At 33.1% G+C, this 121,073-nt stretch overlaps 9 protein-coding genes and 1 long non-coding RNA gene across 13 annotated transcripts; 1 reads left to right on the forward strand and 9 right to left on the reverse strand.

Moving 5' to 3' along the window:
- Positions 1-3,293: 3,293 nt before the first annotated feature.
- Positions 3,294-14,223, reverse strand: LOC139492589 (uncharacterized). Its single transcript, XM_071280741.1, has 9 exons — positions 14,178-14,223; positions 13,424-13,717; positions 12,625-12,748; positions 10,452-10,579; positions 7,381-7,580; positions 6,659-6,902; positions 5,668-5,838; positions 3,995-4,168; positions 3,294-3,370 (listed from the first exon to the last, which is right to left on the reverse strand). Exons 1-9 carry the CDS (start codon positions 14,221-14,223, stop codon positions 3,294-3,296), a joined length of 1,458 nt encoding a protein of 485 aa, XP_071136842.1.
- Positions 14,224-19,594: 5,371 nt separating this feature from the next.
- LOC139493431 (kyphoscoliosis peptidase-like) lies at positions 19,595-27,198 on the reverse strand. Of its 4 annotated transcripts, none has more exons than XM_071281830.1 (5): positions 27,035-27,198; positions 25,421-25,655; positions 23,667-23,782; positions 23,170-23,289; positions 19,595-22,746 (listed from the first exon to the last, which is right to left on the reverse strand). In XM_071281830.1, the coding sequence occupies exons 2-5, from the start codon at positions 25,616-25,618 to the stop codon at positions 21,456-21,458; spliced, it is 1,725 nt and encodes a 574-aa protein (XP_071137931.1). In that variant the 5' UTR covers positions 25,619-25,655; positions 27,035-27,198; the 3' UTR covers positions 19,595-21,455. The 4 variants fall into 4 exon arrangements, with proteins under 4 accessions (XP_071137931.1, XP_071137930.1, XP_071137933.1 ...); XM_071281829.1 differs by lacking the exon at positions 27,035-27,198 and adding an exon at positions 26,599-26,740; XM_071281832.1 differs by lacking the exon at positions 27,035-27,198 and adding an exon at positions 26,599-26,708 and having other exon boundaries at positions 25,421-25,694.
- A 13,065-nt stretch (positions 27,199-40,263) lies between these two features.
- LOC139493433 (kyphoscoliosis peptidase-like) lies at positions 40,264-52,485 on the reverse strand. Its single transcript, XM_071281833.1, has 4 exons — positions 52,176-52,485; positions 49,408-49,523; positions 43,493-43,615; positions 40,264-41,561 (listed from the first exon to the last, which is right to left on the reverse strand). Exons 1-4 carry the CDS (start codon positions 52,461-52,463, stop codon positions 40,271-40,273), a joined length of 1,818 nt encoding a protein of 605 aa, XP_071137934.1. The 5' UTR covers positions 52,464-52,485; the 3' UTR covers positions 40,264-40,270.
- A 4,853-nt stretch (positions 52,486-57,338) lies between these two features.
- On the forward strand, positions 57,339-59,888 carry LOC139492590 (toll-like receptor 4). The gene has a single exon (XM_071280742.1). The coding sequence runs from the start codon at positions 57,339-57,341 to the stop codon at positions 59,886-59,888; it is 2,550 nt and encodes an 849-aa protein (XP_071136843.1).
- A 4,197-nt stretch (positions 59,889-64,085) lies between these two features.
- LOC139492591 (kyphoscoliosis peptidase-like) lies at positions 64,086-69,748 on the reverse strand. Its single transcript, XM_071280743.1, has 4 exons — positions 69,494-69,748; positions 67,531-67,646; positions 66,332-66,448; positions 64,086-65,391 (listed from the first exon to the last, which is right to left on the reverse strand). The coding sequence occupies exons 1-4, from the start codon at positions 69,746-69,748 to the stop codon at positions 64,086-64,088; spliced, it is 1,794 nt and encodes a 597-aa protein (XP_071136844.1).
- Positions 69,749-72,382: 2,634 nt separating this feature from the next.
- Positions 72,383-82,844, reverse strand: LOC139493475 (kyphoscoliosis peptidase-like). The gene is made up of 6 exons (XM_071281883.1): positions 82,718-82,844; positions 79,380-79,514; positions 77,199-77,277; positions 76,124-76,239; positions 74,330-74,446; positions 72,383-73,959 (listed from the first exon to the last, which is right to left on the reverse strand). The coding sequence occupies exons 2-6, from the start codon at positions 79,436-79,438 to the stop codon at positions 72,660-72,662; spliced, it is 1,671 nt and encodes a 556-aa protein (XP_071137984.1). The 5' UTR covers positions 79,439-79,514; positions 82,718-82,844; the 3' UTR covers positions 72,383-72,659.
- A 3,794-nt stretch (positions 82,845-86,638) lies between these two features.
- Positions 86,639-87,322, reverse strand: LOC139492592 (uncharacterized). The gene has a single exon (XM_071280744.1). It carries the CDS (start codon positions 87,320-87,322, stop codon positions 86,639-86,641), a length of 684 nt encoding a protein of 227 aa, XP_071136845.1.
- A 574-nt stretch (positions 87,323-87,896) lies between these two features.
- On the reverse strand, positions 87,897-95,816 carry LOC139492348 (uncharacterized). Its single transcript, XR_011656800.1, has 5 exons — positions 95,734-95,816; positions 94,668-94,796; positions 92,020-92,121; positions 90,948-91,076; positions 87,897-88,064 (listed from the first exon to the last, which is right to left on the reverse strand). It is a non-coding gene; the product is annotated as an uncharacterized lncRNA (long non-coding RNA).
- A 208-nt stretch (positions 95,817-96,024) lies between these two features.
- Positions 96,025-98,362, reverse strand: LOC139492594 (uncharacterized). The gene is made up of 2 exons (XM_071280745.1): positions 98,199-98,362; positions 96,025-96,661 (listed from the first exon to the last, which is right to left on the reverse strand). The coding sequence occupies exons 1-2, from the start codon at positions 98,360-98,362 to the stop codon at positions 96,025-96,027; spliced, it is 801 nt and encodes a 266-aa protein (XP_071136846.1).
- A 4,454-nt stretch (positions 98,363-102,816) lies between these two features.
- Positions 102,817-104,364, reverse strand: LOC139492595 (uncharacterized). The gene has a single exon (XM_071280746.1). The coding sequence runs from the start codon at positions 104,362-104,364 to the stop codon at positions 102,817-102,819; it is 1,548 nt and encodes a 515-aa protein (XP_071136847.1).
- Positions 104,365-121,073: the final 16,709 nt, after the last annotated feature.

Raw genomic sequence — 121,073 nt, forward strand, 5'->3', positions numbered from 1 at the left:
CTCCTATTTATTTATATTATATCCCTGTCATGTAATGTTGTCATTTAATGTTATATTTAACATAGCCATAAAAGCGGAAGGTTTGACTAGACACAAAACCAGGTTCAACCCACCATTTTGTGTCTTAAAATTTCCTGTACCAAGTCAGGAAAAAAGCCATTGTTATATTATAGTTCGTTTCTGTGTGTGATTCATTTAAGTGTTTTAGTGAATTTCGAACAACGGTATAGTAATGTTGCTTATATTCATACAATAGATCTACGTTTTTTATTTAACAAGTTCATACTACACATAATTTAGTTCTACACCATGAGTAATTCAATCTTATTGGGTGGAATTTTGATGTATTAAATATTCCAAATTGAGGGAACATTTTACATGTATATATAGAAGAAATAAGAACACATAATTGACGGCCTTTTTTATACGTTTTTGTTTGTGCGTGTGTGTTGTCTAATTATACATACATGTACCTCACATGAACTTTTATATTATGAAGTAAAAGAGGGACGAAAGATACCAAAGGGACAGTCAAACTCATAAATCTAAAATAAACTGACAACGCCATGGCTAAAAATGAAAAAGACAAACAAACAACAGCACACATGACACAACATAGAAAACAAAAGAATAAACAACACGAACCACATAAAAAAACTAGTGATGATCTCAGGTGCTCCGGAAGGGTAAACAGATCCTGCTCCACATGTTGCATCCGTTGTGTTGCTTATGTGATGACAAATCCGGTAAATAGTCTTATTCGGTAGGTCACATGACAAAAAACGACCAAATGACAAACAAAATACAACCTAAAATACAAAAGACTGCAGAAAACGTGAGCTACCTAAAAAGCCGTTTACTTGAGGTGGTCCTATATAGGACGGAACTACTACAAGACAAGACAAAACAAGATATGATACATATGTAGCGGGTGCTTTGTAAGGTTGAGAATATTTACTTCATTCGTGGCATCCGTCGTGCTTCTCCAGTAAGTATTAACCCGGTAAAAACAAAAAGTTTATTTACTAAATTGAGTTATCAATGGTTAGCCATTTTTCACACAATTTACCATAATCACCTGAAACAAGACTTGAACATCTGTCGGTATTTTTCACACTGAATCATATCTAATAACAGTAAAATGGACAGGCATAATGTCAGAAATACAACACCTACGCTGCCAATCGCTCTACTTGAAGGTCGCGGGTCTGCTGCCGATGTTTTACTATTGATGTATGCAGTGGTACTTTTCCTATCTACTAAGAGCTCCTTCTTGATATCTTCTTTTAATTTCGATATTGCATCAAGTGTCAATTCATCTAAATCATAATATTTATAGGTCAGTTGTCACGGTTTTGAAGAAAGGATCAGTTTTTTGTCTTACGTATTATAACATCTGTTTTATTAATATAATCTAATTAATTCAAATGAATAAATGCCATTAGATAATACCCTTTTATACATTTTGCCCTCAGAAACAGAATAATTGTTTTTCTACTGTCAACTTCTACTTCTATGTTGCAAAATATTCCTAATACTTTATATTGAATATTCTTATAGTATATCTTTTGTTGTTTCTGTTAAATGTATCCACTACTTTATAATCTCGGAAAGATAAAAAAAACTTGACATATTGTATGAAAACCGTGAGCTGCTGTCGTTCATATGGTATTACAGGGTAAGATTTTTGAATTATATTTTTCCTGAGTTTTGCTGGAAAAATTAGATGACAAATACAGAATATCTGTGTAAGGATTTATTAGGTTTGTATTCCTCGTCATAATGTCATTTTTTCTTTATTTTTGACATGTTATCATGCCGGGTAGTTCTACTTGGACAGAACTGTTTATCCTAAGGACACATAAATTCTTCTTTAGGTTGTTTTCGCCTGTATTGCTGAATATAAGTTTGTCTGGATGTGTCACATAACAATCAGTTAAATCAACAAATGGAAGTATTTAACGACCTTGAATGGCTATACAGCCCTTGCACGGTCGGTTTAAAACAAAACATGATCATACTCACTGCTGCACTCAAGTGGATAACCAGTCCACTCTGGTGGTTTACATTCATGCAAAGTGTCTCCCAAATGGATGAAATAGCCGCTTTTACATTTGTACACCGCTATGCTTCCATTTACAGTGTCATCGTACGAATAGGTTGTATTTTCATATGAAGGCGGGGTTCCGCAACTTTCTGTAAATATTCTGCACTTCAAAAGTCTTCGACATTTACCATATAGATACAATATACATACAATGTATAGTTATGGACAAAAAATATGCAATATTTAATTTTTTTTTATTGATATGCATTATAGTCGAATGATGTTCTGCTTTCTATATTTTATTTCTTGCCATCAACATTTCCTTCATACTTGACATGTGCAACAGCTTCCGTTTCACGTGTATATCTGAAACTGTTTGAATTTACGAAGGCTTAGTTATGACTCGTTCATTTTTTATTTGGTTCGTTTTGCTAATCTTAAACTTCCCTCGTGTTTTATTGACTTTTTGATTCACTTTAATTTAATGATATTTTTCTTCCCGCCAATATAATGTTATCCGTCTATATTCCAGTTCAAATTTATCTACATCATGTTATTATTAGTTCATATCCAAATGATAGTATTGTATATGATGTATAGACTAACTCACCTTTGCAATAAGGAGCAATTCCTATCCAAAAATGAAATGCAAGTGTGAATGGGATCCCCAGACGCCATCGAATAACCATGTAAACATTTATATAAAACAAAGCTATTATTTGTCACATGGCCAAATGACTTTGTAGAGAACGGATACGAAATTGGTATTCCACAAGATTCTATAGAATAAAACATTGAGCTAACTATTTTATAATACATAAGATGAATTTAAAATTACAATATATTTTCATGCATACGATAATTGATATCAAGACAGTACTGTTTACGTGCGTATCGCTATAGTAACTTTCAAAAATGGGAAGATGTATAATTGGTTGATAACTTGTAATCTCACTCTGTGGACTTTCAGTACACTGTCAAAGTTACTTTATTTACGTAACATTGATTGAATGCTTCCTTGTATATTTCGGAACACAAACATAAGTTAATGGTAGGTAGCTCTATAGACTATTGACGTATTCTAATAATAAAATGACGAAGGAAGGGTGAAGTGCAATAAAAAAAAGAAATAAAAATGAAAGATATTAAAGGGTTAATAAACACAAAAGTAGAAAAAAATGCAAATGCGATGACAAATGAGAATAAAACTTTGTTACAAATTTTGAAGGCTGTAAAATATTGCCTCTTATACTCCTTCTACAGACCTTCTAAGAGTTGTTGAAGGATTTACATCTCTTGACATGATTCGGTACTCCTCCTTCACTAATCGAATTTAACATCATAATACTGTTTGAAAGTATAAATATATATATATTGCACAAACAAACAGATGCTGAACTTCAACAAAAATTTATTGCCAGACAAAATATGTTTAATGGTAACAATAATTCTATATTCCAATTACACAAAAAGCACAGTTGGAATTGCAGTCTGTTTTTATAGTTTCCCTAAAATTTCAACCGGAAATGTTGAACTGATGTAACACCTGAGGACCAATGTATAATTTATTGCTTGTATTGACTCAACTTTAGTTTGTTTTTCTTTGTTTGTGCATCAGTCAAGACTAACTTCGTTTCAATCTCATCTATATGTTGAATAATTAACCTGTGAATGCATCATTTTTGCTCCATAACAGGGATATTATTTGCAGTTTAAATACTAACGGTTCATGATATAAACCCTAAATGGGAAGATTGATTGCAACTGACGATGATATATATATATTTCATTTCTCTTTTCACCCGAAATCAGAGTATATTAAATTGGTTCTTGATTCTTGGGCACTTGATATTTTGAATTAAAGCGCATTTTAGACACAAATGATATAATTGAAGACAATTTTGATTCATTCCATACGATATTGATCTTTTGGTACATACTACTAACCATGACAATTAGGAGGTGTTCCAATCCATTTGGGTGAAAAGCATTGGTGTACCGTATCTCCGGATATCATTTCATATCCTTGTTTACACGAATATATAGCGAAGCTATTATTTGTAAGATGACTGTAAGTGTTTGTGGAGAATGGATACGATGTTGGGATTCCACAGGTGTCTACTGAAATACAAGATACTATAATATAACTATGCTATTATTTGTAACGTCAGTATACGTATAAGTGGTAAAGAGATACGATGATGGTATTCTACACGTTTCTATAGAAATAAAAGTATGCAATATACTTGTAGTATTTGCTACAGTAATTTTTCTGGTGAACAAAATATATCTATTCATGTTACTGGTCTGCATACATTTTTCTATTTAAATGTTATCATGTGATAATATTTAAATTATTCTCTTGACTAATGTTTAATTCTTCAAAACAATTATAGCAAAAGAAAGCGATGAAAATTTGAATGGAAAACTATTATGTTTACTGTGATTGATTTGAGTGACTAGCCTTCACAACTAGGAGGGTTTCCGATCCATTTTGGAGATAAACATTGATGAACAACATCTCCTGAAGTCAGTTTGTATCCGTGCATGCATGTATATAGTGCTAAGCTTTTATTTGTTACGTCAGTATACGTATAAGTAGTAAACGGATACGATGCTGGTATTCCACAAGTGTCTGCAAATAAACAGTATAATTCTAATATGACGTTCATCTAAAGCGTTTAGTACACACCCCGTATTAAAATATGAAAAATTTATACGACAACGTCATGGATTGTTTGGGTTGTTCCAAACTTTTTTGCTTGATATTTTGAATAAATTATCCGAGGCCAGTTGTTGTAAATGGTGTCATTGAACGACAAAGTAAGAATATAGGCATTCTACGGGGAAATACACCAAATTAAAACTGACTTTCGTCAACATTAGAAGTGAGCTTTTCTCATCACTTGGCGTCCGTCGTCCGTCGTCGTCCGTCGTCGTCGTTAACATTTTACATTTACATTTCTTCTAGAGAACCACTAAATGGAATGAAACCAAAAATAGCATGAATGTTCCTTATGAGATGTTGACCAAGTGTTGTTACTTTGTAGCCAATCCATCATCCAAGATGGCCGCCAACGGGGTATAAGTTTAACAGAGGACCATATGGAAAATACATACAAATTTCTTCTTTAAGAGAACCACTGAATTGAATGAAATCAAAAATGTTTGTTCCTTTCCTTTTCAGGTGCTGGCCAAGCTTTTTTTTCTTTAAAAAATGTCATGTACCAAGTCAGGAAAATAACCATTGTTATATTATAGTTCGTGTGTGTTACATTGTAACGTTGTGTTTCTGTATTGTCGTTTGTTACCTCATTTGTTTGAGTGTGAATTCGCATTGCTATAAGACGTGTTACGGTTCTTTTCTATTCCTAATTCACATGTATTTAGTTTTGATGTTATATTTGTTATTCTGATCGGATTTTGTCTCATGCTTAGTTCGTTTTTGTGTGTGTTACATTTTAATCTTGCGTTGTTGTTCTCCTCTGATATTTAATGCGTTTCCCAAGGTTTTAGATTATTATCCGGATTTGTTTTTTCTACCGATGTATGAGTTTCCAACAGCGGTAAACTACTGTTGCCTTTATTTATGTTTTCTGTGATTGATATGACTCACTTACCCTGACAAGAAGGAGGGTCCCCAATCCATTGTGTAGACATGCATTGATGAACAGGATCACCGGATGTTAGTGTGTATCCGTTCGTGCATGTATATAGAGCTATGCTGTTATTTGTTACGTCAATATACGTAAGTGTACTGAATGGATACGATGCTGGTATTCCACAAGTTTCTATGAAAAAAAAGTTATAATTCTAATATGGCGTTCTTCAATAGCATTTTGTACACACTTGTGAAAAAAAGAATATATTGATACACCAACGTCACGGGTCGTTTTTGGATGTTCCAACCTTGTTTGCTTATTATGAATGGGCTACCCGAGTGTAACAGAATGTTTACTGCTGGCAGTAATTTAGTTTCTACAATGCACAGGTTAAGGAGTGTGTATTTATTTTGTTTCAACTTCAAATATAGATTATTTTCCTAAAAACAACTTTCAAAATTAAGATATTTGTGAAAATAATTAGTAATAAGAACATATCTAAGTACACAATAAAAACCCGTAAAAGAAACAAAAACACCAAGAAAAATTTAAATCGAATAGTCAATTAGCAATGCTGTGCTCACTTACTTAACTGACTCAGTAAGAGTTTTTTTCTATTGTAACGGTTATGTGGGACTTTTTGTAAACAATCAACTCTAGCACAACGTGGACAGACAAGTGAGTAATATATGGCTCATTGATATAATGTTTCATGGAACATTCGGCATGCATTGTACGGAATACTATGGCAGTTCTAGTAGGCTACAATTTTAGCCTGTTGCGATATTCAGACTTTAGAAAGATGATTTTTAGGACGAAACATTGTTAGAATAAAAAGTATTTTTAAGTCCCAAACATATAGGTTAACGTGTTTTTATTCGACACAATTTGTGTTTTTCATCATAACATATCAATTCTGCACAAAACACTGATACGATTTTTTTTCGTCAAAATTTAGAAAAATAATACTCAGGTCCTAATATTTTAAAACAAAACCATTCTTACTTACTATTATCTCGGAAAGTAAATATTTTAACTACTAAATGACCAGCATCCTCCCGACTAGAGCATACACCGCCTCCCCAGTCATTTCCTACAAATTGTACATGACCCTTTTCATTTGGCACCCATATTTGTACACTGCTATTTGTATAAGCATATACAAGTCCACCAAAATCGTTATTACTATTGGTCATCGCTGATCCTGCTGTTTGGAATCGATATCCGTTATTATCGCCGGACAACATATCTACCTAAACAAATGAATAAAAGTACTTTAATTAACAAAACTGCTTAATTTCCATCTATTGGTCTATTGGTATCGAAATTTGTTCAGTAATCAGTTTGTAGCACACACTGTATTGTCGACATGTTATTTGACAATCGGCATTTGACAATTGCAAGACGTATGCTAAAAAAAAAAGGATCCCAAAAATTAAATTATGGATCCCGAGACTAGACGACAGAAGCAGATTTCAAATGAATTTATATCCAGTAAATATGCGGACAATGCACATAAGATATCTTAGTAATAGTACATACAAAAGATAAATTAATTTTGGAAATTTGGAAAACATTTTAAAACAATTTTTGAATAAAATGTAGGTAAAAGACAATTTGTAATTCTTTTGTTGTATCTTAATGACTAATTTGCATGTGTTATATCCAAAAATCAAAATATTAATAATTGAATTGGAGTCTTTCCGGAATATATTATGTCATTATTCTTACTTCAACGGTAACAAAAAAGTCGTCTATATTAAGTATTGTTGGTAACGGTACAGGGTTAGTTGCATAATGAATACTGATATTTTGATAATAGCTATCGTAGTCATGATTCTCCTCGTCTAATATCCATGCCAATAAATGTACTGTTCCACTATATTCGATCTTACTGGTCGACCAACCATCATTAGCACAACACACTGTTCCTGAAGCAAAATATAGTAATTGTATTCCATATTAAATTGTAACACTTCTGAAGAATAGATGCACTGAAATGTTGCTTATTTTGCAACACTGTGAACTAAATTTGGTAAATGACGAATTATGTTGCATGCGTCGTTCTATCTTAACTACAAAGGCTCAAAGTAATAGTTTAGCGAGTGCACATACTATATTAGAGTACTGTTGTCTAAAAAATGTTTTATATGCCTTAACATAGTATAATTTATGATCTATTAAACGAGTTAAGTAGATAACTGTTTTTTTTGTATTCTTCTCTATTAGTTGGAGTGTTCTTTTTTAAAGTAAAATAATACCCTAACGATATCTACTTCAACAAAACAATTGTTTTATATGTAGGTGAATTCTCGTTCGTTTTTTACCGTTATACTTTGAATATTAGTTATGGTAAATAGATATGGCGTTACGCTTGCGAGGTCACATTTTTAATCAGTAACAATGTAAGATAGTGACATTTAACATAATTACACTAATCAATTGATCGTATGTGTAGGCATAAAAATAATACCTTAAACATGTTAAAGTACAATATAAGGTCATTTTGATTTTTTTTCATTTATCAATATAATCATTTGTTCATAAATAATATGTAATGGGATTACTTGTAGATTCTCTAAAAAAAGAAATAAAAGAAGAGTACAATTGGCTGCTGGATATACAACCACGTGTTCAAATTATAACAGTATTTGCAACAACTAAAGTCTCACCAACACATGCGTTGTTTGTTGAAATATGATAAGGTACCCACAAACGAACCATGGTCTCGTTGTATCCATATAATAATCCAGAATAACAGCTGTTGTATTCCGGTTTACCAGTGAAGGTTGTGCCTACGATGAGAATTCAAGTTAATAGACACAATAAATTGAAGGGAATCAAGTGTGGAAATCAATTTAAATTAACGAAAGTATCTCTCCCGACAAAACTTTGTGTTTCGGATTTGCATATGCAATTGCTCCTCCAGGTTTGATCAGCATTTCAAATTTTGTTTTTTATCTTTGGTCACGCATTACGAAAGAGTCAACTATTGTCCAAATGAGCATCTGATGGTGGCTGTAAAATAGCCACAATTTATTATATCAAGCAACTGTTTAAGCGTCTAATATTACTTTTGGAATTGCATCTTCTGTATTAAGACACATTTATTGAAACACAAAACATCAATTTAAACAACATGAATGATTTAGCAGAAGTGTCAAATAAAATCGTGATTAGTTATATATATAATTAATAATATCAACAATGTATGCATTATTTACAAATTAAGGTACCAAAAAATTACCAGTCGTACTTTACATTCTGTGTAATGTAAGCAAAATCAAGACGGACATTCAAAACAAGTAATCGATAAAAACTGGTAACGCCATTGTTATAAACGAGAAACGATGAAAAGAGAACAAGTCCACAAACCACTACATAAAAGATACGCATTGAGCAACACTATATGTTCTCCAAAAGGGTACTTAATGGTGCTCCACATGCTACCCAGGCAATCATCAATAAATCTAAATCGAAAGTGTCACACATTTATTTAAATCGTACATGATTGCAGTTGTGGCAATTGAAACATGTCAATGGTCATATGTGACACTGATATTTCATAATGGTCATTCAACTCATAATGGCGTTCGTATAATTTTCGAAGCATTATAGTTCATTTGTAAATGGTATAAAGGTGACATTAAAATCAACATTTGTAAATGCTTATTAAAACCCAATGTGTCGTACACTTGCTATCAACGAGTTCAATATCATGACATGAAGTCTTGTTTCAATGGATTTTACATAGATAAATAAATTCGTTTAAAAAAAAAGCTATGAAGTTACATTTGATGTATGCCTTTTTGTGCTTCTTGGTTACATTTTTTTGTATTAATAGTATTAAATATGATAATAAAATGTTGACCGCTGTACCACAAGTTTTGACAATTTAACCTATACCGAATTTTTGTTTTTTTCACGCACGTTGTCAATATAATGGAATTTGACGCAACTGTCCTACAAGATTGAAGTTTCGCTAGCAACAAAACCAGGTTCAATCTACTATCTTCTATATAAGAAAATGCATGTTCATGGTCAGGAATATGACATTTGTTATCCATTCGTTTATTGTGTTTGAGCTTTTGATTTTGCTTATTTGATTAAGGACTTTCCATCGGAGTTTTGTATTATTGCGACATTAATTTTCAAAATATATCGAACAATAATGGAGAGGACAAACATCGCCCAGTAGGGAAGACACCTTAATTTAATACATTTGATGAATTCTGTTTTGAAACAACCAACAACTGATGAAGAAAACCACTGTTTCAAGAAGTTCTTCAAATTAATCATCTTCAATAGACCACTTTCGAGCTCTTTCCTTCACCAGAAAAAAAATCCGTCTATTTTGGTCGCCATTATGATGTCCTTTATTAAATAGAGGTGATCATTTGTATCCTTTAACTTTTGAAGTCCATCAAGTGTCTTTGTGATCATCATTGTGCTGGATGGACTAGAACTAATATGTGTTTCGTAAGTACTTAATCACAATTCCCTAATGACAGCAATACTGATGATCAATTATTAGAATCTAATTTGCCGAATGGTTCGTACAATTTCGCATAATATTTGTTTAACCACTCGCTCAGTATGAGATGGAAATGACAATGACCCTAAACGCACTATTAGCATTAAATCACTGAAGACAAGGTACATTATGTAAATGATACATAATAAGTCATTTAAACAAATTTAAATAATCGCATTGTAATGTTATTTTACAAATATGATAACTTCAGAAATGACTTTAAAATTGAATTACGTTATAATTACAAAAATCTTATGGTCTATCGTACCTTGGCCATCAGACATAAAACCATCATCAAGCTCAATGCGTACTGTGACCATATTTGGATATCGTCCTAAACCATGTGTTAATTCCCGGAAAGTTGGTAACTGGTTAGCTACAATAAACGGTCGCTCTCTTGATTAGGAATCAAACAACATTATAAAGATGACTACACAGAACAACAAACTAATGAACAAAACAATGATAAATAGTTTCTGTTCTATTATTGCAGAGCATTTTGTGATAATGACATTTATATTTGGCCATGAAATTATTCACGTGATTATAAACGTGCTGACTTCTGGGCTGATAAAACATCAAGGGACGTTCACCAGCAGTGGCATATACCTATTAGTTTATTTCTAATGTTTGGTTGCACCTGTAAATTCCGATTACAGACCAGATGTATAACAATAATGTTTTTTTTACATTGATGTTGTTTAAAGAGCCCATCTATTTATTCAGATACGATTCATGAAAACTTTGTAAATCATTCAGTTACAGTCATCCTATTAGTCTAAGACTGTTTCATTTATTTGGTACAAACTTTGTTAATGATAATTCATTGCGTTGTGTCTGATTCATTATGTATAACCGATGATGTAAATGCCTTTTGGATTTGTGAGTCGTTGTTTACTACTGGGTTTTAATTGGTATTGTCTCACGACCATCACACATTAATCTGTTTGCGTCAAGATAAATTCAGAAATTTGATTAAGGCACACTGATTTATAAATGTGTTATTGTTTCGGTATTTAATTGGGTAAACTATTTGTAGACACATATGAAGATTCCAGGGATGCAATAATGTGCAATTATTAACCTTAAATAATAACAAAATAAAACAATGTACCATCCATTGTCGTCCTTGCTGAAAAGTCTGGCAGTGGAAAATCATTTGCTGTCCACAACCGAACTCGAACTTTTCCCGAAGTGAACCACATGGTGGCACCCCCGTTATAATATAATGAGGAACCTAGAATGAATATGGCAATATCGTATACACTGTAGTTCCTATTTTAAACAAATACATACCTAAACCTGACCATTGTGAAAAATAAAAAAATAGAAAAAACATGATAGGCGAATAATTCTGGAAGCATAAAAAGAATAAACAAAATCATCAATAACACATGTAATTAACATCAACTCTCAATTCTTCTGACAAAACAAGTACGAAAATATTCAGAAATCGGTTTCTCAAAAATAAAATATACGATTGATCGGAAGAATGCTAAATTGTTAGTCGTCAGTTTTTTTTTATACCGACTCCTCAGGCCTGGGGTAATGGTAATTTGTAATTGTAATGCCTTGTAATATTACATTTTTTGGATGTAATGCAAAGTAATTTGTAATGCACATTTTCTGCATTACAATTACATGTACTGTAATGATTACTTTAGTTAAACATTGATGTAATGCCTCCATTACAGTACATTACTTTTCATTACAAATTGGTAAAATAGATAAAATTGAAGAATATTGTATAATAAAAATAAAATATTAACAAAAACAAAAGAAAGTATGGAATAAAATTTTTGTCACAGTTAATTATTGTATTAAATAAATTACATCAATCTTTAAAACACACATTAAGGTAAGAAATATAAAATGGTAAAACATATCAAGTCTTTGATCTTGGTTTCTGATATTTGTTTAATATGATATGGGAATATTTTGGTGTTTGGTGGTCTATGAAAAATCTTATAAAAAAAATTATCAAACAAAACTATATAGATCAATGAAAACGATATGAAGATTAAAATTTCATAATTCCATTCACACCTGACATGTATTTCAATGAAATATTGAATATATCAAACAATATTTTTAAACCAAACTGTAGTTTGGGTCCTGTCTGTGTTGTTATTTCACCTATTTTAATATCACAATGTTTTTAATGCAATCAAATCTTCTCAACTTATGTTTGTCCTCACAGAACCCTCAGGCATTTCACAAGATAATCCTTTAATGACACATTTATTATATCCCTGTGAAATCCTTAATGATGTCTTAATGATTAAGTGATCAATGTTAGAAACAAAATTATATGATAATTTATTTATTTTTTTACCACCACCTAAGAAACTTGAAAGTGACTTGTTCAGTTTCATGCCTCCTACTACTCAATCAAAGGGTATAGACACAGGTACGGTGCAGTACATGCTGTTGACATCTACTTGTCTGAGCCATGTGAAGAAATTTCAATCAATGCACTGGAATAATGGAAGTCAAATTCAGTGTGCCTTTCTTCTTTGGCTAATACAGCAATCAAGTCTTTTGCCATTTCCCACACATAAGCTCCTGTAGAAAGGCTTTTAAGTATTGCCGGAAATGTGTACAGAACTGATCGCTGTTCTCTTAATGGCATCACATTTAAACAACTTATGATGATAAAGTGCAATGGACATATTAATTAACCAGTATTTGAAGTCTATGTACCTAACACTGTATACATATGTACATATACCTCTGTTTTTGAAATGCTTTTTGTTTTTATATTGAAAAAGTAATGTGTAATGTAATGCATTACACAGGCAAAGTAATTGTAGTGTAATGTATTACATGTGAGAAAAATTGTAATTGTAATTGTAATTGTAATGGAAGAATCACAAAGTAATTGTAATGTAATGCATTACATGTGAGAAAAAATGTAATTGTAATTGTAATTGTAATGGAAGAATCACAAAGTAATTGTAATGTAATGCATTACATTGCAATGCAATGGCCCCAGGCCTGCGACTCCTCAATCCTATCTTTTTATTACTTACAGGCTAACTTAATATATAGGATCAAAAAGGACAACAAGTACGTTTAGTGTTGGATAGTTCACACAAATTATAATAAATCTACGCGAAAGACCTACGCATTTAGACACATATAAAAGAACTTCTAATGTTAGTGAAGAACAGGTTGTGTGCTGTACTGCAGGGTCACGCTACATTAATATGTGTGTTTCTAAATTGAAAAATAGTTCACCTGTGTAAGCAATGCCTGCATATGTTGATGCTTCCGGTACTATTATTCTCACAATCTCTGTGTTATAGATATAAATGACTCCACCAAAATAAAATTTCTTGTCATCGTCCCTTTGTGCTGCTCCAGAACCGGTGAAGATATAATCGACTCTTTCTTTAGTTACCAAAATCTGGACATCAACCTTCAATGGATACGCTCCAAGATTATGACGTATATCTGTAGTAGAGTCGTCTACTGATAAAGACTTCCAGTCACTTACAAAAGATGGACCCTTTAATGCTTCGCTGATATTGTCTGTAAAAGAAGGCGAAAGTACATTTTAGTCACGTGTTCAAATATATTTGGTCGTGTGTGCTCATAAGTAGCATGCATGTTCAACTATACTGCATTATTTTAAATATAGTTGTTTTAATTGAATTATACCGTGTACATGTAATATTGAGAGATTTAGTATGGGCTGTGACTGTTGTTCAATCTTTTTCAAAATGAAAACGTCCTTAGAATAGAAGAAACCTTTAGTTCATGTAATTTTTTTGACAATGATCTAAGTATTATACCTTACTCGAAGGAAGGTACACCAAAACATATATAATTATGATAATTTTGTTTGCAAAATCAGGAACACTGAGATTCAACAAGAACAGTTAATTAGTTAATGCATACATGCTATTAAGTGAACAGAACAAAATTAATGAAAAAAATAATTGAACATTGAGTTGCTTGCATGATTTATATTACAAAAAGAATCAAATACTGAAGTTTCCAGGTTGTACAGAATGTTTCTTATGTGTACAAGTCATTAAGATAGTAATAGATACTACGGAAACTTAACAAAAAATCATTAACATATATCTTTAATAGATGTATATCTTTAACATATGAGCCATCTTCCTGTGATTTTGTTTTCTCTCAGTAGAAATAAAAAGAATAACAATCCATAAACAATCCATTTTAGCTTCAACTTCAACATATGTGCAATCGTCCAGCTGAGAATTTGGGCATCTGATTTAGCAATTGCAAGAGGAGCTGATTGCACAAATTCACTTTTCTCCAATAAGCAACATTCATCCGCCCGAATGTCAAATATGAGAGTGTTTGTGCAATACAATCGCTTTTAAAAAAGCTGCAGAATGAAATAGCCTTCAAATAGGGTTGAAATGAACATCAAGAGTTGTTTTGCATGCATTAAGGGGCAATTTTATAGTGGACAGCTTGCATCTTATCATCCTTATCGGTCATTTGTCCAGAAATTCCATTTTAATTTCTGTGTGTATTACATTTTAGTGTATCGTTGTTCTCCTCTTATATGTGATGTGTTTCCCTCAGTTTTAGTTTGTAACCCGGATTTGTATTGTTTTTTTCTCAATAAGTTGAGATGCATAATTATGATTTGTATTTCACCTCATTAAAGATAATTTAAATACCAATGGTTTCGAAAAAGTTAGCACTCACATGTATTGAAGTTATGTTTCAGACCAAATTTTGTGGACTTATGTGACTTTATCGACCCCACAATTTGTAATATTTTGTTTCAAATGAATGCAGATTGTTACCATTGTATCATCAATAAGAGAATATGTTTTGGAAATCAAATCTATATAGAATCTGTTGTGTCATTACATATGCACATACATGAAACAAACACAAACACTAAGCCTTATCATCTAGAAAGCAAAGAAAATAGGGTGGTCAAAAATTATGAGTGCCAATTTTATTCTTTTTTCTCCTAACTGTGAACTGCTCTAATGGGCCAGTACAAGTAACTACATTTTTGTACTAGTTATCGAAAATCTGAAACAAGGTTATCAACTTATTTTTATAGTTTGTTCTTATGTTGTACGGTTATACCACTGTCCCAGGTTAGGGGAGGTTTGGGATCCCACTAACATGTTTAACGCCGCCATTTATATATGTGCCTGTCCAAAGTCAGGAGCCTGTAATTCAGTGTTTGTCGTTTGTTTATGTGTTACCTATTTGTTTTTCGTTCATATTTTTTATACAAACAAGGCCGTTAGTTTTCTTGTTTGAATTGTTTTACATTGTCATATCGCGCCTTTTATAGCTGACTATGCGGATCGCGCCTTTTATAGCTGACTATGCGGTATGGGCTTTGCTTATTATTGAAGGCCGTACGGTGACCTATAGTTTTTAATGTCTGTGTCATTTTGGGATCTTGTAGATAGATGTCTCATTGGCAATCATACCACATCTTCTTTTTTATATTTATGGTAATATTTCAATCGCTTTTTCTCATGTAATAAACAACTGTAAATTGTCATGATAACGGTTAAACAACAAAGGTAGAGAGGAGCATTTAAAACTCAATGTGCCTTTCTAATAGGGTTCTTGTAGTGTTTTCCAATCAATCTATTTGCTATCATGTCGGCGTCAAGTAACATTTGCGCAGCTACTTGCAATTGTTCAAGTTTATCAGCATATATACACTGTTCCACCATTTGTGTAGATGATCACTTATTATACAGCATTCCGTAAAACATATGTTTATCAAAACATTTTGTATGTTTAACGCAATCAAAGCTGTAGAACAAATTGCAAAAGACTAAGGAAAAGATCAAAATTTCTAACAATAAGTTAAACCCATATCGCAAACATGCTTGAATAAATATGTACTTATCCTAAATTCAGTAAGTTAAAGGATATTGCTACTTCTTCTGGACATTTTCAACATGTTATTGCTAACAAAATTTTGTTTTAATACAAGTTTCAGTAACTTCTTTATTTGTGTATAAACATTGAAATATGTTCGGATTTAGCGGAAGATTAAAACAGAAGATGAAATAATGTGATCCTTAAAATTTACCATGTATCTACAAAAACTATGGTAACATTTATAGTATCCCATTTATGAATTAGATAAGGTTTGATAACGTTATCTTGATTGTACTTGTTTGTTTTTAAAAACTGTTGATGTCTGATATAAATTAATTTACAAAGTCTATCTAAAACTCAGATTACAGAAATACTATTTCATGTTCTGGGGAGGGGCGAGGTCTTGGAAAGGAATTTGCTGGTCAGATCATAACTGAAAAACTACCTTGCTCAATACAGAATGAAAACGAATGCTTAACATCGAAATACGTTTTTTGTTAGAAAACTTTTTTTTCTTTTAAAAATTTCTCTATGTCCATCAATTGCTTGTTACATCGTCTTCAACAAGTCCAAGCTCCTTGTGACGAATAAATATAGTTTTCAATTCTATTATATTAATGAATAAAACATCAATCTAATAAATGTTTCTTATTGTTAACTACGACATGAACTTTTTCTAACTTCTTTGAATAATACATTATTTTGTAAATTCTCTAATTCTCTAACTCTCTTTAATCTTGTAACAGTATTAAAACAATTGACTTTTCTACTTTTTACACAAGTATTCCACATTCCAAACTAAAAGACACATTAAAAAAGTTGGTATTGCTTTGTTTCATAAAAAAGCATGGCCAACGTAGATTCAGGTATCTTGTCTTAGGGAGGGATAACTCCTACTTTGTAAAGGATCACTCTGATTCAAACAAAAAATTCTCTGAAACTGATATTATCAAGATGCTTGATTTCTTGATTGACAACATTTGTTACGTTCGGAAGACGTGTTTTTCAAGAGACTGTCGGCATTCCAATGGGAAAAAACTGTGCCCCTCTACTTTCCGACTTGTTTCTGTATTATTATGAGGTTGACTTTATGCAGAAACTTCTTAGGAAGAAAGATAAGAAGTTATTTAACTCTACTTTCCGCTATATAGATGATGTTCTTTCACTAAATAATTCAAAATGTGGTGACTATGTGGAACGCATCTATCCCATCGATCTAGAGATAAAGGATACTACAGATACAGTTACGTTGGCCTCATATCTTGACTTACATCTGGAAATTGACAATGGGGGTCGGTTGAAAACAAAACTTTACGATAAAAGAGATGATTTCAGCTTTCCAATTGTGAACTTTACATTTCTAAGTAGCAACATTCCGGCAGCACCTGCATACGGGGTATATATCCCACATTGATACGATATTCTCATGCTTGCATTTATTATCATGATTTTCTTGATAGAGGGTTGCTGTTTACAAGGAAGCTATTAAACACAGAGTTTCATATGGTGAAGTTGAAATCATCCCTTCGTAAATTTTACGAACGCCATCACGAGTTGGTTGACCGTTATGAAATAACCGTTTCACAAATGATATCGGATATGTTCCTTACGTCGTAACTACGTATACAATCCCCTTCCCTTTCGTGAATGTGACCTGCCGAATTAGACTATTTTCCGGATGTGTTATCACATAAGCAACACGACGGGTGTCACATGTAGAGCAGGATCTGCTTACCCTTCCAGAGCACATGAGATCACCCCTAGTTTTTTGGTTGGGTTCGTGATGTTGTTCTTTAGTTTTCTATGTTGTGTCATGTGTGCTGTTGTTTGTTTGTCTTTTTCATTTTTAGTCATGGTGTTGTCAGTTCATTTTAGATTTATGAGTTTGACTGTCCCTTTGGTATCTTTCGTCCCTCTTTAATAATCAATCTATGAGTTAAACTGTCCCGCTGGTATCTTTTGTCCCTATTTACTTCCGTCTTCTTACTTTATATAACTGAACAATCATTACAACAAGTAATGGTTGTATTCCTTATCGAAGTAGGGTAAAGTATGTACGTCACGCATTATAAGTTTGTACAAAAACTATAAAAATGTGCTCCGTCCTTTTTGTTTCAAACTATAACCGAAAACTAACAAAAGCAATGATATAATCACAAAAAATACTAACATGCGTAAAAACAGGAGTTTATTTGAAACTTAAATATTAAATGTATATGAGGAAGGCCTAAATATTACTTTAAAATTGCAAAACCCATCTATAACTTACTGTAAAGTAGAATGTATAAAGTAACCATCTGTAAACCGGTATTCATTTTAGCCTGATTTGATACATTAGATATACTTCACTCGACTCTCATCATATTAAACGTACGTATTGATATAATAGTCAATACTTTTTTTTATTTATTTGTATTTCTTTATTTAGATAGAGATTTTACAATAGTTCTGATAAACTATCAATGGATTGCTTTTAAGTGACATTAGTTCTGATAATAAAAAGTGTAAACATCTATTCGGTTTTACTTTGATGTATGTTATAAACTGATGGGTTTAAAAATTCTGTAATATGCCGTTTACATGTAATTATATATAACAAACAATGGATACTTTGAAGCTGAAAAGAGATGTGATTAGTTTTGAAATGATATATAACCCTATGAAATATGCCTTGGAGTTTTGTCAGATAGCTTGAGTAAAGGTTAGGTTATGATGCAAGTCCGCTCAGTTATTTAGTTGTTAATCTTAGTTTTATTTCACTTTCCTGGGTTCTACTTCCTGTAGGTATAGTTGTATTTGTAACTGTTTCAGATTCTTTGCTATCGTGATCATTGCGGACTTTAAGATGAAAATTTCATCTAATTAACCGTTAAACATAATATGTAAACAATTTTAAAATCGAGAGCTTTTTGAAATCTTTGAACACTCATTATACTGTTAGTTAATTTTAGTTTTATTTCACTTCCCTGGGTTCTACTTCCTTTAGGTATAGTTGTATTTGCAACTGTTTCAGATTCTTTGCTTTCGTGATCATTGCGGACTTTAAGATGAAAATTTCATTTAATTAACCGTTAAACATAATATGTAAACAATTTTAAAATCGAGAGCTTTTTGAAATCTTTGAACACTCATTATACTGTTAGTTAATTTTAGTTTTAATTTACTTTCCTGGGTTCTACTTCCTTTAGGTACAGATGTATTTGCAACTGTTTCAGATTCTTTGCTATCGTGATCATTGCGGACTTTAAGATGAAAATTTCATCTAATTAACCGTTAAACATAATATGTAAATAATTTTAAAATCGAGAGCTTTTTGAAATCTTTGAACACTCATTATACTGTTAGTTAATTTTAGTTTTATTTTACTTCCCTGGGTTCTACTTCCTTTAGGTACAGATATATTTGAAACTGTCTCAGATTCTTTGCTATCGTGATCATTGCGGACTTAAAGATGAAAATTTCATCTAAATAACCGTTAAACATAATATGTAAACAATTTTAAAATCGAGAGCTTTTAAAATATCTTTGAACACTCATTATCATGTTAGTAAATCAACTCTAATTTTTAACAGTTTATTGTTAAACAAAATACTGGACAGAATATATTTACAACAACAGTATGGTAAAAAGTAAATCATTTTTTTTTCTAAATAATTTTGAATCATCAATATGAGGTCAGTATCAGACGTTAGTGGTTTTGTTAATTATAGTATAATAAAAAGCTGTTTAGTGAAGTCGTAGAAACAGAATGATAGAAGATACCAAGCTACAATCAGAAACAACAATTAAAACATATGAAAATAAACATGTTTATAAAGGACATATATTGTCGAAAAAACATTAAGTCCACAAAACACTACATAAAAGACAAAGATTGAGAGACACTAGACCCACTAAACAAATAGGATGAATGTGGGAGAAAGTTATCTTTTCTCCTTCTCAGTTTCATAAATCTAATTTAATGCCGTGAAAAATTGAAAAGAACATTTTTTGAAATTCTTAGAATTCATTGACGTTGTATATAGTATCTAAAGCGTATGCTACTTTTTCTTATTCAACCGAAATAATCACTTACAAATGTTAAATGTTTAACAACATTAAGTGGACATAATGACGAATATCAATTTTTTTTCGTTAAAAATGTGATCTGACAATTAACTATTTCCCCCTCCTTAGAACTGTTCTATATTGAACAAGGCGAACCTTTTATCTATCTAGGTTGCTTGTCATTGTTACTCTCCATGTATGTAAATTTGATTCTTATATACCTTTAATTGTAGAAATTATTACATTCAGAATTTACAATAGCTATATATGGATTTATATTCTTCAATGAGCAAATTACAAATAAATAAACAGATATCTTGCTTTTTTCTGTTTCTAGGTGGTCCGGAACCGTATCATATATACTATTGATACCAACAAATTTTTGCCGAGGTTCTTTGGCACAGTGAAAATACGAACGTATATGCTAAAGCAAGACGAATTTGTCACTCTAACAAGAATATAATAGATAGAGAGAAACGTTAAAGAAAAAACTGATCACCAAGAAAAAATAAATTAAACACTGGTCTCTTTAAAGGTCAAACTCATATGTAATCCAAAATAATTTTACATTTAACAGTTGATATTATACTTTTATATTTCCTCTCATCAAATTGCTAACAATATCCTCCTTTACACCGACGAGAAGCAAAATAAATTCATTTATTGTAAACATAGTTGATTAGTTTTTTGTCAAGATTTTGAACTCGTACATAACAGAAGTAAAGCGATCATGTATGTGGTTAATTAACACATTCGTGTTTATCCTTGATACTCCTTGACTTTGTAAATGCCCGACAATCGCACTACTGACAGGTTAGAATATATCAAATTACGATATTTAGCAAAGGACTTTCCTCTTGATTTAAAGATACTACTTACTACAATGACTTCTCAAGAGGAACTCGCAAGTTCCAAGGGGATTTACAGATTTATTTCTAAATATCAAATGCATTGAACAAAACTTTGCTAAACAATTTTGGTTGATAACATATGCAAATAACATGTGATATTTAAAGAAAATTGACTTGTACCTCAATGATTGAACTTTCATGTGTTACTATGAGAAAACACGAAAAAATATAAAATGATTAAACAAGTGATCAGGAAAAAATGTATTAGAAAGACAAGTATTTGTATAAAAACAAATGCCGATTTTTCTCAACAGATATGATTTTGAAGACTTAAAAAGCATACGCAAGTGCTTAAATGTATATGAATGATTATCACAAGTGAGGACATTTGGTTTGAGAAATTCAATTACAGTATAATTGTAGCTAATTTAAAATCAATTATTGCATATAACTAAACTCGACCTTTCAATTTGAATTGACTGCAAGTTCGTAAATTTAGTAAATTCTTACTGTTCTTAATAAATTCATTTCACTTTGAAGCTATAAACAACCCAAGACGTTTCGTCATTGTTCATTTTACCACTTATACGAACTTCACCAAAAGGAGGCGTTTTAATCGTTGTATCCCATGTATTAGAAGTCTTCTTTGCAATATGTTCCCTTGCTATAGCCGCTTCTGACATAACGGATGAACTAAAACGGAAACGCACTTCCTTGTTGGCGGGAAGATCACGCATAGTTGGTTCTACGAGACAACTTTTGAATTTTAATGTCTCTGGGTATGTTTGTGGAAAAGGACTCGTTATATCTGGTTCTCTCAAGTTTTGAACGAGGATATTAACGGCAGGCGTATAACTGCTTTCTGAGTTAAATTGACTAAAGACGGTTAATCGATAATATCCTTTCTTTGGTAATCTAGCTCGCAGTTTCAAATGCTTGTCCATTTCTAAAAGCGTATACTGAACAAGTTTGACGTCATCACTGTTCTTTAATGTTGCCATGACCTTTGTGCCGTCTTGAACTTTGATTGGTACACAAACTTCTCCATTTTTGGAGGTTATTGATGTTGGTATTTTCCCTACATTTTTGAAACCCCTTTCCTTCCAGTTTTCGACGGGTCCGTAGAAACTATCAAATTTTGGAAAGGGACTGATGGCACTATCTACAGTCTGACATTTTATCACGTAAGTTATCAGACAATCTAAAGTGTTAGAATCAGCACCGATTGTACCATATATTTCTAACGTATACTCCCCAATTGCAGGTGGTGTCACAGTAACAGAAAATGTTTTGTTTTGCAATCTTATTCCTACATACTGTTCTTTGTTGCATCCTTTCGAATCAAACAACTTAACGTTAACGTCGTCCAAATTTGTAGATTTTGTATGAAATTTTATATCAATGGTTTTGTTCATTTCCAACACATTCATTTTATGAGACGTAAATTTTATGTCCCACTCTCGGGCGTGTCGGGAGGGTTTGATCCTCTTATTAAATGTTTCTAAAGTTAAAGGTTTCTTCAAAAGCTGCCATTTTGCACTCTCTACATCGTCGTTATCAAAACATGGATAATGGTCAACAATGAAGAGTTTGGGATCTGTGAGGAAGTAAAACTCTGTGAAATTCTTTTTGAAATGCTTATTATCACCGACGGTTCCAGCTCCCCATGTTGTCTCGATAAAACGCCAATCTCCACAGACATAGACAGCATTCCAAGCATGGTTAGACGGTGTGTCTTTGGAAAAGTTATAACCTGGTTTGTAACTGTATCCTTTAGAATGGCCACTGATTTTCAATACCGGTATTCCAGCATGACTGATAAATATAAATAAAGAAAACTTTCAATCATAACAACTTTCAGGTTTTGAGCCAAAATGTGATTCAGTGTAATTGTACAAAATATCAATGAATGCAGTGCTAACAAACAATCAATAAAACATGAACTTTATATTATTTCAATTATGAGGTGATTAACATGACAGTGTTCATAAAGTTTCTGTTACAAAACTTGTTATATTAAAAGTAAAGTAACCATTGCTGTTATCAAACTGAATGTTGTAACTTTATAGGCTTGTCTTTTAGATGACTTCATGCCATATAATTCTTGTTCACGTATATTGATTGTCTAAGAGGAGTTTGATTGCAAGACGACTAATTCAAAATTCCTGTGATGATAAGTTCGTATTGTTGTGTTTTCATTTTCATGGTAATGGACATTATATATATAGCTTTACTTACTCGCATAGTAACTGGAATATAGAAGCATAACCATCACAAACACTACTTTTACAGGACAACAATGACGTAGGATCATTGGAGACATTTCGCTTCCTTCCAAAATAGGAATCTGTATCATAACTGAAGAAGACGATATACATGTACTAGTAATCTAAATACAATTTCATATATCAATACACATGAATGAATGCGTCGATTGATCATTTGATTTTTTTAGGCCTTTTATGTTTACCAAATTTTCACTTTTGTAGTTCCTTTTTTTTTATTATTGTCTTATAAGTAAATAATGTTCATCCGTTAAATTGTATAAGCTATTCCATCGACAAAAAAAAATCAAATATGGTCTACGTTATTGTGTGACTTTTTTTTCTTAGTTTAACAATGACTTATGTTAATGTACTCAGATTTTTTTGTATGCAGAACATTATGTCAGATATAAAAATAACTATTCAATTTACTTTGCCGAAAATCTTTTTCAATATTTAATATTTATTTACCTGATATTTTCGGTAACCCATTTATAGAATGCTCTCACTTTCTCAATATCGTTTGTTGCTGGTTTAATTAAGTATTCTGTAAGTTTTTCAATAGATCGTTCTGCATATCTTGGAGTCTAATTTATAAAATAGATAAAACAAAAGTACGCTATTAATTAATTTGTCCTTAACCTTGACATTATTATTACTCGCTTGGTTTTCGTAGTGCACTGTAAAACTTTGCAAACATAATAAAGAAGTATAGATTAATATTATTCAATATGTATAAATATAAGTTTGACACATAAAACTGTTAAAAATTTCTGTGAACGACAATGAAAATCTTCTTAGGACAAAGTCATCTAGCCGAAAGAATCAAAATAGGACATATAGCTTCAAAGATCCTCATAGGAGATTTAGGCGAACGGATCTAGCCTTAATGATCCCCAAAGGACATCAAGCATTATCGTTGGCACTCATACTACATCTTCTTATCTATATATATCTATATAGTTTGCGAAATTAAAAAAATTAATATATATATCATATCACCCAAAGTACATCTAGCCTTAAATTTTAATCCTTTATATTGATAATTACATATCAATCATAATGGAAAAAAAATATTCGTCAATGATTACAATGGCGACAATTATAATGTTTGATATTGATAGTTATATCGATCATTGGCTTTGTTTTGCTTTACATTCTAGTATTTATCATAACCTAGTCAAAAGGTGGTCTTATCTTCCGATATCTTCGAAAACCTTATAGAACGGAGACTTTAAGAGCTAAAATCAAATCAGTAGAAAATTCAAACAAAACAAAATTCATGTAAATGTGGCTTTTAATAGGAATAGATATAAAAGTTTTGGGGTTGATCATAAAAGGTCATTGGTAGTTTGGTAAAATGTTTTAATCTAAAATTCCGGATATCTATTATTTTTAGTCAATTTTGCTTGAAATTCAAAATATAAAATAAATACGATGAAAAATATTCTATTACAATACTTTGGTAATTTTCGTCGTCGTACTAAATTTGGAAAGTTTTCAATTACTTACATTATATCTTACGTATAAAACGTACGCACAATGTCATGTAGTGTATGTATTTAATTTTAAATTTATGATTCATGATTTAGAATGTGTATGTATTATTGATTGATGTTAATACTAGTATATCACATTTCAATGAACATTATGAATACCATTATTTAAATTTGTGTATTGTAGCATATATTATTTTAGTGAACTCTTATAGTTTAAAAGCTTTTCATTTTCCCATAAAATATTTATTACAATCAGGCCTATCCGACATTCTGCAAAATACATTTTGAAATTGAGAATGTTAAGATGTACCAGTACTTAAGATTGTGATGAGTTCATTTGTAGATAATAAAAGGAAATCTGTAATGTCATTGTTAAAGTAACTAAACAAATACACTGACACAAAATGTATGTTTTTTTTTATATATTCACTTCCTCGTCCGTGATCGAGAAATAATAAACGACACATTTTGTGAATGAAGAAAAACAGTAATGAAAACTATTTCCATTGTTGTTGGTAGTAAAACAATGTTTGAAATACAAACTTCCACACATAGTAACACTTATAAAAACTTTTAACTAAATCTTTAGAAAACATTATGTTTTCTTTGATAGTATGCCGCTTATGGCGAACCTGTCAATTTTGCATCCTTCAAAGACAAAAACAATTTCAGTGTAATAATTAAATATAATCATTCAGTAATGATGCTTACTCAAGAAAGGCATACCTTCATCACATGGTCGTCAATATGCTTCAGTTTTGACACATCAGGTAGAATATCTTTTTTACATCGTTTTGGTGGTTTAGGATCTGGAAATTTCTTTCTATTGTTGTTGTCTTTTACTTTGTTTAAGTCGTCTAATGTTTGGACTTTTGGTTTTGTTTCGGTGTCGAGGTTTTCATTTCTCGATGCAACATGACCCATGTTGTCCTCAAATTGAATTTCTGGTACAATATTTTATCTACAGAGAATTTAAGTTATTGTGGTCAAGTCCTGCATGCTGTAATTAGTTCATATTGAAGAGAGCATGTAGATGGACAATGTTATTCAAACAAACACTTTGATCAGTAAACATTTAATATTTGAACTTTGTGTATTTTAAAGAATATTTAGAAAAGTATCAGCTATTCGGTTGATCTCTTTGTCAAACTGAAATTCGGATTAAAAAAGGGTTTAACTATCAATATGATTACAATGCTTCTTTAAAGAATGATCATGTATGTATACCATATATAAAAATATACGAAATTATTTTGAACATATATAAGTGACTTTACCTTTAAATATATACTACTGGTAGGCTAGTTAAACGACATGTTTTATTTTTATTTGATAACCAGACGTTATCTTGTACTATGTGTAGTAGATTACGTAACTACTGTTTGGGATCACATAATTTACTGTACTTAATTTATAATCTTTGATGTGAATAAATTTGCACGGCTGTTTATGTTTTGAACTTGACAATGCAGGCTCGAAGTTATTCAAAATACCAACTATCCTGATATCTGACTTCTTCTTAAATTATGATATTATAAAAGAAGCGAAGTAATCCAAGGATCTTTCACAACTCAAACACTAACATTCCATGACAAAACAAAAAAAAAAATAGACAAACAAATTCACAAAATACTACATAGAAAAAACGAAAGACTGAGCAACACAAACCCTACCAAAAACTGTTGAAGACATTTGGGTTTGTCGGAGAGCTAAGCGTATAATGTTCCTTTGAACTTTATATTTCAATTTTGAATTTTTCTTTATACATCACTTTTTGTGCAGTTTCTTAATCAATATCCAGGAAGTTTTTGTTCAAACAAAAACTAAATGAATTGTTCCCATACCTAACAACAGTAATTAAACAAATGCGATTAGTTATCAATGAAATTAAAGATTCGAAATACCTTGTTTAATGACCAATGGTGTATGTTCCTTCCAAAATAAGTTAATTATTACAATTATCCAGAAACGAAAGTTACCGTTAATTTATCAGTTTCAATAACAGGTAAGTGGGAAATACATAATCTTTAAATAGTAAATATGTGATAAGATATGTATTTAAATGGTATATACATATATAAATATAAAGTAGGTTAAATTTGCTAATTATAAAGTTAACCGCTTATATCTATTTTTTTTTACAATTGAAATTAACCAGAACGACATGACAGTATGGGTATGCACACAAGATGCCTTCTTCAAGTTAAGAGAAACTATTATTTATTTTTGCGAACACACTGCATTACCAGTAAGAATTAAGAATGACAATATATCATGTTAGCCTTGTTTAATTTATTCTGTTTTATGTACAATACTTAAATGTTTTATAATCATGCTTACCAAATAACTCGACCAAATCAACGTTCGGAAAAGTTTCAATGTGTTCTCAAATGATGATCTTTGGTATTTATGAAATTGGTATATAAAAATTAGCCAAATAAAGGTATCGGGAGTTCATTAAAAAGAAGTTCAGTGTTACATGTATTTATCATGAGGATGGACTGAGTACGGAAACAAATCACTCCTTATCTAACGACTTATTTCTCACTTCCGTGCAATTGTCCGTCGTAGTTTTCTCAACAACAGTAAATGATAACTTCTCTTTAATCGACTAAAAGCTACAAGCTTTATAAAAAAAACATACTTAGCTTATAATTAACTATGCAGAGTATTTCACTTTTCAAACTTGTTTTACATGTATAATGTACAGCCTGTTATGCTGAATCATCTGATACGTGTTTACCTTTAAATGTACGAATCAAATCAAATCAAATATATTTTATTGTCTATTAAAGACGCCTATTACAGGCAGAATAATCACAAGTTAAATTTGGTACAAATGATAACAAAACGATTACAATTATTTGAATACAATTAAATCAATGATTACAATGAAGAGAAGCGTATATTTATAAAACAATGTATCATGTTTTCAACTTGTACAGGAAAGATAAAAAAAAAAACGTTGTTGCATTTTCCGAAACAATTAAAGTTCAACTTAACATGTGACGGGTTTTTTTCTTGATTCTGTAACATAAGTATGGCGTCCAAAGATACATTTTCATCATATCTATTTGAATACCATGTAATGCATAAACATCTTGTTTACACTATTTATAATCTTTTATGTGAACTTCTACGTAAGTATTTGTTTGCACTTGGCAGAACATACTCTGAATAATTTATGTACTACTCTCTCCTGGTGATGAAAATGTTCTGATCCTCCACACATTTTACTGATATTATGAACAAAAACGGCGGATAATATTAAGAGGACATTCATAACAGCACAAAGATAATAGTTACGATGAAAATTCTCAAGAACTCATACACAGACGAAAAACTAACGGCGCCACATGTCAAATAAAAAAAAACAATTAAAAATATATAAAGTCCATAAAACAAACTAAAAAAACCTACAAAAGGTGTACTACGAACCCTACCAATTACATAGGATGATCTCAGGTGCTTTGTATGTTAGTCTACCATAATCGAAGAAAATTTGTTTTCAGATACTTAAGATTTACCTATATGTGCAGCTTTTATAATCCATATCAGGTATTAATCAGTATGCAGGAGTTCCCTGTTAGAACATTAACTACACGTACTGCTTTTAACTTTCAATTGTATATAAAACATATGCATTTAGTTATCAATGTAATTAATGGTTCGAAATATCTTGTTTAATAATGACATTATGTTGTAAGTTCCATCCATAATATAGTTACTTATTGTTTTCCAAAAGCGAAAGTATTGAAAATCACATTTTTTTTATGAATAGGTAAGTAGGAAATACATAATCTTTAAATAGTAAGTATGCGATAAGATGTCTATTTATATAACACATATAAATATAAATTATGTAAAATATGTTAATTATAACCTTAAACATGTAAACCTCTTATGAATGACTTATGACTTCTACTTTTTTGTTGACATTTTCAGATTAAACGACATGTCTGCGTAAAAAGCCAGATTTAAAAAAAGTTGCAATGTGTCATCATTTAACGATCTTTGATATATTTAAGTATTGAAAAAGGCAACAGTAGTATACCAGTGTTCAAATGTCATAAATCGATTGAAAGAAAACAAATCCGGGTAACAAATTAACACCAAGGCTAGGGAAATACGTCAACTATAAGTAGTCCAGCGGATAACAGTATAATTGATCACTTTATGGTAAAAGCATGAACTTGGCACAATAAAGGTTTAAGAGTATAAACAAAGGAACAACAACAAAAAACGTCAACATACATAGAAACGAACTTTTTGATAACAACTGCCATATTCCTGACTAAGTACAGGACATTCTAAGAAAATAATGGTGGGTTGAATCTAGTTTGATGACAAGCCAAACCTGAACAGTTAATCAGGAGAACAAAGCAATACGAAAGGTTTTGATTCATTAGATCGACACCAAAGCATGTACCCGTTCTCCAATTGTTGAAGACCGTGAAGTTGTCTATAATTGCTTACACCCAATTTATTTGGTACTGAATGGTAGCTAGTTCAAACACAATTTCAACTTAATAATCGAGCAGATGTTTTAGACTAAATGTCTATTTATAGCTGTTTAAAGATATTTATGCATCCGTTTATTCTCTTCAAAATACATATATCGAAAAATAACTACAGCTGTTTCTTGATATAAAGAACAATATAGTCCGCATTAGGTCTTTCAGTTGGGTAAAATTAATGTTAAACATTTTGTTACTACAAAAATAAGATATTATAAAGAATACTGCGGTTCTATTACAAATGTTATAAACTGTCTTTTATGAGCTGTCATCCGTAGGTTTTCCTGAAAATCGTAATTCACCAGATTCGCATGTCTTAGCTGTACAACAATGTAACTTTCCATTTGTCTTTGTCATCTTGGAGGATTTTTGTCTTGTTAACAAGAATACTTTCAAAAGCTGAAGAGGTAAACTTAAAGCAAATTTCAGAATCAACGTTCGGGAAGGTTTTAATGTGTTCTCATATGATGATCTTTGATATATATATAAAATTGGTATGTGAAAACAAGCCAAATAAAGGTACCAGGATTTAATTTAAAAAGATGTTCAATGTTACATATATTTATCATCCATATGAGGATGGACTGACTACGGAAACTAATCACTCCTTATCTAACTACTTTTTCACACTTCCGTGCAATTGTCCGTCGTAGTTTTCACAACAACAGTAAATGATAACGTCTAAAAGTTTTTAATTTATTGAAAGCTACACGTTTTATCTAATAAATCTTCTTTGATCAGCTATTTCATTTTTAAACTTGTTATACATGTACAGCCTGATATGAAGAGTCAACTGATACGTGTTTTGTCCTTTAAATGTACAGGAAAGATAGAAAATCTTTGTTGAATTGTCCTAACCAATTTCAACCTGAAATGTGATGTGTTTTTTTCTGTTCTGTTACATAAGTATGGAATCCAAAAATACATTTTGATTATATCTTCTTGGATACTGGCCCCAAGATTCTTCATTATAGTTATGCCATGTAATGCATACACATCTTTTAAGAGATAACTGTATTGTATTTGAAGCTTTAAGGACGTCCATCGGTAGTTTTACTGTCGCAAATTTAGTTTACCTGGCGACGCGGAGCGGAGACAGGTAAACGGGTATTTGCGACAGTAAAACTACCGATGGACGTCCGCAAAGCTTCAAATACAATACAATTATCTCTATTCTAATGCAAAACAAGTTTATAATTAAATTTCAATCATTATTTCAGTGTAAAATGTTCATTAAAGAAAATTCCGCGAAAAGATGTTATGTTCTTTGGTCCCTACACTAGGTGACGTCATAGGTATGCTTCCGGCGTCAAACATAAACACCGACCGTTTTCTGGCTTCTGTGCCGCTTCATAATGTAATAAAATTTGATAAAAAGAAGATTTTAAGGCGCAACAAGTGAGTTTTTTGTTTATTATTGTAGAAATAATATGTCAATACATTTCGAAATTCAAAATGTCGGCTTCCTTAGTTACAGACAAGGATATAGAGAATTTTACGCTTGTTGTTATCCAATCAGAACAATTGTTACAAAATAATTGCATTAGAATTATTCTTTTATGTGAATGTCTACGTAACTTTGTATTTGTTTTCATTTTGCAGTGCATACTCGAAGTCAGGTTTGTACTACTCTTTACTGATTATAAAAATATTGTAATCCTTCCAAAATATTATGAATAAAAAGGCGGATGATATCAAGAGGACATTCAGAACTCATATATCAGACAAAACTGTCGACACCACATGGCAAATATATGAAGACAAATAAACAAACAAGTCCACAAAATAAACTTAATAAAAATCTACAGACAGAGTAACACGAACCCCACAAATTGCATAGGATGATCGCAGGTGCTTTGTTTCTTTAAGTCTACTATAATCGTAGAAACCTCATTGTACCCAAGACATACTTATATATGCAGATTTAAGAACACGTATCATGATTGTATTAATCAATATTCAGGAGTTTCCTGTAAGAACAAATACTACACGTGCGTTTTTAAACTTTTCACTTTAAAGCATTCACATTTAGTTGTCAATGAAACTAGTGGTTCGAAATAACTTGTATAATGACCATATGTTGTATTTTTCATTCAAAATATGATTACTTATTGTTTTCCAAAGCGAAAGTATTAAAAATTGCAGATTTTTTTATGAGCAGGTTAGTAGGGAATACATAATCTTTAAATAGTAAATATAGGACAAGATGTCTATTTAAATATCACGTATCAATATAAATGATGCCAAATATGTTAATTCTTCACTTATACATGTAAACCTGATGACTTTGACTTTTTTGTTTACATTTTCAGGATGAACGACATGTCCGCATATGTAAACTTATAACATGTAGTAGATGCACTGCATCGAAACAAATAATGCGAACTTGTTATTTTGTAGCAAACACACAGTATATCTAGAAAGTTGTTGATTTCATCTCGTTAAATTTATAGATTTTTTATTTTATAATCATGTTTACCAAAATTGTCGACCAAATCCACGTTTACAAAAGTTTTAATGTGTCATCATTTAACGATCTTTGATATATCTACGTATTGAAAAAGGCATCAGTAGTATACCGGTGTTCAAATTTCATGAATCGATTGAAAGAAAACAAATCTGGGTGAAAAACTTACACTGAGGGAAACACATCAATTATATATAAGAAGTAAACATAGGAACAAAACCTAAACAGCTAAACAAAAGAACAAACCAATGGGAAAATGGAAAAGGACTTGACTCATCGTAACAACACACAATACGCATGTATGAACTTGTTGACGGTCATTTGAACTGAATACTAGCTAGTTCAACAATAATTTAAATCAAATAATGGACCAAGTGTTTGAGACGCAATGTCAAGTTATAGATGTTTAAAGATATTTATGCATCATTCATCAATCGAAAAAAAACCACAGCTGTTTCTTGATATAAATCAAAATATAGCCCGCATGAAGTCTTCCAGTTGGTTAATGCAATGCTAAAAATATTACTTTATCAGACTTGATTGCATCATCAAGGTCCGTGTAACATTTATCAATTCCAAAGTTTTCATATTTGAGTTTCTGTTTTTTTTCATCAAAGTTTTAAAAAATAAAACACCATGTTTTTTTTAAATTTTGAAAATGCATATATGTCACTAAATAGTTCGATTTAAAATTTAATTGTTTAGATATTAGATTTTATTACAGGACATACCTATTGTATTTATTTTTAATGTATTCTCGTCTCGAACATACATGAAATATTTGTTATTGGCAAACAACAATTAATCAATTATCATAGGCCATTGATATATAAATTATAAAGTAACTCGGGTTTCAACTCCTTCGGGCAAAATTCCCCTTAAATGGATTTTTCTATTTTGATATCCCTTTTGGTCATACACCTCTTAAAAGAGGAACGAAAGATACCAAAGGGACAGTCAAACTCATAAATCTAAAACAAACTGACAACGCCATGGCTAAAAATAAAAAAGACAAACAGAAAAACAATAGTACACACGACACAACATAGAAAACTAAAGAATAAACAACACGAACCCCACCAAAAACTAGGGGTGATCTCAGGTGCTCCGGAAGGGTAAGCAGATCCTGCTCCACATGTGGCACCCGTCGTGTTGCTTATGTGATTACAAATCCGGAAAATAGTCTAATTCGGTAGGTCATATTCATGAAAGGGAAGGGGATTGTAGTTACGACGAAAGGAACATATCCGATATCATTTGTGAAATGGTTATTCCATAACGGTCAACCAACTCGTGATGGCGTCCGTAAAATTTACGCAGGGATGATTTCAACTTCACCATTTGGAATTCTTGGTTTAATAGCTTCCTTGTGAGCAGCAAACCTCTATCAAGATAATCATGATAGGAAATGCAAGCACGGGAATATCGTATCAATTGGGAGATATATACCCCGTATGCAGGTGCTGCTGGAATGTTGCTACTTAGAAATGGAAAGTTCACAATTGGAAAGCTGAAATCATCTCTTTTGTCGTAAAGTTTTGTTTTCAACCGACCCTCATTGTCAATTTCTAGATGTAAGTCAAGATATGAAGCCGACTTAACTGTATCTGTAGTATCCTTTATCTCTAGTTCGATTGGATAGATGCGTTCCACATAGTCACCAAATTTTGAATTGTTTAGTGAAAGAACATCATCTATATAGCGGAAAGTAGAGTTAAAGGATATTGCTAACTTCTTATCTTTCTTCCTAAGAAGTTCCTGCATGATGTCAGCCTCATAATAATAAAGAAACAAGTCGGCGAGTAGAGGGGCACAGTTTGTTCCCATTGGAATGCCGACAGTCTGTTGAAAAACACGTCCTCCGAACGTAACAAATATGTTGTCAATCAAGAAATCAAGCATCTTGATAATATCAGTTTCAGAGAATTTTTTGTTTGAATCAGAGTGATTCTTTACAAAGTAGGATTTATCCCTCCCTAAGACAAGATACCTGTATCTACGTCAGCCATTCTTTTTTATGAAACAAAGCAATACCATCTCTTTTAATTTGTCTTTTAGTTTGGAATGTGGAATACTTGTGTACAGGGTAGAAAAGTCAAATGTTTTAATACTTTTACAAGATGAAAGAGAGTTAGATTGTATGTACTCTAAAAGATCTTTTGAATTTTTAAGTATCCACATCTGATTCACGCCACCTCTAGAATAGGCAGTTTCACAATAACTTTGAAGCCCGTCTTTGATTGCTGATAAAATAGATGTTAATAATTTAGAAAGAGGTTTCGTGGAGCACTTGGAAGACCCAGCAATATACCGTTGTTTGTAAGTATACTTATGTAGTTTAGGTATCCAATACAGTGATGGAAGATCCAGTTCTTCATCTTTGGTTGAAATTCCAAAGGAACATAGAACAGACCTATGATTATCCAGGATTTCCTCTTTGGTAAGTGTCGTGAGGGTATATATTGAGTTTCCAAGTGAATTGTCAATACCTAATTCGTTTATCAAGCAGTTGATTTAGTGACTTTTACACACAAAATCGATGTTATTTGGGGCTTTATCTGCGGGGACAACAACATATTTGTCATGGAGTTCGGATTATTTCGTTTCTTATATTAACTTTGCTTCCAAATATTCATGCTCAATAAGAATGTAATAGAGTCCGTTCAGGATGAAGGTCAGCAAATTTAGATCGAGACTCGTAAATCTAGGTTCACACTGCTATCAGACAAACTCGATCAATCTTAATCAAGACAAATTAAGCGATCGGGAGATTGGTCTGTCTCAATCGACAAGAATGTTCGAGGTGGTCTATCTTGGTCGTCATCGATCGGACTTTCTAACCGAAAGTTAAAACATTCGAGTAAGGATCGAGAAGCCAATCACTCGAGAAGAGATCGAGAATTCGTCGAGTAGCGATCGAATTCATCGGGAAAGGATCGTGTAGAGATCGAGTTTGGTCGGAATACAAATAGTTTACCGATCAGTACTCGATCATTTCAATATTTGTTCGACTAATTTCCGATCATTTCCCGATCAACGACAACCTGTACTATATGCGATCAAGATTAACTCGACCAGTGCCCGATTACTGCAACTTCTATATTTTTTTCATCCCAAACCAACTCGACTAAAACCCGATCTTTACGCGACCACATTCGATCACTCTTCGATCTGTACTCGTCCATACTCAAGTATACATGACTGAAAACGATTCTCTAAAAATGTGTGCAGCTCTAATTAACTCTCATACAGCTAGGTTCACACTGCCGATCAGATCAACTCGATGATCCCGACTGTCAAAATTTCTACGACCAAGCTCAACCAAATTCTTGATCGGGCCTATTAACGACTTCTTCCCGACCGCCATCCGACTGTACACGACATTAACTCGACCATTCACAACTCCTTAAAGACGCCATCACGACTCCATCCCGAAAACAAATAAATACTTATTCGATGATTTCGATCAATTCACGATCTTAACACGACTAGCTATTTCAAATCAGCTATTCACGATCTCAGCCTGATCTCTACCAGACCAGATAGACCTGATCGTATATGGTTCGTAGGCATAATCGTGAAATGGTCGGGTTTGCACATTTTTAGTATAAAAGCGTTCGATTTTTTCCCCTCCGCTTCGTAGTGGGTGTTAAGTGTTACCCTAGTCCGTCCTTACGCACATACATCTAAACATGAAACTTTATAATTTTATATATGATAGCTGGGCCATTATCAGTGTCCCATGGACACATTCTGTGTTTATTTGGTTATATTCAGTAGAAGGTCCGAGTAAAATCATACATTCAAAATACCTACATAGAAATTTGATAACTAACTACATAGAAATAAAGCAATTTGATTTGTGGGCAAGGTGTTTCTGATGAGGCAAGGTGGTAAGAGCTTAGAGAGACAGGTTAATAGCCGAGATCGAACTTGTAGAATGCATAGTAAACGAACAAGATTGTGTAGACAGCAACGGGCGCCGAAAAATCTAGGTGAGGTAGTGGCTGACACGACGACCACTGTGTGGGAAGTATGAGAGACTTGCATTAACTCAACAAAGAGGAACCAAATGCTTATAAAAACTTCCTCATAGTGGTTTCTGATATGTAATGGTAGTTTTATTGCTCTGTTTTGGAAATGACACCACAACATGAGATTTGTCACTGGATTATTACTTATGTTAGACAGCAATATACATTAACTTTACCATCCCCATTTCCTTGATTTCGTACTGTTTGTCCAATATATTTACATAAGTATGTAATCAGTATCTTTTCATAGGTTTGATATCCAGTAGTTGAATGGTTAAAGAAATTTGTTTTTCTTTTTTGCTCTATGGTAACAACCTGTATGTAATTACCAAAAAATATTGCAAAGAGGGTAAAGATGTCACATAATTCCCTAAACTTTGACTGGAGTGATACCTTTTCTGAAACAGTTTACAACTTTACATATAGCCTCACGGGGAGGATTGTGCCTGATATTCATATGATGAAGACATAATTGTTCAATCAGTTTAATTGAAGTCTGGAGCTGGCATGTCAGTTAACTGCTAGTAGTCTGATGTTATTTATGTATTATTGTCATTTTGTTTATTGTCTTTGGTTACATCTTCTGACATCAGACTCGGACTTCTCTTGAACTTAATTTTAATGTGCGTATTGTTACTAGTTGCACATGTATAAAAGATAGAATTGCTATGGGATAATCAAGAACACAATCACGTATATGAATACGACGATGGAAGGTTATAACAACCTTGACCGGCTACGTGAATACTGATCAGTCCATTCAACTTATAGTACGCGTGTTCTGTTTTCACAGGTGTAAGGTCGAAGGTTTGAATTGACCAATGAAAACGATCGTTCCTTTACGAGTTAATCTTATAAAATTTGTTTGACTGATTACGTCGCACTACCTTTCGCTAAGCTATGCCGCATATGAGTGTATGCGTTTACTTTTCTGCATTGGTTAGAGGTATAGGGGGAGGGTTGAGATCTCACAAACATGTTTAACCCCGCCGCATTTTGCACCTGTCCCAAGTCAGGAGCCTCTGGCCTTTGTTAGTCTTGTATTATTTTAACTTTTAGTTTCTTGTGTACAATTTGGAGTTTAGTATGGTGTTCATTATCACTGAACTAGTATATATTTGTTATGGGGCCAGCTGAAGGTCGCCCTCTGGGTGCGAGAATTTCTGGTTTCATTAAAGACCTGTTGGTGACCTTCTGCTGTTGTCTGCTCTATGGTCGGGTTGTTGTCTCTTTGACACATTCCCATTTCCATTCTCAATTTTATATATATCTATCAAAAGATCAAGAGTTCATATCTTTCTAATCAAAGTTTGGTGAACGTTGTGTGCCGTTTGTTTTAGTTTGTTAAACGTTACAGTAGTGGAAACAAATGCATCGTTTGGTTAGAGGAGATTGCAATTTTGAGTAATTTTAGACAATGTTTTGACAAGCAAGAACACGTTTATATAATTCATTTAATATTAAAGCTAGAAAGAAATGCATTGTTTGAACTAACAAACGACGAACGACAAACGCATTTGCAGCGAGTGTATAGCTTGTCAAAGATTATGTAAACTTGCAAAAGTATATAAGAAACAAATGATCAAAACATGTGCTCGCTGAACAGTTTGTACCATTACTGTTAAAAAGAAATTGGCACAAAATTAAACAAAACATTTTTGCACAATTACTTTGATATTCGCCAGTTCCAAAATTGCAGGATTTTCTTCCCTTCCGGAACATCTGAGATCATCCCAGGTTTTTATAGGTTACGTGTTGAGAAGTTTTTAGTTTTCTACGTTATGTGGACTGCTGTGTCGACCTTTGCGTTTGGTTGTTCCTTTGGTGTGTTTTGCCTCTCTTTTCAAATGTTAGCTCTCCTTGCAAAAGTAAAGACACATACGTACTGTTATTGGAGGAATTTTTGTACAGTTAAAAATAATGTTGCCAACATATTTTGCGGAAGCAAAGTTATGATAGTTGATCAGATCTGCACACACTTTTAGAGAATCGTGTAGCAGTCATGTGTTGTCGTGTATGGCCGAGTAGAGATCGTAGAGTGGTCGAATGTGGTCGCAAAGGGATCGGGTATTTGTCAATTTGGTCTGGGATAAAATAAATATACAAGTCGCAGTGATCTGGAAGCGATCGGGCATTGGTCGAGTTAATCTGGAAATGACCGGATCTTAGTCGAGCACAGGTCGAAATGATCGAGTAGTGATCGGTCAAATTTTTGTATTCCGACCAAACTCTACACGATCCTTTCCTGATCAACTCGACCGCTACTCGACGAATTTTCGATCTCTCGAGTGACTTACTTCTCGATCCTTACTCGAATGTTTTTGACATGTCAAAAACTCTCGGGTAGAAAGTCAAAGTAGACTATCCCGAACATTCTTGTCGATGGAGTCAGACCAGTCTCCCGATCATGTAATTTGGCTTTATCGGGCTTGATCGAGTTGATCTGATCGGCAGTGTGAATCTAGCTTAACTTTGCTTCTGCAAAAATATATTGTCACTATTTATTTTTAATTGTACATACACAAATGCCTCCATGTACAGTACGCGTCTGTACTTTTGCAAGAAGGTATTCAATTTTAAAAGAGAGAACACATATACCGAAAGGAACAATCAAACTCAAAGCCGGAACACAACATGACAAAACTAAAAACTTAGTAACACAAAACCCAATAAAACCTGGGATAATCTCAGGTGTTTCGGAAGGGAAGTAGATTATGCATTTTGGCCCAGAGGATTTTTCAAATATGAAAGTAATTGTGCATTAAAATCTATTATTACAATGTATACAGATGATGACTAATTAGTTATCAAAGGTACCAGGATTATAATTTAGACTTCAAAGTTAGTTTTTAGGAACATCAATATTATATTTTAGCTGTTAAATGACCTATTTTTGTTTGACTGTCCGTATTTGCCGTATGTCCAGAAATTTTGTAGTATGAAAATAAGAAGATGTGGTATGATTGCCAATGAGACAACTATCTACAGGACACCACATGATACAGAAATTAACAACTATAAGTCACCGTACGGTCGAATGATTACAATCACTTTTTTCATATGCTTTTTGATACATTTTTATTAAAGAAAAATGGCAGGTTGTTGCCATGGATACACCAAAACAAAGGGAAATATCTTGAACCATTTAACTACAGGGTATCAGATCTATGGAAAATACTGATTACATACATATGAACATATATGACACAGTAGGCTTAATTTGTAAAAAAGCAAGGAAAGGAAAAGGGGATGGTATTATTCATATATATTGTTACTATCAACAGTACCAATCCAGTGACTAATCTCATTTTGAAGTAAAGGGCAATAAAACTCTTATAACTAATCAGCAGCCTACTTTAGTTTCCAGAAGTTTTTATAACCATTGGGGTCCTCTTTGTTCAGCTTTTGCCATTTTATGAGGGACTTTCCGTTTTAAATTGTCTTGGAGTTCAGTATTTTTGTTATTACTGTTTATACTGCCCACACAGTGGTTGCCTTGTCAGCCACTGCATCATCTAGATTTTTCGGTACCCCTTTTTGTTTGTTTCTACGCTCTCTTCAAGCTCCGTCACAGCTATTAACCTGTCTATCTGAGCTCTAACCCCCTTGTCAAACAATCCAATTGCTTTATTGCCATGTAGATATTTTAAATGTATAAGTTTACTCAGACCTTCTGTGAACTACTGAATCTAACCAAATAAACGGGAAACGTGTCTATTGGACACAGATAATGCCCCAGCTTGCATATAACGTTATAAATAGTCATTACCCAAGAACGGTAAAAGTGACACCACCCAAAATCGTATTTGATCAGTGTTTTATGTAATTGCGTTTCAATAATTTTGGTTGAGGCAAAATAAAATTAGAGAACGGAAACTTATTGTTGTGACGTACGTATGCTTACAAGTGCAACACGTAATGCCTCTTCCGTTGCAACGGGTGATATAAAAGAAATCAGATGTCTTTATACTGAAATTGTGCATACCTGACCATTGTCCGACTATCCCTACGACCCCTAAACGACAGAGTCGATCTGGCCTGCCCGAGATCAGGCTGAGATCGAGTCTAGTTGTTTTGGTCTACCTAGTCGAGTAAAGATCGTGTAGAGATCGTGAATTGGTTGGGATTATCGAATGATTATTTAATAAGTAGTCAGGTTTGAGTCGTGATGGAGTCGTTAAGGAGTCGTGAATGGTCGGGTTAAGGTCGTGTAAAGTGGGACATAAGCATTAAACAGGACCGATCAAGAATTTGGTCACACTTGGTCGTGGAAATTTGGACAATCGGGATCATCGAGTTGATCTGGTCGGTAGTGTGAACCTAGCTTAAATAAGGGTATATTGAATCAAGAATGAAATTTTGCAATCAACGAACCACTTGAGAAGAGTTGTTGTAACCGTTCGTAACGAATTTCTCTCGACGCACCCCATTTTGACTGTACGTGGCTGCATACTTGTATTTAGCTCAAACTTAAATGTTGCACGATAACTTACAACTGTTCAAATAATAAATAACTTTTACTTATTTCAAAAATCGAATGAAGATACGACAAAGAATATTATGGTTTTATTACAAATGTATAAATTGTCTTGTATGAGTTGTCATCTGTATCCGTAGGTTTTCCTGACAATCGTAATTCTCCAGATTCGCCTGTGTAGACTGTAACTTTCCATTTCTCTTTGCTTTCTTGGAGGATTTTTTTCTTATTTACCCTAATACTTTCAAAAGCTGGAGAGGTAAACTCAAAGCAGATTTCAGAATTTGCCGGCAGTTCTCTAACTAATGGTTGAATTAGCTGACACTTATAATTTTTAGTACTTGAGTAGGTAATAGGAAACTTTGATTTCACGTCCGATTCTGCAATGTTAAGTATGAGTACTGTATATGCCAAAGTGTAGGACTGGTCGACTTTGCTAAACAGTTGAAGTTTATAATACCCCTTATTTAATAACCGTGACTTTATATTGATGGAGGAGTCACTTTTCTCTACAATCATGTAATCCTTTTGGTCGACATTTTCGGCATCGTGTAATAGAACTAGTACATCAGGAGTTGATATTGTCTTCAATAAGAGATCCAATTTACCATTTTTACATTCATAGAAGGGGTTGATACAGGACCTTTCAAAGCCTCTGTCAATAAAATCATGTTTCGGGCCATAGTAACGAGTGTTGTTTGGAAAAGGTTTCCAGTTTGGTTCAACAGCAAAACAATCAATTATATACTTGGCTATTGAAATATTTGTATCGTTTATTGTTGCATTTAATGCAAGCGTATATTTTCCTTTTTGCGGAGGGCGTAAAGTGGTCTTACATGATTTGTTATTTTCACACACCATAATAGCCCCGGTAGTGATTGCTGTACCTTTATCATCATTTAAATTATACCAGCAATTCTGGAATGGATAACCTGTTGTCTCAACTATTATTGTACATGGTGAATTGTTGACTATGATCGTTTCATATGGATGAGATGTAAATTTGACGCCATATTCTTTTGCTTGTTTAGACGGTTTTAGTCTCCTCGAATATTCTTTTATTGTGATTGGATTTTCAAGAAGCTGCCACTCCTTACTATCTTCAATATTGTTGTTCAAGTACGGAAAATGATCGTAAATAAAACTTTCAGGTGGAGTAAGAAAGAAAAAGTTACTGAAATTCTTGACAAATTTCTTTTCTTTAGTTACGTGACCTGCACCCCATGTAGTTTCTATGAATCGCCACACTCCATTCAGCTGAACGACGTTCCATGCATGATTGGTTTTCTGGTTATATGTTATAGTGTCGCCAGGTTTGTGACTATATCCTTTTGAGTACCCGCTGATATTTTTACAAGTTATGCCTAGTGCTCTGAAATGCAAAGAACATAAAAATTATAACAATTTCTGTAGTGTTTATTTTTACTCCACTAGACTTGTGAAAATTCCCTCTTCCTTTCGAAGATATCAAACAAAAATGTGTGTCCATAAGATACCATGCCCGCTTGCATTATCCCGTTAAATATATAATTATAAAGTGCAATTTATAATGAACAAGTGTGATAAATTACAAAGTAAAGTGACGGCAAATCCTGATAAACGAACTAAACCAAATGTTGACCTGATTAGAACTTCGAAATATATGTTAAAAGTCTGATGTACAGTATGTACCATATGACGAAAAGAGTTTTTTCATGAGAGGTATATGTGTTACGCTTTAGCAGGAAAATCTACATGAAATCAAAACTTTAACCTACACGAAACGAATTGTTGGGCGGAATTAAGAACGTTCGCAATATATTTAACCGTAATTCTGATTGTCCAACACGTTCGTATAGGTGGATATACTAAATTAGAGGTCAGTCTATTCAATAAGTATCCAATTTTTCAAATACATTGACGCATACATATAACAAAGAAGACGTGGTATGATTGTCAATGAGACAACTCTTCACAACACACAAATGACACAGAAATTTACAACTACTGTATAAGTCACAGTACGGCATTCAACTAAGTCCAGATCACATAGTCAAGTTTTTAAAGGCCCCGAAATAACAATGTAAAACTATTCAAACGAGAAAAATAACATTTATCTACAAAACAATGAACGAAAAACAAATGTGTACGTATCTGCAGATACTAACAAAATAATATTGCTATGATTTTGGGTAAAACTTGATGCAGTTTTTTTGGAGGTAAACGCAGATCAAATTTGAAAACTTTAAGATAAATGTTTTGTAAATGATGAATTTGAATCCGATTTATTTTTACATGCCCCACTTGCATTTTAAAACCAGATTTGCGAATTGGTTTGCTGCAATTTTATTTATTTTTTCTTTTTTTGAGTGAAATATCGCCTTACTGTTGAATCTAGTATACATCGCTGTTGTTGACACGTAAATACCAATTTTACTAATCAACAAAATGTGTATCAATTCCAAAGATAGAAACATAAGGAGATTTGTACTCATGTATAACTGGTTAAGCATCTTTATTATGTCCCTATAACAAACAAGAGGGAAAGGGGGAGGGTCGGAGGGGTCCTGATACCGAAATCCCGGGCTTAAAAACGTGAAATCCCGAGGTCCCGAAATTTGTAAAAATCATTCCCGGATCCCGAATGAATCAATTTCGAGATACCGAGCTCGATCCCGACGTCCCGAAAAAGGTCCTGCCACCTCAAATAAGGCATTGTTGATTATGTTTTCGTTGTTTTTTGTTTTTGTTGGACGAATGTTTTCAGCGGAATTAAGTCGATGTTTCTTATGGATGAGGTTTGCATCTCTTTACGGTATTAGCTAGACTAGGTGATTATGGTTTACTTCTGTTGGTAGATTTATGATATAATTATCTCAGAAATAACTGCCGCTTGGTCAGCGTTTTACGTAGGTTAAAGTGAACTAAAATTATCCGGAACATAATGTTTTTATTTTCATATGCATGGATCGTCTTAAAGAGGACAAGTTGTTTGGTATTGTTCTGTCGGTTATTCATATTGGTAGACGATAATTGTATACTACATCTCTTGGTAGAAGATAATTGTATACTCCATCTCTTGAAGATAATTGTATACTACATCTCTTGAAAGAAGTTTCATGTTTTGATTTTATGTTTGCTATGAATAATCAACGGTAGGTCTCAATATCCTGCAAATACTCGTAAGACATTCACAATTTCAGTACAATTTACTGTCAATTTAAGTCGTTGTGGTATTTAATTTTATATGCAATACATTCTAGAAAATTGATACAAATGTTTATGTTCAATTCGTATAAACAACCTCTAACTAAAGTAACTTACTGACACAAGGATTCAAACACGTTTGCATATCCTGAACAAACGCTGCTTTTACTCTTTAAAACATCACCACCCTTAGTGGCTAGAGATGACAGGGTCCCTCTAAAGTAGGCATCGGTGTCGTACCTGGTAAAAATAAATATAAAGAAATTACGTATTTACTTTGTCATACCAAAAAAGAAATCATTATAAACAAGTTTTTTTCATGAAACATATCAGTGTTATTTTTAGATATCTCAGTGGCTTTTTCACAACATTTTGCAATTTATGAACACCTCATATCAAAATAATAGGTTACTTTGCAATTTCATCACTAGGGGTTAGAGTCATAAAACTTTCCTCAGTGCTCGGAGCACAAAAATCATGCTCCAAACATAAAATCCAGACTTTTGATCGGTTGATTTTGGAGTATGAGTACAAAAAAACTGACTCGAAAGTTATATGACTTCAAGGCCTGAAGCGATCCCTGTCGTTACATTTGGTCAAGCTTACTATGAAACAGTAATGACGTCATTCTTCGCCTCTTTGTGTAGAGAAAGGTTAGTATTATATAACAGTAAGACAACCGGAAGCGCCTGAGTAAGGATTTCGGTGCTCAGTGATACGGTTCACTAGACGACGTTGTCAATACGTAAAGGCGGTCATTATATGATGTTCGATTTGACATTCCACCCTGAAAAGTTGCATTTATGACATTCTTGGATGTTTAAACTTTATGCTAAACAACACAAAAGGTAAAGGTTTATTCCAGATATTTCAGTTAATTATTATCTAATAAGTCGGATCCAAAGAAATGATTTAAACGGTAAAAATAAAGTGTAAAATTATATTAAACATGAAAATTGAATTCCAATATATGTCATCATTTCCTTTTCATATACTAGTATTGAATCAACTATTTATTGGTTAATTACATTCGGATTTTAGTCTAAGGTATCCGCACTTGTCTCCGGAAATATTATACCCACACAAGTTGTCAACATCCGTTTTTAAACTGGTCAAGGTGTTCTTCACGATCCCCATGGAAAATATTAGTAAATTGCAAATGGAATAAATTTGGAATGGAAGTTAAAATTTATAGTTTATAGGTCAAAGGATCGTACACAGACTTTAAGGCCAATTGGATTTAATACCTAATTTCAAGAATAAAGGATACAGTAATTTAAAATGAATTTATAAAGATAAAAAGCAATATGAGGAAATTAACTCTTACACTATGTGCATCATATCCATGAGAATGTCAGAAGTGTTTTATTTAATAAACTTGGCCATTTTTTTTTTCAGATAAGAGAATGAATTAAGCAGACCATATTTGGGTCAAAGAAGCCAATAACAATGAAATATAATATACTATAATTATCATTCATCATTACTTTTCAACTGAATCAACAAACTTAATTTAATAACAAAATATATTTTTTTTATTTTCAGTACACAACACATCCTGTCAGAAGAATAATTTTACTTGAGGATGAAAATTTTGATACCTGGAATCAGCAATTTATATGAAATTTGTTATGAGAGATATATTCATGTACAGAATGGTAACCGAGGTGGTTCAAGTGTTTATTAGCAGAAATTTTTGTTGAACTTATGCAGGATTGAATAAATGAAACTTAAGCTGACTATGGGCTAAATGTGTAGCAAAAAGAGTATTTTGAAATTTGCAAGACTCATCAACCTTAAAATGTGCATAAGTGAAATGTCACCATATTTAGTAAAAAATTCAGATTATTCAGTATTCAACACTGCATTACTATATGTATATCCTGATCACCAGTATACCAAATGTATGATACAACCACCATACAACATAGCCCCTGTGGCTGAAAGGAGAAAAGAGAGATGCACAACATACAAAACCTATTCCATATGGCTAGCTACATTGTGTCATTTGAAATATTTCATTGTTTTTTTTAAATGGAACAGTTTTTTGTAAGAAGTTATTTATTAAATGTACAACAGTTCCCTTTCAGTCTGCCTGCTTAAGGCTTAATTACAGTTCTAATATGAAAATAAGAAATTGGGGTATGATTGCCAATGAGACAACTCTTCACCAGATACCAAATGACTAAAAAAGGTCAATAAATATAATTATCCTGATTTAGAGTAATTTCGCGCAATTTCATTGGCGGATATTGTCTTAATTAATTTCAGTACAATTTTTTATTACGTCAATAGAAATTATCTTCCTTATTTATTACGTCAATTGGGATTATCTCCCTTATACCATTGACCTAATAAAAAAAATTTAAAAAAAATGAGTTGCTTCATAGTCCTAATATTTTAATTTTTCAGTTTTAGATTAAACATCTAAAATATATTTGGTTGATATTGTCCTTATGTTGAATTTAAATATAATAATATGTAATATAACAAAATCAGGATAAATTCGTTACACAGTGTTCAATTGTCCTAATACGGAATTTATCGGGTCAATTAAATTCATATCGGGTTTGGCTTCGCCTCACCCGATATAAATTTTATTGACCCGATAAATTCTCGTATGAGGACAATTACACACTGTGTAACTAATAATCTCTGACAACCTTCAATATTTAGCAGAGCCAATAACGTATAGTAAGCTACATGTACAAAAGACCCCTAAATAACATGACACAAGACAAACTGAAAATGGATATTCTGCATCTGTATGCAAAAGTGAAATATATTTAGAAATAAAAGCATATGAAGCAATGGATGCAAATTAATAAATAGTTAATCCAGAAAAAAATCCTACTATAGATCTCCAATGTTATTGTTTATGCGGTTTATTAAAAAAATTGGCAACAAACGTTTACATACTTCATTCAAACTAGAACACACCCGTGATATCACGGGTCCGTGATTGAATTAAAGTATATAACTATGCGCAAGCCTTATTTTAGTATTAGTATTGTCATCTGTTAAAGTCATGCCGATTATAAGATACACAGTTTTTCTTTGCTTTCAAGTCTTTCTGTTTGAACCCGTCGAACTGGAACTTATCAATTATTGGTAATATTAATTATTTGGAAAACAAAAGGTCCTGGAATGGAGTATTTTTTAATCAACAGCATTGTCCTATATAAGTTATAAGTAAAGTTGAATTCTTTGCCTCGCTGTTTTACGTCATGCCCACTAACAAATTGAAAACTGTACCTATACGCCTGATTTTTAGTCCAGATTTTTAGTATTCGTATTGTTATCTTAAAAGTCTAACCAGAGACATATAATACGTCTCATTATGTATTATATGTCTCAGGTCTAACTGATTAAAATACTACAATAGGTAACAATTTGACAATTTAGTATTGTCAACCCTGTGGTTATGACCCGTGCATATAGCATATTAATCCTGAATACAACGTTTGGTGGTGCGCCTGTCAGATGCGGAACGTACAGATAAGGTAATAGGTAATAGGTGAATATACTATTGGTATCGGTAGCGGGCTCGACCCGGAACTTCTTCATTATTGGCAATATTAATAACGTGGAAAACGAAAGGGCCTGGAGTGGTGTAATTTTTAATCTACACCTTTGTACTATATTAGTTATATATAAAGTTGAATTCTGTGATTCGTCGTTTTTACGTGATGACGGCTGACAAATTGGACCTCGTAATTTTAGTATTATAGATAATTTAACCAAAAAAGGAAAAAAGAACACGTACCGTTGAATGGGTATAAGGTCAAGTACTAGTATCCCCCTCTGCATAGATATATTATTATATATGTAATACTAATATAGTAATTAGTAATTATATCAATGACCTAATAAACTGCAGATTTTAAGTAAGTAAAGTCATGAAGAGATTAAACCTTCACTGCAAACCAGAAATTGAGAACCATGAGGCCCTCAAAATGACGCATGCCTTTGACAATATTAAAAGAGTGCCCTCCCCCCCCCCCCCCCCCCTTTGACAAAAAAAAAAAGAAACAAAACAAAACAAAACACATAACGATAATTGTATTAACGAACGAAAAGAAAATTATAAAAGAAATCGATATGACCTAACAGATAAGTTGTTCATTTTAAAAACTCAGCGGCCGGTAACAATATGCACGAAATGAATATTGATCAACTAAAAGTACGATGTCACCAAGTCAATCTCATGATGATGATGTAGGCCTAAAACTGTTAGTTTACCAAGTAAGGCCTGTTTTGGTATAACGTTTATATGGACTCAACATATTGCATGACTTTCTTGACATTAAGATAAACAAAATTGCTACAAAGAAGAAAAGATTCCAACTTTTAATGACATTTTACGTTGACATTTTCGGCGCCGGAAATTGACAACGTTGATCTATGTATTGACACAACATCGGATGGGGTCGATTCCGGCATATTCTGTTAAAAAAATCAGTAGCACTTAAAATTTATTGATGTCTTAAAATATATTCATTTTGTGTCAATGATATTTAGTTGATAATTAATTTCGAAAGATGAATAGCTATCGTTTACTTCAGAAACAAGGTTAAAGGAGGACCACGCCCCCATAGTAGGGACATTCAAAATAAAGATGACCGTTCTCCATTTCTGGTCGATAGAATTGCCTAATTTTTTCATAACATTTGCATTATGTACCAAAGATTATAAAATGAAAGTATTAAAACCGAGGCGGAGATTTTTTAGAATCATCTAATAATTATAGCAGACCAAAAGACGTAATAGAGAAATAGGCGAAAATGGCGCCTTCTTTGATTTCGATTTTTTTTTTATAATTTTACAATTTATTGACACATACGGATATTTTTATAGGGGTTACATATATAATTATTCAGCTATTCTTGATAGTTGAATGAATATTTACTTTGAAAAAGAATCTTTTCCAATTTCTAATTCTACCGGCCATGCAAGGAAAAACCTATAAAAAATTGAGACCCCTACATTAAAATGGGTACAATTTTTTGCCCTTCTTTGGACACCCCTTTTCTTTACGGATTTCGATGTGAAAAAACTTGCGAAATTACGATGTAAAAATTTTAGGATAATTGATGGATATGCTTTTTTTGTACCCCTTTTTAATATCGCTTTTTAATTCTACAGTGCCGAAAATTGAAATCCGAAATTCTATGTTCAGATGTGAAAAAATAAGATTTTCTCTTATTTTATTTTGTTCAAACATGAAAATAATAAGTAAACTCATATATTTTTCTCTTATAAATGTGTTTACAATCAACAGCATTTACCGCCGGTACTTTGCCGTAAACGAATGATTTTTTTTTTACGAAAGCGCGCCATTTTTCAGTTGTCGTCGGCCGATGCAAAAAAGTCCAATTTTCGGCGTAGGACTACATGTACTGAGCGCCGCCGAATCATATTTTGGCCAAAAAGGCACATCCGGTTGTTCTTCTGTAACCCAAACGATAACGCTGTATGGGATTCGATGGTCTCGCTCTGTTTGGCGTATGTGGTTCGATAATTTGTTTCTTTCTCTCTCTTGGTTTGCGTACTGTGTATTCATTTATTTTCGTGATATCGGTTTTCTTGGTATATCGATATGTAACATAATATATTTGACACTGTTAGCTGATAAAAAAGGATAGGTAGACATAATTAATTTCGATTACAAATTATTGAAATTGTAGAACATCTGCGGCTTTTTCAAAAAGAATACGTTAAACTGTTGAATATAATTGATAGTCTAAGTTATGGGTTTTGAAAGTACAAAAAACATTTATGTTTCAAATAAGTTTGTCACCCGTTTAATTTACTCGATTCTTTTTATAACTACAAATATACTTATCACAAAGGAATTTTATTTTAAAAGAATAAATCTTGACTGATCAGAAGTGATATGCAAAACAGTAATGACGTATCGGCCATAACAAATCCATTTTTTTTAAAGCACCAAAATTGCAGCAAACTTATTATAAGATAATGTCGCCTTTCCTGGTGCCTTTCTAGAAAAGAAACATGAAAAATATATGTACCTTATGTTTTCACAAACCCACACATAAAGTGCCCGTACAACTTCTATATCATTCTTTCCTGGTTGGGCAAGATATTTGGCTAATGTTTCGATTGACTCTTCGGCAGATCTTGGTGCCTGTAAGCAAAATGTTTAGTGTACAAACGCTCAAATAGATTATTTCAAATGTTTTATCATAACTGAATATCATATGCCAAGATTTACATAATGAGTGTGAATATAGTTTGATTTTAGGTACAGCTGAACACTATATGTGGTGTTCAAGTCTATTTACGTGCGGAGTTTTGGTATATAGCTTCTACGGCTTTTTCCCATTTGATCTGGTACTTTTGCATGAAAATGTCTTTTACAAAATTACTAATAAACTTGGTTGTAAGTCCATGCATACATTCCGAGTTAATATATAAACAGTGGCGGATCCAAGGGGTCCCGGGGGTTGGAACCCCCTTTGTTTGGTCGATCATTGCATTTGAATGGGGACATGTGGTTGGAATCTCCTTATCTTGTGTTTTGACCCCCCCCTTTTTTTTTTAAATGGCTGAATCCGCCTATGTAATAATCAAGTCCACTGTCATTCAAAATCGACTGCATATTGTTGTACCATGTATCCTTATGGTTTCGTGAAAAACGACAGTCCCATGCATATATCTGTGATGTTATTCTTTCTGAGTGCATATTTACAATACGGCACCAAGCTTTATCATCTGACAATGATTTTTGAAAGAGACTGGAATCCATGTCATTCCACTTGTCATTCCCGGTATCGGTGTAAACTTTCCGACTCCTAAGAAAGATCGTATAGCCCTATTTTGTAGTTTTTCTAGTCCGTCATACGTTTTAAACCGGTTCAATTATACATCAAACAACGTTTTGAGAGGGGTAGGACCTTTATCGGGACTGTGGGATATGGTATTTTTAAGCTCGTGATTTCGGGATTGATCCTTTCGGGATCCGGGAATTCTTTTTCCGAATTTCGGGATATCAGAAATTATTTTTTTTTAAATTTGGGACCTCGGGATTTCATGTTTTAAGTCCGGGATTTCGGGATCAGGACCCCTACAACCCCCCCCCCCCTTTTCTTTTGATAAAAGTAAAAAAGAAAAGAAAAAGAAATTACAGGAAATTATCACAAACATATTTTTTATCTTACTGATTTCAACTATGTATTTTCTATTACCCCTTAGCTATGCTAAATTACATTGAAAGGGTAATTGATATACATAGATATAGGAAGATGTGGTATGAGTTTCAATGAAACAACTCTCCATCCAAATAACAATTTATGAAAGTAAACCATTATAGGTCAAGGTACGGCCTTTAACACGGAGCCTTGGCTCAAACTGATCAGCAAGTTATAAAGGGCCTCAAAAACTAGTAATGTAAAATCATTCATACAACGAAACCAACGGTCTAATCTATATAAAAGCGAGTACATATGGGGAAATTGGATGCAGTGTGTGGCTCACTCAAGTATTCTTCATATTATTATTAAAAAAGGGAAATTTGTTTTATATACCTGAATGGCTACGTTTTACCATAAAACACGTGTACATGGACTTCCTTTTAAAAGAAAATCATTTATCTTATCAAAATCTTCTGAAAAATACTGCTATACAAATATTTTCTTCTCTTACTCTTCTCAGAAGATATTTTTTCTGAGACCTCTTAATAGTACCTCAAACACAGCATACAACAAGTGCAAGGGGAACACCTCAACAGAAGACAGGGTAAACGAACGTAAAAGATGCATACTAGTATAATGTAAATTTATTCTGTAGGTAAATATTAAGACGCCAAATAATTTAACAACTGTTATGACAAAATCTACTGTTACAGTATAAATTTGAATTTCAATATCATTTGTTGACAATGAAATAGTCAGTTCTTGGAGCTGCTAAATTTTCTGTCAGAAAGTAAGCATATCAAACCGCAATCTTAAAAATTCTGATAAAGAGATAAAGATTTTAATGTAAAGCACGAATGCATTTTCAAAACCCGTGTTTGTGAGCAAGACCGCTAAGATTTTACAAAACTGTTGTCTTTTTCTGAGTATCAATAATTGGTTATCAGACAGATTATTTAAGACGATACCAAGATTTGCCATTACCATGAATACAACAAAACACAAATGTGTTTTACCTTTGTAGATTTTACATATAATACAAAATGTTCGGGTTATGACACCAATCAATTGATCATATAGATCGCCGCTATCTAATTAACATGTTTTAACATGACCTTCACTAAGTGCTTTTTTTCAATTTGTTAAAAGGCGTGACATGGTCACGAAGATTGGATAAGTCAAATTAATTATTGATAAAACAGATTTTCATTCAATTTGATCCTTCTTGTGATCTGTCGGAAAAAAAAAACATTAGACTCACTACAGTGTCATGTACAAATCAAACAAATAACGTCAAATCTTTCGAACATGTAGGACAATGTGCATGGAGTCAAATTTTCAAATTTCTATGCAGCAGCCGCGTTCAAAGCAACAATGACTGAAAACGCGCAAACCTATACCGATATACGCAGAATAACTTTTTAACAATTAAAATCAGCATTTAAATAATCGTTTCTGTCTAAATGTGCAAAGCAACCCAACAACAACCCTGTCCCAACTCCAACTTGTCCGAAAAGGACTATTTATTTATGAACATGTAGTAGACAAAATTCTAGAACATATTTCAACATATTTTTTAAAAGGGGGAGGGGGCAAAGTAAATCCCGCCCGGTGTTACAATGTAGTTGTATAATGGTTATAAATACCTGTCTGGCATATTCATCTATATGCTTGAATTCGTTATAATCAAGTTTGAAATCATCAGATTTTACTGACGGTTTTTCTTTATCATTGCCCGTTGTTTGTTTGTGTGATATTGTTTGGTCATTGTTCGTCGTCTTCACTGGTGATGCCCGCTGTACACTTTGCGATCTGTCGACAGCCTCTGTGGGATTGTTATTTACTCCATTTTTCTGGTTTGAAAATTGCTCTTGGGTTTTAACTTCTTCGATCGAGTGTCCCGTACCAGATGACGACGATGAACTACAACCCATGGCTTCAGCTTAAATCTCTAGAACCTGTGAAACATTTATGGCACGTACATGTAGGTCATAAGAAGAACATTACATGATTGGACCGGACCCAATAGTTGAGAATAAAACAATTTTATTTACACTTTTTATAAACCCCAATTGTAAAATAATATTTTGTGAATATTTTAAAGCGTCAATTTCAAGTCATGTGTGTGTTGTTTTTTTCAGTCTTAGCTTGAATATTGGCATGACCTGATATGCAAATAAATATAAAATAAAGTCGACATACCTCTTAATTACATGTAGAAAAAAAATCGTCTTAATCACTGGCAATTACAACAAAGTCCACTATGTTCAATGAAAATCCGCTCTATCTAAAATTGACCTTTCAATATTGTTATATTTTTTTTAGTACAAATATTAATCCTTATCAATTAATTGAAATTAGACAACAATCGAGTTTATATCTCTACTTATTTTATTGTTTGTTTGTTCAATAATTGTACAGGTGTGTTCACGTTTCTACAACATTTAATACTTTTGTATACAGGTAAATAATTCACAATAACAATACAATTATAATTTATTAACGTCTCATCATCAGTAATACAGTATACATTCCACATAGTAAAAGTAAACCTAAAAAAAAAATTTGATGCCATTTTAAAAAGAATTATCAGAGTCGGATTTAAAAGTAACTAGTATTTACACATTCTCAATTTAAAATGCTAATTTAAAGCTTTACATGTCGGATTACTATCCGCAATTATCTGGAATGTTCTATCATTGTCTGAACGCAGTCGTTTAATTTCGGAACAGATTCCTACGGGTCGGGAAGGGTCCGAATAGTTCGGCGAAGCACCCCGACAGTTAGGTGCGTCCCGTAACATTCGGGGAAACTCAGCCGATTTTGTCTAGTCGGATTACAATCGTGCTTATGGGTGCTATAAACAGTTTCGTATAAAAAAAAAACTAGGGGTTATTCCCCGACTAAAAATAACCACGGAGGGAAACCCCTGTTTATTTTCTCAATTGGTGAAAAAGTATCATGTTTTTTGTATTTGATTGTAAAAATTAGTTAATTAGCTTTCAATTAAAACAGGTTGAATGATTGAAATAATTTTTAAAATTATATTAACTTTACATGTTTTGAGGGGAGACAACACTGTAAACATCCTGTTTTTTTGGCAGTGAAAATTGAAAACTTATTTGCAGCCACTGTAGCTCTTTTCGGAGCAGGAAACCGTTCCCTGAAACAAGATTTTTTTGAAAGGCCAGGTAAAGACCTGCAAATTTCATACAGTTTTGATTATGTAAAATGTGCATGGATCATGTCTTCATGGGTGTGCACATGACCTGGTTTCAAGTTTGTTATGTTCAAATTAGACCTTTTTCCCCCATGTTCATTGGATGGAATATTTTCAATATATTAAAAGTACACATTATTTTTATTTCATTATAAACTAGAGAACATTCTGATTCCAGTGATATCTAGTTTTATACAAGTATCTTTATTAATCAGTCCACCACTAAGGGTCACTTATGCATGGTCCCTCAAAATGTGACGTCATAGAAAAAACTGTTGATTGCACCCTATGTCGTGACAGATTTTGCTGTATCGGATCAAAATCCTAATAATGTTATGTGTATTATGGACGGTGTCCTGTGGAACGGGAATGATCTGGAGAAATTTTTCATTGCTGTTTTTCTGCCGATTGAGTCCAGATTGTGAGGATTTCGAACCGTTATTGCCGAAACCGTTCCGGAACAGTCCCGTTATTAATACGAAATTCGTCAATAATACCCACGTCAGAGTCCCGATTACAGAATACAATACGACTGAGACCAGACAAAGCCGTTTGCAATGCGATAGAGCGGACCTTAATATGATCACGTTCCGACAGTTCCTGGTTATCCGGACTATGCAGACAGTTTTCGAACGAATAACTTCCGTCAGCGTCGGTTCACTGTCGTTATATACTCGGTCGAATTTTACCTGGCTAAAGATACAAATTGGATAAGAAGCGGAATGAGAACGCATTCTACGTCATAATCACGCTTAATATGATACTATATGGTGCTATATTTTCTCTTTAAAGTGCGACGGTTTTTCCTGATAGAATAGCGATATGCTTTTATTATGAAACACTTTTCCTACGCGATTCTTTTTTCATATGAAACAAAATATGATAGTATGACGCAATTTGTTTTAAAAAGATAGAACCATTGACAATTATTCATGATCAGTTCGATAGTATAATATGTTAATTTCACTTTTTGGTAAAGGTGATTTATGAAGTATACGCTTATATAGAAGTAGACACGATGTTCCATATTCCCTAGGTGTCGATCAATTTTGGGATGTTCAATTAATATTACCATCCTTCGCTGAAAATATAGATTCCTCTCTTTCATGTTTACATGCATTTTTTATAGTTAAATACAATTGTTGAAATTAAAATGACAAAACTTTATCCAAAAGACTCTACAACATAGTCAAAGTAAATGAAACATGGCTGAAGTTGCCAAATAATCTTCCGCAATAGTGCTGAAGTCAAATTGATGTAAAATTCATTTCTTTTTCTTAGCTAGATTTTCACGGACTCAATTTCACGATTTATTTGTTGAGACGATGCTTAAACATCCTAATACGTATTTTGTTGCGAAGATAGAAGTAGGAAGTTCAACATTTTTTAGCCTTTCAAACAGAATACACGTTAAGGAGCCTGTAATTCAGTGGTTGCGGTTTGTGGCTACGAATCTTATTTTTTTTCTGTTTAATATTGTACATAAATCAGATTAATTGTTTGATTGTTGCATGCTTTACATGAATTGGCAAACATTCAGGACTGGTACATACATCTTGCCGTTAATTTCTGGTTTTAATTGCTTTTTAATTGTTATATCGGGATTTTTTCCAACTTGCTATATACGATAGAGGATAGCGGTATGGGTTTTTCTCATTGTCGAAGGCCTGATAATGACATGTATTGCTAACTGAAAATGTCTTGGTGGCACTCATATCACATCTTCTCATTTTTGTATCAATGATTAGAATGGGAGAAAAAGGGGGGATCTAGGAATAAAGATACCAACGACGCATATTCTATCATGATTCAGGATTATAATATTGATAATTGCAGTGTTCATCAATGGGAAGGATATAGATTCAACCACTGCAACAAGTGTAATAAGATATTTCTCCACTCGAGACAGTTACTTTTAAATATTTAAAGCGGGAGACTTGCCGAGCTTTTTAAATAATTAAAATTAGACTGTTGAGAATAGTGAAATATCGTAAAACACGAGTTCTGGTGGTGAAATCTGTTTTCTTAATGATTTTAGCCTTCCTTTACAAAGATTTGAAGACAGTTGTGTACTATTTGTGTGACGTCGTTAGGCATAGTCGCCTTTTTATATGACGTCATAAAAGGAAATTCCAGAAGAAACCAAAAACACTTTACGTCACAATTAAATTTCGACCAATCATTTGCCAAGAACAAATGTTTCACTAGTGAGAAGAACTATTTTCCTCACACCGATCAAGGAATGTGAAAATAGCACAAACGTTAGAGAAATAAGATTTCGGGACATAGAACACTGTACACAGTGAAGGGTGGGATGATGGGTTATGAAATAAGTAAAGAAATTAAATAATCAAAAAATGTTGTCATCAAGTTTTTTTACTTGAATGTTCTTTTTCTTGAATGATATAATGTTAATATGTAACACTACAGCTTCCGTATATGTTCTGACTTTGGGAACACATGAAAGAACTAAATGAAATACATGGTAATCATATATCTTCCATCACTGATTTTTAATAAATATATGAATAAAATTTCAATTTCATTGCTGTCTTCATAACTATAAGATTGTGGGATATAAACTTATAAATTGGATCGCCGTACTAAGGTGGCAAACACAAATCAATCAATTCAATTCAATTCTTTATTACTTTAAGCACATTATGCTTATCAGTGCAATAAATACAAATACATTTCTATAACACAACATGACATAATACATCAGAGAAGCAAATAAATATCAAGTATTGACCAATAACAGTTTGGTCCTATGATTAAGTGCATTAAACAAGAATTTACACAAATTACGCAAATCTTTTACATTTTCAGTGCTGAAAGTTGCACTAATTTGAACGACGATGGACGTCTATGATAATAAGGTTTAATAAACTGTCTCCTCGAGTCTCTATAGCTTTCACATTGTAACACAAAATGGAATTCATCTTCAGTGATATTCAAAGTACAAAGAGTACACTTTCTATCTAACCTATTTACCCCATGATAACGGCCTACTTCAACAAACAAATTATGAGATGACAATCTAAGGCGAGTTAAATACACTTTAAAATTCATATGTTTAGTTAGATAATTCTGTAAACATACATTATTGACAACATATTTATAAAAATAACACTTGGATGAAACGTTCAGTTGATCATTTAAAGTCGAACATCGACAAACTATTCACTTATTTAAATCTCCTAAAGCATGCCAGTTTCCTTGTTAACTTCTATCTTTATATACAAGTCATGTACTGACAGAAACAAATCTAGATAATTGTATTTAGATATGTTAAAGATATATTCTAATTATTACAGACTTGCAAAATTTACAAAATCAGTCAGGAAATAATAAAAGCGTCGTCCTTTAAAGTATGGGTATTTATGTTTTGTTTGTAACTTATATTTCCGTGTCATTGTTATTTATACTCGTGTTCTATACTTTCTAAAGCGTTAAATGTATTGTGATGAACGATTTTTAAAAATATATTAAAAGAACTGTAACAAGGAAGCACTCCAATATAATATGCGCATTATTTGTAATTACATGAATGAAATACTTTAAAAAAAACAAGAGAAAAACACGCGAAATGAAACTGATTTATATATTTTGTACTGTATTTTTACTATTCGGGAAAGTGTTAGCCAAGCCATGTAAAATAGTTTATAGTGAAGGATACAAGAGGGCTGACTGTCGTTACCTGCAATTAAAGACAATACCCCCAAATATACCGGAAGACATTGATGTGTTGGATTTGAGTGAAAATTTACTAACCGTCTTGAAAAACGATTCATTTGTACAATTTTCGAATCTGAAAGAATTGCTTGTTAGTAAGAACAATATATGTCGTATTGAAAAGGAAGTCTTTTATCCATTAACTAAGCTAACAGTATTGGATATTTCGGGAAATAATATAAGAAACATATCAAACCAAATACATCCAGAAATGTTTAAGTTTTCAAGTAACCTCTACAAGCTGGACATTCGTCGGAATATGAAAGACGCAAAACTAATTCGGACTAATTATACATACCCAGGAGCTGCATTTTCTTTACTTTCCAATTTAACAATTCTATATATGGACCTTGTTCCGTACCCCGTTTTTGGACCAGAATTTGAAAGTCTAGTAAAGTTAGAAGTGTTGGGATTTGATTATTGTTTGTTAGCTGCAATGCCAAAGGACTTGTTCAAACATTTCACTATGAAGGTACGAGAACTACACTTGATGAGATGCCATTATATACTTAGACAGGAGGTACACTATGGTTCTCTTCAATATTTTAAACATTTAAAGGTTCTTAATTTAGCGGATACACATATTCATTTAATACGAGCATTGGATTTATTACACTCTTTTCAAAATACCACCATGGATGTCATTAACTTTCAACGAGTAAGTTATGAACTTCTAGATAATGACATATTTCCTTACACACTTGTTATTACAAGTGAAATGATGAAATATCTGAGGACTATTTGTGTTAAGACATTGAATCTAGCTGATAATGGCATTGTTGATTTTCGTGAGAATTCATTACTTTCGTATGACCACCCAGCATGTTTTGAAAATATAGTACTATCCGCGAACAGGTTCACATTTCATATTGGGCGAAAAATGAAAGAAATTCTTACTCTTATTCATAATTTAAAAAATATAGTTCTGTTTGATTTTTCGTATAACCCAATAAGATTTAGCAATGAGACGTACTTGCGCATACCTAATGGTAACACATCATTCGATTACGAGGCCACTGGTTGTTTCAGTGAAGGATTTATCAATGGACCTGGTAGAACAATTATCTCCCTTCCTCCGAAATTAAAAATATTGAGATTTTCACATTTCGTTAGACAAAGCTGTGGCGATGGTTTTACGGTGAGAAATGCGTCATCATTAGAAAAACTTGACATGTCATATTATCAGTTTCAGAAATTCCCAGATCTAAAAATAGAAGGAGAGAATAATTTGAAATCGCTTAATATGTCTGGAATAGATGCTTCTTTGTATTTAAAAAAGAAGTATGTACCACCATTTAACAATGTTGAGGAGGCATTTTTCAGACATGTGGAACTCGGAAAAAGTCAGGCAATCAGTAAATATCTGTTTACACTAATACCATCAGTACGAGTTCTCGATATTTCTTATAATAGTTTGTGGACATTACCGCAGGATGCATTTGTCGAAAATACAAAATTAACGGAACTAGACTTATCAAATAACGTATTGCACGAAGTTCCAGTCGCCATATTGGAAATAAAACAGTTGAGAAAATTAAACTTGCAGAATAACAATCTTGTGAGTATCAGTAAATACATCACTGATTGGTTTGACTCTTTATCCCAAAAGCAAGACATAATTCTTTTGTTAGCTGGAAACGTGTTTTCCTGCACGTGTGAAAATAGACAGTTTATCAGTTGGTTATTTAACACTAAGGTACAGTTAGACCCAGACGATCAGAATATCTCGAACAAAAACTATTCATGCAGATTATCAAATGGCGAAGTAAAAGGCACTTCTGAGATATACGACCAGTACCACGAATTATATTCTGACTGTAATGCGGGAATATGGTTACGTTTTGGTATATCTTTACTCGTAACATTTACTGTAATTGCTTTTATATTCGCGGTAATCTTCAACTTCCGGTGGCGCATAGCATACTACATCTATCGTACATTTAAAACTGTTATCGAATCAAAAATGAATTTGAAATTTACTTATGATGCATATGTTGCTTATTCTGAGGATGCAAAAGATTGGGTTAAGTATGATTTGGCGCATAAAATAGAAAGACGATGGGGACTTAAATTGTGCATCGAAGATCGTGATCTGCTTGCTGGAAAATCTTATATAGAATCCATCGCTGAAGCAATTGGGTCTTGTCGACAAGTTATCTTCGTGTTGACTCCCGGGTTACTCGACAGAGAATGGACTCAATACGAAATAGAGAGAGCAAAGTATGAAATGGCATGCAAACATGTTTTAATAACAGTGTTAAATCTTGGAACTGCTGTACAAGAGGTACCTGTCGAGTTTTCATCAATCTGGCATAGAGTTTGTCTGATAGAATGGTCGGAAGACCCACTGTCTGCAGATAACCCATGGCATAAACTAAAATTACGATTGGTCTTAAATAGATAATGTGTTCCACATTTGTTTTATCTTTAAATGCTGTGATCATTGAACATTATGAAACAATGGACCAATCAACCAATCAACGCTGTGATCCAATGACGAAATAATCACAATAACCAGAATTGAATCTTTATTTTGAAAACAGAATTTATTTAAATACTTTCATTTGAGTGAATTTGTTTACCTATTCTTCTGAAAGTATTTGTTTTGGAAAATGTTTTTACCATTCAAATCTGGACATATTGCATATGTATTTTAGACGACAGACAGTCTGAAGTGACAACTATGACGAATTATTCAATTTTCATTGGAAATCATTGGAAAGTTATCAGCTTTGCAATACAATGGTTTTACTCGATTGATTTTTTAACTTTAATTAACGAACTTAATTTACTATGCATTTCATATCAGCGTTTAAAAATATTAAAACAAACATTATTAACATACATTAAAATAAAATGTGGTTTGATTGCCAATAAGACAACGTTCCACCAGAAACCAAATGACACGACCTTGATAAAGAGGAAACACCCATACCACGAAGTCAGCTATGAAAGGATCCGAAATGACAAATAAGAAACAAATCAGAGGAGAAAACTGACGGCATGATTTATGTACAAAACTATGAACATAAAACAAATATGACAAACAACATGTACAACAACAAACGATAACCCCTGAATTACAGGCTACCTACTTCGGACAGGAATATACATAATTTGTCATTGTGGTGGGGTTCAATATGTTTGCAGGTGCGCGAATTTGGATATTTTACCTATTGAATCAATTGTTGTTTGTTTGTTTTTTTCCCCTGAATATGCATGTTATTTTTTGACAATTATAGTTAGGCAAGCGACACGCAATCATGTTTTGGGTAATGATATGCCTCCCTGAAAAGACAAAAAAAAATGAAAATGGAAATGAGGAATGTGTCAAACAGACGACAACCCGACCATAGAACAGACAACAGCAGAAGGTCACCAATAGGTCTTCAATGCAGCGAGAAACTCCCACACCAAGAGGCGTCCTTCAGCTGGTCCCTAAACAAATATATATATGCTAGTTCAGTGATAATGGACGTCATACTAAACTCCGAATTATACACAAGAAATAAGATTAAAAATCATACAAGACTCATAAAGGCCAGAGGCTCCTGACTTGCGAAAGGCGAAAACATGCGGCTGGGTTAAACTTGTTTTTTTAGATCTCTTTTTTTTTTTTTTTTTTTTTTTTTTTCTAATTGATTCTTTATTGCACATATTGCTGTTTAACAATTAAACTTGGTGTACAGCATTTCATCAAGTTTCCCTGTTAGATAACAACTGAATACCCAGGGATAATATTCAGTAAAATTAACTAATAAATGATATTGGTTAAATTCACACATTAAACTATTATTATATTTGTTACAAATGGTATTTTCAGATATATTCATATACAAAATATCTACACAATAATTGTTTTACGGAATTTGATCATTCATCCGGAATGACTTTTTGGGTTCTTTTATTATTTAATCAAAAATAAATTGCGGTCAAGTGACCTCACACGACTTTTCTGATCCTCGTGTTTGGACAATATTTTTTGAAGTGTTTCGTTAATTTGGTTTATTAATTTCTATGTGGTTTTAAAAGCTTGGAATAATATTGCGTAAAGGTAAGTTTGAGTGTAAATATATTTTTTACAGTCTTTATTAAATTTGTTATTGATTTGACCTAGATAAGTATCGTGTCGTGACCTTTAGTTTACCTGTCTAAGTTTGTAAACAATACACACAGATTTAGTGTACACGTGTCGAAGTATCTATATATTGACAAAGACACACACACTCACACCTACACACTAATATATCTGATTTACCCACATTATCATTCATACATTATAGTAATAATTACTGTACACACAAACTTCTGCACTTACAGTCATGCATGTTCATTGCCACATGATACATTTTACAAACAAATTTCTTTCCATACATTTCACATATACTCATACCTTAGACATAGCACTTACAGATAATTACTTGCATAGTACATTTATAATAAAGGAAGAAAAAAAACACACATACAATCACACATAATCTAGATCTATAACATCTGGGTTTTTTTCTATACATGTAGCTTAAGTTAACTATAAAATGACTTAATTTTTATACTTCAAAATATTCAACACCTTTGTAAATAAACTACTGATCTCTGTATTGGTCATACTATATAATTCTACAGTATTTTCTACCTCATATTCAAAAATTTTTAAGGTGTCTACTACTTTGGTTTTTTTATTGGAAACATAATGTGATTTATAGACTGAAAAGAACATTAAGCTAAGCAAATGATTTAGCGCATAGTATACATTGTCATGAATTTTGTATCCTATAACCAACGAATGAAGACTTATCACATGTTCTTTTAGATCTCAACCCTCCCCTATACCTCTAGCCAATGTAGAAAAGAAAACGCACAACAATACGCACATTAAAATTCATTTTTTACTTGTGCATCTATTGGTTTAAATTTTGTTTTATATAGCCAAGAATAGAGAATAGCAACGGAGATTTTGTCAAAGAGACATCATGTTCTGCATTTTTTCACGTACATAAACGTATATACGATTGAGATGTGTTACTTAGATAAACATGTTTAGATAAAAACAAATAAAACGAAAATCAGATGGTTTGTTATAATATTTTGCATTCACACAGTTTCCTTTAACAAATAACATTGAAATGGTGTCGTCTGTATTACTTATTTAATTCAAATGGTCTCATTTATAACATTATTACTAGTTAATGCAAATGGTTTCTTACAGCATAGCGAAAAAACATTTAGCAGACACGACCCTAACAGAAAAGAACGCTGTATTTTTTAAAATTTCATTAGCCTTCTGTACGTAGATAGGTCAAAAGTCATTTAATCGGAACAAAAAATGATCTGTAAAAATCTTTTACAGTAGTTTGTAAGATTGTTTGTGTCCACCTTTTTGTTTTTTAGAAAAATGCTGATTGCAGGATATGATGAGATAATTGGTTAAAATATGTCCACCCAAGGAAGCATATTTAGGTAATTTACGGTGAAGAAGGAACACATCTACACGCTTGGCTGCCCGTAACTGTATAGAGGACCACATACATTTTGACTACAAAACTTTTCCTGTTGGGATAAAAAATAAACACCAAAGCTTCTTAATCTTTGTATATCTTAAAAAGAATTATTTTGAAAATAAACACAATCAGTATTCCAATTAAAAATATTTGTTGTCATTTTAGTAATTTTTTTATCATGTTCAAAATATCATCATTTTTAATGTACGTTCCATTCCATTATAATGATTTAGCCGATGAGTACTCACAGTTTAATTATTTTCATATATCTGTTTTCTTTAGAAATCGCTTTAAATGTTTGTACACCAGCTGTTTGGTTTAAGACTTGATTTATTTGCATTAAAACAAATGTACATGTAAAAAAATTGTGTTATACAGTTACTGTTCCTGTATGCAAATAGTAAGGACAATCCTGTCCATTTTTTTTATTCGGAAGAGAACTGCAAGGCTTGAGAAAGATCTCAGTAAAACTCACTAAAAAGTCTCTTAAAGGTAGTATATTTTCTTTACGGTTTATAGAGCTTGAGGCAGACTGAGATACAGATAACATTTATTTTATCCATCGCACTTCAACGCGAACACAAACACACGAAACAAACAACAAGTAATCGTCACAATACTTACGTTGCAATTCATGAGTACGAAAATCGAACTTCATCGTCAATCGAGCGTGACCAATGCAATTGCGAATACCAACGCGGTTCAGTGCTCTACACATATAATAATAACAGATAATATAGGTTGAGAGTTGGATTTTTGCATATATAACATGAACAACATTATAGATACAGAAACAATACATTGATATTTTTTTTTATGCGGCTATGATATGGAAAAAAAACAAAAAATGGATAGTGACCCTACATGTTGTCTTTTACCTTTCTGAAAACATTTATAAGTGAAATGGTTATATTTTCTAAGATTAAAATTCATAATTCATGATTATTGCAAAATACATAGTACTTCTATAATTACAAATTATACTCCAATAATACTTACATGATTTATTATCTGTTTAATATTTATTTTGAAGTTGTTCAATAGAAATAAAATAAAAAGTAAAACATATACATGATCATAAAATAAATGAATATATCAGTATGTTATTCTGAATCTACCACAAATAGGTATATGGAGGTAGAGCTTTTTGCGTTGATGTCTGTTTTTGCGGATACCTTTACTTCACCGGAGCCACCTGTTTTAACAGTAACGTCCCATGTTTCATTGTTTTCTTTTTTATAAACCTTGCCATCGATTAAGATTTGTTCAATCACAGGAGAAGACATAACGAAACGAACATTTGAATTGGACGGGATATTACGTACAAGCGGCTCGACAAGATGGCAATTAAATTCCTTTGTAGAAGGATATGTTTTAGGGAAAGGTGATGTGTTTTTTGTGCCTATTTTGTTCAGAATTAAAATATTCATCGCTTCACTATATGTGTCGTGGCCTTCTAACTCGCTAAAAATTGTAAGTTTATAGTATCCCTTGTTTATAAAACGTGCTTTGACACAAACCGAATTGTCCAATTGTTCAATCATGATAAAATCTGAACTTCTGCTTCCATCTGTTTCGTATATTTGTGCAGAACACTTAACAGTCTTCTCTGTCTTTATTTTCAATTCAAATTCACCGGTTTTGCAGATTTGAAAAGCTGATATTGAATTAGAATTTTCGAAACCTCGAATTTTACAATCATTAGACGGACCATAGAATCTATTATGTTCTGGATAAGGCATGTATTCTGCCTCTGTAGACGTGCATTCAATCATATACTCTGTCAGATTCGGCATGACATTTTGTGATTGATCAATTGTACCGTATACCTTAAGTATATACTTCCCAGTTTCTCTTGGCTTGATGGTAATTGTGTAGTTTGAAAAGTTATCCTTAACTATAACTACAGATTCTTTGCAGAGCTCTGTGCTGGTATTATAAAGGCTCACACTGACTTTAGTCAGAGTGTTTTGCTTCGATGCGATTGGTATTGAAGTCTCCCTGTCAACTTTGACAACTTCATATTTATTAGATGGAAATACAATACCCCATTCCCTTGCAAATTTTGTTGTTTTTAAAGTTTTTGAAAATTCTTCAAGAGACACCGGTCTTTTTAACAGTTGCCAATCTTTGCTTCCCTCTATATCATTATTGATGTAAGGAAAATGATCTTCTATAAAATGTTCTGGTCTGGTCAAAAAATAGAAATTTGAAAATTTCTTTATGAATGTTTTTTTATCATCAAGAGAACCAGCTCCCCATGTTGTCTCTATAAATCTCCATTTCCCGAGAACAAATGCAACATTCCAAGCATGTTCTGTTTTATTTTGATAAGATAAGATAGTTCCAAGCTGATGACTATATCCCTTCGAAAATCCACTGATCTTTTGGCATTTTATGTCTTTTGCTCTAAAATAAAATATGCTATACATGTATATACAATGAATTATTTGATATATTTTCATTGTATGCAGAATGACGGAGATTGTGATTCACTGATTGATTGATTGATTGATTGATTTATAGCAATTCTGTTTTTATTAACGAAGGAAGTCTGAGTACTCGGGGGGGGGGGGGGGGGGGGGGGGGGGGAAGCAAGAAACAATTTGTGAAAAACATGCAAACAGAATATAATTGTTTAAAACATTCAAGCAATTTTTTTTTTATGAATATTCTTCCATTGTTACGAAATTCAAATTTCTCCCAACTGACACTTTATCTTTTAATTTTCTGCGTATATTATGATAGTTTATTAACTTTTATCATATTTTTAGTAGTAAAAACAGTAGTTTTGCATATTTGATAAAAAGGCTGCTGTTTAATCCATATCGCGCAACTTTGATTCGCACCCTTTATCGTATACCCTTTATCACACCCCTACCCTTTATCGCATACCCTTTATCACACCTTTACCCTTTTTCACACCAAACTCTAAAAGATTTCATATTTTTTGGCACACTAAATGCAACTATAAAAAATACAAAACACACAAAAAATACAAAAATAAACAAAATATTTTTAAAACAACAGCACGCAAATTGTAAGGTAAGCTAGGTGCTTTGGATAAGTAATTCAACAGTTCTTTTAAGTCCTTTTAAGGCTTTTAGTAGAACTGAAGGTAACCTAGTGCTATGGATCAGAAAACAGTTCATATAATATAACTCTCCTGTTGATATATATGATAAAGCGTATAAAACATGGCAAAATCTGTATCACATGCCGTATCACCCTCGACCAATATCATTCCTCAGGCCTAAAGGTCCTTGGGCTGATATCGGTGTCTCGGGATGATACGACATATGCTACGGATTTTGCCATGTATTATTCTCTATATATTATATATACATACACACAGAGGGCATGGAAGAGCCTAGCATATCCTTCACACACACTGCTTTTAGATTTTAGTACATCAATTGGCTCTCTAGCGGCTGATTCCCCACCAAAGTAAGCTGTGGCATTGTAACTGAAAGTAAATGTAACATATACAAATTTGTCTGACCATTATATGCTTTATTGATTCTTTTTAAACATCTTTACATAACAGCACACTGGTAAACGTAATTTAACTGAAAAAAAATTCAACAAACAAACTGCTGATGTTTTTCTACAATGATTTTCTGCGAATTCATTCGCATATCGGTAATATGTTTACAAATTAAAAATATTATCGGAAGTTTATCGACACCAGCATAAATATTTTAACCTGTGGAGAATATTAATCGCAGATGATCATACAAATACATATCATAGCTTTCATAACTACAGTCTCATTTCCCCCGCTTATGGCATTTCAACACAAAATATTTCACTTTTAATTAGTAACACGACAAGGCACATTAATCTGATTCAAAGCTGCGTAATCCCTCTTTATTTTAAGTAAGTTTGGTATTTGTTCCTACTTATACATATAATGAGTGTTCTACACATGACAATCACAGTCAATTCTGAACCTCCTCTCAAACGTGTGTTCTCAAGATCTGTATTTGTGAGGATATTTCTATTTTCTTACAAAGGCAAATTTCACTCACATCAATGTTACGTGAATTTAAATTCATGTGAATCTCACCTCAAACGAGCTTATACATGAAACTCACGTGAAATTCCGTTTTTGTGAGTTTCATGTGAATCTCATGTGGAACTCATGTGAATTTCATATGAAAATCACGTAATTTTTTCATGTGAAATTCACATTTAAAATAGAGTATTTCAAATAACATCTAAATTTTCAAATATAATCAAAATCATGAAAAATATCAATTATTTTGTTGTAAATTTCACGTGAAATTCATGTGAAAAAATCTCAATTCACGTGAAATTCGCATGAAAATTTTCACGTGAGTTTCATGTATAAGTTCGATTGAGGTGAATCTCACGTGAAATGTTTCTTGTGAATTTCATGTGAGATTCATGTGAAATTCATGTGAACAAATTTTGCCTGTGTATCACTGTCGATTTCTTTCCTTTATAAAACAGCAGAACTGAGCTAGGCTTAAATATCGATCGTTTGATTGTTATCAAAATTTCCTAGACTTAATTTTATCTTACCTGATATTATTGCAGATCCACACATAAAAAGATCGGATGGTCTCTAGTTCACTTTTGGCAGGTTTTGACAGGTAGTCAGCAAGTTCGTCGATGGAGTTTTCAACAGACTTTGGCGTCTAAAGATGAATTTTGTATGTAAATGAAGTTGGTGTTAACTATTAAATACTTGGCATTTTTTACATTTTATAAAAACTTGTATATTAAAGAAGACTAGTTATTTTGGAAACGGTTTTGTATTGAGGTGAGTGCTCCATATGCATATTACAATTATGACATGTCATTATCCATCTTTCATACAATCTCATGTACACGTATTTATTTTGATCACTTAGTACATCTTAATTAACGATGTCATCGTCCTCAATGCGTATGATTAAAAGAGAGACAGTCAAACTCATAAATCGAAAATAAACTGACAACGCCATGGCTGAAAATTAAAAAAGACAAACAGACAAACAAAAGCACACATGACACAACATAGAAAACCAAAGAATAAGCAACACGAACCCCACAAAAAACTAGGGGTGATTCCAGGTGATCCGGAAGGGTAAGAAGATCCTGCTCCACATGTAGCACTCGTCGTGTTGCTTATGTTATAACAAATCCGGATATAGACTAATTCGGTAGGTCACATTCATTAAAGGGAAGGGGATTGTAGTTACGACGTAAGGAACATATCCTATATCATTTGTGAAACGGTTCAACCAACTTGTGATGGCGTCCGTAAAATGTACGAAGGGATGATTTCAACTTCACCATTTGGAACTCTAGGTTTAATAGCTTCCTTTTGAGCAGCAACCCTCTATCAAGAAAATCGTGATAGGAAATGCAAGCACGGGAATATCGTATTAATTTTCTTAAATGGTTTATTTTATAATAATATATACATGTAGAACATGTATATTTGTGAATTTGTTTGCGTCAGTTGATATTGTTCTTACACAGCGTATGAGAACACCACAACCATGATTTAGTGTCATAAAACATGGGACTGGTTTTTGATATTAAGTTATGTGATAACATTCAAGCTGCCAAGTACAGGCTTACCGAATATACTACAACTTTAACTGAGAATTACAAAACTTTAAAAGGAAACAATACACAATGAATTGCATCGTTCTGGTAAATATATTATCACCAATTCGTAACTATTGAGAGACTGAAAGTCATGTGGGGTCCTTTTAATCAGAAGACATGAATTTATATCTTTTATTCCTGTTGCAAGTAAACTCGGTAATTTCTGATATTTTAAAAAGATTTAATAGAAATATAGTGTGTTAATCAGATATGATTTATGCAATTCGATGCCTTGTGGTGAAATATGTTTGTGCATATGTATTCATGTTATTTAATGTATGATACACCACAATATTAAAGGAACATTAATACAATCAATTTAAAGAAAACAGATGATAAAAACTTAAATTAAATGTATAAGAAAAGAAAGAAACTATTGTTACAATTTGTCAAAAGATATAACATTTTAAAAACTATTGATCGAGGTGTTTAGTGAATAATCTTGTTTTTAATAATTGATAAAATATAGGGTTGTTGAGTAACATCATGTTATGTATAGACTACATAAAGACATAAGGGGTTCAACAATATTAAATTAAAAGGTTAAATGACTAGCAATTATTATTATTATCATTAACGTTATACCAGGAAACTTGAAACTTTGATGAGACTAAGATTTTGTTTTCATATTGCTTGGTCTGTACAATCTTAGAAATCTTCAATATGAACTACATTTTGTTCATGTTAAACATGTTTATAAACATGTTAAACAAATTAAAGTATTCGCTGCGTTTAAAGTATCTCTTTGTGTGTATTTTCTTTACAAAAGCAAATGAAATAAAAGTAAAAAATTTGAAAAGAAAAGACAACAACATGACTCAACCATCGAAAGTCAATTTTGACTGAGGCGTGTTTTCCTTTTTGAAAAAATAACAAAACTAAATACCTGTCTGGCATGTTCATCTATATCTTTGAATTCGTCGAAGTCAAGTTTGAAATCATCAGATTTTGCTGACGGTTTTACTTTATCACTGATCGGTGTTCTGGTTTTGTCATTGTTCGATGTCTTTACTTTTGACGACTTTACAATTTGTGATTTATTGACAGCTGTTGCATAATTGGGATTTCCTCCAACTTCCTTAGTTTGAACTTTTTCGATTGACTGTTCCGTGCCAGATGACGAAGATGAACCACATCCCATGGCTACAGGTTAAATTATTAGTATCTCTGAAACAGTTAAGGTTCCCATTAGGATTTGACGGAACCAAATCGTTTAGACTGATAACATTATTTAAAATCAATTGCAATATATGTAAAGTTTAAATTCAAATATTTTGTTTCATTATTATTCTGCATAATCATGTATTTGTATTGATTTTTAACAGATTAAACTGTCATCATGCATATTTATATAGACAAATATATGTACGTGGAATAGATATGACTTACCTAAGATAGTAAAGGTCGTCTACATTACTGGAAACTTCTCGATATTGAAGTAAACGACGATCAAATTAAAAGCCGCTATATCTTTTAAATTTTGATGTTTATAATTATATATATATATATATTTGTTTTTCAGTTGTAAATCCTTAACAACTAAATGTGTAAAAAAACTCTCATTTACTTAAGTAAATATTTGTTAATTAGATCATGTTTTGAGATCAATTTAAACAGTTAAAAAACAAAATCGTACGAATTTAGATTTCGACTTGGTTTTTTGTTTGTTCAGGGATAAATAGTACGGTGTCAAGTAGGTTATATACATGTATATGTAAACAGAATAATAGAACGAACAGTCACCTATATTGTACATCACGAAAAACTTTAGTCTTGTTTTTAAGATAGATATCATGATATTCGATGAAAGCCTTGGATGAAGTGGTGTACATTAACATTGCCAATTAAAATTATAGTTAAGATCAATAGGGGTTTTTAAAAATAACACTTATTAACATTGAGATGAGTAATGCATACAACATTTAATGGAATCAAGCTCCGGAAATGTTGTTTAAATCTAGTGTGTTACGTTTTTTGTCTGATTACCAGAGCACGGTGACCTATACCCTTGCTTTACACACGTGAAAAATGACAAAATCTACAACAAATAGTTCCTGAATTTTATTCAATTTTAGATTGTGAAATGCAATAATATTTGACAACATGCATGTACATTTTAAAAAACTGTGATTAACATCAAATGAAAAAAATAAACAAGAAATGGGAACACTAATGATAAAAAACAATTTAAGTTTCATTGAAAAGATAACTATAGTTTGGAGGCGTAAAAGGCAACAGAATAAGTATAACTCATTTAAAACAAGAACAATGTCCATTTAATACCTTTTTCAACGTCGACATCCATGGCCACGTTTAAATGCACATAACTTAGGATATATTTTAACAATAGAAACACTTTTTAATAAATTTCAATGACATTGTCAAGTTAGTTGTTTTTTGTTTTTGTTCTAAAGTGTTACATACATTGTAAGCCAGCTTTTTTAGCCAGCTTTAGCCTATCAGGAAATACAAAAAAGAAGATTTGGAATGATTGCCAATGAGGCAACTGTCAACAAGAGACCAAAATGACACAGACATTAACAACAATAGGTCACCGTACAACTGTTTCTACAGACTTATAATCTTTCAATGCTTTTAACTGTGGCACGAAAAAGTGTTTATAATATTTCACTTCCTTTGCTGGTACGTGTACCTTTTTTAACGACCTATAGTTCAACTTGTTAATGTCTGTGTCATTTTGGTCTTTTGTGGACAGTTGTCTCATTGGCAATCATACTATATCTTCTTTTTTATACATACAAATTTCGATAACTTCTCTATTGTATCTTTTGCTGTTTTAGGGCATGAACGGCTAAATGTTTATCCTCTAAATTACATTTGAAAATGCCTGTACCAAGTCAGGAATATGACAGTTCTTGTCCATTCGTTTTTGATGCGTTTTGTTATTTAATTTTGCCATGTGATTATGGACTTTCCGAATTGATTTTCCTCTGAGTTCAGTATTTTTGTGATTTTACTTTTTACAAGATTCGTTGTAAGCTCTAAGATGTATCCAAAAATGTAATTAATCTCTGTCATACATAACAGATTGAAGTAACAGAAATAGTAAAATAACAAAAATACTGAACTCCGAAGAAAATTCAAAACGGAAAGTCCCTAATCAAATCGCAAATTCAAATGATAAAACACATGAAACGAATGGACAGCAACTGTCCTATTCCTGACTTGGTACAGACATTCTCAAATGTAGAAATTGGTGAATTTAACCTGGTTTTATAGCGCTAAACCTCTCACTTGTATGACAGTCGCATCAAATTCCATTTTATTTATAACGATGCGTGAACAAAACAGACATAATAGGTTAAATTGTCAAAATAGGGATACAGCCATCAATACCGTGTCACAATCTCCATCAGAACAAAACAAATATATAACAAAGAAGCACAAAAAGGACGATATAATGAATAAAGCGAAGAATTCGTGGGAGGTGTCATGAAACAGGGAACAAGGGAAGCGTAATTTCAATGTTTGTTTTCGATCGCCAGCTAAATTTTAGATTGGATGATTTATGTTTGATATTTCGCAGTCAAAACAATTTCGTTTGCATGAATGCGTATAATTTTAAAAAGAAACATTATATGTTTTCTTGATAACCTGATTTACATGTGCCCCGCATGAAACTTACTGTTTTATTAAAAAAAGAAAAATCACCGTTTGAAATCTATTTACGAAATATTTTCTTCATGTCTTGATCTAAGCTCATTTTAGCATGGGTAGGCATTGTATATGACTATAATTTACCAATGGCGTTAGCTTGTACACAAACTTTTATTTTAGCAACTAGAATATACATGTATTTATATATGTTATCAATATAAAAATGAAAAAAAACAGGAATGTAAATAGTAAGTTTTTGCGCATGTGTCACATATATTTTGTGCTAATTAAAACACGGTTTTGTTTACAAAACGATATATGGACGTCACATTGGATATTGGAATAGTACATGAGCAGTAACAACGATCCTTTAAGAAAAATAAATTTTACTATTGTATTAAGATGTAATTGAAATAAATGAATATGTGAATACTTCAATCTATCACATATTGGTATATGTAGGAATAACTGTTTACGTTGTTGTCTGCTTTTGCGGATACAGTTACGACACCTGAGTCATTAGTCTTTAAAGTGATGTCCCATAATTGATCATTTTCTTTTTTATACACCTTGCCATCGATTAAGAGTTCTTGAATCACAGGAGAAGACATTACAAAACGAACATTTGAATTGGACGGGATATTACGTGCAAGCGGCTCGATAAGATGGCAATTGTATTCAGCTGTAGTGGAGTATGTTTGAGGAAATGGAGTTGGAATTGTCGCTGCTTTTTTGTTCAGAACTAGAATATTCATTGCTTCACTATATGTGTCGCTGCCTTCTAACTCGCTAAAGAGTGTAATTTTGTAGTATCCCTTACTTACAAAACGTGCTCTTACACAAACTGAATTATTCGATTGTTCAACCATGACAAAATCTGAGCTTCTGCTTCCGTCTGTTTCAAATATATCTGCGGAACACTTAAATGTCTTATTCGTCTTCATTGTTAATTCAAATTCGCCGTTTTGACATATTTGAAAAGCTGAAATCGACTCGGAATTTGCAAAACCTCGAAGTTTACAATTATTTGACGGACCATAGAAACCACCATGTTCAGGATAAGGCATAAATTCGTTCTCTATAGACGTACATTCTATTGAATACTCTGTCAGATTAGGCATTACATGTTGTGATTCATCAACTGTACCAAATATCTGCAGCATATACTTTCCGGTTTTCCTTGGTGTGATGGTAATTGTGTAATTTGAATTATTGTTTTTAATTATTACTACAGATTCGTTGCATAGTTCTCTGCTACTACCATAAAGATTCACACTGACATTTGTCAAAGAGATTTGTTTCGATTCCATTGATATTGAAGCCTTTCTGTCAACTTTGACAACCTCATTTGTATAAGATGGAAACATAACACCCCATTCTCTTGCAACATGTGTTGTTTTCAAAGTTTTTGAAAATTCTTCAAGAGATACCGGTTTTCTAAGAAGTTGCCACTCCTTGCTTCCCTCTACGTCATTATTGATGTAAGGAAAATGATCTTCTATGAAATGTTCCGGTTTTGTTAAAAAATAGAAATTTGAAAATTTCTTTACGAATGTTCTTTTGTTATCTATATGACCAGCTCCCCATGTCGTCTCTATAAATCTCCATTTTCCAGAAACGAATACAATATTCCAAGCATGATCTGTTTTGTTTTGATGAGATAAGATAGTTCCAAGCTGATGACCATACCCTTTCGAGAATCCACTGATCTTTTGGCATTTTATGTTCTTTGCCCTGAAACAAAATGCTATATATACTAATATGTTCATCGAAAACAGGAAATAGAACAAGATTGTGATAAATGTTTATTCCCCAAATTCAAACATTCATTTGATATTAAGGTAGGTCACTACACTACGATCATTAACCTTTATTGTTTTTGTTGTATACATTATGATGATCAGCATGATAAGAGATTGAGGCAAACATATAAAATTTACTGTGTGAACATAATCAAAGAACATTTATAAAATTAACACGATGTGATAAATTGTATACAATGACTTGATTAAATACTATGTGTTTAAAATCAGAAATTAACATTATTGAATTACAGCATTTTATGTGCATCGTGACTAATTTAGTATATTTACGCTGTACATACACACAAAGGGCTTGGAAGAGCCTGGCATATCCTTCACAAACACTGCTTTTTGATTTTAATACATCACTAGGTTCTGTGACTGCGGATGTCCCACTAAAGAAAGCTGTTGCATTGTAGCTACAAGAACAGGTAAATGAAAATCTCAATATTTTAAAGACCTTCGTATGAATTATGAATAATCTTGATTTATTTGTACAAATAGAATATCATGCAATAATTTGTCTCTGTATAAATTATTTTCTCTGGCAATTTATAATCTAACCCTATCTAGACACATTGTTAAAAATAATTAACCAACGCGATGTCGTCTATTCCGATATCTCTGTAGTTGTAGTTTAAAGTACGTCACATCCTTTAGCTCTCGGGATAAATAGAAATGTGCGTTAAAGGTGTTACAAAATTGGCATCCTTATATGTGTAGAAAAATGAGATGTTGAACGCACTCGAATGGAATACCAGTTATCAAAAATAAAAATTATATTGGTTAATCAATAGGCAAACAGGATGTATCATAGTTATTTATGGGTTATCGGAGTTTTTCCAATCTCAATAGCTAAATGATCGATTTATAAAGACCTGGACGAGGCTCGGTTCTCAAAAATTCGAGAATTTAACTATCTCTATCTAACATGTCTAATGCTGGAATTCTCCAAGAAATAATGTGCTACAATTTACTTTTACTTATTCAATTAATAACAAACATAAAATGTTAAGATGGAAATTACTCCATTATATCCTCCCATGTAAACAATTATTACTACAATGGAACATACAAAATACAAGTATGTGTGACCTGTTTTACTTGACTGAGGTTTAGGGAATTCTCGAATGTCAATTCTTTCAGGAATTTTGGAAGAAAATATATGTACTTGTAAGCAAAATCAAGATTGGGTCCAATATTTAATTTCAAAACTTTATTACTGGCTATAAAATACATGATCCTGTGTATCACGATATAAACCTCTTCCTAACTATCTTAATATATTCAATTCATAAAAGTACTCCTATATCAAACTATAAACAAAAAGGCAGAGAAACTTATGCAGTTTTCATAAATGACTTTTTAAACAAATACGAAATCAACAAATATATTAATGCTAAAACAGCAAATTTTTAAATTATAAAAAAAGATACATATGATCACGAATGGCTAGATATAAAAAACTTTCATGTATAGAACATTTTAGCCAAAGTTGTTGATAATGCATCTGAACACGTGGCAATAAACCAAAACAGCATGCTTACTGAAAACGAATGTACAAATTTGTTGTCTCCAAACTCATGTATGCATAATTAATCAAATGAATGTTCAATGAGAATGTCGAGACTTACCACATACAATTTTAAACTAAAGTTTAAGTTTTTCGTGAGAATCAACAAAACGCATAAATTGTTCAGGACAATTGATCAATCAGCTTTAACGGTTTTCAACAAAAAGGTTAAGTTCAATTATCACAAAGTTTTAATCTTTAGGAACAGAACCGGACAAAACTGTACAATTTCCGTAATCATGGTACAATATATTTTGAAAAATGTATGTAATAACAATGATTTGTAAAACTAACAAACTATCCTTAAATATGAATTCACTGAATAAACTCCCTGGTTATCCAGTGACTTATGCACAGGGATACTCGGCCAACTACTGTCAAAACAGCAAAGAAAAGTGCAATAAAGATATTATTTTGGGGGGAAAAAAGAAAAAAAAGGAATTCTCTCTCGCTTTTTTTTGTTGAACTAAACTATACCTACCGTTCATCTTTAACATAGTCAAGGATTACATATTATGCATACCTTATATTATTACAAATCCAAACATAAAAAGATCGAATGGTCTCTAGTTCACTTTTGGCAGGTTTTGCTAGGTAGTCAGCAAGTTCGTTGATGGAGTTTTCAGCAGACTTGGGGGTCTACAGATATAATTTGTTCAATTAAACTAAATTAAAAATATGCATTTGTAGTAATCGATAATTTGTTTTCGTCTTAGACATAACTTAAATTGCAACCAACTAGTAATACTGTATGTAAAACATGTAATAAAATAAAAATTTGAAACTGGTACAATCTATACGTATTTCGGATCAGTGTGACCCTTGCTCCTATATGTTATTCGAAGATTCTCAAACACACACAAATCTACCATGTGTATAAAATTATGTCGTATTTGAAATGACAGTGTTTGGTAATGGTCTTTCTTATGTTGAATGTAATCAGCATTTAGCAATCTATGTTGACCAGACAGCGCCGTGCTATCCCGAGGAGACTGACACGTATTTTCCTGTACTCAAAGCAAGTGGAAATATATGATAATTACGTGTATAGTAAACACAAATACTGATGTAGTTGTCGTTGATCTACTCAGATAGCTAAATGTAGACATGCTATGGATTGCGTTTGGCATAGGAAATGTCTTATCGGGCATTCATTGGTTGTGATATTGTTTATGGTTTTGTTAATGAAGACACACGTCAGTGGAACACAAAATTAATGTGGCTTATGATCATATCAATAATTTAGACTATAAGGGTGTTAGAGAAAAAAATTGGTATCATCCATGATGTGTAAACTTTCGTCGTCACTGATAGTGTTGCCTACACGCTTACGGATATCATTTCAATCAGATGAAATATTTTCGGTAGAGGGTAAACCCCACTTGCACAGGATTTACGACAGTCGGTTTTCCATCGACGGCTTAAATGATATGCATGCCACAACCAAAGAATATACTTGTTAAGTATTATTACAGTTTGACATGGTTTATATCAGAAAAGACAGACATGCACTCCATATTTAAATTGTTTTCCAGTTCTTGCTCTAAATTCATTTTAAATAGCTTAAACGCATTTATAAATTCAGTATAGTTTAATACCTGCAAGGCATGATCGTCTATTGATTTCAAGTCATTATATGTGATTTTCAGATCAGAGGACACATATTTAGATCTGAAACTAAAATGAAAGATTTGTTTATGGTTTTATAACAGTAATTGCTGTAGTATTATTCGATGATCTGTATTCTTCTCAATTTTATTTTTCTATATTCAATTAAATGTAAGTTTCATTTCTGCTAATTGCTTGAACTTTCTCTGAATTTTTGTTTTGGCTTCGTGGTACTTTCACTACATGAATGATACAAAGTTTATATTGCTTGTTCCTATGGTATTGATTAGTACTTTACTTTTGCGCGTTTCCATACAGTTCTTACAACTAAATATGGGTTATTAAAACCAACAGAAATTTTGAGTGACTACGTCACTTTCAAGAAATTTGTAATTGATGTCTCAGCATATTATGCTCGGATTAAACTGAGAGAACGATAAACATTTGCAATAGAAAACTTGCTTTTTCTAACATTGTAGGATTTAGGCGTGTAACCTGTATACAACGTATGAGTCTCATAAAACCATTGTCTAGGCTATTGAAATGAACGGGGAAATATATCATGTAAAGGGATATGAATACATGTGTGTATGCATTGTAAATCGTTTTAAGTAATTGAATATACAAAATGTAGTTCATGTCATTACTTTTATTTTATGAATGCTTTCTAGCACCGCTCGATTAATTGAATTATTTAATGCATTTACCATTGATTTATTGTTGTAGTGAACATAGCTTGACCGTTTTGTATACCTTTACCTTTGAATATTGTTTTAGGGATCATAGCTTGATATACTTGTATACGTTTAGCTTTGGTGTATAGTTGTAGTGATCAAAACCTGAGCGTCTTGTATAGCTTTACTTTAAAATAAGTTTTTAAGTGGTCATAGCTTGACCGTCCTGTATACCTTTGCCATTGGTTATTGATGTAGTGAAGAAAGCTTGATCGTCTTGTATAGCTTTATTGTTGGTTTATTGTTATAAGTGATCATAGCTTGACCTTCTTGCATACCTCTACCTTTGGTTTATTGTTTTGGAACTGTATACGTTATTCTTATACGACGACCTTTTATCGCCAGCCAGTATAATCGCAGTAAATCTACTTTCAGTGCAAGCGTATAAAACCACAAAACTGGCTGTTTCATCTTACGCCAAATTGAAGTATACTACAAGGTATTCAATAAAGGAAAATTCTGCGAAATTTTATCGGCATGGCAACGAAACAAAGTGACGTCATATGTATATTTCTCCGTTAGAGATGGTATAAAGGGGGCAGCACAGCTATATATGTCAAGTATACATCCCATACACTAAGAAAGAAACAACCTCAAAATTTAAAACTTCTATTGCTCAAATAATAATAAACAGTGACATGGTCAACATTATAAGCCTATATGATGCATCAACAGACACAAAAGAAGATGATTATATAAATCCCTTGAATCAAATTGAAGGTACATTTATTATCTGTGGTGACTATAATGCTCATCATTATATCTATGAGGAAGTAATATAACTGACACTATAGGTAACTCATTGCACAATGCTATTAGAAACAATAATATTATAGTTTTAAATGATGGATCAGGTATTAGACAAAACCCCTCTGATCTACAATTGTCATGTATTGATATATCAATGTATAGTGTGCAGCTAGCACGGAAATTAACGTGGACAGTAGATAATGAATCCTGATATGGTAATGACCATTTTGTAATTCAATTAACATTGAATCAAACCTCATCATAGCGAACAAGGGTTGATTTGGAACTATAAAAAGCTGATCGGGATGCGTTCGCCAGCTCATTTCATTAACAAGAAAGTGAGAGCATGGTTACCGACAATATTAATGAATTATGTACTCATCTCTCTAACACTATCATTAAAATTGCTGATGAGCACACCCATTCTAAGAAAAGGAGGAAAAATAATAAACCAGAGGTACCCTGATGGAATGAAAACTGTAAAAAGGGTTGAAAAAGAACGCAATAAAGCTCGTAACAAAGTCAGACATACAGGGGTGGACATGATTATTTATCATACAAAGAAAAAGAAAATGATTGTAACGAACAACTAACGCTCAGGGTTAAATAATCGAATATAAATGCCAAAACCATGGTTAAATGAAAACACATTTACGGCTGCCATGAAATAATTCTTAAATAACTTACTTTTGACTTTGATCTACAGTAACTGGTTGTATCGTTGATTTTGAGAAACAGCATCCCATTTTTACGATTGCATTTAAATGGAGCTATACTCAATCAGCACTTCATTCAATGCACCGATCTGCCGTATCTGATTCACTGTGTAAGATATACAATTAAGCGGTAAAGTTAATTGAAATAACGATTATCAATTGTATTTAAATATGTCTTATTTATACTGACAAACGCAAAAACTTAAGGCCTAATTTATGTACAAAATATTGATCATAAAACAAATTTATAATACAGCAATAAACGACAACCACAGAGTTACAGGGTCCTGACTTGGTACAGGCAAATAAAAAATGTGGCGGGGTTAAACTAGTTTGAAGGCGCTAATCCTCCCCATTACCTGAGTGTTACAGTACAACAAAACAACAAACTATAAAATCAGTTGAAAAAGGCTTTACTCATCAGATGGATAAAAATAAATTTAACAAAAACACAAGTAGACGTGGACGGGTACATGTTCATCCGAACAACAAAAAGACACCAAGAACAGATCTAAGAGTACTAGCAGTTATTGAAAGCTAGTTCAAAGTGAATAACAACTAATACAAATAATCATGCATCTAAGACAAAATAATCAATCAGCCACATCCAACATCCAATAGATTTAAGCAAAGACGTCATAAACAGTCAGAGAAAAACATGACCTTATGCAATGCCAAGATATAGGTATTGATATATTGTAGAGCCATGAATGTGTATATGTATATAACAATAACATTGTAACTGAGTTAACGTTTTCACCGGTTTTGTACTTGAATAAGCAACACGACAGGTGTCACATGTGGAGCAGAATCTGTGAGCACCGGGGATTACTCTTAGTTTTTGACGGAGTTTTTGTTTCTCAGTCTTTAGTTTTCTAGTGTTGTGTTTGTGTATTGTAGTTTGTATGTTCGTCTATTCGTCTGTTAGTCTCTTTCTTTGTTAGATATGGCGTTGTCAGATTATTTTCGATTTGTAAATATCTCTAAGACATCTTGTACCTCTCTTTTTAAAGATTATAAGTGGTACTTTTATAGGTCCAAAACACAAACTTGCAAACAAAAGCTCTTTTTGTTGTATACACAAAAATTAGGAATTTACATTTTCCTGGAAATTTAAAGTTTTAACTATTTGAATATCTTTTGTACGGATAAAACATATATGATTTTGAAATAAGTTCATTTACAATCCAAAACAAGAATTTGAAATCTGAGATGGAACTCCCAAAACGTTATGATGAATGAAGAATTAGGAAGGTAGTATAAGTAACACTCATGTCTGATAAATTATGATATCGTTTAGTATTTGAAAGCTAGAAATTAAAAACAAAGATATTAGTTGAATATTCAAATTTATTTTTAAACAACATTCTTTAGTCGTTATAATTTTCACCACGAGACTAGTTAAAACATTATTTAACGACTTTCCAAATTGATTATAAATTATCTATTCGTTTGATGTGTTTTGAGCTTTTTAATTCGTTATTGATTATTGATTTTTCGTTTTGAATTTTCATCAGATATAATCAATGTATTAGTTTTAAAAGTAAAGTCTAGTCGGAGTTGTAAAATATAGATTTTATCGTTTGACAATATATGTAAGTGCACAAATATGAGTTGTTTTAAGCTCAATGATGACTTTGAATCTTGATTTCAAAGAAAACTTGCAATCTAAAAATTCTATATAAACTTGTCGATGGTACAACAGCCATTTTGTTTTTGTTTTTATGAATCTGGTGGTGACGAATATCATCATTTAATATGTAGATGTATTAAGAGTGTTTTTGCTGTATTGAGAAAGAAATACATTTCTATATGTTTTATCGCAGCTCATTTGTACTGAAAAAGGACGTTATCATTTAATTTGTATAACTGTTAGTTTTATTTAGCATATTATCCTGATTGAGCACGAAACTGTCTTCACTCATGTAAATGAGTACATACACAGTTTTGTAATCTATAGAATGAACATTTTTGTTTTTAGTTTACTAATTATTTGTCATTTATTATGTTCGATTTGTAATTTGTCTTTATGTTATACATAGTTTGAGTCTGAATGTAAATACAAAATTCATTTTTACAGATCAACTTTTTGTAGTTACTACAATCCCGAATTTCTACTTATTATGCACTTTGTGTTCAATTGTTTTCCTTGTCCAATCCAGTATTTGTTTGAATTCTTGTTGGATCGGTAATGCGTTTTTGTGCAATCTTTTGTTAAATAATGTGCGTTGTTTCGAATTCTTGATCATAGTATTGTCCAACTTTCTTCGACTGATTGTATTTGATTTTCCCCTTAGTAACAATTTTGTACTTTTGGTGCATTTATTCTTTCTTCATTTTCTTTAGCATGTTTAAAAAGTGAGCGAATCTTGCTTACATTATTATTACGATCGTTGTCTACTTAAGTTAACGTTAACATAATGTACAACATTCAACTATAAAAATAAAAATTATTAAATTAAAAGTGATTTTTTTTTGGATAATAAACTTCTCACCGGTTCATTTCTAGTAGATTTAACATTTGTTTTTATTGTATTGCCTTGTTGTGTACATATACATCCTTTTTTAACTGTTATATGTGTCATAGTTTATCTAAAATGCCTGTTATACGACGGACATAAAATTATATTTCAAATTCAAGTTGAACCATTCAAACCAAATAATCATTATTTAGAAGAAAAATATATTTAAAATTACTCCATTTCACAGTTCATGTTATTTTTAGGACATGGATTGTCTAATAGATTCGCCTCAGTTGTCTCTTGTCGGTATAGTTCAAAGAATAGTATATGTATAACATATCACATAATCATGTGTTTGTCCGGAATAGCATTTAATTCGCTACTGTACATTAAACCGCCATCCATCCGCCCATTGATTGTCTTATAAATAATTGTATTATTTAAGGAAGTTTGTCTTCTTATAATTAAGATAGTTTGAATCATATGTGGGTATTAATGTTGAAATGAAAGATATGAGACCAACTTCCCCAAGGAAATTACCTTCACATTAGGCCAATTTTTATTCAAAATCCTTTCAATTTTATCAAAACGTACAATAACAAAAATACTATACTCTGAGGAAAATTCAAACTGAAAGTCCCTAATCAAATTACAAAATCAAATGATAAGTACGGATATATACTACACAATAATTTATTTACCTTTATAAAGATTGGAAACACCACTATATGTCAGATAAATAAGTACTAATATTTTAAGTAAAATATATACCGTTATAGCTAAATGCATTTGCATATTTTACTTTGTAATTATAAGATACGGATATACTACCAAAAAATTTATTTACCTTTATAAAGATTGGAAGCACCACTCCATTTAACACAAATAAGTACTAATATAAGTACATGTTTTTAAATGACAACGCTTGGCATTTAAATTTATTTTGTTACAAATATACAGTCACATGAAATAAGTTACATAAAACAAATGAAAAATAAAATATTTATTGGTTGTAATCATACCTGTACAAGTTTAGTCGACAAATTGCATGACATATAATTTAACTGATAACGTTGCGATATATACAATTTTTGATGATAGTTTGACTTCCTTAGCAACCATGTATTTATAATCAGCCATGATATCTTGTTCCCAGCTGTAAAACAATAAATTATGTAGGAACAAAAAATTGAGGAAGTTTTTGTAAAACCGGTAAATATAGATTTCAATAGTTAAAAAAGGTTCCTTATTGAATTTTATCGGTTTAGTCTTTTATTTTGAATAGAGGTGTTAACATGCATGAGAACAAATTTTGATTTGTTTCAATTCCTATGAATGGTCCAAAACTAAGCTACTTTCTATTCGATTTTATTGTTCAAATGAGGGACGAAAGATACCAAATGGACAGTCAAACTCATAAATCGAAATAAAACTGACAACGCCTGGCTACAAATGAAAGAAGAAAGACAATAGAACACATGACACAACATAGAAAACTAAAGAATAAGTAATACGAACTCCACCAAAAACTAGGGGTGATCTCAGGTGTTCTAGTAGTTAAGCAGATCGTGCTTCACATGTGGCACCCGTCGTGTTGCTTATGTTATTACAAATCCGGTAAATAGTCTAATTCGGTAGGTCACATTCATGAAAGGGAAGGAAATTGTAATGACGACGTAAGGAACATATCCCATATCATCTGTGACATGGTTATTCCATAACGGTCAACCAACTCGTGATGGCGTCCGTAAAATTTACGAAGGGATGATTTCAACTTCACCTTTGAAACTCTTGGTTTAAGCAACCTTCTATCAAGAAAATTATGATAGGAAATGAAAGCACGGGAATATCGTATCAATTGGGAGATATATACCCCGTATGCAGGTGCTGCTGGAATGTTGCTACTTAGAAATGGAAAGTTCACAATTGGAAAGCTGAAATCATTTCTTTTGTCTTAAAGTTTTGTTTTCAACCGACCCTCATTGTAAATTTCTAGATGTAAATCAAGATATGAGGCCGACTTTACTGTATCTGTTGTATCCTTTATTTCTAGTTCGATTGGATAAATGCGTTCAACATAGTCACCGAATTTTGAATTATTTAGTGAAAGAACGTCATCTATATAGTGGAAAGTAGAGATTAAGGATATTGCTAACTTCTTATCTTTCTTCCTAAGAAGTTCCTGAATGAAGTCAGTTTATTGTACATGTACAATCTATATAAGTTTTGCTTTGTATCTGTTATACAAGACTTATGACATTTACCAAATTCACAAACGCATTATCCAATTTTAGCCTTATACATGTAATTGTGAATTGATTTGAGTTTTTCAGAATAAGTGAATACTTCAGTCCTTCAACGATTGTTTACTTTGTCTTTGGTCAAGATTTTCCCTTTCGCGCTTACGCTGTCCCATTGCCTGATTCCTATTGAAAGATACCATGGTTAAGGTCACTTGCTGCTAAAGAAAAGCTGTCAGCGAAATAGAGTAAGAGGAGACAATACATTCAATTAGTGTACTTTTCAGAAGATTTTTATAAGAGAAAGAATTGATTTAAATATCGTCTTTGTTCAAACGTTACATTCAATAATAAATTATTGAAAATCTGAATGAAAGTAAATGGCGTTTAACATAATTGGCTATGGTTTTATCGTAGAGTGGTTGTTTCGGACACACATTAAGGCTTAGTAAATAAGAACGTCTGCTTGCAATGATACTTGTATTGAACTCTGAAAAGCTAACGTCACAACAACGGTGACGTCATTTTTATATAGAGTGGTAGCGGGAACACCTCATATGCAATTCTTAACATTCTGGGTGCCCGCAAATGAATTTAATTACAATAAAATGAAAATAAAATATGAAAATTTCACTTTGAATTACTGTCTCTGAAAACTTTGAATAGCTTTAACTGTCTTTGATCATGAGCACGGATAAAATAAAATTATTTTACATTTAACAGTTCATAAAATTATACGATAGTCTCATTTGGTCCACATCTTTATCTTTTCCTTTGCATCGGTCTTCGCTCGTCTGGCGGGTAGTATTTCATCACACGGTCCTGTGTATTCATTAGATGTTAGTTCTAGAGGATATAACTTGCTAATAGGTCTAGACTTTTGACCATTTTTAGTCCGTAAAATAGCTGATCTGCTAAACCCATCTCGTCCTTGAATCAATTTGTCGATGATCCCTATATTCCAAGTTGTTCTTGAAGTTTCATCATGTATTAGAACTACCTCTCCAATATTAATATTCTGTGTGTCCACTCCTTTAGTTCGATGTTGTTCTCTAAGTGATGTAAGGTATTCACGTTTCCACCTTGTCCAGAAATTGTCAATGATATGATTTTGAATCTGTAACAATTTATTAGATGATGCTTAGGTTTTTTTTGGTGTGTTAAGGTTTTTTTTGGTGTGTTAAGGTTTTTGAATTTTCAATGTTTCCATCTAAAGTTCCGGTGTACGGTAAAATCGTAATTCTTCTTCCGTAGAGTAAATGTGAGGGTGTCAATGGTTCATTATCCGTTGGATCCGATGATAGGTACGTCAACGGACGATCATTAAGAATAGCTTCCACTTCTGTGACGATAGTTTCAAGTACACGTAAACTCACAAATGCCTTTCCTAAAACTTTTTTTATACAGTTTTTTGTCAAACCTATTAATCTTTCCCACCAAACACCGTACCATTGTGCACGTTTCGGTATAAACTTCCATACTGTTCCATACGAATTTAATTGTTCATTTAAAAACGGTGACTTGGTCAGAAACTCTATTTTCTTTGCCGAAGCTACATAGGTTGTACCATTATCTGATATCATGATTTTTGGTAATGACTTCCTGCTAGTAAATCGGCGAAACACTAAAATAAACGTCTCTTCTGTAAGATCTTCTACAATTTCTAGGAGTACGGCCCTTGTATTCGCACAAGTAAATAGGCAAATGTACGCTTTTCCTCCAACTTCATTTTTAGTTTTGATGCTCAATGCACCAGTAAAGTCAACGCCTGTTACAGTAAACGGCGGCGAATCTCTTAGTCTGTCTGCTGGTAGAGGCGGCGGGTCCGGAGTAGCCTACGGTCTTCCTGTAACCTTTCGGCAAGTAACACATTTGTGAATAATTGTTTTCACATATTGTCGGATTGGTGGAATCCAGTAAAACTGTCGTAAAGAAGTGACAGTACTTTCTTATCCAGAGTGAAGTAGTCTATTGTGGGCATCCATTATAATTAGAGTTGATAATGTATCCTTATTTGGCAATGATATCGGGAACTTGGCTGAAGCGGCAATAGGTGCGTTGTTTAAACGTCCGCCACAACGTATTAACCTTTTCTCGTCCAGGTACAATTTCAACTGCTTTACAAGATTATTTTTTGACGTTTTCTGTTGTAAACTGTGAAACACATCCGGGTAAATTCGAAGCTGTGAATCCTGTATCCAAGCAACGGATGCTATCTGAATTTCCTCTACATTTACAGGTAGCTCCGGATCCAAATAAGACGGATTTGAATCGGTAAACTGAGAGCTGACTTGTAGAGTCTGTAGGATCGGAAAATCAAAAAAAATCTAGTTACATCGCGGTCTTTTTCTTCTAAACCAACATTCAAAAGTTTCTGGTACGCTCCATACCTATCTATATCCATGGTTTTATTTATTCCCACTGTAATACTTGTCGCTGTATCGTTTGTGTTTGTTGATAAGTTATCTTTGGTTAGAGTTGTATATATTAGAGCTTCTTCTTTTTTCCACTGAGGCCATTTTGCAGTATCAACAATCCATCCGGGGCCTTTCATCCATCATCCATTCACAGCTGTCATTACCTCTTGAAAGTAAGTCTGCGGGGTTTGAATCAGTCGGAGAGTATCTCCAGGAAAATCCATGCGTAAGCTGATTTATTTCCGCAACTCTGTTTTTGACGAAAATCGGTACTTGTTTCTTAGTCATTAACCAACTCAGTGTAATTTGACTGTCACTCCAAAGTGTTGCTTGTGAAAAGCTGATATATGACTTCAAATGTTTCAGTAATCTACTCCCTATCATTGCTGCCATGAGCTCAAGTTTCGGAATTGTCATGTTTTTCAATGGGGCAAGTCTGTTTCTAGACATAATCAACGTAGACTGGTCCCCGCAAACTACATATGCACATGCTCCATACACCTTTAAACTTGCATCTGTGAATATGTGTAGTGAAATATCTTCCGTTGATCTCCTTTCTTTGAAATACGGTCTTAATATTTCAGTCTCTATACATTCTTTTGTGTCTCGTTGAATTTCTTTCCATTCCATTATAGTTTCTGACGATAACGGTTCATCCCAATCCAGTTTTTTCTCCCATAGGGTCTGCATGAACATTTTGCTCCTTACTGTTATCGGACTTATAATTCCTAGAGGGTCGTATATTTTTGAAGATTGTCTAAGAATTTCACGCTTTGTAATCAAATGATCCTCCATTTCGACGTATTCCTGTTTTGCGAAAGTAAGCGTGTCCTTGTCTGTATTCCATCTAAGTCCTAATACCTAGTACCTAATAAAGTTTGTCATTATCAAGTACATTTTCTGACGTTGCACGATCTTGTAAAGTCTTGTTGTTTGATACCCAAGAGCGTAAATTAAAACCCGCTTTTTTAAATAAGGTACGAGATGTGTCAAAATATTGTAGTAATTGGCTCTCGGCTGGAAAACTTGAAATTATGTTGTCAACGTAAAGATCCTTCTGTATAGCATCAGTCCATTCACATGTATTTCACTTAGGTGCTTTTGAACAACGGCATTTAAAATAAATGGAGAACAGGTAGCTCCAAATAAGACGGATTTGAATCGGTAAACTGAGAGCGGACTTGTAGAGTCTGTAGGATCGGAAAACTAAAAACATCTAGTTACATCACGGTCTTTCTCTTCTACCCAGGTTGCAGTCTTGTAATTGATTGCTCCATAGGCTTACATGCAAGACAGCTGATCTTCAAAAATTTTTTATTCAAAAATGCTACATAGAAAAAATATTTAGTCTACATATCATGCATTTAGTAATGTTATACTATGATTTCATGCAAAAAAATGGCACCTTGCCACGAAGAATAAAAAGTTAATCAACCTCAATGTCAAAACTCCATTTTTCTACTTTCTGTTTGCTGTTTTCATCCGACCGCACCACTTCTAGTAAACATGAGATCCTTCCACCTTCCTGTTTTAATTTCTGAAAAAAGATGCCATATTTTTGTTACATTTAAATAGTACTTTCAATTCATCACAAAGTTTTAATTAAACAGTTAATAGGCAGTGCAGAAAAAAATTCAGAAAAATTGGGACTATTTTATTACCCTCCATGTTTTGACATGCACCGGAAATTGAAAATGTAATACAAGACTGGTACCTACAACCGATTCAACATTGCTCGGAAAATTACTAAAAAATTATTTAAGAAAGAAGAACCATATTCTGACTTGTATGCCAAATTATTTTTGTATTACTATTAAATTGCGGCTAAAATTTCATTTTTTAGACTTGTACCCTTTTTGGGATATTTCAGATTTTTTTTCTTTTTTTAACTATAGGGTCAACTCTAGTTTGTGCTTATAAATTTTTTCTATAGAAGATTTTAAGCTCAATGTGTGATATTTTTGTTCATTATATATTGATCTTACTAATTATTAAAGAAAAAACTGTATATTTTAATATTATGTAATTTTTATGTATCTTTAATTACTGTATTGTAAAAAAGTTGCTTTTTATCAAATAAAAGTTAGATTGTTTTCTTGGTGTTAGTTTTAATTCTTCATAATTAGATGACTCTGTGTAGCAGAATGTGTGTAGGTTCTTTTGACTGCTTGATGGTTTTATGGTACTTCACACCTAGGTTAGAATTGGGTCTTTAATGTCATGTGGTGGAATTCTATTGAATTGTCATTATCATCCCTAAGGTTCTAAGAGGCTGTAATATCTGGCATTTATATGCAATCAGGTGCATTTTTGTGGTGTTTTGACTTTTGACACAGTTGATTGATGATGTTGGAAAAGTATAAATTCAGAAGAATTTTCAAAATAGGCATCAGAGTTCAAAGATGCCATATACAAGTAAGTCCAAAAGTGTACCGTTTAAGAAGGGAGATGATGATAGGAGACTAATTCCTGTTGTTGAGTGGGATGAAAAGACTGAAATTAGAAAGAAATATGTCAGGCCAGATGCTGGCAAGACCAAAGAAGAAAGTTTGAATGACAAAGCCTTGACAATTTTGAAGGAAAATGTAACCAAGGTAGATAACTCAAAAAACTCAAAAGTAATATCTGTACTGAGACCAAAGCCTGGGGAATCCAGTGTGTTTGAAAGATATACAGACAACTTAATCAGAGGAGATAGGAACACCTATAGGTTTTTGCATGCAGATAGAACCTGTAAACTATTCACTAGAGCCTTTCATGAACATTTGGAGCAGTCACCAGGCTGTTATGGGAACTTTCAATTTGATTATGATGCCGAAGAGCAGAGAACCATGTGTTGGAGAGAAAAAGTGGTTTGTACCCTGTGTAATTACGAGTCCTTGATGTACCCCTTGTATGAGGAGATAGAGGAGGAAGGAAAAAAGGGCAGGAAAGCAGGTGCTCCCAACAGAAGGTTGCAAATTGGACTTGCAGATACAGGTATTTCAAATACTGCATGGTGCCAATTGATGCGTACCGTTAGCCATCCAGCTCCTTCAAGGACCGACATGCAGAGACAATCCAATGAATGTGGTGATATGTTGGTCGATATGAACAGGGAAGATATGAAACAGCAGCGACAAATTGTAAAACAAGCATTCTAATGCAACAACGTTTGTAACGTTCATTTTGATTGGATAACGTCACTTTCTTACATGGCATCAATTGACAATTGATGCTATGGGACGTACGCGCAAGCGCAGACGGCATATGACAGATTTTAAATACATGTTTTAACGTTGTTTTCTGTCAGTTTCATTAGAATGGAGATAACAATATTGTATTTTAAGCTCCGACGGCATCAATTTGGGATTTGATGGTCGCAAATACCCGTTTACTGTCTCCGCTAACGCGTCGCCAGTAAACTTAATTTGCGACCATCAAATCCCCACTTGATGCCGTCGGAGCTAAAAATACGATACAGTTATCTCCTAATTGGAGCGGTCAGGGTTTTCCAACTGACACACCGATACCAGCAGAATGTGACACTCGATACAACAATCCGCTGTTTGGATCTCGAACGAGGACCCCGTTTCAACCTGGGACACAAGCAACAACCACCATTGTTGAAAATGTGACAGCTAGGAAGAAGATCATTGCTGTACATGGTGCAAATAAGCTCTGCAAAACAGCCAGCTATCTAAGGTCAACTGGGGAAAATGCAATGTGTCCGGGACACAAAGGCCACTGTTCTGCAAACTTAAAACCATGGGACTCTATTGGTAATGAGGAATTGTATGGTGAATTACTGGCAGACCAATTAGCAGAAGATGAACAGCCTCTAGTTATTGGGCAATTAACAACAGATGGGGACAGCCATGCCTCCAGAGGTTTCAGCAAGAAACATAGTGAAAGTGTTAACCTGACACCAGAAAACTTGCGGGACCCACGACACTTGGCGTCAACACAATTGTGGAGCATTGATAAGGCAGCTTTTAGTGAATTCATGTTTGACGGAAGGACGAAAGCAAACCGTGAGAAGATTCACAGGAGATTTTCCTTGGATTTAACCAACAGATGCACTGTAGAATATAACTTTGCAATCAAGGAGGCTGCTGGGAAATTGGATAAACTTGTAAATAGACTAAGTTATGTAGCTGATTGTATTATTGACTGTTACACAGGACATTGTGGAGAGACATGCCGTGCCTATTCGTATATTTGTAAAGGGACAGAAAGTGATTTCTGGGGAAACGAGTTCTTGCCTGAACATGCCAGATGCCTTTATATGACAGAGGATGATGAAAAACTAGTGCGTGACTGTATGAACATAAGATTTGGGAGGAAAAACTTGGAGAAAACGCGATTGGGAACAAGTACCCAAAAATGTGAAGCTACAAACAGAGGATATAATAAGTCAAATCCTAAGGATATTACCTACCAGAGAAATTTTCCTGCTAGAATTCACTCCACTGCACATAGAATTAATCATAGACCTGGAGAATCAGCTGTTTTAAAATGTGAAGCTCTTGGTGTACCACTTTCTCCAAATTCACGTCCGATCCATCAACTGAAAAGGGAAGACGAAATTTATGAATACCACCAGTTGTGTAAAAAAAATCCTGTTGTTAAACATGAACGAACTGTTTCGAAACTTGAAAGATTTGAACTTTACGATGAAAAATCTGTAGAAAAAGAGACATATCAGAAAGATCTGTTGGATTCAGAGAAGACTTTAACAAGTAAACGGAGAACTCGTGCTGATTTTTCTTATACAAAGTGATATTTCTGTATTTTACTTACTTACTGCAACTAAATTATGCATTCTGGGTACATTCCATGTGTCTGACAGGTTTGTGGAACTAAATGTTTACATACTTGTCTGCTATTATTTATATTGGGAGGTTCTAGAGACAAATGTTCAGGATTTATACACAAACTATTGTGACATAGGTGCGAAACATGTAAATCCGCAGCCATCTCTGTTAGATCATTTTGTAACATAAACATGAATCTATGGGCCAGATAAAATTTTGTTCTTCCATTTGGCCACTTTACTTTAAGGCGACCATATTTTGGACCACGAGTTAAACCCCTTTCTCTTTGATTGACCGAAAATAATGTCGACCAAAATTGACAACCCTTGGAATTTTGGACATTTGATCAATTTTTGAAATTAAGCCTGTTAATTGCACAACTTTCCACTGAGGATCCATTTTAAAAATACCATGAGGTAGTATAGTACCCAGAATATGTAAATCAGTTGCAGCATCCTGGGAAATTTGCATTTTTAACATGAAAAAAAATTCCAAAAATAACTACCCAGGTTGCAGTCTTGTAATTGATTGCTCCATAGGCTTACATGCAAAACAGCTGATCTTCAAAATTTTTTTATTCAAAAATACTACATAGAAAAAATATTAAGTCTACATATCATGCATTTAGTAATGTTATACTATGATTTCATGCAAAAAAAATGGCGCCTTGCCACGAAGAATAAAAAGTTAATCAACCTCAATGTCAAAACTCCATTTTTCTACTTTCTGTTTGCTGTTTTCATCCGACCGCACCACTTCTAGTAAACATGAGATCCTTCCACCTTCCTGTTTTAATTTCTGAAAAAAAGATGCCATATTTTTGTTACATTTAAATAGTACTTTCAATTCATCACAAAGTTTTAATTAAACAGTTAATAGGCAGTGCAGAAAAAAATTCAGAAAAATTGGGACTATTTTATTACCCTCCATGTTTTGACATGCACCGGAAATTGAAAATGTAATACAAGACTGGTACCTACAACCGATTCCACATTGCTCGGAAAATTACTAAAAAATTATTTAAGAAAGAAGAACCATATTCTGACTTGTATGCCAAATTATTTTTGTATTACTATTAAATTGCGGCTAAAATTTCATTTTTTAGACTTGTACCCTTTTTGGGATATTTCAGATTTTTTTTCTTTTTTTAACTATAGGGTCAACTCTAGTTTGTGCTTATAAATTTTTTCTATAGAAGATTTTAAGCTCAATGTGTGATATTTTTGTTCATTATATATTGATCTTACTAATTATTAAAGAAGAAACTGTATATTTTAATAATATGTAATTTTTATGTATCTTTAATTACTGTATTGTAAAAAAGTTGCTTTTTATCAAATAAAAGTTAGATTGTTTTCTTGGTGTTAGTTTTAATTCTTCATAATTAGATGACTCTGTGTAGCAGAATGTGTGTAGGTTCTTTTGACTGCTTGATGGTTTTTTGGTACTTCACACCTAGGTTAGAATTGGGTCTTTAATGTCATGTGGTGGAATTCTATTGAATTGTCATTATCATCCCTAAGGTTCTAAGAGGCTGTAATATCTGGCATTTATATGCAATCAGGTGCATTTTTGTGGTGTTTTGACTTTTGACACAGTTGATTGATGATGTTAGAAAAGTATAAATTCAGAAGAATTTTCAAAATAGGCATCAGAGTTCAAAGATGCCATATACAAGTAAGTCCAAAAGTGTACCGTTTAAGAAGGGAGATGATGATAGGAGACTAATTCCTGTTGTTGAGTGGGATGAAAAGACTGAAATTAGAAAGAAATATGTCAGGCCAGATGCTGGCAAGACCAAAGAAGAAAGTTTGAATGACAAAGCCTTGACAATTTTGAAGGAAAATGTAACCAAGGTAGATAACTCAAAAAACTCAAAAGTAATATCTGTACTGAGACCAAAGCCTGGGGAATCCAGTGTGTTTGAAAGATATACAGACAACTTAATCAGAGGAGATAGGAACACCTATAGGTTTTTGCATGCAGATAGAACCTGTAAACTATTCACTAGAGCCTTTCATGAACATTTGGAGCAGTCACCAGGCTGTTATGGGAACTTTCAATTTGATTATGATGCCGAAGAGCAGAGAACCATGTGTTGGAGAGAAAAAGTGGTTTGTACCCTGTGTAAATACGAGTCCTTGATGTACCCCTTGTATGAGGAGATAGGGGAGGAAGGAAAAAAGGGCAGGAAAGCAGGTGCTCCCAACAGAAGGTTGCAAATTGGACTTGCAGATACAGGTATTTCAAATACTGCATGGTGCCAATTGATGCGTACCGTTAGCCATCCAGCTCCTTCAAGGACCGACATGCAGAGACAATCCAATGAATGTGGTGATAGGTTGGTCGATATAAACAGGGAAGATATGAAACAGCAGCGACAAATTGTAAAACAAGCATTGGAGCGGTCAGGGTTCCCAACTGACACACCGATACCAGCAGAATGTGACACTCGATACAACAATCCGCTGTTTGGATCTCGAACGAGGACCCCGTTTCAACCTGGGAAACAAGCAACAACCACCATTGTTGAAAATGTGACAGCTAGGAAGAAGATCATTGCTGTACATGGTGCAAATAAGCTCTGCAAAACAGCCAGCTATCTAAGGTCAACTGGGGAAAATGCAATTTGTCCGGGACACCAAGGCCACTGTTCTGCAAACCTAAAACCATGGGACTCTATTGGTAATGAGGAATTGTATGGTGAATTACTGGCAGACCAATTAGCAGAAGATGAACAGCCTCTAGTTATTGGGCAATTAACAACAGATGGGGACAGCCATGCCTCCAGAGGTTTCAGCAAGAAACATAGTGAAAGTGTTAACCTGACACCAGAAAACTTGCGGGACCCACGACACTTGGCGTCAACACAATTGCGGAGCATTGATAAGGCAGCTTTTAGTGAATTCATGTTTGACGGAAGGACGAAAGCAAACCGTGAGAAGATTCACAGGAGATTTTCCTTGGATTTAACCAACAGATGCACTGTAGAATATAACTTTGCAATCAAGGAGGCTGCTGGGAAATTGGATAAACTTGTAAATAGACTAAGTTATGTAGCTGATTGTATTATTGACTGTTACACAGGACATTGTGGAGAGACATGCCGTGCCTATTCGTATATTTGTAAAGGGACAGAAAGTGATTTCTGGGGAAAAGAGTTCTTGCCTGAACATGCCAGATGCCTTTATATGACAGAGGATGATGAAAAACTAGTGCGTGACTGTATGAACATAAGATTTGGGAGGGAAAACTTGGAGAAAACGCGATTGGGAACAAGTACCCAAAAATGTGAAGCTACAAACAGAGGATATAATAAGTCAAATCCTAAGGATATTACCTACCAGAGAAATTTTCCTGCTAGAATTCACCCCACTGCACATAGAATTAATCATAGACCTGGAGAATCAGCTGTTTTAAAATGTGAAGCTCTTGGTGTACCACTTTCTCCAAATTCACGTCCGATCCATCAACTGAAAAGGGAAAACGAAATTTATGAATACCACCATAATGGCCAGTTGCGTAAAAAAAATCCTGTTGTTAAACATGAACGAACTGTTTCGAAACTTGAAAGATTTGAACTTTACGATGAAAAATCTGTAGAAAAAGAGACATATCAGAAAGATCTGTTGGATTCAGAGAAGACTTTAACAAGTAAACGGAGAACTCGTGCTGATTTTTCTTATACAAAGTGATATTTCTGTATTTTACTTACTTACTGCAACTAAATTATGTATTCTGGGTACATTCCATGTGTCTGACAGGTTTGTGGAACTAAATGTTTACATACTTGTCTGCTATTATTTATATTGGGAGGTTCTAGAGACAAATGTTCAGGATTTATACACAAACTATTGTGACATAGGTGCGAAACATGTAAATCCGCAGCCATCTCTGTTAGATCATTTTGTAACATAAACATGAATCTATGGGCCAGATAAAATTTTGTTCTTCCATTTGGCCACTTTACTTTAAGGCGACCATATTTTGGACCACGAGTTAAACCCCTTTCTCTTTGATTGACCGAAAATACTGTCGACCAAAATTGACAACCCTTGGAATTTTGGACATTTTGATCAATTTTTGAAATTAAGCCTACTAATTGCACAACTTTCCACTGAGGATCCATTTTAAAAATACCATGAGGTAGTATAGTACCCAGAATATGTAAATCAGTTGCAGCATCCTGGGAAATTTGCATTTTTAGCATGAAAAAAAATTCCAAAAATCACTACCCAGGTTGCAGTCTTGTAATTGATTGCTCCATAGGCTTACATGCAAAACAGCTGATCTTCAAAAATGCTCATAGAAAAAATATTTAGTCTACATATCATGCATTTAGTAATGTTATACTATGATTTCATGCAAAAAAAATGGCACCTTGCCTCGAAGAATAAAAATTTAATCAACCTCAATGTCAAAACTCCATTTTTCTACTTTCTGTTTGCTGTTTTCATCCGACCGCACCACTTCTAGTAAACATGAGATCCTTCTACCTTCCTGTTTTAATTTTTGAAAAAAGATGCCATATTTTTGTTACATTTAAATAGTACTTTCAATTCATCACAAAGTTTTAATTAAACAGTAAATAGGCAGTGCAGAAAAAAATTCAGAAAAATTGGGACTATTTTATTACCCTCCATGTTTTGACATGCACCGGAAATTGAAAATGTAATACAAGACTGGTACCTAAACCAACATTCAAAATGCTTTTTCAATATCTGTTGAAACTGCCCATTGGTTTAATCGAAATCTAAGTAAAATACCTGTTAACTCGTTTGGATCAGGTGGTGTATCCATTAAACAGTCGTTTAAGCTAGGAGTTTCTTGTCTTGCTCTACAGCTACAGTCAAACACTATCCTAATAGGTGTAGTCGACGATTCTTTTTTGACGGCATGATGCGGTATGTAGTGTACTGTGTTATTAGTCGCTGTGTCTTCTCCTATCTTCTCTATAAATCCTATTCTTTCTTGTTCACCTATTATTTCTCCGTATTTCTGTAATAAATGCGGTTCCTTCTTCAGTCGTTTAATTACGTTTTCTGTTCTGCAATGGGCTATTTCTTTGTTCATTGGTAATGGTGGATGCTCTTCTTTCCAGGGTAATGTAGCAAAATATCTGTTGTCATGGTAACTGATACATGTCTTCTCATATACTTCTTTTAATTCCTTGTTCCCTGTTTCCTTCTCATCTATTTGCTCAATTCCAAGTGTTTCTAACTTCCAAAACTTCTCCAGGTCGCATTCTTCTGTCTTTCTTGATGTCATTACATTCATCATAGATGTTGGCTGGTCATTGTAACTTAGTGTACCGTGAAGTGGTCCTACAGTAAATAACCTATTTTTGATTTCACGGCAGTAGGTTCCTCACCTCTAATGATATCGTTTTCTATAATTGACCAATAGTAGTCGGCTCCTACGAGTACTGAGACTTGGAAATTGTCGTTCGCGGTAACTGGATGTGCGAGTTTTATCTCGGATAAATATGACAATTTAGCAGCTTTGCGGATGTAAGTTTGGAGTGGTGCGGCGATTTCCGATACTATCAATACTCTGATCGGCAGTTTTCTTTCGTCTGTGAGCAAATAAATAGTTCCAGTTTTTAAGTGTCTAATTTTCGTACTTTCTGCACTGTCCCCGAACCCGGATAAATTTTTCTGTGCCAGTTATTGATAACTGCAATTTAGCGGCTAAGTCTTCTGTGATGAACGACCTCTGTGCACCTTCATCAAAAAGAATGTTGGCTTCTAAAGATTGTAGTCCTGAACTTACAGGGTTTATTGCGGTTTTGAGCATTACATTCGTGGTTGCCTGTGAATGTAAAATTGTGTCCGTTTCCTTCGCGCTGTGTTGAATGGTACTTACGTTCACACTATCTTCTTTATCTATTTGTGCATTATCCTTACATAAACTCGTGTGATGACGCTTATGACATTTTCTGCATGTTTTATTTGACTTACAATCAACCAAGTTATGATGTCCTAAACAGTTGAAGCATAGGCGGTCTCTTTTTACTATTGACATGCCGTCTTTATATTCAGTTACTTTGGTACAATTTACAGAGGCGTGTGATTCGTGACAATAATCGCACTGTTTAGATTTGAAGTTAGTGTTTTGGTGATTCTTATTTTGGTGGCTGTGACTTGCTAGGTTTTTTCGAATTTCCCCTGGTAGTTTGTTCAATATTATTGGCACTAACAACGCTCCGTATGAATCATCAGTTTGTCCTAGTGATTCTAAACCTCTTATGTAAATTTGAATGTTGTCATAAAAATGTCGGAGGTTGAAAAGTGTGTACCTATGAGACGTAATATCAATAAGTTCCTGCATATACCTCTGTGTAATTTTATGTTGCTGACCATATCTTTCTTGTAATAGGGAAATTGCCTTTTCATAATTTGCATTAGTGAGGGCAAAACCTGTCATTGATTTTAGAGCTTCATCATGAAGTAACGATTTCAAATAATTGAATTTTTGGACGTTGCTTAAGGTTGGGTTCGTATGCACGGCTGTCTCAAATGAGTCCCCAAATGATTGCCATTGAAGTATATCTCCATCGACAGTAGGGAGATTCAACTTGGGTAGTTTGTTGTATTCACTAGTTGAGCTAAAGGATGGGCGAAATTCTGACAAACGGTAATTTGAGTTGTTCTGGTGTTCTGAATATGAAGAGTTTATAGTATGAACGGGTTAAGTAGTTTCTATTCGTAGAGTAAAAACTTTCTGCGTGTGTATTCAACGATGTAGTTTTGACTAAGATGAATTTGTTGACTTCACGAATTTTACCTTCTAAGTTAAATGCATACTCATCTGCTTCAACGATCTCTGTTTCAATATCTCCGTCGTCCAGTTCCTGTACTGTGTCCTAATCTAACTTGCGTAATATTTCTTGCTTCCGTTTCAGACTATCCAATAAGTATGACAAATCCTCCGTGTCCACGGTTTCATCATCTTCCTGTTGAACATCTTCAAATTTCTTTATCAGTCTGGAAACTGCACTTCTATGTCCTGCTCGTATCGAACGTAGCTTCAGATTCATCCTGGTCTCGGTACCAATATCGTAGAGTGGTTGTTTCGGACACAAATTAAGGCTTAGTAAATAAGAACGTCTGCTTGCAATGATACTTGTATTGAACTCTGAAAAGCTAACGTCACAACAACGGTGACGTCGTTTACATGGAGAGCGGTAGCGGGAACACCTCATGTGCAATTCTTAACAGGTTTAAATACACTTTTTGAACTTCTGAATGCCACAATCTCATTTGTTTTATTCTTTGGTTAACACTGGAGTATGAAGTTCACAGTGTAAAAATCATAAATTTGGTATCTTGTACTGACCATCTCAGTTGTTGGTCACATGAAGTTTATGATATAAAATAAAGTTTACTATTTAAATATTTGTCTTATGTTTTCTGTCGTTAGATGGTATTTATTTCAGCAATAAAATAAGACAGGTATATATGTGATCTCGCATTAATAGTTCATGACAAAATTATGTTGTTTACAATGTATGTACCTGGTCAATAAAACAAATGTAAAATGATAACTCAAGATGTTTAAATTTTAAGCGCTATTACTGTATTGACTAACATTTTTCCATGGGTCGTGTCAAATTTTCATATCACTTAGAATACTAAAATTTGCATCTCAATGACGATATATACACAATGAGTTCAGGTAAAACAAAATCAGTACTAAACTCATCTGAGGTATCAGACGAATAAAACAAGTGCTTTCAAAACGAAACGCAAACGAATCAAGCCATCGTTGATGGTAAATAAAATTAGAGAGACAGTCTTTGATATTTATTTAGTCTGAGACTAAGCAAAGACAACATTTCCTACAACAGGATTTTGGTTAGATGATTAACATTTTATAGCCGTTCTTTTATTTAAACTCTCAAATGTTTAATTTTCTGTTTTTAAATTTATATGCATTTTAGAATAAGTTTTGCATTGTTTTCATAATTCCTTTTTTATTCTTCCGTTTTTTTATTTTATTAAAAGGTAGGATTGTTATTAATTTGACATTTTTGATTTTCATTTGTACTATTTGGTTGAGGTTTATATTATATACTTGAATTCAAAGGAAATCAGAGTTGGTGGGAAAAAATAAACTGAAACATTATCTTAAAGATTATAAATATTGAATAAATGGGGACAAATAATCAGAAACCGAAGAAAGACATACACCTGTCAGTTGTAATATGATTATTTAAGTATTTGACTCAACATCGTGTTATTCTTTTTATCAAAGTCAGAATTAAGCTACTTTTTTCTTTATTTACGACTGTCACTTTTGGTTCATTATCTAAATGTTATGATATACACTAACTTTTTTTTAATGATTAAACTCATTGGAGTTAAATAAACTTTTTTAGTGAAAATAATTCCTACTTCAAATTTTCTCTATTTGAATTTAAACGTTAAATCTATGTTCCTCAATGCAACATATATAGGCTATATGATTTGGAATATTTGCTCAATTTGTTAAGTTACAGGTCTACATAAGGAGAAATAGTTAACTTTTTCCCTATTCTGAAATAGACGTGGGTTATAACAGATACGTGTGCTCTGTGACTTTTGTCATGCTTTTCCCTTAGATCTATATATTATTCTTTGGAGGCAGGCTTCGAAAGACGGATTGATGATGACAATGATCATGAAGTCTATATTTTACTCTTACCTCACTTTCAGCTATATACATATATGACCTTAAGTTATTATTTGAATTGAAGTCTTTTGTAATAACAACAATCCCATTTAAAACAAAACAAATATAAGGTCGGCTTCTTATTAGCAACTGAACTCCTTTGTTGAAAACTGACCTTATAACTCAGTTTTATATTGCTGTTGTAAGCTTTGAAATTTAAAGTTGTGACATGCCAGTAGCACCTGTATGTCGAGGACCTGTCTTCAAATTGATAAAATAATTGCTTACGTGTTTTAGGCTGCAAGTTTGAACCTTCATGTTTTAAGAAATGATTATACTTAATATCCATGTATTTTTTTGTGAAACATTGAATGTTATAATAGGGCTAATTTTCTGTATAAATCTATTATCATGTAGACTTCGGAAATCCAAGCTTCTATTGCCTTTTTTTAAATACGCAAATGATTTCGAAAACTGTACCAATACAGAACAAAATGTTATAGCAAACCTTTTGGTTGAAAAATTATTATGCTCTATTGCAAAACAATTAACTTAACATATCTATCATTTCTTACTCATATTAGTTATTATGATGTGGACCGGCCATTGTTTTAAAAACAAAATCTGTCCCTCTATAAATCTATCATAACAAATGATTCCTAACAAAAGTTGTCAGTCTATGAAGTCAAATTTGTCAATCTGCCTTTTTTTGGATCTGTCTATTTTTGGACATCAAAATTTAATACAATCGTGAAAGAGTCAATTTTGTCAACCTAACAAATTCTTTATAAAAAGTGTAATAGCATTTTGTTAGGGAATTCAATGTTTGCTATATCACGGTTGTGTTCAATGCAATTAATGATAACGCCACTATACCCATCCAAATGCTTTTTCAAGAGGCATAACATGCAAATATATATATATATTTTGGTATCCATTGTACTTAACTTTGGCAAAGTAGAGGAAATATATATATTTTTTTTTAATTCCGTACCATTTCAAGGACAATAACTCTTAACAAAAGACATCTGACAATTCCGTCTCTGCTCACCAATTTTAAACTAAGTCTTGCTTCTCAGATCTCATGTAAAGTTGTCAACTTTCTGTAATATCTCTTTTTTTCAAAATTAAATGCAACACATACACTAGGGTAATCATTGTAAATATAAGACACTAATTCGTACAGCAACAATTATCTATATTTACGTATACGTAGATCTTGGCTTGTTGGTCAGTTTTGCTATTTGACGCTTCTTTCTGTCGATTATGGTTTTAAAAATATTTGCCGATAACAGAAAAATTATAAAAATCAGCAATAACTTCCATTCGAAGTAAACTGATATATATATATTTTAATGTTGACTCATTTGTAGATGTTATCTTGCTGATCTTTTTTGTTAATATATAAGGCTTTTGTTTATTAATTTTCATGTTTAAGGGGCCGTTGAATATTTATAAGATGGATGGGCCGGTGCAAAATGGGGCAGGGCAACCACTTTTTTTGCGGAAATATTTGGATGAGCAAGATCATATTTTATAGGAAAAATGTTGCTATCAATTTTATTGGTGTGTAGGATATTTATTTTGCGGGCACTCAAAACATGTCTCAACAAACTGGTAGCTTGGCTCATTTCTGTCAATTTTAAGAATTTAATTAAGGAATAAACCTTTCCATACACAATTGCAATGAATATTAGATAACAACTAAAATACCTTATAGCAAATTTGTTTTAGCAAAACAGCATGGATTCTGTTTTTTCATTCAATTTTTCACCCCAAAAATAAAAAAAATCATCCTAAAATAAACTGTTTCGATAAAGTGAAACACTTTTAAAAAAAGAGGGTAATTTTTAACTTTAAAAGAAGTATTTTTTCAAAACAATCATTATTACAAGCATCAAAACTATAATAAATGAATATAAAATACGAAAAAAACATGCCTGCTTTAAGATAAATATCTTTTATTACCCAATATAAGTTAAACAATTAAGTTTTGTACACTAAGGATACGGTTGGTAAATTGACAACAAACTCTCTAAACACAGACTGGTATGTGGCTTTAAAAAAACATTTTGTATGTTAAACCATGCATTACAAGGAACACAAGTCATCACAGAACATATACACAATTGTAAGTATTTTGGAATACTAAAACTGCATTGTTTTCTGTATTTTATGCAGATTTCTGATTTGTAATTCCAACGATACCACCTGAACCCTTTGAATCTTTTATGATGTTTTTTTCAGTGCCAACATCACTCCAAATACCATTGAATGTGCTTTGCTTTTGTCTGATAGAAAACTCTCCTAGTTTAAAAGCTGATTCGATCTTTGCTGGTTGTGTGGAATAAACTAAATAAGTCGTATATGTACTTTGCGTTGTGTTTACTTTGCGTATAATATTTACAATGGCGAAGCTCATGCAAGGTGTAAGAAACGTCACAAACATGTGAACGTAAATACGGGAAACGTAACGTTATAACTTCGAACTATTCTCAACATACTGGGGCCCGCAAAGTGTATTTATGTACAAAACAATAGAATATTACTTTAAATGTTCATCAATAAAGAAAAGAAATTTAATTTTACACTTGCAGGAATTACTGTCTCTTCAAAACACAAAAATAGGAATCTACATTAAACTTTAACGAGTCCATGATTTTATTCTTTCCTTTGCACGAATGGATGCCTTCCGCAAGGGCAATGTTCTTGTCGGTATTTCTTCGTTGTTTTGTTCTTCCACATATTCATCAGATGGTGTTACTTCGTTTATTTCTTCTTGACGGGGTGATGCGGGATATAATGTACAATACCTTTACTAATATCGAGATCCTTAACCTTCTAAATAAATCCTCGGCGTTCTTGATCCTTGATTATCTGTCCATATACCTTAAGCATTTCGGGATCTTGACTTAATTTTCGAATGACGTTTTCAGTTCTTCGTTTTGTAACGAAGAAGTTGGTAGGCAAGGGTTCGTGATCTGGTTTCCATGGCAACTTTGCTATATACTTGTTTTCTCGAAATTCGATTGCTGACTTTTGATATGTTTCCATATAGTCTACCGTTTCAACATCTGTCGTGTTGTTATCTATTCCTAACGACTCTAATTCCCAAAATCTTTCTAAATTCAACTCCTCTGGTTTGTGCGATGTCAATATGTTGTACATAACTACATTACTCTGTTGACGATCAGACAACAAATAACCAAGTTTTGACTTTACGGCGGTTGGACCATTTCCTCTTAATATTGTATCCTCTACGAAATCCCAATAGAAATCAGCTCCAATGAGCAAGGAGATTTCAAAAGAAGAGTTGTCTTCTGTAAACGGATGAGCTAAACGTAATCCTTTCAGGTACTTTAATTCTCGTATACCATTACCGATGTAATTGCTTAAAGGGCTGGCGATGTTCGGTACTACTAGAACCTCAACTGGAATTTTCGTTCTATTTATCGACTCTACGTATACGCGTGCTCTTGACAAATGACGGACTTTGCTGTCGGTACTTTCAAATGCCGATAAATGTATGGTTTCTGTTCCTAGTATTTCTAAATCTATTTTCGACGCTAACTCCTCGGTAACAAAAGAGCGCTGTGCTCCTTCATCAAACAAAATGTGCGTATCAACATATCGATTTCCCCCAACTGGTGCAACGGCAGTTTTTAGAAGCACGTTCGAACGGGATTTTTCTTCAGACGAATGAAAACTTGCGGCGATCAATGTATTTTCGCTATCATCAACTACGGCATTAACTGACATTTGCTGATCATTAGTACATGTATTTCCATGGCAAAGACTTGTGTGGTGCTTTTGATGGCACTGGCGGCAGCGAAATTTCGATTTACAATCTACGGAACGGTGTGATCCTAAACAGTTAAAACATAACTTCTTTTCTTTGACGATTGATAGGCGTGTATCGTGATCTGTAACATTTGGGCATTTTGCAGGGTCATGTAAATTCTGGCAGAATATGAAAGGTTTTTGTCGAATATTTTGTGTTTGTCTCTCACGGTTATCGAATGTAACTACTTTACTCGGTTCACCTTTTCTATTAGCGCATGTCAAAAACGATGCGGTCATTGTGGTAGGCTGTATTGAATCCATAAACGACGACGAGCGTTGTCCAGCTTCAATTATAGTGATTTCTTTCAAAATTCCACGTCTCAAATCAATCAATTCCCAATTATCGGAACCGTTTTCACGAGCTAAGTGTTGTCGTATTTCTGACGGAAGCTTGTTCAGTATTATCGGAATAAGTAATGCACCATACGATTCTCCGGAGCGGCCTAACGATTCAAGACCTCTTATATATGCCTCTAACTTGTCGTAATAAACACGTAGACTGAGTAGGTTGTTTTGTGGTGCTCTAAGTTCCAGCATAGCTTGCATATAAGCATTTGTAATGTTATGCGATTGTCCGAAACGCTCCTTTAAAAGTTAAATAGCTTCCATGTAATTTGAGTTTGTGAGCGGTAACCCGTCAATATAGTACGGTGACCGAGTGAGGAAACGTCGCTTATTTAAGGAGTTTAATTGTCATTCGGACTATACGGCTATAAATCACAGTATTGGTAGTTCAAAGGTTAAACTTAACATTTTGACTTGTCGTCAAAAAATCGTACGGTGCAATTTTCGTAAAATGGGCTTTGAAGTACGTTAATTAACTTGAACGAAAAATCGACTAAGAAAAGTTTTGAGGTCAACATTGTAAAATAACATCTGTGATATGATTTCTGTTATTATATACATTGTTGTTACACCTTATTCATATTATTTTAACGATTTCAAAGAAAAGTTAGCAAAATTAATTCGTTATTAAAGAGTTTTTTGTAAAAGTTTAACACTACGAATACTTTGCATTTAATAGAGTGTTCCAATTTAATTTCCTGATTTCTTTTACGCAAAATGTAAAATAATTAACATTTATATGTTATTCCATACATTTGTACCTTTATTAATCAATAATATGAAATTAATTTGTCTCAGAAGCACTATTTCAGCAATTCAAGCCAGACAAAATTCATAACGCTCATATGACGGAGCTATTCGAAGCTCATATACAGCCTCTTATAGATACATATACGCTATTTGGATGTGATGTATTACTTACATTTACATACTGGGATATGTTCCCTGAAGCAGTAGACATTTAGCAGTCAAATGTTAGAGCAGAACGAGAGGGAAATTGGTCTCTTCCTTGAGATCGTCATCTCAAATGTAAAATTATATTTTTGTAACCAACCGTACTCCACGAAGGTGGATGCCATTTTACATACTCGATATGCTTCAATTTTCTGTGAACATTTGATCACCTTTTATTAATGGCCACTTTGCTTTTTGGACAGATTCCTGGACATTTTAAAAGTACTATGACATGGCAACAGAAAAGACCGTTATAAAAGCCTAAAGGGGATTAGGTGGCACTGTAGACCTAACAATTCAAAAGTCTGCGCTTGTTGGATGGGCCCTTACTAGACATTTCATAGAATCCATTAGTCGTGTAATACTGAAAAGGGATGGAAATGCTGAAAATTATACAAATTCACAGTAAGAAACAAAGCCAACAGCAATGAACAGAGATGAAGAACATGTTATTGCCATTGTGAACCATCTAAATGATTCATGACTGATCCCTTTGGTGTGGAATCCCACCCTCAATGTCTTATCAATATCTCTTCTTAAATGCATGCTCAAGACATATTCGAGGTTCTTTGCTCACAGTTGTCGAGGAAGGCTTGAAAATGTCTAAACATTTTATCAATAGTGCTCTTTCTTAAGATTACAAGGAGTTTTTATAGTCCAATATCAAACACAAACCTGAAAAATAAATCGGGGGAAATACTTTCAGGTCGCATAAATCCATGACTTGTAATTAGACGTGCACTTATTTCGGCAAAATGTAGAGATGATGTTATCATAGAACATGTGTTGTCGCACCCATTTCATTATCCCCTTTTCAAAATGACGGCACCATGAGAAAATCATGCAAGTCGGATTTTGTGAAGCAATTCGAATCTTAAGTCTCTTGTGCACTTTCCCTTCCTCCCTTAATATCATCGTTCACAACTTACATAAGAGATGGTATGGCATTGGTTCAATTTATTAATGCTAAGAAAGGTAAAACATGCGGCGACCTTGCAGCTTACTATTAAAAAATATGTCCCAATGAATTTCTATGGCGCACATAGTAACACATGTTTTTGACCGCTACGACACGAACAACTCTATAAAGTCTGCCGAAAGAGAACGCCGCACAGAGACTACAGCTTACATCAAAGTGTATCAGATTATAGAGCGGAGAAGTATTCCTGACTGGAAAACCTTGACAAATCCGATAAGATTCCACCTGATGTGAGCTTTACATAGTCAGAACGTTTGAAACTTAGTTAGTTTAATGTGACAGAGTGGAAGAACAATCACACAGACCTCTGATACAATTGTAATTGTTTTGTGTGTTCGCTACTATAAAAATAGGACACATACAAGCGAGTTGTGGTTGCGGATGTTGAACATTAGCAGTGTAAATAATGGGCGGAGATTTTCACCCATTCAATAACTATGTGTCTGTCTTTCCCCAACAATTTGTAAACTATTGCCTGTTGCACATGTACTTACCGGATGCGACGCAACTTCGTCTCTATTTGGAGTAAGTATACAAATTGACATCAAGACTTCGAAGGACACGCACGACTATTTCAGTTGTGTTTAGAGTTTCGGTAATATTGACAATGATAAAGCCCTTGTTTTTGGCATGAAAGATAATTTCAAAGGTTTATGATCAGAACTATCTCTTTAAAACCACTCCATCATAATAATTATTCAAGTTTATCACAAGTAAGATGTAAGTTTAGTCAGGTTACCTTCCTGCGAGACGGCACTGAAACAGTTTGTTTTACGTACTGCGTTTCAAACTTAAAATTTGAAACGCATTACACATTGCTAAACCCCTATCCGGTCACCTTTAGAAGACGGTTGGCGAGAGTAAAATGATTCATTACACCCCGTGTATTTTAAAAGGCATATTTCAGCAGAGTTCTTGCAGGATCTTGTGTCTTCATTGAAGGAAAATCTGCCTGTGAAAGAGTCATGTGTTTGTTCACTACAAAACCTTACATGTCCGGGGCTTTGGTCCTGTAAAGGGTCAGAATTATGTAGAAATTTCAAATCATGTTCCTTGACAATTAACCAGAAGATATAATTCTTTTGTGTGGATCTCTTTCATTGGAATGTTGAATTGTAACTATTTTCGAATAATTGAGTGCTTTTTAGTTTTAATGAATTCCATGCAAAATATACCTTCATGACAGAAGGATGCAGGTAAAAATAATAATCATCATTTATTGATGAGGTTGGATGTTAGCCGGCAAGGTAACTACAGTAATTTTAACAGACTATGTGTTGATCTTGTGTAATAGAACAAATATTTGAAAAACGCCAATTTCCAGAATAAATCGATTTCTTTTTCATTTTTTTTTTTAACATTTTCGAGATGATTCATTGAAAATTGATATAAGAAAATGTATGTATCTAGAATTTAACCTAAATTGTTGTATATTTCTTCAAATTTTGAAAGTATAGAAGAAGAAAAAATCAAAACAGAATTTGATCTTTGACCTCATTTTATGCAAAACTGTTACCACATTTATTTTTGACGACATCGATATTTCAATAGTACTCATTTTTCCGAATCCAATGATATATAATATAGCCATATAGTATGTTTGACGATTAAATCTAAAAAATATTGGGTCTGGTCACCGTACTAATAGTTCTTGCAGCATCATTAACAAGCTGAGATTTTAAATAACTAAATTTCTGTGCGTCTTTGAGTGTTACATTGTAATGGACGGAAGATTCAAAAGAGTCCCAAAATGTTTGCCAAGTCAAAATTTCTCCGTTAAACATGGGTAGTGTAAGTTTCGGCAAATTGTGATTTTGGTTGCTAGGTTGCTGAACGTGAGAAGGTAATGCGTGATCATGCGGTGGGATATCATTATCAGTACATAATTTGTTTGCGAATGTTTTCCGTAAATGTCGTATTTTGGTGTTCAGAAAGAATTTGTACTCATCTGCATTTAAAATTTCTTCCTCGATGTCCTCCTCCTTTAAAGAATTTATAATATCTTCGTCCAATGCACTTATAATTTTCTGTTTTTGAATTAATGTTTCTAAAAGTTCAGCACTTTCTTCATTGTCCAAGTTTGAAAAGAGGGACGAAAGACATCAAAGGGACAGTCAAACTCGTAAATCTAAAACAAACTGACAACGCCATGGCTAAAAAGGAAAAAGACAAACAGAAAAACAATAGTACACATGACACAACATAGAAAACTAAAGAATAAACAACACGAACCCCACCAAAAACTAGGGGTGATCTCAGGTGCTCCGGAAGGGTAAGCAGATCCTGCTCCACATGCGGCACCCGTCGTGTTGCTTATGTGATTACAAATCTGGTAAAAAGTCTAATTCGGTAGGTCAAATTCATGAAAGGGAAGGGGATTGTAGTTACGACGTAAGGAACATATCCGATATCATTTGTGAAACGGTTATTCCATAACGGTCAACCAACTCGTGATGGCGTCCGTAAAATTTACGAAGGGATGATTTCAACTTCACCATTTGGAACTCTTGGTTTAATAGCTTCCTTGTGAGCAGTAACCCTCTATCAAGAAAATCATGATAGGAAATGCAAGCACGGGAATATCGTATCAATTGGGAGATATATACCCCGTATGCAGGTGCTGCTGGAATGTTGCTACTTAGAAATGGAAAGTTCACAATTGGAAAGCTGAAATCATCTCTTTTGTCGTAAAGTTTTGTCTTCAACCGACCCTCATTGTCAATTTCTAGATGTAAGTCAAGATATGAAGCCGACTTAACTGTATCTGTAGTATCCTTTATCTCCAATTCGATGGGATAGATGCGATCCACATAGTCACCAAATTTTGAATTGTTTAGTGAAAGAACGTCATCTATATAGCGGAAAGTAGAGTTAAAGGATATTGCTAACTTCTTATCTTTCTTCCTAAGAAGTTCCTGCATGACGTCAGCCTCATAATAATAAAGAAACAAGTCAGCAAGTAGAGGGGCACAGTTTGTTCCCATTGGGATGCCGACAGTCTGTTGAAAAACACGTCCTCCGAACGTAACAAATATGTTGTCAATCAAGAAATCAAGCATCTTGATAATATCGGTTTCAGAGAATTTTTTGTTTGAATCAGAATGATTCTTTACAAAGTATGATTTATCCCTCCCTAAGACAAGATACTTGTATCTACGTTGGCCATTCTTTTTTATGAAGCAAAGTAATACCAACTCTTTTAATTTGTCTTTTAGTTTGGAATGTGGAATACTTGTGTAAAGAGTAGAAAAGTCAAATGTTTTAATACTGTTACAAGATGAAAGAGAGTTAGATTGTATGTACTCTAAAAGATCTTTGGAATTTTTAAGTATCCACATCTGATTCACGCCAGCTCTAGAATAGGCAGTTTCACAATAACTTTGAAGCCCGTCTTTGATTGCTGATAAAATGGATGTTAATAATTTAGAAAGGGGTTTCGTGGAGCACTTGGAAGACCCAGCAATATACCGTTGTTTGTAAGGACACTTATGTAGTTTAGGTATCCAATACAGTGATGGAAGATCCAGTTCTTCATCTTTGGTTGAAATACCAAAGGAACAAAGAACAGACCTATGATTATCCAGGATTTCCTCTTTGGTAAGTGTCGTGAGGGTATATGTTGGGTTTCCAAGTGAATTGTCTATACCTAATTCGTTTATCAAGCAATTAATGTAATGACTTTTACAGATAAAAACGATGTTATTTGGGGCTTTGTCTGCGGGGACAACAACATATTCATCATGGAGGTCAGATAGGTGTTTAGCAACATTTGGATCTTTGAAGATTGACGTAGCATGGGCATTGATGGACCCATTCAGTTTCTTAATTCTGATTTGTATTAACGACCTCACTGCCTTAATCCATTCGGATAGAGTGTCTACGTCTTCCTTCTCGCGCTTAGCCCATTGCCTGGCATAATCCTCGACTGAATCCATCAAAATTTTAAAGTTTTGTTTCCAATTGATGGATTTAGGCTCACGATATTTCGGACCTTTCGATAACACGTTTCGTAGAGAAGTGTTATTAACAATGTTAAGGTCACCGGTAATAACGTGGCCAGCAGGATTATATGTGAATTGGGAACTAGCACAAGTGCAATCAGGAGGTTTAGACTTGAAGTCGTCAATATCGAGATCCTGCAAAACGCGTTTGTAATTGAAAATTTTAGTTGCAATAGGTTTGGTATAGGTATAAGAAATTATTGGTACAGACTGGTCTTTGAAATAAGGAGGTATTTTCGATTGAACTGATTTATGATGAAGGATATTGCCTAGGTTGACGCCATCGAGACCTTTGTTGGCAAAGGAAAGATTTAGAAAAGATCTTTTCTCTTTTTCATCTTTTCCAATGCGAACTGGCTTGAAAAGTCTGTGACTAGCAATATCCGAAATTATAGCTTGTAGTTTGTATTGGTTTGAATGAGGGTTTGTTACAGTGGATTCCAAACATAAATTGAACAGAGAATGAAGTTTTGAAAGGGGTAATGAATAAAGTTTCGTGCGAATGTGATGAATACCTAACGGTTTTTGTATGCATGGCAGCAAGTCATTAATAGAGACATCATGCAGAGAGGGTGATGTATAATGACGATGGCCATGACTACGTCTACGTCGAGGAGTCGAGTTGAAAATATTCATCACATTCACCGAGTTACACGAAGGACTAGATAGAATACCTATACCATCAATTTTGTCATTGCAGCCATACGGTGTTGCAGTTCCCAATTGTCTAATCCAGTAGTCTTCTTTTTGTCTACGGAGAGTCGTTGAAAGATTAGGATTGTTCGAGCTATGGTATATTTTTTCAATAATTCGAACTGTCATAGAAACGATGGAATGATCGGGCTGATTGAAATGCTGGTATAGAATGTCGTTAGCATTGAGGTTAATGTCTGATCTATGACCGCACATACGTTTGTTTAGCCTTCCTTTCGTTTCACCGACGTATACCAAGCCGCAAAGATTGCACTCTAATCCGTAGACGACATTTATCGATTTACAATTCAGATCATCGTAACTTCTGGTAAAATATGACTTCTTGGTCAAATTGCTAGTGAATTCAGCATCTGTAATTAAAATAGCACAAGTTTTGCAGCCTTTGGTCTCACATTTTGAAATGCGACAGTGTTGTACTGTGTCGTAAAAGTCTCTTTACTGCACTTTTGTGACCAGCTCTGACTGCTTTTAGCTTGCTGTCCATCTTACCCAATGGTTACGACACCATAAATGTGTGGAATAAACTAAATAAGTCGTATATGTACTTTGCGTTGTGTTTACTTTGCGTATAATATTTACAATGGCGAAGCTCATACAAGGTGTAAGAAACGTCACAAACATATGAACGTAAATACGGGAAACGTAACGTTATAACTTCGAACTATTCTCAACACTGGTAGTTCGAGCATATCAAGAATATATACAGGCATCCGTCTAAGGTAATTTGTACGGTTGGTAATGTAAAAATAGGGCAGCATTTTGGATGAAGACATCAAATGTGCTGACCAATTACCTTCTCGTTCTGTTCGTACATTTGACAACATAATTTGAACGGCAACGAGGAACATGTCCCATTGTTTGACAGTAGGTGATGCATCGTGACCCCATTCTTTGAACAGACCAATAAGAGGCTGTACATGGTCTTCAAACAACTTTTCCAGTCTAGTTTTAATGTCTGAGGCTTGGTCCGTTTGATCACATATACATGTATGAAACTCTAACAACACATTCCAAAACGCAGCTGGTATCTGATCGAAGTAATCAAAGGTCCTACACCTGTGTATAAATGCTAGGATAAAAAGAACTTGTAGGGCTTCAAACACAAGCGTGAACCCTCTGACAGCCCTGTTAAACTCTTTACCATTCAACATAAGTTCGGCTGTATTTCCAGCATACACACCAGAATCTACCAACAAATCGCAAAGACCACATCGGCCCAAAGTTTCCCGATAGAGGCTAAGAAACACGACAAACTGTAGAAATCTCCAAGCCTGAGAATATGGCGATTAAAAATGTCAGGCTTCGACCATTTGACTTGTTGTGCGATTGCATAGAGTTGCTGGTCAAATGTTTCAATAGCGTAATCCTGTCCGGCATCATTAGACATGTCATGACATTTCTGCATGGCTGTATACACTGTGGCCATATCATTCGATTTAGAATCTATAATTGGAGGATATGCTATAACTGTAACATCGGCGCCCTTTTTAGACAAAAGACAATTGTAACCTGTCCAAAAAGGAATCTTTTGCTCATTCACTTTTATTTCCATTGGGAACTCTATACCATTCCTTGACAACAGTCTAGAGAACATCCATATCTGATCAACATCATTACTCTTATTTTAATCCCATAATTTAAGTTTATCGAAAGCATCCGATCGTCGTGGAGGTTCTGATCTACATTTTGGTTTAAGGTAAGGAATGGCATCGGTCAATGATGCTGTTGTATCATCTATAACCAAAGATCTCTCTATTCCTCGTTCTAAACCATAGTCACGAACGCCAGCTGATCTGGTTTGAAATACAGCCCTAGCAAGAGAATTGAAGGTGGTTTTTCCATTTATTGTCTCGGCGTTTATGTCAATATTATCAGAACCCTCTTGAATCAATCGACCTCCTTCTGAAATGGGACGAATACCTTCTGGGATGTATCGATCGCCACTGATACGACTTATCTCATGGTTTGCAACGCTGTTAAGGTATCTCCGCAATTCAGTAACGCAAAACCCATGCGCGTTCAGAATTTCAATAAGGCGCTTCGACCCAAACTCGTGGTAAACTTGAATTGCAAGACCAAGATGAAAAGGTGTAAAGATACTGCGGCTAGTTGCAACAATACATTCCGTTAAAGCTAGCCAAAAATTTCCTCACACTTTCTATTTTGATATTAGAAGGAACAGTGCAAGTGCTAAAGGCCTTTTCATCCGTAATCAAACTAAGTAGTTTGACCAAAGAAACGGGCATTGACTGTAAAGAACTTTCGAATGATATTACCTCTGTTGAAGTTGGGTAGTGTTCTTTAAAAATTCTTACTTTTTCAATGTCTCTCCGAATTATACACGCTATTGAATAAAGGAGTTTGTCATAATTTGTTCGCTATACATACGTCTCGTTTGTTTTTCATTTGACCATTTTAACTCAGTTTTCAAATTACTGGTTGCTTTGATCGCATCCCCTAGTGGTATATTGCTACTCATTATGATGTTGGACTTACCCTGACCTTGTTGTGATTGAATGACAACAGAATCATCGTACTTGTTTTCCAAATATCGCTGCAGTTTCCTTGTTGTAAAGCTTGTAGGCATATTTTCTGGTACGTATGAAACAAACCTCTCAATTAAAGAGGATAATAGAAATGCTTTTTTATTCTTTAATAAATCATCCTTTATGCTAGAGGTTAATTTGGAAAAAACAGCTGGATTTATGGATTCACATTCTGAAGTTGAGTTACCAACGATCTTAATATCTTTTTTTTTAAATACGTTAGATATTTTGTTAAGCACTGGTTTATATGGTAAAAAGCTTGTTTTTTTTTAATTGTCTTAACTAATTTTATGTAGCAAGTTTGAATCACCGTTAAGGTTTGCAGCGTCTGTAATACGACTAACCCTTTCATCCGATTCTATTTTCAAGTTTTTTGTCTTGCTTGTAGCTTTTCTTATTTCAAAATATACAAGCACTCCAATTGATAGGAGAAGACAAAGATCGAGTTAAGATACTCGTGACTGGACAGGACTGGACTGAACATTCCGCTACTTCATCATCTTGTCTCTTGTAGCAATTTTTCCAAACTGTCATTCGATGATTCATTCGGTATATCACCGAATGAATCATATTCACTAATCAATTTCAAGTAAATATCATCTTTAAGCTTACCAGCTGCAGCAAAAAACCGCGATTTACTGTTATGTGTAAATAAAACTACTGTTTCATTACTGCTTTTCTGGCAAATTACACATTTTTCTAATTTTAAACTTGGTTTCAGCCGCTTTGCAGTTCTTGGGCAGTGGACTCCCCTGTTGTGCCATCTTTTGGGGTTAGGCCAGACCTCAATTTCTAAAAATAACTTCCAACTAAATAATTTATATTCCTCTTAAATAAATTAAACCTAATCAACACAACCTCAAAACTGAACAACCAACAAATAAAAATATCTAAAAATCCAAAAACTTGACCAAACACAAGTTATATCAAGTGATAATTACTATATAGTAATCAAACATGTAGTGCGCTCGAAGTTCAAAATCAATAAGGTTTATGATATCATATCACCCGTACCTGACACGACTTTCCGGAAAATGAAGTAAGATTGTATTTTAATAGTGACTTTTTAAATGCTATTTTAAATCTTTTAGTGAAATTTGTTATGATAAAAAATTATGTCACTGATAAGAGTTTGCTGAATTTTCACATTGTATAAATTAGTTTATAATTTTAAGATACGTGCGTTTTTGCAAAGTATTGAAATCCGGTGAAGCGACAAAATGTCCAAAGTTTTAGAAATTTGTATTTCCATATTTATTGAACAAACGACTTATAATGTTACTTTTATTGCTTAATGAATAACGTATTATATGTGCTATTTAAATCCTTTACGAAATACATATATTTGGCAACGATTTAAAAAAAAATGACGAAATTGCATGAATCGTAGAGTCCACATTTCGTGTAATTTTTGCTAACAAAACGGCAAATTAAAAAAAATTCTCCACTGTACGACTTTTTGATGACCAGTCTAAAATAAAAGTAAAATCATTTCTCTATACGTATATCAATTTGTAGCCGTAAACCCGACAGTGAAATTAAACTCTGTTAATAATCGCCTTTTTACTATTCCGTCACCGTACTATATGCTCTAGGCTGGTGTTTCTTTGACATTTACAAAATTTCTTTTTTTTTAATTTTAAATTGCATGTTTATGTGACTTAATATCTAAACAGACAATAATTGAAATCACGTAATAGATTATCGTTGCCTCAAGTGACCTCATATTAGTTCTACTGTGTCCGCTTATTTTCATTTGTTGCATTACCGAAGGAAAGTAATCACTGAACTATTATTATTATTATACCTTACATATATTACAAACAATTCTAGTGGATAACAACTTATCACGTGTCATGGAATAATTCGGTAAATTTACATTTAATTGCAAGGTAGGACAAATAACCCCTAGAATTTACACCAGCGGTTGATTACCTATTATTCACCGGCAAATAACCTTTTTAGTGTCTAGATTTGCACTCGAGATACCTCCCATGAAAATGACGTCACAGACGTAAATTCACAAGATGGTAGCGTTCACGTTACACTGACAGCCCATCGAGAGACGAGGAAATAAGTCTTTGGAATTGAAGAGTGCCAGCAGCCGATGATATATCTTATAAACGGTCCTTTTCAAGGCCATTAGTATTTTACAAAACGATTCTACCTTTGTTGTACATCCACGAAATTCTAGAACACAAATGTATTTTCCAGAGTTTTTTTCAAACGTGAGCTTGTGTTTGTTATGTAAAACATATAGCAAGTGTTTAAAAGGCCCTTCCCCTGTTAGTTCGGTATAATAAAACAATTGTTGCCCCTTAGAATCGATGAATATCCAAAATTGTCAACCCTTTAAAGTTATTTCACTTCGGGCTAAGACACATTGAAATAACCTTCTCGTTTTGACAATTTTGTATAATCACCTTTTCAACGGGCCATAATTGTATATTATTCGCAACACATTAAGTAATACTTTTAATTCAGAAGCTGTTTATCCGTCCGGAGCACATGAAGAGAATTTTGTTTTTTTTTTCTCGCTGAAATTTTACTTTTTTCTTTACTGTTTTGTTCACTGGTTTGTTTACTGTATTTTTTTAATGTTGGACTTGCGGGTTTAAAAGGCGACTATTTGCACATTCTTCGTTTCACATATTAAACATTTCAACTACAACTGTTACAATGATTGTAACTACTTCATGTTTAATGATCAATTTCTTTTTGTATTAAATGATAATAATAATAATAATAATGATCTTTATTTACCAGTCATTACAACTATAGACATACAGCATATTAACTACCCAATGTATACATATAAATAGCAAAAGGTAGTGTGAAATATATTGCAACACGTTAGATCTTAATTTGTGTGCATGGAATATAAATTTACTCAAACTACATAATTCTCTAAGATAATTAGAACTCATTAATGGTATATATACATAAAAGGTTTTCTCCGATAATATGCATATGGTTTGATAAAACATGATCTACATGTAAGACATTTTAAAATAAAATGCTTCTCATCTACAATGTTATATTTTTACAAAAACTACATAGTCTATTATCTCTTGGAATCGCAAAAAAAGCTATACAAAGTATACATATATGTTACCATGTTAGATCTAATTTTTTGTGCATGAAATAGATATTAATAAAACTACATGATTCTCTAAGATAATTAGAACTCATTAATTGTATACATTAATACATAGGTTTTCTCCAAAAATATGGTTTGATAAAATATGATCTACATGTACATTTTAAAATCAATGCATTTCATGTTCAATGTTATTTTTACAAAAACTACATATATTATCTCTTGGAATTGCAAAAAAGCTTCCATGTTCTAAAGATTCATTACTACAAAGTCTAAATTTGGTAATACATGTCTTATAAATAACTGGTCCGAGACCACAGTTATTCCGTAGTGCAAATCATAGAGACAATAAATGAATTAAAAAATCTAATCTTTCTGAATAATATTTTAAAAATGTGTTGTACTACTTTTGGGACAAATTTTATCAGAGTTTTAGAACACTGCATCGCTTTTTACTCAAAATATGGATGCATTTATGTTAAAGGAGCCTTAAAATCTGTCTTACAGCTTCCGAAATGCTAATTGTTTACTTTTAAGCTGGACCAAATCACTACTTTACTTTCGAATTTATGACCAAATTTATTTTCTAAAAGTGTAATTGCATTATATGTGAGAAATAAACATGAAGAAATGCATTTGGAAGGGATATGTGAGACATAAACATGAAGAAATACATTTGGAAGGGATATAAAACAAATTGCAAGTAACACACAGTCAACACTAGGGACTGATTATCAGTAAACAGTACTGGAGAGGTTACATGTACAACTAGTATCTAAAAGTTATCCTTGGTTATACCAAACTCATTTTCAATAAAATACAAATACAACCAATTTGTCTTATGACTAGGCCATTTTTGTAAATCAGCATATAAAAAAATGTTAAATCTAACAAACATGAAATTCCTTATTTTCTTTATAACACAATTCGTTAGAGATTTAAGCATGTTTGATCCTGTGTTTCAAAATAACCTTTTAAAGACAATAACACATAGAAGATGATTAATGACAGATATTTAAAAAGAAGAAAAATATGTAAAGGTCAGTGTCCATGTTTCCTCTTGATATTTTCTCTCGATATTTCATAATTTTTACATTGGCATCTTTTGCTTTCACAAATTATCACGAAATAACAAGGATTTAAAAAAAAAACTTTTGAACTATTTAAATAATGTTAATAAAAGAAGAGATTATTGAGCAAAATTGGTATTGGCAATACATAGATAAAACTAGAGGATTCTAGATAACTGACAAAACCTATAGAAGCAAACAATCCAAAAAAAGGTTGTCTATTCAATATTAAGAATGAACAAATAACCATGATAATGGTAAATCGACTTGGAAAATGATGGTTTCGAGAAAGAATCTTTAAAAACTATTAACCAAGTCTTAAGACAAAAAGAAAAATACTTATGTATCCCTACAAAACAACAAATTTCTTCATTCTTTGTTTTGTTTCTGATAAGATTTTCCCTGAATGATTGATAAAATTAAATAATAACTAACAGATGAGCATATATGTTACTCAAAACTGGCTTTTATTTCAACTTGGAATTATTTTTGATTATGAAATTTACAAATTTTCTTTTGTTTGAAATGTTTAATAAATTACATGTTTATTCTGTTCATAAATGTTTTTTGCTGTACACAACACTTTCTATTACAAAGAGGATCAAAAATGTTCAATAGAATGCACTGTAACACGCACAACACTATCTATACAACATACATTGTATGGAAAGTGTTAGTGAACCGCTCAAATCATTATACTACCAAATAAACATGGAATTTATTAGAAATTTCAAGCCCATTAAATTATACAAATTCCATAATTAAAGATAATTCCAAGTTCAAAAAATGATAGCCTGTTGTAAGCAAAATGCATATCAGACTATGATATATAATTAACAGTCCTGTGTAGAAATATAATATATTTGTAACCTGAGAATCTAGAATTTCAAGGAGACTTTCTGTTAAAATAGTCCTACAAAATACATGTATTAACATCTTTCTTCTAGAAACTCCTTTCAACCAATTACTGCCAAATGATGTTTTCCAAAACGTAATGTGATTCTGTCTTTTAAAGATCACCCTATGTATCATTTTTTGTACACATACCAATAAAACAACAAGCAAACTTAAAACAAAATAATTACGATTCACCCGCTTCGTGTGGACGAATCTTTCCAAAGTTGGCGGTTGTCTTATGTCACATTAATTTATTTCATTTTCTAATAAATCTTTGACAGATCTTTGATAATATCTGTTATGTTTAATCCAGTACTGGTAGTTTTCATCAAGGGCATACGATACAGATTTGATCCCACGGAGATTTTTAATACGAACATATTTACCTAGTCAATTTAAATATACAATAAACAACAAACCTGCATGTACGTCTTTAAGAGATACATGGGTCGAATATTTTGGACCTTAATACAAATTTTCGTTTATTTGAACAGTTCCATCCTTTGGATAGACAAACATTACTTGTTTTGCTGAAAATATTAACACAAGTGGAGTTTTGTAAAAATACATATTTAAAATCTTCTTTATATAAGTATGTTGTAAATTTGCAAAACTGTTCTTGAGAAATAATTAATTTTTATCAGAGTTTCATGACATTAGAAAATAAAATCATGTTTACTGTATGCATTTATCTGATTGATAAAAAAAACTAATTAATCGGCGACTTTTTCTTTTAAAAAAAATGGTACAATAATCTTCACACGAAATCAAACGTTATGTCATGGTAAAAACGAGGGGTCCATGAACTCGTTTTTCAATTAAAACAGTCTGAATGATAAAAGTCGGCCGAAAAATACATCTTTTGTCGATATATCACCGTATGATGTCGCGAAAAATAACATTTTACGTTAGCAATGTCATTACCTCCCCTGGAATTGTTTCGTATGCCCTAAAATGTTGGTCAATTAAATACATTAACATTTATAGAAAGCATCTCATAAATATAAGCTGTTTGCTTATTTATCGTACTTTCACCATGTTTGAAAAGGTGGAAGGTTATCTGTATGGAAACATATTGTTTGTCCATTATTCTTGAATGATGCCCAGCAAAATATTTTTTTTGCAGATACTTTGTGACCAGTGAGAACTCCACATTCACTACACAGGTGGTAAAGTTCAGGATTTGAAAGCTGTATATCAAATGTAACCGTTTGATCATAAACTATAAGCTTCTTATATGGATCGTAGTAACCATATTCTCTCCCGGACAGAATTTTCACTATAAATCGTGTTGAACTGCTTTTATCCGGAGGAGTTCCTTTTCCTATGCCTACTAGTTTTGGATTGTATGTTCTTAGACATGCCCCATATGGCTTTTCATGTTCTGTAGGTCTTTCAAGATCATTTGGTTCTGTATCACTCATTTGAACTTCAACAATATATGATGCATTTAATAGCTTACACATGTGTTTATGGTGTATCCAGTGGTTAGTCTGACACTCTCTAGAACAATATTTTGCCTTCTTGCATCTTGAACAAAATTTCAAGTGCTGAGATATTTTTCTACAAAAACAACAGGTTTCGGTCATACAGAATATGTCCTGTGGGTGTAGTATTCCTCTTTCGTTGTTGTTTAGCACATTAGTACTAAATATAAAAGGATTTCTTGATTCTCCGTCCTTTTCACCATCTCCTACAAGAATGGGTTGTATTTTCAAACATGTTTTTAATGAGTTTTCAATAGAACTAACTGTATAAATTCCTGGACCAATATGATCTCGTATGGTGTTTCCATTAATAAAAACTGCTGCAGTATAGTTGATTCCAATTCTAATCCCACCACATTTGTTTTCAGAAATATCATTATCTAGAATATAGCTGTAAGATCTCGATTTCACCATCATCCCCCAGAGCCAGTTAGATATTATTTTATTTCCTTTGACTTCAAAGTAACCGCCATCGAGTGAAATGCCTGACAAACCATTTTGTCTGATAATATTATCACAGAGAACAGCTCTAGAAGCACCTTCTTCTTTCATTTTCATTGAATCATCTTGTGTATAATTTCCACCACTCCAGACTCCTTCCGCTCCATTTCCCTGAATTATATTGCCACTTATATATCCATATCCATTTGGTCCAATAGCAATACCATGAGTCTGATTGCCTGAAATTATATTATTTATAGCTCTGATTGTACCACCTTCTCTTGTTTCAATTCCTACTTGCCTCATATTACGTATAATGCAGTTCCTGATTTCCGTTAATGATCCATTCCCGCATGACAAAATACCACCACCGCCACATCTGTCTAAAACACACGATTCTACATATGCAATTCCACCGTCTGATATACAAATACCTGCAAAACCAGTTTCTCCGACACTTTTATTAGCAAAGGTCAAAAGGCCTAACTGATAATTCATTTTGCATAATGATTGATTTATGCACCCTTCGTCCCCTTTGCATCTAGGAAAATATTCACAACCTTTTTGTCCGTTTGAAAACTTGCATTTGTAAAATGATGCAACAGAATTGTTGCTTACTGTTATCTGACACCCTCCTTTGAGAAATTTGATATTTTCAAAATGCGCATGAATAACTTTTTCAGGTTCAATATCTACTGTTAAAATATCCTCGGGTAGTCGA

The sequence above is a fragment of the Mytilus edulis genome, chromosome 10, assembly GCF_963676685.1.
Source record: "Mytilus edulis chromosome 10, xbMytEdul2.2, whole genome shotgun sequence".
NCBI lineage: Eukaryota > Metazoa > Mollusca > Bivalvia > Mytilida > Mytilidae > Mytilus > Mytilus edulis.

What these genes read in the sequence shown, in the direction of transcription:
- LOC139492589 (XM_071280741.1), bottom strand. Translation starts at nt 14,223, where the DNA reads ATGACTTGTACACATAAGAAACATTCTGTACAACCTGGAAACTTCA. An exon ending in TGCAGGCATTGCTTACACAG is followed by an intron (nt 12,749 to 13,423) that starts GTGAACTATTTT and finishes GCCTTTCTACAG; the next exon opens with GAGCTTATGTGTGGGAAATG. An exon ending in TTTTATGTCTGATGGCCAAG is followed by an intron (nt 7,581 to 10,451) that starts GTACGATAGACC and finishes ATTTTGCTTCAG; the next exon opens with GAACAGTGTGTTGTGCTAAT.
- LOC139493431 (XM_071281830.1), bottom strand. Translation starts at nt 25,618, where the DNA reads ATGGGTCATGTTGCATCGAGAAATGAAAACCTCGACACCGAAACAAAA. An exon ending in TTGACGACCATGTGATGAAG is followed by an intron (nt 23,783 to 25,420) that starts GTATGCCTTTCT and finishes TTTATAAATTAG; the next exon opens with ACTCCAAGATATGCAGAACG. An exon ending in TGGGTTACCGAAAATATCAG is followed by an intron (nt 23,290 to 23,666) that starts GTAAATAAATAT and finishes CGTCTTCTTCAG; the next exon opens with TTATGATACAGATTCCTATT.
- LOC139493433 (XM_071281833.1), bottom strand. Translation starts at nt 52,463, where the DNA reads ATGGGTTGTAGTTCATCGTCGTCATCTGGTACGGGACACTCGATCGAA. An exon ending in TAGATGAATATGCCAGACAG is followed by an intron (nt 49,524 to 52,175) that starts GTATTTATAACC and finishes TTTTGCTTACAG; the next exon opens with GCACCAAGATCTGCCGAAGA. An exon ending in GTGTTTGAATCCTTGTGTCA is followed by an intron (nt 41,562 to 43,492) that starts GTAAGTTACTTT and finishes TTTGCATTTCAG; the next exon opens with AGCACTAGGCATAACTTGTA.
- LOC139492590 (XM_071280742.1), top strand. Translation starts at nt 57,339, where the DNA reads ATGAAACTGATTTATATATTTTGTACTGTATTTTTACTATTCGGGAAA.
- LOC139492591 (XM_071280743.1), bottom strand. Translation starts at nt 69,748, where the DNA reads ATGGGATGTGGTTCATCTTCGTCATCTGGCACGGAACAGTCAATCGAA. An exon ending in TGGATCTGCAATAATATCAG is followed by an intron (nt 66,449 to 67,530) that starts GTAAGATAAAAT and finishes ATTTACTTTCAG; the next exon opens with TTACAATGCCACAGCTTACT. An exon ending in CTCTTCCATGCCCTCTGTGT is followed by an intron (nt 65,392 to 66,331) that starts GTATGTATATAT and finishes ATTTTATTTTAG; the next exon opens with AGCAAAAGACATAAAATGCC.
- LOC139493475 (XM_071281883.1), bottom strand. Translation starts at nt 79,438, where the DNA reads ATGGGATGCTGTTTCTCAAAATCAACGATACAACCAGTTACTGTAGAT. An exon ending in ACTGTAGATCAAAGTCAAAA is followed by an intron (nt 77,278 to 79,379) that starts GTAAGTTATTTA and finishes CTTTCATTTTAG; the next exon opens with TTTCAGATCTAAATATGTGT. An exon ending in TAGACGATCATGCCTTGCAG is followed by an intron (nt 76,240 to 77,198) that starts GTATTAAACTAT and finishes TTATATCTGTAG; the next exon opens with ACCCCCAAGTCTGCTGAAAA.
- LOC139492592 (XM_071280744.1), bottom strand. Translation starts at nt 87,322, where the DNA reads ATGGAGGATCATTTGATTACAAAGCGTGAAATTCTTAGACAATCTTCA.
- LOC139492594 (XM_071280745.1), bottom strand. Translation starts at nt 98,362, where the DNA reads ATGAATCTGAAGCTACGTTCGATACGAGCAGGACATAGAAGTGCAGTT. An exon ending in AAGCAAGAAATATTACGCAA is followed by an intron (nt 96,662 to 98,198) that starts GTTAGATTAGGA and finishes AATCAAAAATAG; the next exon opens with GTTATTTACTGTAGGACCAC.
- LOC139492595 (XM_071280746.1), bottom strand. Translation starts at nt 104,364, where the DNA reads ATGCAAGCTATGCTGGAACTTAGAGCACCACAAAACAACCTACTCAGT.